Below are 144,179 nucleotides of genomic sequence, written 5' to 3'. Positions count from 1 at the left end.
TTGACTGTTCTCCAAGTTGTTATCATGTTATGGTGTTTGATACTGCTAAACATAATAAAGCTTTATAAAACGACAATTTTCGTTTAGTAATACAGTTAATTGAAAATTTATGAATGTACCTATCATATCCGTTAATAATTAATGGTTGTTATAAACATAATATAATTATAGGTTATGTTATTTGATACTGCTGAACACGATAGAGCCCTATAAAATATAAGATTGTTTGTGTATTAAGGCAAGAAATTGAAAGAAATATATATAAATGTACCTAACATATCTATTAATATTAATAATAATGGATATTTTATTTGCACAATCTGTCACTCGTATATTTCAAACAGAAAAGAAATAACTGAACTTGGATCATCTAACTTAATCGGAGAAATTTCTTCAGTCAAAGTTGACTTTAGTTTGAGACAAATTAATCTCAGATTAGACTTTATACAACACAAAATTCCAAGTTCAGCTGAAATAAGGATCAATTTAACCTCTGATCTAAGATTAAATGGTTTATACAATCGGGCCTAAATGAGGCAGTAGAGCAAGTGGACAGCTTCAAATACTTGGGGTGTACTATAAGCAGTAACATGAGCTGCTGCCAGGAAGTCAAAAGGAGAATAGCAATGGCAAAGGAAGCTTTTAACAAAAAAAGGAACATCTTGGGACCTCTGGAAAAAAACTAAAGAAGAGACTAGTGAAGTGCTATGTATGGAGCGTAACATTGTACGGGGCACAAAGATGGACATTACGACGAAGTAAAGAGAAGCGAATAGAAGGATTTGAAATGTGGATATGGGGAAGAATGAAGTGTGTGAAGTGGATAGATAGAATAAGAAATGAAGCTGTACTCGAAAGAGTGGGTGAAGAAAAGATGCTGAAACTGATCTGGAAGAGGAAAAGGAATAGGTTGAGTCACTGACTGAGAAGAAATTTCCTCCTGAAGGATGCACTGGAAGGGATGGTGAACGGGAGAAGAGTTCGAGGCGGAAGAAGATATCAGATGATAGACGGCATTGAGATATATGGATCATATGCAGAGTCGAAGGGGAAGGCAGAAAATAAGCAAGACTGGAGAATGCTGGGTTTATGTTATAACTTACACAATGACATTCCGTGAAAATCTGTAGTATTTTTTCCCATCATATTACTTGTAGCATTGTTGGTCTATACAGGTATTACGATTATGGACGTTCTTCATCAATGTATTAGAGAAGAAGAGCGTTAACACTGATAACACAATTCGTTTTCAATATAATTACACGAACTGATAGCATAGAAATTCTATGGTTCGCAATTGTGAGAACGTTATCAATAGAGCGTGGATTTGTATGCAAAATACTCGTAGGCTACATGTTGAATTGAAGGTCCTGAATGTACTCAAAGTACGCCTAAATATATGTAAAAATTTTGTTTTGATCGACTGTTTATTATTATTATTATTATTATTATTATTATTATTATTATTATTATTATTATTATTATTATCATTATTACTTACTTACTTAATTACAAATGGCTTTTAAGGAACCCGAAGGTTCATTGCCGCCCTCGCATAAGCCCGCCATCGGTCCCTATCCTGTGCAAGATTAATCCAGTCTCTATCATCATATCCCACCTCTCTCAAATCCATTTTAATATTATCCTCCCATCTACGTCTCGGCCTCCCCAAAGGTATTTTTCCCTCCGGTCTCCCAACTAACACTCTAAATGCATTTCTGGATTCGGCCATACGTGCTACATGCCCTGCCCATCTCAAACGTCTGGATTTAATGTTCCTAATTATGTCAGGTGAAGAATACAATGCGTGCAGTTCTGCGTTGTGTAACTTTCTCCATTCTCCTGTAACTTCATCCCGATTAGCCCCAAATATTTTCCTAAGCACCTTATTCTCAAACACCCTTAACCTATGTTCCTCTCTCAGTGTGAGAGTCCAAGTTTCACAACCATACAGAACAACCGGTAATATAACTGTTTTATAAATTCTAACTTTCAGATTTTTTGACAGCAGACTAGATGATAAAAGCTTCTCAACCGAATAATAACACGCATTTCCCATATTTATTCTGCGTTTAATTTCCTCCCGAGTGTCATTTATATTTGTTACTGTTGCTCCAAGATACTTGAATTTTTCCACCCCTTCGAAGGATAAATCTCCTATTTTTATATTTCCATTTCGTACAATATTCTGGTCACGAGACATAATCATCATTATTATTATTATTATTATTATTATTATTATTATTATTATTATTATTATCCTTTGAAGAGGTGGAAAAATTCAAAAAACCTTGGAGTAACAGCAGCAAATATAAATAAAACTCGAAAGGAAATTAAAAGCAGAATAAAAATGGAAAATGTTTCTTATTATTCGGTTGAGAAGCTTTTGTCATCCAGTCTGCTCTCGAAAAAGCTGAAAGTTAGAATTTATGAAACAGTTATATTACCGGTTGTTCTGTATGGTTGTGAAACTTGGACTCTCACTTTGAGAGCTGCTCACAGATGTCATTTAGTTCCAGTAGCATATCCTTTAGTATCACCTCTCTTAATCACGCCATAGCAACAGCAAAAATTATAATACAGAGTTAAATGTTATATCAAACTAGCTGGCGTCATGCATCGTTGGATGTCGGACACTATTATAGAAATGCATTCAGCTGCAGTTCTCTCTGATATGCGTTTTGTCCTCTGTTTACACGACACGTATCACACGGGTGTCACATGCAGTGGCTGAATTGACGTAGAACAATGCGGCAGGAGGGAGAATGCAAAGAACATATTTCACAGGCGGGAGGATAAAGCGTATAAATTTCAAAACAACCTCCGTCATGACGCATTTCGCGAGAAGAAGATGTAAGCGTGGGTGCGACCACGCTCTAGGGTCCATTCAGGAGATGACTTTGAAAATGAATGATACAGATACTATTTCGGTTGTAGCAAAATTTTAGCTGCAATGTGCTGGGACAAGAAATTAATCTAATCTTCAAAGTAAATGCCATTATATTGTATATATAGTCTTGAGCCAGGTTGTCAGGCGACGATAGAAAGCAAAAGGTGTGAGAACAAATGAATGAGAACACACACACAAATTCCACAATTTGGGACATCTGGCCGAAATCTACGGCTGACCACTAGGATCCAGAATACAAAGCAGAGGTTAAATGAAAAATACAATATGATTGCGGAGAGAATACGGAACAATGATAAATTTAAAAATAAAGTACAATTTGATTTCGGAGAAACATGAGATGAAAGTACATTGAAGAGTAATGAAATGAAGTAAAAAAAAATTACATAGTATAATAATAATAATAATAATTTATTTAACCTCGCAGAGTTCAGACCATACGGCCTTCTCTAACACTCAACCAGGAGTAAAAACTGCGTTACAAAAACACCACAAATTTACGAAGTACACTACAAATTAACACACAAAACTGAATAAGATAATAATAATAAGATGTAAACAACAAGTAAGAAGAAATCAGACATAATATATAACATACAGAAAGAAAGAAAAAAGCATAATAAAATGTGAACAACTGGTCAAAATAAATTAGGCATACAACGTATAAAAAATAAGACAATTATTGATGATGATAACAATAATAATAATAATGATAATAATAGGCCTAATAGTAATAATAATACTAATAGTAGTAATAAAATAGTGCAGTACAAAGCATACAATGAATGCAATATTTTTAAGTACACACAGTAAGGAAAATTATGAATATATATAGCTCAACTTATCACATTAGAGATATAGGCTACCATTATCGGAAAATATGAAAACAAAAATATAAAATAAGTTAAGTATCACTAGAGCATTTAAAAAAATGTGAATACGTGGAAACATGCAATACAACACTTGTCATAATAGTAAGTTAGTTTGGCAACTCGTCATAAGATAATTTTCTAACTTGGATTTGAAAGATTTCAATGTTCGGTAACCCTTGACTTCAGGCGGCAGAGAGTTCCAGTGACGAGAGGCAGCAACAGTGAAAGATGAGGAATACAGAGATGATGTGTGAAGTGGAATTTCTAGCGTGTTATCGCGTTGTGATCGAGTATTAATATTATGATAGCGAGAGAGAGTATGAAAACGAGCGAATATATAAGAGGGGGATGAAGTATGCATAATACGATATAAGAGAGAAAGTGAGTGCAGATTTCTCCTCTCATGTAACCTAAGCCATGATAACTTCTCGAAGTGATTGTGTAAAATGGATAATGAATCTCTCAATGCCATTAGACAAATTTTGTTAATGTCCTCATTAGAAAATTTAAGAGAAAGGAGAATGGTTTTTGTTAATTTAAATGAAGTTCCCCTAGCGCCAAAAAGGAGTCCTTTCACTTCCCATGTATTAATATTCATTTTGTATCTCTCACTAAAGTGAGGAATACATGGGTTGTAAATAGACTTCTTTTCATCGTTAACGTTATTGGCTTGTTGATCATCCTTCTAAAAACGGACAGTGGGGTCAAGAATGAGGCTTCTTTGATTCCGGCGATCAATGGCAAATCAAACATTTGAATATTCTTTTAAATTTAAGTAACGTAATATATGGGTTGCATTTGAAATTTAAAAGATAGTTGAGGCTGTGAGGGGTGAAAACTAAAACGCAATTAATAATGATTTTAAACTTCCCCTCAGTATCTAAATTGATTTATACTTTGCTTAAATTAAATTTAATTTAAGTAAATATTTATTTAGACTGGGAAGTTTTAAAATGAAAGACCAGTATAGCTACTTACTTTTACTTTCAATTTTGCTGTTTATCAATTGTTTTATTGGTTGATTCCTATTTATATACTTATTATGTAAGGTACGATAATCCATTAGAGACCATGAAGGCTCACAAAAAACAGGAGATAAAATATCTCACTTTCACAAACTATTGTCATTAATAGTAGTAGGGATGTTTGCCTAAAACTTGATTTCATCCCTTTCATCCTAGTGCAGTTTTACTCGAGATAAGTCTGACCTGCAGCGAAAAGAGTATTCAAATAATAAACAAAGAACAGTGTTGCAAAATTAACTGTACATGTCCTAGGCAGGAAAATGTTTCCTTGAAGCTAAGTGTTCTTACAGAATTGTTTAATTAGCTCTCATTCATTAATTTAGTGTTCTCTCCAAGGGCAGGTCTTTCAATGCAAACCCAGCTTTCTCCAATCTTTCCTATTTTCTGCCTTCCTCCTTGTTTCCTCATATGATCCATATATCTTAATGTCGTCTATCATCCGATATCTTCTTCTACACCGAACTCTTCTCCCGTTCACCATTCCTTCCAGTGCATCCTTCAGTAGGCAATTTCTTCTCAGTCAGTGACCCAACCAATTCCTTTTTCTCTTCTTGATCAGTTTCAGCATCATTCTTTCTTCACCAACTCTTTCCAACACAGCTTCATTTCTTATTCTGTCTGTCCATTTCACACACTCCATTCTTCTCCACATTTCAAATGCTTCTAGTCGCTTCTCTTCACTTCGTCGTAATGTCCATGTTTCTGCACCATACAATGCCACACTCCACATAAAGAACTTCACTAGTCTCTTCCTTAGTTCTTTTTTCAGAGGTCCGCGAATGTTCCTTTTTCTATTAAAAGCTTCCTTTGCTATTACTGTTCTCCTTTTGACTTCCTGGCAGCAGCTCATGTTACTGCTTAAGTATTCGAAGCTAATTAGCGTTAAGTATCTTAACTCCCTTACCGCATGGGACAGTGTTGCACACACAGGTTTAATATTCAGATAACTTAAGTAGTTATTTCATTCCCAACTAATGTCACATATGGTCAAATCCAATTCTTGACAGTGTGCCATATCTGTCCCAATACACAGTTTGAAATATTATAGGCTATGCTTATATTATAAACCAGCTATTTGATTGGCTAATGAAAAACAAGATAACCTATTGGGAGTATAGAAGTCTTGGTCCATGGCCCCTTATAGACGAAGTCATTTGTTTTTTATTTCATTACAGCGCCTTAGATGGCATTGTTATTGTAATTTTAAAACTCATTTATCTCATTAAATATCAGTCCTATCAAAATTTTGCATAGAATATCGGAAATTATTTTTAAAGAAACTTTTCTTATGTTTCATTTTTAATGAAAATTAACAATAAGGGAGATATTTCGATTTATTTAATTGAAGCCCCCTTATAACCCCCCTTTTAAATAAAATATTTTGAATGCCATATAGGCTAAAATCTAAGTTACAACGAACTTAATAAAATGTATATTCCAATTTTCATATAAATTGGTTCAGCCATTATCGCGTGAAAAGGTAACAAACATCCAGACAGACAGACATACAAACAAAAATTTCAAAAAAGCTATTTTCGGTTTCAGGGTGGTTAATATATATGTTGGGACCAATTATTTGTGAAAAATCGAAAATTACCAGACAAATTTCGGCTACAGATTTATTATTAGTATAGATTATATGAATATAAAATCGGTATGTGCCATATCTGTCCCAGAATGCGGTAAGGGGTTAATTTTGAGTTTGTGGTTGGTTTTACTTTTAAAATATTATATTTTGCAGTTATTAACGTATTTGTACATTACTGTATTCTTTTGTATTCGGCGGCGTGAAAGAGAAGGTCTGATGGCCTTAATTCTACGAGAATAAATACATAAGTTAATGAAACATTTTCATGAAAGACTAGTAGTCTTGAAATAAGTTACTCACTTTTAAAAAGAACGCAAATACCTTCCCAATTCTTGTAAATAATAGCACACCAGATGTGCCAGAGTTCTGATGTGCTCCTTCATTAAGGATGTAATAATGGTGAACTACGTGGATATCTCCTTAATAAGAGTTTTGCTTGTTGCAGGTACGACCACTTCGCGGTGCTGTGCGAGCTCCTTCCAGCCGCAGTTCCTTCTCTAGCCGTGAATCTACTGGCCACGAGCCACGGATATTTCAACCAGTCGCTGAAAGGCAAGCTGCAGTCCAGTCTAGGATGCGCCCGGCCGGGAAGCCCGGCCTCCAGCTCAAGTTACAGTCGCACAGAATCCATCGTGAACCTCAACAGCGACCCCTACCTCTGGGACAAGTTCGGTCGCTGCTTCTTCCCCGGTGCCCCGTTCTTCAAGCTCACGTACCGCCTTCACGCGGCGGAGATTGAAGTGAAGGAATTCTTAGACTCGGTCATGAAGTCCAAAGGCTGGATGACTGACTACAACATTCGTAGGAAATATTCCAGTCCGCTGAGGGTCGACGAGTTGATGGGAGAACATCCTAGGGTCTACCACACGCTGACGGCACTGGCGAGATCTGCAAGGGACGCCCTGGACGACGTTTTCGACAGCTATACCATTGCGGAATGGGTGGAACAACGCATTTACCCCGATATCCAAACCCTGGAGCAGCTACAACGCGATTCCTTAGCCCTCAAATCTGTTCACACGTGGTCGAAGAGGCCCCTTCCACCTCTCAGAGATCTCAAAAGACTTGGAGTACCGATGCCAGAAGATGATGACGTAACAAACACTAATTCAACGCCTCAGATATCAGGGAAATAGCGCCATCGTTTGCTGTATATCATCGGCCTTGGTGTGCTGCTGATATTTGTTGTTTAAAGAACGACGAGTTGCTGTTGATAGTTGAGACTTAATAGATATCCCAGGCGGAGAATTTTGAAGAAGTTTTTATTTCTGTTTTTGGCCAAGCGTAGAGCTTGGCAATGTTGCCAGACTGACACTGAACAATGCAGCTTAGAAGAGTTGTGCGGTTAACTATTTATGAAGCAAAGTTTACTCACTGTTTAAAGCAATAGGATTTAAATGTCGTAACAATCAAATGAATTTTATATTAATTATTTTTAATGAACATGACAAGATGATATTAATTGAAGACAGTGATCAAATGGTGTAGAATATTTGTTTCTGTAAATGTATTAAATATTAAAAAGAGAACTACTAAAAAGATTAGATATGGGAAGTGATACATGCATAGTATTATCTTAGTGTCATATTGTTCATGTGCCTCTGAATTCATTATTGACGGTTTAAATCAGTGTTGTTGCATGTTTTATTTCATAACTGTACAGTGGCGAAAAATGAATGTTGAATAGTACCGACAGGGACCAAGAGGATGTTACGAACTGAAAAAAAAGAAGAAAAAGAAAAAAAAACAAAACTAAAACTAAAGTCGCAACGAACTGGAGGAGGTAAACTAAGTTGTGAACTTTTATTTTGCTGAAAAACGAAACACAGTGGCAGTGTAGGGAGTAGCATAGTAATGTCCTTAGATCCAGTTTAGCTGTGTGTTTGAGGGTGTGCGTGAGCGAGGGTGAATGCGAGACTCCTGTGGTGAGATGGATAATTTAAAGAAAATGCATTCGATGTAATGAACCAGTGCCTGCTCTTTATGCTTCATTAGACTGCACGCATCCTGTCCCTCACTGAATTCCACATTCAGGAAATGTTACCGGTGTAAGAAGAGAAGCGAGTAAACAGGGTGACAATGCAACATTCGACCCTACCTCAATAGTAATATACGTTACAAGAGCGGTATGTTGAAGTTTTCATGTTCGAGGAAAAGTTTGAAAAAGCGAAACGGTAGTTGAGCTTTTTTAATTTCCGAGAATTGAAAGAAAACATACCGCTCGTGTATCGTACATTATTTTGTGCGAAGATCGTTTATTACATACCTGAAAGATGAATTTCTAATTAGTTGCAATGAAATCTCCATCTTGGTTTCCGTTCAATGACGGCAAATTTGCAAAACAAAAATATTTATCTTCAACATTGTTGCTTTAAAATGTTTCCTGTGTTTACTATACTCCAGCAGGCCGTGATATACGTCTGTCTTTTTTTTCCCCCCCAGTCTATAAATGCGAACTTAAAACAAACGGTAAGGTTATGTAATGATTTATTTTTCATTTTAATATTTTAACAATATTATTTATATAACATATTGCAGTAATAACATCGGCAAGTTTGTTGATTTTTTCACGGCTTCCTTAATGTTACATGCGTCACGAATGCAATAACTTTAGTGGAGTTGTAGAGTTTACTTAATTTTTGCAAATATTTCAAAACAATAATTAACAGTGCAATTTAGGTGAAATTGCAGTGGTAAGTTTTCAATTTATAATTATTACTATATTGAACGTCTCTAAAAATAATATGTTAACAACCTAAAGCAGTAAAATCAATATGTCAATTAAGCGGTAAGAAGAGGGAAATTGTTATGTGTGTTAGGTTAGGAATACTGAATGTGGAATTTTAGACTTACCGCGGATTGGTTTTGTGCGGAAACCAAGCAAATACGCACGATCTCGCACAAAGGAATATTTCATTACGACGTGTGAAACTGTCATTGGTGTGTCGTGGGAAGTTGTTAAACAGCCGAGGTCGCTGCTTCAATACAGATCTGCTATAAATTGATTATTCGAAACAAATTCTTATACAGGATGTTCATTAAGTATGGATTATTACTCATAACTTCTTAAATTTTAATTTTACAAAAAAAAAATATACAAAAATTGTTGGAGATAAGTCATAAAATATGATACCAGTCTTCGAAAAAAGTTAGTTATTCAAGCATACAGGGTGTGATAGTAAACTTCATTTTTTTAATGGCACCCTATGTTAAGATTTATATGTTCCAAAGCTCCATTTTTTTATTTAATACTTTACACTTAAGCTACATTAGGCATTGCAGCCCGAAAGAGCAGAAGCTCGTGCTCGGGCGCAGTTCAGATCAGTTATACAAAACATATCACAAAATTAAGAGAGTTCATTGAGCACAATAACATTAATAAATGGTAAAATACATACAGCATGTAATAATAGGGTCTGTATACAAATAGAAAATACAGAAGTACATGAATATTAGAGTAACAATTTTTAACTCAATTAGCTTAAACAATTAAATAATTAATATAATTTGTTTCTTAAATATGTGTGTTAAGTGTATTTAGCTCAGGGTAAGCTCTAATTAATGCATTATATATTTTGGGTCCAAAATTTCTGCTGTGTAATGTAATTCTTATGTATGAATTTCTTCCTTTGGGGTTACTTGAAGGCCAGAGTGCATCAGGATAAACCAAGAAATACTGACGACCTGAAAGGAAGAATTAGATGGAACAGGTCAGTCATGTGACTATGAGAAAGACAATGGACTGTTTTCATGATAGACTGGCATATTGTTTGATTGTGAATGGTTCTCACTTTGAGCATATGTTGTAAAGCTTGGTTAGTGATATGTTTTGTTTAGTTCTATGGCCTACTGAACATGATTTTACATACTTATTTGTATCAAACTTGAAGTCCATGAAACAAGTTTAATACAGTAAATAGTTAAAAGATACTAAACAGGTGAAGGGGAAAAATTTGTACACAGTTAGCCTATACGTAAATTTAATGGAGATTCGGATATGTGAATTTTAATATAGGATGCCATTCAAAAACAAAGTTTACTGTCATACTCTATATGCCTGAAAAACTAACTTTTTTCGAATGCTGATATAATATTGTATGTATATTATTTTAATGTACCGAAGTACATATGATATTTCCATGCAGATATTCTGCGTCATCATACGATGAAAGAGTAATGGAACGGAGAAAAATACTCTCCGGCACCGGGAATTGAACCCGGGTTTTCAGCTCTACGTGCTGATGCTTTATCCACTAAGCCACACCGGATACCCATCCCGGTGTCGGACAGAATCGTCTCAGTATGATGACGCAGAATATCTAGATGGAAATATCATATGTACTTCGGTGCATTAAAATAATATATATGATATGCGTAAATCACTTCGTGATTTAAGACGGCGCTTATTCCGTCGGATCCCGGCCAACTAGCCACTCATATCGAGTGCACCTCAGCACATGTGTGGACTTCAGTCCTACGTTTATAGACATCTATGACGTAGTGCAGAGGGCGGCCACTAGAGAGAACCCAAGAGTTGGAACTTAAACTGAGACGATTCTGTCCGACGCCGGGGTGGGTATCCGGTGTGGCTTAGTGGATAAAGCATCAACACGTAGAGCTGAAAACCCGGATTCAAATCCCGGTTCTGGAGAGAATTTTTTCTCCGTTCCATTACTCTTTCATCGTATAATATTGTATGGTTTATCTCCATCAGCTTTAGTCCACACCTGTGGAGTAACGGTCAGCGCGTCTGGCCGCGAAACCAGGTGGCCCGGGTTCGAATTCCGGTCGGGGCAAGTTACCTGGTTGAGGTTTTTTCCGGGGTTTTCCCTCAACCCAATACGAGCAAATGCTGGGTAACTTTCGGTGCTGGATCCCGGACTCATTTCACCGGCATTATCACCTTCATATCATTCAGACGCTAAATAACATAGATGTTGATACAGCGTCGTAAAATAACCCAATAAAAAAAATAAATCCATCAGCTTTTGTATAAAATTCTTATTTGTAAAATTAAAATTTTAGAAGTTATGAGTAATATTTCATACTTAATGAACACTCTGTATGTGCATAATACAATATTATGACGTACATACATACATACATACATACATACATACATACATACATACATACATACATACATACATACATACATACATACATACATACATACATACATACATACATACATACATACATACATACTCACTCACTCACTCCATTCATTCATCCCGCGATGTCTTGAGAGATAGCGTCCGTTAAATTGAAAGTGGGTGCTACCAACTGCGCATACGTTACAGTGATTCCTACACTCCAGCTACAACACATCAGTTGTATCAAATGAGGTACAGTATCTGATTAATGTTTGTAGTTTTCCGTATGTTAGTCCCCGTCCAAATTTTAATTCTAACGTCTAAGTGTAGTATTATTTTAAAAATTTTGGTTTTGTCCTTTAAATGTACAGAAATTTGATTCAAACGAATGTAACTTTCCGTTCTGGAAAGGAATTTAAATTTTTTTTCTCGAAAACAAAGCAAGAACGAGCAAATTGTTTACACGTTTTTGTTTGAAATATTTCAAAGAATAACCCCCTGAACTTATTAATGACAGTTCTTACGATTCAACATGTATACATATGTGACAGGTACGGTCCACACCTGTGGAGTAACGGTCAGCGCGTCTGGCCGCGAAACCAGGTGGCCCGGGTTCGATTCCCGGTTCGGGGCAAGTTACCTGGTTGAGGTTTTTTCCGAGGTTTTCCCTCAACCCAAGATGAGCAAATGCTGGGTAACTTTCGGTGCTGGACCCCGGACTCATTTCACCGGCATTATCACCTTCATCTCATTCAGACGCTAAATAACCTAAGCTGTTGATAAAGCGTCGTAAAATAACCTACTAAAATAAATAAAAAAAAGTGACAGGTACGCAAGACTTACGAGTCAAGAAAAATCCCTCATTCCTCTTAAACTCTGTTTCTTAAAATCATGAGATAAACAAAAAATATACCAGCAAACTGATAAAAATCGCAGAACGTCATAAGTTTAAGCTTACGTTAGTTAAAACACCATTTGAAAAGATACATTGGTTTCTTGGACACCTCACAACTCACTCACGGATCCCTTACAGATTGGGAGCCACTGTTCTAAGTTATTATGCATACTGCTACCATAAGCGCATGGACTGGCTAATGTAGGAGAGAAGTTTCTGTCTTGAATTTCGCAGCACTTCGTTCTGCTGTGACGGGAGGAAGAGGAGGACGATTTCATTTTTCAGCAAGATGGTGCACCACCTCACTTCCGCCATCGTGTGTAAGTACTCAACGAGCACCTCCCTCAACGTTGGATTGGTCGTTGGTCCAAACCTTGCTGAGATGACCTCCATACTGATCTGACCGAACTCTTGTGATTTTTTTCTGTGGAGGTATGTGAAGGACAATGTTTACGTTCCTCCTTTGTCAATAGCCTACTACGCTGCGATGCAGGCGATAGATGGTGGCACGCTGTCCAGAGGAATTGGAATGTATCCTGTATGTGTGCCGTGTGACCAGAGGTTCACATATCGAGAACTTGTAAGGTATCAAACAAAACACGAGATAACCCTGCCTATTGGCATTTATTGCATTGCTGTAGCATTAACAGTTATGTAGATAAATTAGTATTGTGAAATCGGAACTCTTGTTTTGGTATAAGGTATAGAAACAATAAAACTACTGTAAGTACCTACAGAAAAATGAAGTATCTCTGCATAACGACTAGGCAGGGTACATCGATTTTGTAAAGCATTTTATGTAGACATATAATGTCTTCTAAGTCATAATTTTAACTCCCTCAAGCTTTCTCTTATGTAAATTAATAGTAGTGGTGGTAGTAGTAGTAGTGGTGGCGGTGGTGGTGGTGGTGGTGGTGGTAGTAGTAGTAAATTTCTCTTACACAAAATAAAACTGTAGGGACTCATTTTGTATAGCGTACAATAATATCAGTTTATTAGATATAGGCTAATAAATGCATTTGAAGGGTACCGGTACACAGGAATAACGATCAAGGTCCATTTTAGAAAGTTTCGAGAAAAACGAATTTTAAAGTGTAAGCACTTAATACTTTGTTATGTGTGCATTTAATAGAAATTGACGTAGTGGAATGTCAAGAACGATGATTTCTTATTACTAGCTAGACCACATGATAGTACTTCCTTTCCACTGTAAGATAGCATTATTAACTCAGTTTCGATTTTTGATGGACCTTGATCGTTTTTCCCGTGTACCCTTCATTTGTCAGCGGCGTGAGCTAAATTCGTACTACATGGGTTCGAATACCGCTTGGATGATTTATCAGCTTAGTTTTTTGACGTATAACTCGCCTTTCTCCTCACTAGGTATTGGGGATAACTTGGGAATTAACCATCACATAAAAAAACAATCTCTTTCTGCTTGTACTCCCCTTATTTTCCTTGCCGTCCCCTTGTTCTCCTTTTCTTTCCCTTGCCGTCTCTTTTTTCTCCTTGCATTCCTCTTGTATTCCTTATCTTCTCCTTCTACTGTATTTCCCTTGTTCTCAATATAATCTCCCTGTTATCCTTGGATTCCCATTGGTCTCCTGTTCTTTCTCTTGTTCTGTTCTTCCCCTTATTCTCCTTATCTTCCCCCGTTCTGCTTGTATTCCACTTGTTCTCCCATTCTTCCCCTTGTTCTCCTTATATTTCCCTTCTTATCCTCCCATTCCCCTTATTTTCTTTATAGTCCCGTTGTTACCCATTTATTCTCCTTATCTCCCCCCGTTCTCCTTGTATTCCCCTTTTTCTCCCATTCTTCCCCTTGTTCTCCTTACCTTCCCCTTGTTCTCCTTATATTTCCCTTCTTATCCTCCCATTCCCCTTATTTTCTTTATAGTCCCGTTGTTACCCATTTATTCTCCTTATCTCCCCCCGTTCTCCTTGTATTCCCCTTTTTCTCCCATTATTCCCCTTGTTCTCCTTACCTTCCCCTTGTTCTCCTTATATTTCCCTTCTTATCCTCCCATTCCCCTTATTTTCTTTATAGTCCCGTTGTTACCCATTTATTCTCCTTATCTCCCCCCGTTCTCCTTGTATTCCCCTTGTTCTCCCATTCTTCCCCTTGTTCTCCTTACCTTCCCCTTGTTCTCCTTATATTTCCCTTCTTATCTTCCCATTCCCCTTATTTTCTTTATAGTACTGTTGTTACCCATTTATTCTCCTTATCTTCCTCCGTTCTCCTTGTATTCCCCTTGTTCTCCTTATATTTCCCTTCTTATCCTCCCATTCCCCTTATTTTCTTTATAGTCCTGTTGTTACCCATTTATTCTCCTTATCTTCCCCCGTTCTCCTTGTATTCCCCTTGTTCTCCTTACTTCCCCTTGTTCTCCTTATATTTCCCTTCTTATCCTCCCATTCCCCTTATTTTCTTTATAGTCCTGTTGTTACCCATTTATTCTCCTTATCTTCCTCCGTTCTCCTTGTATTCCCCTTGTTCTCCTTACCTTCCCCTTGTTCTCCTTATATTCCATTTATTATCCTGCCATTCGCCTTATTTTCCTTATAGTCCCCTTATTACCCATTTCTTCTCCTTATATTCCCCTGTTGTCATTGCATTCTTCTTATTCTCCTGGTCTTCCCTTTGTCCTCCTTGTTTTCTCTTGTTCTTCTTGTATTCTCCTTATGTTATTTGATTATACTCACACGTACTTCTACGAAAAGACATCGAGCCTGGTAAGACTATGCACCTGTAGATTTTACTTTGACTGTAAAGCAAATGCTAGGTAATCCCGTCGAAAACAATCGGACTCTTCTCGTGAAAATACCATGTCCCTGTCTTTAATTTTATCAGTGCTAGATAAGCGTTTAGTTGAAGCGGAAAGGAAAGAAAATTTGTAAAAAGTGAATGTCTATTTCGAATAAATATAATGATTTTAATTTGTCAATAAAAAACGCGTTAGTTTACTAAAAATTGTTATAAGCCCTTTAATAGTATACTGTATGCCTAATTCCCTAATAAATGGGCTTGTAGAAACTGAATATGAACACATTTTTTTCATTAGTTTAAGGTAGACGGCATAATATGTATGTGTATGTATTTATTTACAGTACAAGTGGGCAAACACCCGGTGGCAGTGGTAACTTATTTAGGTACATACAACAAAAATAATACACAATAATTACATTAATGGTAATATATAAAATAACCAAATTAATAAGTGAACCTAATTTTCTATTACAACCCACATATATATATATATATATATATATATATATATATATATATGGCCTACATAAGTTTCACATTGATACTGATAATCTTTCACTTTACTCTCATCTCACTCACTGCACTGGCACTATGACACATCTCACTGACACTTTAGAACACACTACAAATTATCACTGATCGGAACTATTCACTGCCATTGTAAACCATAACTTCACTGACTCACCACGCTTCACTGGTACAACAGTTCAAATAAGACAAACAGTTACACCCTTATCCATACTTATAAACAGATCTACATTAAACTGAATATTTCTAGTCTAAGACCCTCTTACAAGCTATTTTAAAATAAGTTACAATTCAAACCAAGGGAATAACTCGTCAGGCTAAGTAAATACATGCCACCTAAGTAATGTAACGTCTCTTTTTCTTTTAATTTACACTTTATACACAACTTTTTAATTTATTTTTAAATCTCCTTAAGGAAGGACAGCCCTCAAAGACCGCTGAAGGTAGGTATTCCAATCATTTATAGCCCTATTTAAAAATGAGAATTTACCTACATCCGTTTTCTGTTTCCTACATTTGATTTTAAACTCATAACATCATAACTGTTTTTTTTTGTTACCAGGGATACTGAAAAAAATGTATTTCCATGGAAATCCCGAACACGATTTTTTGCACCATCATCCTAACTTTGCATGACGAATTTGAGCTCGGATCGAACTTCACATTTCTTCAGCAGTATGAAAGATGTATTACACGTGGCCTGTACGTAAACAAGTAGTTCCAGCAACTGCCGCTACATTTCACTTGGCTCTGCTAGTCCGACAGACGGACAGCTGATGTCCCAGACGTGTAGTGATGGCCTACCTACAGAATGTTTGCGTCTACCTTCAGTGAGTACAATGGCGCTCCGGGGAAGAACTCTGCAATCAGAAGGAGAGAATTCTATATATCGTGCGAGACCCAACAATTTCTCGCGTGACAAAGCAAGGAGAGTTTGAAGGAATGTGACGTTTTCCTGACCATGTAAGTAAAGAGTAAAATATACATTGAACTCCTATATAAATTTATCTCGAAATACAAGGTAGTTCAAAAGTCGCTTACCCCAATATTCGTTCTTAGATTTTTCTCTCCTCTCCATCCATCCTTCACCATAATGAAACTCGTTACATCTTATTGCTAAATGTCCAATCGACGTCCACTGTGATTCTGTTCCATGTAACTAGTGTTTTGACTCCCACTGTACAAGAAGGCTACTTCTGCGGCTTCCCCTCTACCAAAACTCAATATTTGCATCTGTTGTATTACTAGCATAATCTATCGTGTATCGATTGGTAAATATTACGGTAGACTTGACGATAAGTCACGGAATACAGAAGCTACGTGAGTTGTTCTTGGGATATTGAACTACAGCAGGCTACATTATTTGTAAGATACGAGGATTTTTAGTACGATTGTATAATTAGCCCCGAAAAGACAAAGTATATGATTATGTCTCGAGACCAGAATATTGTACGAAATGGAAATATAAAAATTGGAAATTTATCTTATGAAGAGGTGGAGAAGTTCAAATATCTTGGAGCAACAGTAACAAATATAAATGATACTCGGGAGGAAATTAAACACAGAATAAATAAGGGAAATGCCTGTTATTATTCGGTTGAGAAGCTTTTATCATCCAGTCTGCTGTCAAAAAATCTGAAAGTTAGAATTTATAAAACAGTTACATTACCTGTTCTTCTTTATGGTTGTGAAACTTGGACTCTCACTTTGAAAGAGAAACATAGGTTAAGAGTGTGTGAGAATAAGGTGCTTAGGAAAATATTTGGGGCTAAGCGGGATGAAGTTACAGGAGAATGGAGAAAGTTACACAACACAGAACTGCACGCATTGTATTCTTCACCTTACATAATTACGAACATTAAATCCAGACGTTTGAGATGAGCTGGGTATGTAGCAAGTATGGGCGAATCCAGAAACGCATATAGAGTGTTAGTTGGGAGGCCGAAGGCAAAAAGACCTTTAGGGAGACCGAGACGTAGATGGGAGGATAATATTAAAATGGATTTGAGGGAGGTGGGATATGATGATAGAGAATGGATTAATCTTGCCCAGGATAGGGACCGATGGCGGGCTTATGTGAGGGCGGCAATGAACCTCCGGGATCGGTAACAGTAAGTAAGTATGTTGTAAGTATAATTAGCGAAATGAAATAGATTTCCGACATTAACATAAAAAAATACCGGCGTCAGAACCTGAAACTAACGGATAGGCCTACTAAACTACTTCAGCCATTTCCTCTTCCTATTTCTTATTCATTTTTCTTCCTTCCTTTTCCTTTCCTTTGAATTCCATAATTGCTTCGTACAGATTTTTTTTTCGATTTTTAACTACAAAATTACATTTTCTTACGCGTTTATCACAACAATTGTTACAAATCACGCCACTCTTGTAAATTCTTTAAGACTACATTAGGATGCATAATTAAACTGTAAAGAATCAATCCTGGAATGTAGGCTTTCACGGCCGGCATCATAGGTATCGATGTTATCCGGTTAAAGGGCCGTGGTCTGTTGGAGCTGTTGCTACCATACTCTTCGTCTGCTACTTCGGCAGAAATCATCAGTGGTGTGGCACACGGAAGCGCAAAGATCTCCGTAACATACTGGGAGAGCAGGAGACAGAAAATAATATCGTAATACTGAATATTCCGTTATACTGGCGTTCGTTATAACGACATTCTACTGTAGGTGCATAAATTTGTTAAATATTGAAAACCTTAAATTCTGAGAAAAAATTCAGTTATGATAGATACTGTTGTCTAATTTTGCGGTTAGGCTACTCTTCCCCTAATACATACTCAAAAATGAAGTCAAAATGCGAATTCACTGCAGTTCATCACATAAATTTTACTCTCGCTCGATGTAACGCGTCACCTAAATGCTTTTTAGTGTGGATGAATATGTTGCACTTGAATACCACATCGAAATTTCGTTCAACTTTATAATAATGAATCGAAAGTAATGTTATTAATTTCAGGAGTTTATTCTTTGAGATATTTCAAGCAACAAATATTTAATACATTTTTTCACATTTTTGCTTCCTTTCCGAGATAAAAATTATTCTATATGAAACATTTCATAGCGTGTTTTGGGAAAGCCATTGATTGAACTCCCCTTCAGTTTGAGAGCAGTGTAATATGATGATAAATGATTGAAATAATTTTAGTTTCATCTTTTAAGGGGTTAGGTACAGCTTATAGCAGTAAAGTTTTGGAAATATTCAACATTTTTTTTCCTCCATTACTGTATCTTGTACAATAATGAAAATTAATATGTATAAAACACAGTCCTTCTGCTATATGAAGAAAATATTTTTACGATTTAAAAAAGTTATATATATATATATATATATATATATATATATATATATATTTTCAAATTTCAGTTCACTGTGCAGTGTTGAAGCTTTTCCCACATAACTCAAACACTATCAAACAATTTGTGATTAAATTTTTTGTGTGTATTTATGCATGTCATATCTATAATATGACGCAAGATCACTTCTCTACCTTTGATAGATTGTCTGATAAAAAATAAATTCATTTTTAAAAATGGTCAAATGTCAGTATTTTCTTCTAACACAAAATAAAAAAAAATATATATTATTTATTAAGGAATGTAGTTGAAAGAGCATGATATTGTAAACATGAGTTTCAGCAATAACATAAAAGAGAGAGAACATGAAAAAGTTAACAGGTTTATTATGAGTTATGAGGGAAACACTTAATCACTGCACAGTAAACTGCCACCGTTTTGAATTTTGAAAAAAAAAAAAAAAAAAAAAAAAAAACGTAATTTTTCTTAATCGTAAAAATATATATATTTTTTTCATATAGCAGAAGGACAGTGTTTTACACGTACCAATTTTAATTATTGTACAAGATACAGTAATGGAGGAAAGAAATGTTGAATATTTCAAAAAGAGTTAACTGCTGTAAGCTGTACCTAACCCCTTAAGTGTACAGAAATTTGACCCGAAGAAATGTAACTTTTCGTTCTGCAAATGACTTTTAAAATGTTACATTTTGTTCGGATCAAATTTCTACGGGTGCTATTCATAGACATCTCGCTAGCCCGCGCTACGAGCGTGCTAAACTAGCCCCGGCTATCGAGTGATTACTTGTACAGGATTCATATCGTATCATATCGCTAACACTGGTTTATGAATACGAAAAACGTTAGTTCGCTGATCATCCACCGAAAGCCTGCGCTAAGAATGTCTATGAATGCGGCCCTACATGTTTAAAGGGCAAAACTAAAATTATTTCAGTGATTTATTATTATTATAATACTCTGCTCTGTTAACTTGGTGACCATGTTGGGAATTAAATCAATGGCTTTTCCAAAACACGTTATGAAATGTTACAATTTTTATCTCGCAAATGGAGCAAAAAGTAGTAAAATCGTATTAAACCTTTTTGTTTGAAATGTCTCAAGGAATAACCCCCTGAAATTAATGATATTACTTACTGTTCACTCTGCAAGTATGGTCTCAATTTTAGTGTTTTGAGACGGTCGTGCATCTTTGAAGCTGTGTGAAACACGGCAGTTGATCAGAAGCAGCCTGCGGGGTGGCAACTTGTCCGTTATCAGCGTTTGTTGTCTTACTACAAAGGTCCTGTTCCAAAACAAGCTAAGTTCCATGTAGCTTCAGAAATACAAACAGGATAATCGTAAGTCTATTAGAGGCCGTCGTGTTGGAGGTGCTTGTGGACAAGGCCGGAGATGTTTTCTCACAGGGTTTTCCCAGTTTCCGTAACATTCACCAAATTTAATCCGCCTACAGTTAAAATGTCATCATACCTCATTTCACACAATTTTGTTTAATCATTTATGTGGAGTTATACAGGGACATCATTTTATTTTTACTTCAATTTTTATTGTACCTGAGTTTTTGAATGTACTTCATTCCCACCCCTTCTACTAATGAAGTTCCCCTCTACACACAGATCCAAGACCGCATGTAGTAAACAGCACTGAGTGAGTATAGTACGTTCCAGAAATATGTTCGCGTTTTCCAGTGACGAAAGAGCTTTCAATATTGAATCATATTTTCGCACAGGTACTGTCCGTTTGCCTACGTCGCATCCCGATTTCCCCCACCTGCTTCTGCTCGCCCCTCTGTAAAAGCTGGGCTGTCTTAGCTCTTTTCTGAAAACATTAATTTCTGTTAGGAATTGGACGTTTACGTAATATTATACAACTGTTTAAAATAACTTAAATAAAAGGGCCTCGTTAAGTAATTCACTGTCACGTGATTTTCCCCCTTTCTACGATCCTGCGACATTACCACTTGGACGGACAGTAGATAGCATGTCTGAGTAATTTTATCTGTGCAGTCGGGCAGAAGTGAAGATTGAATTTACAGTACGTAAGGTACTATTTTATAGAGTAGGTACAGAATTATTTCAACATGAGTTACTAGTACGAAGGACGAAACTGGCAATTGGAATTAGATGCAATAGTCTATAGTGCGATAATATGCACAAAAGAACTGAAGCCTGTATCGAAGTGAACGGTCACCATTTTCAAAAATGTTTTTAAATATCCATATTATGATTATTTTTCAATTTAACTTCATTCTCTATATTGTACGTTAATGTGCTGTAGACAGTATACAGTAATATACACTGCATAATGAATACATTCTCATGGATAACTCAGTTCGTGAGTAAAAACACTTATTCTTAATACAGTAATGTATTAAGATTAAACAAAAACCTAATGAAAATTATCGAACTCAAAATCGCGATATTTCCTAGTTTACATAAATGGATGAACTTCTTTTCTTCCCTCCTATACCTAGTAGAGTGATTTGTTTGTGTGTTACGCAAGTATCATCGAACTACAGTCGTGGAAGGGGGAGCAATCTGTGTTTCCGGTTCTCTAAAGGTATAGCCAGGTTAATATTAAAAATGTTAGTAAAAATAAAATGATGACCCTGTAGTAAGATCGAGACACTTTTGAAGACTTACGTTGAAAGTAACGCCATCTAATTTATGACAGTGTGGTTTAACATCATTATACGAGCAGAAGAATCGGAAAGCAGAATGAAACAGTAACTGTTGGTAATGTTAGAAATATTGTAAATAAGCGTCGCGAAAGTCAAAAGTTTTCGTATTTAATGCAGATTAATTCATACATCTTGATTACATAACACTATAATATATCACTAAAGAATATAATGGTGATCACTTTGACTTGTGAATATCAAATGTTTATTTCAAATGTAAAATGCATCGGAAGATGCTATAACATGGCCAAGTCAGTGGCGGCTGATTGACTGAGGCAAGTGAGGCCGGGACTCAGTCACTTGGCTTAACAGAAATCAAATTTTGTGTTTTTATATAATGTATTAGTTATTTGAATGAAGCATCGCTCAAGAAGCATTTTAAAATTTTGTAGTTCTGTCTTCTCCTTGTATTCCCCTTGCTCTCCTTGTCTTCTCCTTGTATTCCCCTTGCTCTCCTTGTCTTCTCCTTTTATTTCCCTTGCTCTCCTTGTCTTCTCCTTGTATTCCCTTGTTCTCCTTGTCTTCTCCTTGTATTCCCCTTGCTCTCCTTGTCTTCTCCTTGTATTTCCCTTGTTCTCCTTGTCTTCTCCTTGTATTCCCCTTGCTCTCCTTGTCTTCTCCTTGTATTTCCCTTGCTCTCCTTGTCTTCTCCTTGTATTCCCCTTGCTCTCCTTGTCTTCTCCTTGTATTCGCCTTGTTCTCCTTGTATTCCCTTGTTCTCCTTGTCTTCTCCTTGTATTCCCCTTGCTCTCCATGTATTCTCCTTGTATTCCCCTTGCTCTCCTTGTCTTCTCCTTGTATTCCCCTTGCTCTCCTTGTCTTCTCCCTGTATTCGCCTTGTTCTCCTTGTATTCCCTTGTTCTCCTTGTCTTCTCCTTGTATTCCCCTTGCTCTCCTTGTCTTCTCCTTGTATTCCCCTTGCTCTCCTTGTCTTCTCCTTGTATTCCCCTTGTTGTCCCATTCTTCCCCTTGTTCTCCTTACCTTCCCCTTGTTCTCCTTATATTTCCCTTCTTATCTTCCCATTCCCCTTATTTTCTTTATAGTACTGTTGTTACCCATTTATTCTCCTTATCTTCCTCCGTTCTCCTTGTATTCCCCTTGTTCTCCTTATATTTCCCTTCTTATCCTCCCATTCCCCTTATTTTCTTTATAGTCCTGTTGTTACCCATTTATTCTCCTTATCTTCCCCCGTTCTCCTTGTATTCCCCTTGTTCTCCTTACTTCCCCTTGTTCTCCTTATATTTCCCTTCTTATCCTCCCATTCCCCTTATTTTCTTTATAGTCCTGTTGTTACCCATTTATTCTCCTTATCTTCCTCCCTTCTCCTTGTATTCCCCTTGTTCTCCTTACCTTCCCCTTGTTCTCCTTATATTCCATTTATTATCCTGCCATTCGCCTTATTTTCCTTATAGTCCCCTTATTACCCATTTCTTCTCCTTATATTCCCCTGTTGTCATTGCATTCTTCTTATTCTCCTGGTCTTCCCTTTGTCCTCCTTGTTTTCTCTTGTTCTTCTTGTATTCTCCTTATGTTATTTGATTATACTCACACGTACTTCTACGAAAAGACATCGAGCCTGGTAAGACTATGCACCTGTAGATTTTACTTTGACTGTAAAGCAAATGCTAGGTAATCCCGTCGAAAACAATCGGACTCTTCTCGTGAAAATACCATGTCCCTGTCTTTAATTTTATCAGTGCTAGATAAGCGTTTAGTTGAAGCGGAAAGGAAAGAAAATTTGTAAAAAGTGAATGTCTATTTCGAATAAATATAATGATTTTAATTTGTCAATAAAAAACGCGTTAGTTTACTAAAAATTGTTATAAGCCCTTTAATAGTATACTGTATGCCTAATTCCCTAATAAATGGGCTTGTAGAAACTGAATATGAACACATTTTTTTCATTAGTTTAAGGTAGACGGCATAATATGTATGTGTATGTATTTATTTACAGTACAAGTGGGCAAACACCCGGTGGCAGTGGTAACTTATTTAGGTACATACAACAAAAATAATACACAATAATTACATTAATGGTAATATATAAAATAACCAAATTAATAAGTGAACCTAATTTTCTATTACAACCCACATATATATATATATATATATATATATATATATATATATATATATATATATATATATATGGCCTACATAAGTTTCACATTGATACTGATAATCTTTCACTTTACTCTCATCTCACTCACTGCACTGGCACTATGACACATCTCACTGACACTTTAGAACACACTACAAATTATCACTGATCGGAACTATTCACTGCCATTGTAAACCATAACTTCACTGACTCACCACGCTTCACTGGTACAACAGTTCAAATAAGACAAACAGTTACACCCTTATCCATACTTATAAACAGATCTACATTAAACTGAATATTTCTAGTCTAAGACCCTCTTACAAGCTATTTTAAAATAAGTTACAATTCAAACCAAGGGAATAACTCGTCAGGCTAAGTAAATACATGCCACCTAAGTAATGTAACGTCTCTTTTTCTTTTAATTTACACTTTATACACAACTTTTTAATTTATTTTTAAATCTCCTTAAGGAAGGACAGCCCTCAAAGACCGCTGAAGGTAGGTATTCCAATCATTTATAGCCCTATTTAAAAATGAGAATTTACCTACATCCGTTTTCTGTTTCCTACATTTGATTTTAAACTCATAACATCATAACTGTTTTTTTTGTTACCAGGGATACTGAAAAAAATGTATTTCCATGGAAATCCCGAACACGATTTTTTGCACCATCATCCTAACTTTGCATGACGAATTTGAGCTCGGATCGAACTTCACATTTCTTCAGCAGTATGAAAGATGTATTACACGTGGCCTGTACGTAAACAAGTAGTTCCAGCAACTGCCGCTACATTTCACTTGGCTCTGCTAGTCCGACAGACGGACAGCTGATGTCCCAGACGTGTAGTGATGGCCTACCTACAGAATGTTTGCGTCTACCTTAAGTGAGTACAATGGCGCTCCGGGGAAGAACTCTGCAATCAGAAGGAGAGAATTCTATATATCGTGCGAGACCCAACAATTTCTCGCGTGACAAAGCAAGGAGAGTTTGAAGGAATGTGACGTTTTCCTGACCATGTAAGTAAAGAGTAAAATATACATTGAACTCCTATATAAATTTATCTCGAAATACAAGGTGGTTCAAAAGTCGCTTACCCCAATATTCGTTCTTAGATTTTTCTCTCCTCTCCATCCATCCTTCACCATAATGAAACTCGTTACATCTTATTGCTAAATGTCCACTGTGATTGTGTTCCATGTAACTAGTGTTTTGACTCCCACTGTACAAGAAGGCTACTTCTGCGGCCTCCCCTCTACCAAAACTCAATATTTGCATCTGTTGTATTACTAGCATAATCTATCGTGTATCGATTGGTAAATATTACGGTAGACTTGACAATAAGTCACGGAATACAGAAGCTACGCGAGTTGTTCTTGGGATATTGAACTACAGCAGGCTACATTATTTGTAAGATACGAGGATTTTTAGTACGATTGTATAATTAGCCCCGAAAAGACAAAGTATATGATTATGTCTCGTGACCAGAATATTGTACGAAATGGAAATATAAAAATTGGAAATTTATCTTTTGAAGAGGTGGAGAAGTTCAAATATCTTGGAGCAACAGTAACAAATATAAATGATACTCGGGAGGAAATTAAACACAGAATAAATAAGGGAAATGCCTGTTATTATTCGGTTGAGAAGCTTTTATCATCCAGTCTGCTGTCAAAAAATCTGAAAGTTAGAATTTATAAAACAGTTATATTACCGGTTGTTCTTTATGGTTGTGGAACTTGGACTCTCACTTTGAGAGAGGAACAGTGATTAAGGGTGTTTGAGAATAAGGTGCTTAGGAAGATATTTGGGGCTAAGAGGGATGAAGTTACAGGAGAATGGAGAAAGTTACACAACACAGAACTGCACGCATTGTATTCTTCACCTGACATAATTAGGAACATTAAATCCAGACGTTTGAGATGGGCAGGGCACGTAGCACGTATGGGCGAATCCAGAAATGCATATAGAGTGTTAGTTGGTAGACCGGAGGGAAAAAGACCTTTAGGGAGGCCGAGACGTAGATGGGAGGATAATATTAAAATGGATTTGAGGGAGGTGGGGTATGATGATAGAGACTGGATTAATCTTGCTCAGGATAGGGACCGATGGCGGGCTTATGTGAGGGCGGCAATGAACCTTCGGGTTCCTTAAAAGCCAGTAAATGAGTTGTACATGGACATCACTTTATTTTTACTAACATTTTTATCATTAACCTGGCTATACTCGGAAACACTGTTACCCCCCTTCCATTAGAGCAGTTTGGAGTTGCTAGTGCAATATGTAAACAAATCATTTTACTAGCTATAGGAGGAGAGAAAAGTAGTGCATCCATTTATATTACAGGGAAATATATTATTACGATTTTCAGTTTGGTCGTTACTTTGCAGTATTTTATCAAAAAACAGTAGAATAGTAACAATTTTTTTCACAAACTTAAGTCTTCAGGCGGTTATATACATTATGTAATGTCTACTTTATTAAGCATATTACTAACGTAATTTATTCCTGAGAATTTTGTGAGCACTTCCGTAAGAAACCCAATTTCTACAGCTAACTTCTTGACCTACTTATTACGATCTCGCTGCATCCTTTCTCTAGCATCTTCTACAGCATCTTCTGTCACCTCTGTTGGCCATCTTACACTTTTCTTCCTTTCTGTACACTCCATTGATCTAAATTTATCTACCAGATTAATGGCATTTCTATGAAAATATTCCGTAATGACATAACCAGGGAGAAAAAAAAAAAAAAAAAAAAAAAAAAAAAAAAAAAAAAAAAAAAACCTGTTGTTCACATTCGGTTATATTGTAATTTCAGTTTCCATCATCATCCTTCATACCTACAAACAGTAAAACAAAACTCTTATTTAAATAATTCTGTTAAGTACCGTACCATATTATAGAGTACCGTACTTTCGGTAACTCTAATCTTCACTTGTGCTCAGTCCACACATATAAATTCAGTTATGCTACACACCGTACCTGTGTGAAAATAAACTTCAATAATATAAGCTCTTTCTTCTATAGAAAACGCAACATATTTCTGAAACACACTGTACTCTGTACTGTTTACTTCACTACTAGCAACAGCGGTCGTAAGTTTGTGTGACTGACGTTAGCAAGGATATTAGTGAAAGGGGTGGGAGTCATGTACATTCAGAAACGCAGGTACAATAAAAAGTGAAGTAAAAATAAAATGATGTCCCTGTATAATTAGCGAAATGAAATAGATTTCCGGCATTAAAATAAAGAAAAAATACCGGAGTCAAAACCTGAAACTAACGGATAGGCCTACTAAACTATTTCAGCCATTACCTCGTCGTGTTTCAGTTATTAATTTTTCTTCCTTTCTTTTCCTTTCCTCTGAATCATATCATTGTATGTTGCTTCTCATGTACAATTAGGTCTTTCCTCTTCTCTCTCTTATGTTATGTTTTATTTAACGACGCTCGCAACTGCCGAGGTTATATCAGCGTCGCCGGTATGCCGGGATTTTTGTCCCGCAGGAGTTCTTTTACATGCCAGTAAATCTACAGACATGAGCTTGCCGAATCGACCTGGGCCGGGATCGAACCCGCAACCTCGGGCATAGAAGGCCAGCCCTACACCAACTGAGCCAACCAGGGGCGACATCTTATATTATCGTGTCTCATATTTCCTTTATGTTTTGCAATTTATATACACCATTTCAGGTTGACCTGATTGGCGAGTTGGTATAGCGCTGGCCTTCTATGCCCAAGGTTGCAGGTTCGATCCCGGGCTAGGTCGATGGCATTTAAGTGTGCTTAAATGCGACAGGCTCTTGTCAGTAGATTTACTGGCATGTAAAAGAATTCCTGCAGGACAAAATTCCGGCACATCCGGCGACGCTGATATAACCTCTGTAGTTGCGAGCGTCGTTAAATAAAACATAACATACACCACTCCTCTAAAATAATTTTCACCCCTGATCACATATACAGAGTGATTCAGAAGGATTTACCGTCCCTTACGGGGCTTATTTTCGAAGACATTTTGAGCAAAAAATGTCATAAACTTTTGTCCTAATCTCAATATTTTCAGAATTACACTAATTTGAAGTTGTTTATAAAATATCGTTATTCTTGAGTTTCAATGATAAAAAATATTACAGATAAAGAATGAACTATTCAGGAGTAATCAATTTATTAATTAACTAGTATTCTGAAGCTAGAAATATGGTTGTGAATTGCATAATTGTTTCGTACAGAATTTTTTTTTTTTCGATTTTTAACTACAAAATTACATTTTCTTACTCATTTATCACAACTGTTACAAATCACGCCACTCTTGTAAATTCTTTAAGACTACATTAGGATGCATAATTAAACTGTAAAGAATCAATCTTGGAATGTAGACTTTCACGACCGGCGTCATAGGGATCGATGTTATCCGGGCTAAAGGGCCATGGTCTGTTGGAGCTGTTGCTACCATACGCTTCGTCTGCTACTCCGGCAGAATCGTCAGCGGTTTGGCACACGGGAGCGCAAAGATCTCCTTAGCGTGCTGGGAGAGCAGGAGACAGAAAATAATGTCGTAATACTGAATAGTCCGTTATACTGGCGTTCGTTATAACGACATTTTACTGTAGGTGGATAAATTTGCTAAATATTGAAAACCTTAAATTCTGAGAACAAAAATAAGCTATGATAGATACTGTTTTCTTATTTTGCGGTTACCCTACTCTTCCCCTAATACATACTCAAAAACGAAGTCAAAATGCAAATTCACTGCAGTTCATCACATAAATTTTACTCTCGCTCGATGTAACGCGTCACCTAAATGCTTTTTAGTGTGGATGAATATGTTGCACTTGAATACCACATCGAAATTTCGTTCAACTTTATAATAATGAATCGTAAGTAATGTTATTAATTTCAGGGGGTTATTCTTTTAGATATTTCAAACAAAAAAATATTTAATACAATTTTGCACATTTTTGCTTCCTTTCCGAGATAAAAATTATTGTTTTGGGAAAGCCGCTTCAGTTTAAGAGAGCAGTGTAATATGATGATAAATGATTGAAATAATTTTAATTTTATCCTTTAAGGCAGTGATGTCAAAGCAAACGCATTTTTCTGATCTTGACGTCATGCGCTGGCAGCAAGCGCTAAGTATGGAAAGAGGAAGGGTTGTGTATATGAATAAGCAACCTGTTGGATTAAGAAAACAGTGGTGCACAAACTTCAAACGGAACGTGAAATTTTATGTCGTTATTTTTATATGGCTTCTTTCTGTTTAATATTATCTATATTGTCTGTAAAACAAAAGTACTAACACTGATTTCTTAATATTGCACTTGTGTTTTAAATCTTAATAACATAATAGAGAGTTAAGAAGGAATATTCATTTAAATTCCATAGTAGTATAATATTATACTGTATTAAGTGGATGAAACACATCATTCATAAAGTGATATTCCAAAGAAAGAGATTGAGTATGACATGATAAATTGGAATTTATATTGATGGTATCTTTGGTCTTACAAAAGTAAACAATAAACTAATCAAAACAATATTACAGTACAAAGCAAAGTTACATAGGTACTGTATCTGTTTTAAGTGTAACTAATATTACATAACAAAACTCTTATCGCATTATACTTTTAAGGTGATATTTGTGAGCAACTTCCTATCATCAGAATATTAAATTATTTTCTCGAAATCTGCTTAAGATATAGAGCTGACATTTTTACAACACATGGGCACGTATCTTTTGCTTATGATGCAACAGTAGTTGCTTTTTTAATTCATTTCCTTACAAACAATTTCCATGCGAATATTTTCAAAATTCTCAATACACTATCTTCAGTAATACGTATATACGGTATATTAGATTTACGAAAACATTCTGTAAGGCTACTAAATAAATAGGCCTATACCTGAAAATTTCACTTTTCTATACGAAAAGTTGAGAAAATTAAAAAATCAAACTTGTGGAAAATGAGCATTAAAATTAAAACTTATATCTTATAATGCAGTTATACTTCTCAGGCAAATCTAAAAATTAACATGGATACAGTTTTAAGAAGTTCTCTTCCCTTTATCTATTGAATCAGTGCTGGCCATCCCTGAATATAGCTCGACCAAGCGGCATATACCAACTCTTTCGTCTGTCTCTTTCCTTTCCGCTGTAAAGCGCTCAGACTCTCCTGGGCTCTAAAGCGCGCGCTTTCTCCTGTGGGCATCAATTATTGACATGCCTGCTTTAAGGGGTTATTGTATCTTGTACAATAATGAAAATTAATATGTATAATACACAGTCCTTCTGCTATATGAAAAAAATATTTACGATTTAAAAAAAAATTATTTACATTTTTTTTTTTTTTTTTTCAAAATTCAGTTCACTGTGCAGTGTTCAAGCGTTTCCCACATAACTCAAACACTATCCAACATTCTGTGATTAAATTTTTTGTGTGTATTTATGCATGTCATATCTACAATATGACGCAAGATCACTTCTCTATCTTTGATAGATTGTCGATAAAAAATAAATTAATTTAATAAATGGTCAAATATCAGTATTTTCTTCTAACACAAAATAAAAATATATATATATTTATTAGGGAATGTAGTTGAAAGAGCATGATATTGTAAATATGAGTTTCAGCAATAAAATAAAAGAGAGAGAACATGAAAAAGTTAACAAGTTTATGTGTTATGAGGGAAACGCTTCATCACTGCACAGTAAACTGCCACCGTTTTGAATTTTGGAAAAAAAATATATATTTTTTTTTTATCGTAAAAATATTTTTGCATATAGCAGAAGGACATTGTTGTACAATAATTAAAATTGGTATGTGTAAAAGATATAGTAATGGAGGAAACAAATGTTGAATATTTAAAAAAATTACTGCTGTAAGCTGTACCTAATCCCTTAAATGTACAGAAATTTGATCCGAAGGAATGTAACTTTTCGTTCTGCAAATGAATTTTAAAATGTTACGTTTTGTTCATATTTCTGCATGTTTGAAGGGAAAAACTAAATTATTTCAGTCATTTACTATTATAATAAGGATACTGCTCTATTAAGGGGAGAGGATGGTATTTTTTTGGTGAAAAATGAGTAAATTTTAAAAAATAAAATTCTTTAAAAAAACTCTGTGGTATGTGTGGAATGCATAGCATAACATTTTGTGGGTATTTGTGCCCTTATCGGATGTTGAGTCGCCATTTTTAAAATTCCTGCGTTATGGATTTTTTAATCACTCGCCCACTTTTATTGTTGTTTCCAGTAAATTACATTTTCAAAAAAAAATATATTTTTTTCTTTAAAATACCCTTTGATATGTGTGGAATGCATTGCATAACATTTTGTGGGTATTTGTGCCCTTATCGGATGTTGAGTCGCCATTTTTAAACTTCCTGCGTTATGGATTTTTTAATCACGCGCCCACTTTTATTGTTGTTTCCAGTAAATTACATTTTCAAAAAAAATTTTTTTTTTTCTTTAAAATACCCTTTGATATGTGTGGAATGCATTGCATAACATTTTGTGGGTATTTGTGCCCTTATCGGATGTTGAGTCGCCATTTTTAAACTTCCTGCGTTATGGATTTTTTAATCACTCGCCCACTTTTATTGTTGTTTCCAGTAAATTACATTTAAAAAAATATATTTTTTTTCTTTAAAATACCCTTTGATATGTGTGGAATGCATTGCATTACATTTTGTGGGTATTTGTGCCCTTATCGGATGTTGAGTCGCCATTTTTAAACTTCCTGCGTTATGGATTTTTTAATCACTCGCCCACTTTTATTGTTGTTTCCAGTAAATTACATTTAAAAAAATATATTTTTTTCTTTAAAATACCCTTTGATATGTGTGGATTGCATTGCATTACATTTTGTGGGTATTTGTGCCCTTATCGGATGTTGAGTCGCCATTTTTAAACTTCCTGCGTTATGGATTTTTTAATCACTCGCCCACTTTTATTGTTGTTTCCAGTAAATTACATTTTCAAAAAAAAATACTTTTTTTTCTTTAAAATACCCTTTGATATGTGTGGAATGCATTGCATAACATTTTGTGGGTATTTGTGCCCTTATCGGATGTTGAGTCGCCATTTTTAAACTTCCTGCGTTATGGATTTTTTAATCACTCGCCCACTTTTATTGTTGTTTCCAGTAAATTACATTTAAAAAAATATATTTTTTTTCTTTAAAATACCCTTTGATATGTGTGGAATGCATTGCATTACATTTTGTGGGTATTTGTGCCCTTATCGGATGTTGAGTCGCCATTTTTAAACTTCCTGCGTTATGGATTTTTTAATCACTCACCCACTTTTATTGTTGTTCCAGTAAATTACATTTTCAAAAAAAAATTTTTTTTTTTAAATACGCTTTGATATGTGTGGAATGCATTTCATTACATTTTGTGGGTATTTGTGCCCTTATCGGATGTTGAAATGTCATTTTTAAACTTCCTGCGCTATGCATTTTTAAATCACACGCCCGCTTTTATCGGTTTCCAGTAACTTCATTTTTTTTGCTACATTGCCAGACAAAAATGGATATAATTTCTGAACTATTAAAGATACATCCATGAAATTTAGAACACACATTCTTTAGATTATTAGGAAACTTTTCTCTGTAACAGAATTTTGTTAATTGATTTCATTTAAAAAATATGTCCGTTTGCGAGCAAAAAAAAGGAAATCAGAAAATTGTTATTAAATTTTAATTGTTTATTTTACAAACATAGGTACTAATATCAAAATTCTGTTACAGACCGTTTGTATAACATGCTTTCGCAAATACATTGCAAAAAAACTGTTTGAATCTATCTTTAAAAACGGTTTAGATATATCGGTTTTAGTACAATCCTGCATTGGATATATTTTTTTTTTCAAAATATTTATATTTGGTTGAGTTGCCACAGCTATGAGCTCTCTACACACAAAAAATTAATATTTTACACCAAATATGAAACAAGTTTTAAAAAATACCATCCTCTCCCCTTAAATTGACGGAACACGTTGGGAATTAATTCAATGGCTTTTCCAAAACACGCTATGAAATGTTACAATTTTTATCTCAAAAAGGGAGCAAAAAGGAGTAAAATTGTATTAAACCTTTTTTGTTTGAAATATCTCAAGGAATAACCCCTTGAAATTAACGACATTACTTACTGTTCGTTCTATAAATATGGTCTCAATTTTAATGTTTTGAGACGGTCGTGCATCTTTGAAGCTGTGTGAAACACGGCAGTTGATCAGAAGCAGCCTGCGGCGTGGCAGCTTGTCCGTTGTCAGCGTTTGTTGTCTTACTACAAAGGTCCTGTTTCAAAACAAGCTAAGTTCCATGTAGCTTCAGAAATACAAACAGGATAATCGTAACCCTATTAGAGCCCGTCGTCCTGGAGATGCTTGTGGACAAGGCCGGAGATGATGTTTTCTCACAGGGTTTTCCCAGTTTCCGTAACATTTACAAAATTTAATCCGCCTACAGTTAAAATGTCAACGTACCTCATTTCACACAATTTCGTTTAATCATTTATGTGGAGTTATAGCAAAGTCGGGATACTTTTGAAGATTTACGTTAAAAGTAACGCCATCTAATTTATGACAGTGTGGTTTAACATCATTATACGAGCAGAAGAATCGGAAAGCAGAATGAAACGAGTAACTGTTGGTAATGTTACAAATGTTGAAAATAAGCGTCGCGAAAGTCAAAAGTTTTCGTATTTAATACAAATTAATTCATACATCTTGATTACACAACACTATAATATATCACTAAAGAATATAATGGTGATCACTTTGACTTGTGAATATCAAATGTTTATTTCAAATGTAAAATGCATCGGAAGATGCTATAACATGGCCAAGTCAGTGGCGGCTGATTGACTGAGGCAAGTGAGGCCGGGCCTCAGTCACTTGGCTTAACTGAAATCAAATTTTGTGTTTTTATATAATGTATTAGTTATTTGAATGAAGCATATATCGCTGTAGAAGCATTTTAAAACTTTGTGATGTATATAGACCTGTTTTGCAGTAAAATTTACTCCTGAGGCCAGAATCGCTCGTGCCGGGTCTGGTTGTGATGTATATAGACCTGTTTTGCAGTAAAATTTGTTCCCGAGGCCAGAATAGTTCGTGCCGGGTCTGTCTTCTGAATTTCCTGTATTTTCGCGGGGTTTGAGCTTGCGCTTAAAACGTTGTAGCCGAGGCACAATTCGTCTGGCCTCGTGGCCTGGTCAGGTTTCACTCCTCACATCCATGGGCCGGCCTCAAGGGTAGAGTGGGGTGGGAATAGCAATGGTGACTTGTCTTCCTAAATAGGTCATAACACAAATTCCAGCTCTTTGGCAGGCAGAGACCCACACTATTCCCTCCCCTTATGTCTCAGTTTATGACTTAAGCGAGGGTGTTGTACTATTGTAATTCGTAGTACAGTAGTGAATCTGGACCAATGTTGTTATGTATTTCGGGAAAATATAAACAGAAACAAATGCCAGAAATAATGCTGGTGTAGTTAATTCATTGTTAGAGTGTCCTTTTTCGAGAAGAAATAATATTGAAAGAAAGGAAGTTTTAAATAAAGAGAGAGCCTACCGAGATACCTACGACATCGCTGACAATTTTTCTGACAGATAATCTTAAAACGCGAGTTTCTATTGCATCCTGGTATGGGCAACATAGATGGTTAAGTGGTAATGTGGTGCAAAATAAACTTCTCTGTTGGCCTTGTTCGTTGCTGTCAAGGGAAAAAAATAAAAAGAACAGAAAGGAGGGGATTTTCAACACATAATGTGGGTTGCTTTATCACACTGAAACAATCATTGAAACTCACAGCATAACAGCTTATTTGGTGAATGACATTATTTTTCATCAATAGTAGGCTAATAATAATAGACTAATAATAATAATAATAATAATAATAATAATAATAATATAGTAATAATGATATTAATAATATAATAACAATAATAATTAATATCACAAACAAACATTTCCTATCGGAGGCACTTAAACTAGTTGCATCTGGCCTCACCGAGGATTTCGATCACCGGCCGCTACTGGGCCAAGTACAAATTTATATAATAAAACAGAATAGAACATATAATGCAGAATAATACATCAGAATACAGAATATAATTACAACAAGAGAAATAGAAATAAAATAATACAATCAATATAAAAAGAGGATACAATAATATTAACAAAATTGAGGACCGAATGAGCAGCGCTCATGTTCGGTTGCAGTTCAGATATAATATTAATATAAGAGGAATATAGAAAATAAAATAAAATAAAATAGGAACTAAAATTAAAATTACAGCTACATTGAAATTATATAATATGATATTAACATAGAGAAGAATAATATCGTACGTGAATAAAGTAGGACAATTAAATTGTGAAATTTTGTGAAAAATATATATCCCGAAATTATAAAATACAAATATAATATAGGCTGATTAATTCATACACATAGGCCATAAATTTATTCAGTCAAATTGAAGACATTAACACGTTTCTAAAATATTGAACTAAGTTTATAAAGAACTAGTCAAATAGGTAGGTTATGTAGGCTATAAACTTACAAACAAACATTCTGATAGGGGCAGATAATTTTTTTTTTCTTTCACCATGTTAATAATGTCAAAAGAAGCCCTTATATAAATGTTGGCCACTCAACCGCAATTACGTAGGCTGTAAAAAACATTCGTCATATCATGGGATCGACAGAGAGGTGCAGATGGCTGTCAAATGCTGGTTCCAATCCCAGGCGGCTGACTTCTACGACACAAGAACACAAAAATTGATCGCATGATATGACAAATGTCCCTGTTACAGTGGGGGATATGTTGAAAAATAGCGCAACAATTGCTGTATCTGTTTCAATAAACCTTTCCATGCAATTGTGTTTTCTTTCTGTAAACGGCCCTAGGGAAAATAACTTTCTGGACGGTCTCGTAATAGTGGTCGATTGGCCAAAATTTGTATAAACACTTGTTTTGTCATTACTAACATTTTGGAAGAAATAAATTATCTTTTTTATCTGCCCCCATGTGAATGTTTCCTTGTTTGTTCAGTATTAACACCATATCTATATTTCCAATTTACTTCAGGTTTTTTTATCATATTGCGAATTATAGTACTGAATTATACATACTATAGACCCTATACAGATAGGGTTTGGAATTGAACGGGTTAAATCAGCTGCTTGTCTATGCGGATGACGTGAATATGTTAGGAGAAAATCCACAAACGATTAGGGAAAACACGGGAATTTTACTTGAAGCAAGTAAAGCGATAGATTTGGAAGTAAATCCCGAAAAGACAAAGTATATGATTGTCTCTCGTGACGGGAATATTGTACGAAATGGAAATATAAAAATTGGAAATTTATCTTTTGAAGAGGTGGAGAAGTTCAAATATCTTGGAGCAACAGTAACAAATATAAATGATACTCGGGAGGAAATTAAACACAGAATAAATATGGGAAATGCCTGTTATTACTCGGTTGAGAAGCTTCTATCATTCAATCTACTGTCAAAAAATCTGAAAGTTAGAATTTATAAAACAGTTATATTACTGGTTGTTCTTTATGGTTGTGAAATTTGTACTCTCAATTTGACAGAGGAACATAGGTTAAGGGTGTTTGAGAATAAGGAGCTTAGGAAAACATTTGGGGCTAAGAGGGATGAAGTTACAGGAGAATGGAGAAAGTTACACAACACAGAACTGCACGCATTATATTCTTCACCTGACGTAATTAGGAACATTAAATCCAGACGTTTGAGATGGGCAGGGCATGTAGCACGTATGGGCGAATCCAGAAATGCATATAGAATGTTAGTTGGGAGGCCGGAGGGAAAAAGACCTTTGGGGAGGCCGAGACGTAGATGGGAAGATAATATTAAAATGGATTTGAGGGAGGTGGGATATGATGGTAGAGACTGGATTGATCTTGCTCAGGATAGGGACCAATGGCGAGCTTATGTGGGGGCGGCAATGAACCTCCGGGTTCCTTAAAAGCCATTAAGAAAGTATAGGCCCTATGCTATCTATAAACACGCATTTTTCACAACTTGATAAAGAAAATGAAGTATCGCTGTTGCTGTGAAACGTGTGAATTTTATTAGTAACAACAATGTAATTTATTCGTCACAATAATAATTCCTTTCTACAATTCACCTTAAACGCTCTCGTCAACAATTGGATCTTCACTCAACACAGTATTCGTTATAGCACTCCACCGACGACAATGACAATTTACTTGGACTATTACGCACAACAATGAACTGTTAATCTTCACTAATATTTACAAAGCACTATTTACAAATCAGAACTACCAGTTCTCAGTTCACAGTTCTTCTATCTCAGTCACTCGAGTTCACAGTATCTTGAACCACAGACCTTCAGAGACAGTTCACTGTACTCGAACTCGGGTCCCTCCAACTGCGGTCCACTGCACTCGAACTCAGGTCCCTCCAACTGCGGTCCACTGCACTCGAACTCAGGCCTTCGGATGCTGGCACAGTTGCGGACGCACACTCGAGTCAAACTCCGGTACACAAGACTGGCTTGCTTGCTCTGGCTTTCTCACTGACCGGCTGACTAATCAACTGAAAACTGCTGTCGTTCCTTCGCGTCCGTAATTTATAACCACAGCGACGTAGCCTCGAAGGTTCCACGCGTCTCTAGAGATGGCACTCCAGAAAAAGCCAGAGCCCTCTCCTCTCTACCAGCACCAGATGCGCGCGCACTCTCGCTCCACTCTCTCGCCGCGTTGGCCCTTTCCCCTCTTCGCCGCGCGCCATTCCACCGTGCTCCGCGCGATCTGCTTTCTTGCGGGACGCTGGTCGTGAGTTCGAATCTCACGTCGCTGTCACACATGTTTTGGATAAACCGCGCTCGACGTAGAAGAATCATTCGATACATCTGCACTTGGGTATGAAATTTATTGACTAAAAATTAACTTAGTCTATTAAGAGATTCTTAATGACTACATTTTTGCGTTTATTTTGTACAGTTTAATTTTATTTTAATTTCGTTTATTTAGAATACTCCCCAGCGACCCTAGCAGAGAATGAAAATTCTCGAATAACTCTAAAAGGTAGAGTATAAAAATCGTAACCAGCTGGACTTGTGGCTGTTTTGTGAAACCCACTACACAGCAGTTGCGTAATTGTACGATTTTGTTGGAAAATGCGTCGAAGGCTAATCAGGTCGTTATCTGCTAACAGCGAACTAGGCTCGTGAAAGGAAGTGACGAAACAAGAATTAAATTGCTTAGTTAGAGAAGTGTAATTGCATCAATTTTGGTAAGAGAGTCTGTTGGTGCAATCAACCGAATGAATGAGTTCAGGACGAAGAGTAATGGGCTCCTGTGGGGAGAGGGAATGATCGATCACACCCTTGCCACGTACTGTCTGTCATGTGGAAAATATGTACACTCCTAAACTGCACCATCTCTTTGCATTTAGAATCATGTGAGTTGATCTGTGCTTCCAATTACTTAATAATAATAATAATAATAATAATAATAATAATAATAGTAATAATATCAGTAATAATAATAATAACAATAATATTAATATTAATAATACCACATATTTCGGACGTAGAAATTCAAAGGATCGGTGTCTCAAGATTAACATAGGCCTAATTTCCCATTAAGGGGTTAGGTACAGCTTACAGCAGTAAAATTTTTGGAAATATTCAACATTTTTTTCCTCCATTATTGTGTCTTACAGTAGCGTGCAAATTAATCCGAACAACGTAATTACTTATGCAAAAACACTCAAACGGGATAAAAAAAAAGGATCTAAGACATGCCTCAGTAATCTATGTGGCCTCCCTTGTTCCTAATAACAGCTCTGAGACGCTTTGGCATGGATTCCACTAATTTCCCACAAATATTCTTCATTTCTTCATCGCGAAACCATACACCAATGAGGGCAGAAATCATCTTCTCCTTTGTAGAACAATCCATTTTTTGCATTCTTTTTTCGCAAATTGACCACAAGTTCTCAATGGGGTTGATGTCGGGTGAGTTGCCTGGCCAGGGGAGTACCTGAATATTCTTCTTGTTGAAGAATTCTGTAGTTTTTCGAGACGTATGGCATGGTGCCAGGTCTTGTTGGAACACACCTCTGCCATCCGGAAATGATTTTTGCAGCTGGGCTACGATTCTGGTTTCCAATAAGTGAATATATTTGTCAGAATTCATCATTCCCTTGATAGGTATTAATGCTCCAGGCCCTTCATGTGTAAAACAACCCCAAAACATTACTTTAGGGAGGTATTTGGGTGCTTGTTGGAGATGAGCTGCTGTTACTTTTTCGGATCCTTTCCGTACGTAAGAAACACGGTGGCCGTGGACCTCGAAATGAGACTCATCGGGAAAGAGTACATTCTTCCAGTCATTCACTGTCCAGTGTTGATGTAATTTTGCCCACATTAAGCGTTTTTTGCACATAATAGGGGTTAGCAGTTGCTTCTTAATAGGTTTACGAGCCCTTCGTCCAGCTTCCAAAAGCCTATGCCGCACTGTTGTGACGTGAATATTCGCCCCAGTGGTAGCCATTAACTCGCGGGTTAAGTCGAAAGCAGTTAGTCTAGGATTTCATGTACTTTTCCTGACAATTAAGCGATCATCTGCAGGTGAAGTCTTCCTTTTCCGGCCAAAGTTTCCTTTTTTCTTGGGCGTGATGGATCCAGTCTTCCTGTATCGTTTTATGATCGAATTAACAGTAGCCAAACCGATGTGACAGTCTGCAGCAATTTGCCTCTGTGTCATAGAAGAATGCTCTGCTAATGTTATAATTTTAGACCGTTTTTGTGGAGTTGTATCCTTTTGTGAAGACGACAGAATGTACACAGGATTGCAGTATTAAGTCTTCAACACAACTGAAATGCTTATAAGTACAAAACGACAGGCAAAATGTCACATATTATAAAAAAAAATGATGACAGACCTTCAACAATGGAATTACACGTACTACAGATGTCAAATTAAAGCGGTATGAGCAGCTGTGAGGCCAACAATGACAGAAAATGTAAACATATGTCGTGTTCGGATTAATTTGCACGCTACTGTATTTATTATCTTAAAAAAAAAAAGCCGCCCTAAGTAAGGGTTCGATAGATCGGCCTACTAATCAATTCACAATGAACAATGATTAAAAACAATTATGTGACAATTTGAAAGAAAAAAAACAGTAAAAGAGTAAAACATAGGACAGACAGCAGATCATTTCAAACACGTTACAAAGAACACATCACAGCCATAAAAAATTACAAAACACCTCCACATATGCAGAACACATCACAAATGCCAACCACACCTACAGAGACATCAACACAGACAGGGAAATACTGCACATCCAACCAAAAAGTCAGAAACTCAACACACTAGAACAATATGAAATCTACACACACACGAAAACACACCCCAACGACATTCTCAACACACAACTCAATTTCAAAACACATACACTCTTTGACTCTATACTACGAACGCAACCACACAGGAAACAAGAGGCGCCAAGACCAACAACGACCAGTTCCGAAGATGACCGAAATTAGGTCGAAACATGTTAACAAGGTACGTTAAAATTTAACACAGTTTTTATCATACGTATTCCGAAGTAATACAGTGTTAAAAGTTGTGTAATCAAGATGTATAACAACAGTAAGATAAATGATAAGTAAACATAGGAAATCATTTACAATAAAAGTTTCTTGGGTACAAATGATTACTAATTATAGCTAAGAATGATTTTAACACATGAGATCCTATGGCATCAATCGTTGCATCAGAAATGTTATATTGTTTAAGTTGATTTAAAGTTTCTCGTGGGATCGTGCCACGGACACCGAACATGAGCCCAAAAACTGTCCAATGTGTGATGTGGTATTGTGCTCCAAGATGCTGACAACAAGGCTCATATATGACTTGTTTTTCACGACACACCTCTTGTGGCTGTTGCTCATGCATCTCGAAACGGATTGTGGGATCAAGAATGACACCCTTATCCTTCTGCCGATCAATTATGATGATATCAGCACGTCTAGTAGAGCCATCAGAAGAGACGCAACCAACCTCCTCATAAACCTCGTAGGAAGCATTCTGACGGATTGAAATTGGTATGGATAAAACACTGTCCTTCTGCTATATGAAAAAAAAATATTTTCACGATTAAAAAAAATATGTATTTTTTTTTTCAAAATTCAAAATGGTGGCAGTTCACTGTGTAGTGATGAAACATTTCCCTCATAACTCATAAACTTGTTAACTTTTTCATGTTCTCTCTCTTTTATGTTATTGCTGAAACTCGTGTTTACAATAGCATGCTCTTTCAACTACATTCCTTGATAATTTTTTTTGTGTGTCTCAGTGAAACATACAGCAGAGTCCGTATAGGCCAGTTTCTATCTGATGCTTTTCCAATTCACTGCGGGCTAAAACAGGGAGATGCACTATCGCCTTTGCTTTTTAACTTCGCTCTAGAATATGCCATTAGGAAAGTTCAGGATAACAGGCAGGGTTTGGAATTGAACGGGTTACATCAGCTTCTTGTCTATGCAGATGACGTGAATATGTTAGGAGAAAATACACAAACGATTAGGGAAAACACGGAAATTTTACTTGAAGCAAGTAAAGCGATCGGTTTGGAAGTAAATCCCGAAAAGACGACGTATATGATTATGTCTCGTGACCAGAATATTGTACGAAATGGAAATATAAAAATTGGAGATTTATCCTTCGAAGAGGTGGAAAAATTCAAATGCCTTGGAGCAACAATAGCAAATATAAATGACACTCGGGATGAAATTAAACGCAGAATAAATATGGGAAATGCGTGTTATTATTCGGTTGAGAAGCTCTTATCATCCAGTCTGCTGTCCAAAAATCTGAAAGTTAGAATTTATAAAACAGTTATATTACCGGTTGTTCTGTATGGTTGTGAAACTTGGACTCTCACTCTGAGAGAGGAACATAGGTTAAGGGTGTTTGAGAATAAGGTGCTTAGGAAAATATTTGGGGCTAAGCGGGATGAAGCTACAGGAGAATGGAGAAAGTTACACAACACAGAACTGCACGCATTGTATTCTCCACCTAACATAATTAGGAACTTAAAATCCAGACGTTTGAGATGGGCAGGGCATGTAGCACATATGGGCGAATCCAGAAATGCATATAGAGTGTTAGTTGGGAGACCGGAGGGAAAAAGACCTTTAGGGAGGCCGAGACGTAGATGGGAGGATAATATTAAAATGGATTTGAGGGAGGTGGGGTATGATGATAGAGACTGGATTAATCTTGCTTGGATAGGGACCGATGGCGGGCTTATGTGAGGGCGGCAATGAACCTTCGGGTTCCTTAAAAGCCATTTGTAAGTAAGTGAGTAAGAAGAAAATACTTATATTTGACCAATTTTTGAAATGAATTTATTTTTTATTAGACAACCTATCAAAGATAGAGACGTGATCTTGCATCATATTGTAGATATGACATGCATAAATACACACAAAAAATTTCATTAAAGAATCTTGGATAGTTTTTTAGTTATGAGGGAAACGCTTCATCACTACACAGTGAACTGCCACCATTTTGAAGTTTGAAAAAAATATATATATAAATAACTTTTTTAAATCGTAAAAATATTTTATAGCAGAAGGATAGTGTTTTACACGTAGTAATTTTCATTATTGTACAGGATACAGTAACGGAGGAAAAAAAATGTTGAATATTTCCAAAATTTTACTGCTGTAAGCTGTACCTAACCCCTCAAGTGTTTTAAGTACTTCAATATACAATTCAATTTTATTATTATCAGCGATATACCTATTTTTGGTTTCAGTTAAAAATAAGGATAATATATATCTAAATATCATGTCGAAACTGATTGCAATTATTTGCATCTTATTCAAGATAGATTGAATAATCAATACTTTTTTAATGCAACCCAAATGTTATATTTAACTACTATCCTATATGCCCATTCTAGAGGTCCTTGATCTAGTTATCAAATGAGACGAAGGTGAAGTGTATTGGTAGAGGAAAACGGGAATATCCCGGGAAAAGTCTTTTCCAACGTCTACTTTCTCCACCAGAAACCATCATGACCAGGCCGGACATCGAACCCAGGCCGTCTGGGTAGAAGACCACACAGACGCAACTAATTTTATCAATTATATGGCCACTCTGTATGTGTGTACGTGCTATGTAATCCAGCAAGGCACATGGTAAGATTTTCCCTTCCACCATTTCTTCGTAATGGCCATGATAATGGATGGGCAACTCGTGCTCCCAAAGTGCTAAAAAAAACCTTGAAAGAGAGAAAGGCAGACGGAGCCAGCCGCAGCAGTTACAAGTTGTTTGTAGTTTTGTTGCAAAAGCCACGGTGCGTGGTCGTGATATCTATTCCATGATTTGAATTTCAGAATGACGCATGGTACAATAATTATAGTAATTTTAGACAGACTATACCTGAACACATAACAAAATTATATTATTTTCTATCTTTGTAGATTAGTTTAGTACTGGAAACACAAACTGAATACAACCTTTTCAAGATACAACAAATATAGCTGCAACACTTATTTATTATTAACTATTTGTTAATATTTCTTATTATATGTTTTATTTGAAACGTAGAGCGCTAGAATTTAGAAGTCTAGAGTATTCCTCTGTTTTCAGAAAGGTAATAGTCTGTATTCGCAAATAATAACAAATTCAAGGAAGTATTTTTTACATGTCACGGCAGATGAAATAAGCTTACTTCTGAGCTCTTTCTTTATTTTGAGAGCTTTTACACTTCTTTCTTGTATTAAACTTTGCCTCAAGCACATACAGTATATATGGAAGCAAAGAGTATATGTGGAAATTCTACTCAGGCAACATTACGAACAGTTCGATTCCTGATTTTGCTGGAATCTGAGTGGCGTGCTATTCTGTAGATTTATCAATTCAAGCTATAAACTTTCAGGATTTTCTATAGGCGTAAGCCAAAAAGATTTCAGAAAAATTTATATTCCTTGTCAATTGTCACTGTTTCTCCAAACTTAGCAGTGAATTCTGCTGTAGGTCTTGAAGTAGGGTCTTATATTTGATAAGAAGATTTTATCACTCTTCAAGATAGTTTATAGTCAATGAAAGTGAAGTTGTCTATGTTCTACATGATACTACCACATTTCAAATTTTTCCATAAATGTTCTTAGCTATTTGATTATATGTCTTACAATTCTGTAACTCGCACGCACAACGTGCTAATGATATTTGATATCAGTCTCACCTTGTTTATTTTTTTTTATTTTATTGGGTTATTTTACGACGCTGTATCAACATCTAGGTTATTTAGCGTCTGAATGATATGAAGGTGATAATGCCGGTGAAATGAGTCCGGGGTCCAACACCGAAAGTTACCCAGCATTTGCTCGTATTGGGTTGAGGAAAAACCCCGGAAAAAACCTCAACCAGATAACTTGCCCCGACCGGGATTCGAACCCGGGCCACCTGGTTTCGCGGCTAGACGCGCTGACCGTTACTCCACAGGTGTGGACCTCACCTTGTTGATATCTCATTTTTACCTTTAGCTGTTCTAAAGCAGATGCAGAAAGTATTTCTTTACTAAAACCTTCACTGTTTATTTGTAACATAAAATGCCATGCGTAAGAAAGTGTAATAGAATACAAGCTTTACCTCTGTTCATAATAAAAAATTCTCTTTTTACTCGTAACTAAAGGGAAATGATCTGTGAATTATATTGTTTTTCACTTAAAACGAGCCGCCACTTACTGCAGACGCGATCGAACTTGTGTCTTGAAAAAACCGCACACAAACAATACAGCTAGTACAGAGTCCGTTCTACCTGCATTGAGATTGTGTTGACACTTTGAGAGCACGAGTTGTCCACCCATGGCCATGATATCTCACCATTTAGAGATATCTACTATACTTTCAGAAAGGCTAACCTGTTATACCAGACTTATGCAGGTGTTTGACTCAGTGAAATTGTGACAGCCACGAAAGCTTCCAGTTTATCTAAACCCCGAGCTCCTGAATAGCCCTATTTTCGTTTTTATGAACAATCATGACATTTAATTACGACTCATCCACGTCGTTGGTTCGCTTCTTGCTTTCATTGGGGTTTGAATGCGTATTCACTATTTTTGTTCTTTCGCTGTTCACATCCGACGCTGAAAGTTGCCAACCGCTCAACATTCAGTGGCTGATCATTCTTCGTACAATAGTGGAAATGACTACTCTGAAAGCTTTTTCTTTTCCTTTTGGGAAAACAGTTTAAAAGTTGCCTCTATTGAAACTCAGACATCGGAAGAACGCAGCTTCCCCATCTCTTAAACAATTTATCTCTCTCTATTCATGTTTCCTTGGAAACCGAAGACACAGCTTGTACACTCAATTCCTTAGTACTCCCCGTCATTAGCGCTGCTTCAAACGACGAAATAGTTGAAACACGTTTTATAAAGAACCGTCAGAACAAGTAATTGAATCAACAGGGATAAAGATTACTTTCAGATTTCGAGACTTCCACAGTTATAACACAAAACAATAAGACTGCTTGGAAATCCTTCTCCCCCTTAAGCGGATGAAACACCTGGACGAATATAAATGGAATTCAATTAACAGCAATAAGGCGAGACGCTGAAAGGCAAATCGATACCAAGTTTGGAACTTGCACAATAGAAGCAAAGATTCACGAGGGACTTACTGCATAAAATTCTTAAGATTCGTATTGGATTTTCTCGTGAGAAAGTGGAAGAAAGGGAGGATTTGCAGCTTTTGTCTCAATGTTTATAGTGCTAAAATAGGACACATTTCAATGTATAGCCTTCTGGAATGAACACTCGAGAAAGAACCGATAACATTGAAGAAATTCATTAGTTCTTTAAACTCATTTAAATCAGGATGCTGCCAGAGTTGCATAGCGTGTTTATGAGCTAGGTCAGTAATGGTACTCCAGATAACAAACCTGTTAAAGTATTTTATCCACTTTGATTACGTAATGGGACTTTACATCACTAAAGTAAAGCGATCGGTTTGGAAGTAAATCCCGAAAAGACTAAGTATATGATTATGTCTCGTGACCAGAATATTGTACGAAATGAAAATATAAAAATTGGAGATTTATCCTTCGAAGAGGTGGAAAAATTCAAATATCTTGAAGCAACAGTGACAAATATAAATGACACTCGGGAGGAAATTAAACGCAGAATAAATATGGGAAATACGTGTTATTATTCGGTTGAGAAGCTCTTATCATCCAGTCTGCTGTCCAAAAATCTGAAAGTTAGAATTTATAAATCAGTTATATTACCGGTTTTTCTTTATGGTTGTGAAACTTGGACTCTCACTTTGAGAGAGGAACAGAGATTAAGGGTGTTTGAGAATAAGGTGCTTAGGAAAATATTTGGGGCTAAGAGAGATGAAGTTACAGGAGAATGGAGAAAGTTACACAACACACAACTGCACGCATTGTATTCTTCACCTGACATAATTAGGAACATTAAATCCAGACGTTTGAGATGGGCAGGGCATGTAGCACGTATGGGCGAATCTAGAAATGCATATAGTGTGTTAGTTGGAAGGCCGGAGGGAAAAAGACCTATAGGGAGGCCGAGACGTAGATGGGAGGATATTATTAAAATGGATTTGAGGGAGGTGGGATATGATGATAGAGACTGGATTAATCTTGCACAGGATAGGGACCGATGGCGGGCTTATGTGAGGGCGGCAATGAACCTTCGGGTTCCTTAAAAGCCATTTGTAAGTAAGTAATATAGATGTTGTAAATACATTCATTACGCAACTACTTAAATACATAGGATATATAGTGCTCTGCCAAGTGGCAGGTATTTCACTTCAAACCCATCATTCTCCACTCTTTCCTATTTTCTGTCTTCCTCTTTGTCTCCTCATATGATCCATTCATCTTAATGTCGTCTATCATCTGATATCTTATTCTGCCCCGAACTCTTCTCTCGTTCACCATTCCTTCCAGTGCATCCTTCAGTATAAAGTTTCTTCTCAGTCAGTGATCCAGCCAATTTCTTTTTTTCTTCCTGGCCAGTTTCAGCATTATTCTTTCATCATCCACTTTTTCCAACACAGCTTCATTTTTTATTCTGTCTGTCCATTTCACATACTCCATACTTCTCCATATCCACGTTTCAAATGTTTCTAGTCGCTTCTCTTCACTTTGTCGTAATGTCCATGTGTCTGCAGTGCCACACTCCACATAAAGCACTTCACTAGTATCTTCCTTAGTTCTTTTTCCAGAGGTCCGCAGATGTTCCTTTTTCTACTAAAACCTTATTTTGCCTTTGGTATTCTCCTTTTGACTTCCTGGTTGCAGTTCATGTTACTGCTTATAGTACACTCCAAGTATTTGAAGCTGTCCACTTGCTCTACTGCCTCATTTAGTATTTGCCTCAAGATCGGCGAGACGGTTGGGGCAAAACATATCCTGAAAACTGAGTTACGGCGGTCATATTTCTCAAAATCGGTCCACAAATATAAAAGTTGTTACTCGACCTAATAGACACACAAGTGAGTGAATGATCTGATAAAGATTTCTTTTTTTTTTCCAAAAACTAACCTAAAATTACCAGCTTTTAATTATTTTAGCAGTTATATACGATGCAATACAAGGTGAATCACGAGGATTTACCGTCCTTATTTACGGAGCTTATTTACGAAGACATTCTGAGCAAAAAATGTCATATAAACATTTGTCCTAATCTCAATATTTTCAGAGTTACACTAATTTGAAGTTGTTTGTAAAATGCCATTATTCTTGAGTTTTAAGGATAAAAGAATATTACAAATAAAGAAAAAACTATTCAGGAGTATCATTTCTTTAATTAGCTAGTATTCTGAAGCTAAAACTGTGTTGTAAATTCCATAGTTGCTTTGTACAGTTTTTTTTTTTTCCATGCTTAACTACAAAATTACATTTTCTTACGCATTTATCACATCAATTGTTACAAATTACGTCACTCTTCTAAATTCTTCAAGACTGTACATTACGATGCATAATTAAATTGCAATTTTTTTTATTTTAGTGGATTATTTTACGTCGCTTTATCAACATCTCAGGTTATTTAGCGTCTGAATGAGATGGCGGTGATAATGCCAGTGAAATGAGTCCGGGATCCAATATCGAAAGTTACCCAGCATTTATTCATATTGGGTTGAGGGGAAATCCCGGAAAAAAACCTCAACCAGGTAACATGCCCCGACCGGGAATCGAACCCGGGCCACCTGGTTTCGCAGCTAGACGCGCTAACCGTTACTCCACAGGTGTGGACTAAACTGTAAAGAATCAAGTTTCTAAAGTCTTATGATTTGTAACAATTTTTGTGATAAGTGCGTAAGAATGATGTCATTTTTAGTTAAAAATTGAAAAACAAAATCTGTACAAAGCAACTGACAACACATTTTTAGCTTCAGAACACTAGTAAATCAAAGAAATGAAACTTCTGAATAGTTCGTTCTCTATTTGTAATATTCTTTTACTCTTAAAACTAAAGAAAAAATGTATTTTATAACAACTTCAAATTAGTGTAACTTTGAAAATATTGAGATTGGGACAAATGTTTACATGACATATTTTGCTCTGAATCTCTTCGGAAATAAACTCCGTAACTGGCGGTAAAATCCTCGAGAATCACCCTGTATAAACGCTTGTTGGTACGAGAACAGGAGCATATAACGTACTTCAAACACAACAGTCATAGGTTATCCGAGACAACACAACCTCATCTCATTCATTCAGTGTTAATGTGTGGAAGTCATGTGATGGGGACCGAAGGATTCCTTCCTCTGGATATGCGTTATGAATTAACTGCCACACAATGTGTGTTGAGGCGAAAAGGAATATGGCCACAGTAGCTATTCTTTCTAGATGAAAATGGGATCGGTGTCTTGGTCAGATTTTATTCGCTTATTCTGAAAATAAATCGTAAACTGAGAATGGTATTATGCTTTAAATATCACAACTTTATAATAGCAAGCTGTCGCCCTGGGTGGCACAGTCGGTATAGTGCTGTGCCTGAGGTTGCGAATTCGATCTCGGCCCAGGTCAATGGCATTTAATTGTAGGCCTACTTAAATGCGACAGGCTCATGTCAGCAGATTTACTGACAAGTAAAAGATCTCCTGCGGGACAAAAGTCCGGCACACTGGTGACGCTGATAATAAAAACATAACTTAATTTTAATGTAATAGCAAGCTACAAATTGCTGCATATATGAAGTGTCCACTGCAAGAATGATGGATGTCACTTGAAATACATTTTGCAGGAGAAGCAATTGAAAGTTTGAAATGCTTAGCGCTCAAAGCTTAACTGTGATTTTCCGATCATTACTGGACAATGACTATGTGTTAATGCCATATAACTCTGTATGTACAGTCTATATGTCTTAAGCTATGCATTGACAGTCTTGGTTCATTTTCGACAAGAAAGTGACATCCATCATTCTTGCAGTGGACTCTTCATATCTTATCAGTAGCATCAGATCTGGATACATTGTCAATATCTTAGCAGTAGCATCAAATCTGGATACATTGCATCTATTTTTTAAGTTTCATCTGACCTTCATACATTACACCTACGAATGTGTACATTGTTTCTACGAGTGTGTACTTTGTTTCTACGAGTGTGTACTTTGTTTCTACGAGTATACATTGTTTCTACGAGTGTGTGCTTTGTTTCTACGAGTGTGTACTTTGTTTCTACGAGTGTGTACTTTGTTTCTACGAGTATACATTGTTTCTACGAGTGTGTGCTTTGTTTCTAGGAGTGTGTGCTTTGTTTCTACGAGTATACTTTGTTTCTACGAGTGTGTACTTTGTTTCTACGAGTATACATTGTTTCTACGAGTGTGTGCTTTGTTTCTAGGAGTGTGTGCTTTGTTTCTAGGAGTGTGTGCTTTGTTTCTACGAGTGTGTACTTTGTTTCTACGAGTATACATTGTTTCTACGAGTGTGTGCTTTGTTTCTAGGAGTGTGTGCTTTGTTTCTACGAGTATACATTGTTTCTACGAGTGTGTGCTTTGTTTCTAGGAGTGTGTGCTTTGTTTCTACGAGTGTGTACTTTGTTTCTACGAGTATACATTGTTTCTACGAGTGTGTGCTTTGTTTCTAGGAGTGTGTGCTTTGTTTCTACGAGTGTGTACTTTGTTTCTACGAGTATACATTGTTTCTACGAGTGTGTGCTTTGTTTCTAGGAGTGTGTGCTTTGTTTCTACGAGTGTGTACTTTGTTTCTACGAGTGTGTACTTTGTTCTTACGAGTGTATACTTTATTTCTACGAGTGTGTACTTTGTTTCTACGAGTGTGTACTTTGTTTATACAAGTGTGTACTTTGTTTCTACGAGTGTGTACTTTGTTTCTACGAATGTGTACTTTGTTTCTACGAATGTGTACTTTGTTTCTACGAGTGTGTGCTTTGTTTCTACGAGTGTGTACTTTGTTTCTACGAGTGTGTACTTTGTTTCTACGAATGTGTACTTTGTTTCTACGAATGTGTACTTTGTTTCTACGAATGAGTACTTTGTTTCTACGAGTGTGTACTTTGTTTCTACGAATGTGTACTTTGTTTCTACGAGTGTGTACTTTGTTTATACAAGTGTGTACTTTGTTTCTACGACTGTGTACTTTGTTTCTACGAATGTGTACTTTGTTTCTACGAGTGTGTACTTTGTTTCTACGAGTGTGTACTTTGTTTCTACGAATGTGTACTTTGTTTCTACGAGTGTGTACTTTGTTTCTACGAATGTGTACTTTGTTTCTACGAGTGTGTACTTTGTTTCTACGAGTGTGTACTTTGTTTCTACGAGTGTGTACATTGCTTCTACGAGTATGTACGTTGTTTCTACGAATGTGTATATTGCATCCACGAGAGTGCACGTTACATCTACGAGTATCTTACCAGGAACATCAGAAATCTATATTTTGCATATATTTTACCAGTAGCTACAAGGATGCATTGCATCCTATTGCACCAGAAATACGAATTCAGTTTTTGGACACATTACACCTACGACATAAGGAGTATCAGATTTTCATATAATGTTTGGAACATAACATTTGGAAATATTGTTTAGACGAGCAGGAACACTAGATTTAAATACATTATTAGATCCGAATAAATTTTATCTGTCGCACTGAAATCTCTGGTTTGTGTACATTACATATACTGTACTAAAAACATGAAATATGAAAATAAAATTAGAATCTAAGGCATTGTTCATATTATTGGAAAGTCTTAATCAACACTATGGTCTTCCTTCTGTTCATTTTTAGTTAGGCCTACTGTTGATATTTGAGTTTCTATCATAGCGAAAGTTTGCGGTTTAACAACAACAACAACAACGACTTAGCCTACTTGCATACTTACAAATGGCTTTTAGAGAACTTGGAGGTCCATTGCCAACCTCACATAAGCCCGCTATCGATCCCTATCCTGGGCAAGATTAATCCAGTCTCTACCATCATATCCCACCTCCCTCAACAACAATAATAATAATAATAATAATAATAATAATAATAATAACAATAAAAGGTAAAAAAGGTAAAGGTATCCCCGTAACATGCCATGAAGGCACTTGGGAGGTATGGAGGTAGAGCCCCATGCTTTCCATGACCTCGGCACTAGAATGAGGTGGTATGGTCGGCACCACGCTCTGACCGCCTTTTACCCCCGGAAAAGCCCCGGTACTCAATTTTATAGGAGGCTGAGTGAACCTCGGGGCCGTTCTGAAAGTTTGGCAACGAGAAAAAATCCTGTCACCACCTGGGATCGAACCCCGGACCTTCCAGTCCGTAACCAGCTGCTCTACCAACTGAGCTACCCGGCCGCCAATAATAATAATAATAATAATAATAATAATAATAATGGTGGTTGTGATAATGGTAATTTTTTCACCAATCACGTCTTAATTATGAGCATGACATCGAACTAACGACAACGATTTACTAACTCTACTGAAGTGTTTCCCATTATACGTCATTAAATTAAAATGCCATAAATCACTGTTGTTTTCTTATCCCTCCCGATGGGGGGAGTCTCTCCCTCGATTCTATTCCCCAGCATGACAGAAAATTCCTTTGTGGTCTTACCCCTGCTTCGAATTGACGTTTATAAAGTGTCGTCTTCCTGTGCTATTTGGTCTGGTCCGGGCGGCCCATCGTGCTCGGAGTGTAATCGCGCAAGTGGAGGGCTACCGGGAGGACGTCTACACAGTCGTACACTTCGAGCAATGACTGCCCAAGCACCGCACAACTTGACTTTGGAGTTCCTTGAGAATCTTTTAGCTGATACGGACCCCGAGGTCTCCATCACTTCTTTCGACGTAAGTTTTGAATATCTGATAACTACATCGCGGGACTTAATTCAGCGGCATGTTTCTATTGATTTGGCATAATGTGAAAGTAAAATTGAATCTTTACCGATCATGGTTCTTACGTTCGAATGAAGCCAACTTTATTTTGCATAAATGCATATTTCGAGGATTTTTTCCCCCTTTAAGAGAAGAGGATGGCATTTTTTGGTGAAAAATGGATAAATTTTCAAAAAAATCTTTAAAATACTCTGTGATATGTGTGGAATGAATAGCATAACATTTTGTGGGTATTTGTGCCCTTATCGAATGTTGAGACGTCATTTTTAAACTTCCTGCGCTATGGATTTTTAAATCACACGCCCGCTTTTATAGGTTTCCAGTAACTTCATTTTTTTTTTGCTACATTGCCAGACAAAAATGGATATAATTTCTGAACTATTAAAGATACATGCATGAAATTTAGAACATACATTCCTTAGACTATTAGGAAACTTTTCCCTGTAACAGAATTTTGTTAATTGATTTCATTTTAAAAATACGTCTGTATGTTTGCAAGAAAGGAAATCGGAAAATTGTTATTGAATTTTAATTGTTTATTTTACAAACGTTGGGACTAATATCAAAATTCTGTTAAAGACAGTTTGTAGAACATGCTTTTGCAAATACATTGCAAAACACTGTTTGAATCTATCTTTAAAAACGGTTTAGATATATCGGTTTTAGTACAATCCTGCATTGGGCATATTTTTTTCAAATTTGGGTACCCAAATTTTCTTTTTTTTTATATATATATATTTTTATTTGGTTGAGTTGCCACAGCAATGAGCTCTCTACATACAAAAAATTAACATTTTACACCAAATAGGAAAAAAGTTTGGAACAGTAATGACAAGTAACAATAACGAATTAATTGAAGTACAGAGTCGAATGACTGCAGCCAATAAGCCTATTTTGCATTAAGCGCAATATTGAAATCTAACTGTGTGCACAAGGAAACGAAACTTAAAATATACAAAACAATTATTAGAAGTATTCTCTGTTATGCAAGCGAAACTTGGACATTATCTAAGGAGACAGAAGCTAAACTAGGTATATTTGAACGCAAAATATTCAGAAGAATTTTTGGACCGGTGCAAGAAAATATGCAGTGGAGAATACGTTATAATAACGAGCTATATAAGTTATATAGAAGTTTCGATATTGTTACTTTAATCAAATTAAGGAGGCTTGAATGGGCCGGACATGTCTATCGGATGGAAGGGAACAGAATACCAAAGAAGATCTTAGAAGGGAAAATACATGGTAAAAGACCAATTGGAAGACCCAAAAATAGATGCATAGATGCGGTAACGATCGATTCTCAGGACTATCTCGGAACAACTGCCTGGAGGAGATTAGCACAGGACAGGGACAGTTGGAGGAAGAAAATTGAGGAGGCTAAGGCTCGACTTTGGGCTGTGATGCCATCGTAGTAGTAGTAATAGGAAAAAAGTTAAAAAAAATACCATCCTCTCCCCTTATATGCATGTACGTTGTACTTCTTTATGTTGCATATTTAAATGCATATTCAACATTTTGCCCTTATTTTACCAATTTATTAACTAATTTCACAATTTCTCTTTGATAAAAATGAGAATAATTTCCAACAAATAAAATATAAAACCAATGTTGAGGTCATGAGATTGTTGCGACAATGGATAATTCCTATTGTTATCTGTGTATTTCGAACTGCTCGCTCAAGGCCAAGCAATGGACTGCATTTATCACGTCTGCTTGACCATTCTCCTCAACTAAAGTCAGCTGGGACAGCCAGAATTACCAGTTCACAGTTTTAAGTTCAGTAACTCGTGCATGGTTTGTACTGTTGTACGTTTGTATGTGACCTTGATCCGCCAGTTCAAAATGCACAGATAATAGTGCGTATTGGTTTCGTAGACCCAAAACTTAATGAATGCGACAATGAAGTTAGGTGTCGTTGAAGCCGTGAAATTGCTGTGATAATGTGTATTTCTTCCAATTCATTCTGATTTCGTAGAACCAAAACTGAATGTATTTAAACACTTGCGACAATGAAGTTAGGTATCGTTGAAGCCGTGAAATTGCTGTGACAATGTGTATTTCTTGCAAGTGCACTCTGATTTCGTAGAACCAAAACTGAATGTATTTAAACACTTGCGACAATGAAGTTAGGTATCGTTGAAGCCGTGAAATTGCTGTGACAATGTGTATTTCTTGCAAGTGCACTCTGATTTCATAGAACCAAAACTGAATGTATTTAAACATTTGCGACAATGAAGTTAGGGTCGTTGAATCCGTGAAATAGCTGTGACAATGCATACTTCTTGCAAGTGCACTCTGATTTCGTAGAACCAAAACTGAATGTATTTAAACACTTGCGACAATGAAGTTAGGTATCGTTGAAGCCGTGAAATTGCTGTGACAATGTGTATTTCTTGCAAGTGCACTCTGATTTCATAGAACCAAAACTGAATGTATTTAAACATTTGCGACAATGAAGTTAGGGTCGTTGAATCCGTGAAATAGCTGTGACAATGCATATTTCTTGCAAGTGCACTCTGATTTCGTAGAACCAAAACTGAATGTATTTAAACAGCTGCGACAATGAAGTTAGGTATTGTTGAAGCCATGAAATTGATGTGACAATGTATACTTCTTGCAAGTGCACTCTGATTTCGTAGAACCAAAACTGAATGTATTTAAACACCTGCGACAATGAAGTTAGGTGTCGTTGAAGCCGTGAAATTGCCGTGATAATGTGTATTTCTTGCAAGTGCACTCTGATTTCGTAGAACCAAAACTGAATGTATTCAAACACTTGTGACAATGAAGTTAGGGTCGTTGAAGTCGTGAAATTGCTGTGACAATGTATACCTCTTGCAAGCGCACTCTGATTTTGTAGAACCAAAACTGGATTAAACCACATCTTGCATGCAAAAAGTATATGGATGAGATATGCAAAAACTCGACCAACAATAATTTTACTTATTGATGATACTAGAAACGAGATAAGCATACCGTCATAAGTCATAACACTATAACTTCGTGATATTTGTTCCGATTTCTCAAGGCGTTAGAGAATACTCTTCCAAGAATGTTCGTCACTTTCTTGTACAGACCCAAAAAGAAAATTCAGGTGGCCCAAATTTTGTTTTTGGGTCTGTACATATTGTGCATTATATGTATGTTTAGACAGCAGTACGAAGACATGTTGGAATCTCATAAGTGACACCAATAAGGCATCATTTATGAGGAAACTAAGCCAGGAGTTATTAGGGTAGAGTACCAGTTCTTTTCCCTCTCATTGCTTACATCGCTGACTAGTAACATAAGTAATTAAGTAATTTCCATTTAGTGACATATCAAACATAAAACGTTGTATGTATGTATTTATTCACACTGCAATGGGTATATACCCGGTGGCAGTGGTAACTAATTACACTCAATAATGACAATAATAAACTTATTAATTAAAAATACAATTAATGATAATACTAATAATTAATACTACTACTACTACTAATAATAATAATAATAATAATAATAATAATAATAATAACAACAACAGGGAATATACTAAATTAAATGAAACGATCACTTAAAATAACATTTGAAATATTCTAATTTGTATCTTAAAACTAAGATCGAACTAAAACCCACGAGTATATGTTCATATCGGCACAAGTACCTTTCAACATTACACTCATTTCGCTGTCAACTCACTCACTGCACTGGAACTACGACACATTTCACTGATTCTATCCTGATTTCACTAACACTTCAAAAACATTTCACTGTTCAAATACTTTGCACTGCCACTATAACCTATACAGCTTCACTGACAGGAACACGTTTCACTTACACAACACACTTCACTGACACGACATACTTCTTCACTGATACAACACACTTCACTGACACAACATAATTCTTCACTGATACAACACTTCAATAACAACATATAATTTACACCCTTTAAATACTGTGTATAATTACCGTCTATTAGTAAGGTCCTTAAGCCTATTTTTAAATACATTTTTGGTTGTTGGTAAAGCCTTTAGTAAGTCTGCAGGTAAAGCATTCCAGTCCCTGATAGTACGATTGAGAAAAGAAAACTTTCCAGTGTCCGTCCTCTGCCTTCTTTCCCTCAATTTATACGAGTGGTCGTTCCTTGGAGAGTAATTTGGCGGCTGCAAGTATATGAAAGTATACCGAAAGAGCAAGCAAATTGTTCTTCCGCTGACACATATTGTCAAGTGAGATGTAAGCCTACTGCCTGTTAATAGATGTACATATCAGCCAGAACCTCAGTCAGAGGTATAGGCCTATGGATTACGTCAAGAGGTTATATTACAATACTAGAAACATGTTACGTATGAACACTTATGTTTAACACCGGACGTAATAATCAGAGTCTTAATCCTTGAAGGAGAACAGTAACAAAGTATAAATTACAATAGTATTATTAGTTAATACAGATTGAGTGGTATGAATTAGCCTGCGTCAGTGGGCGAGGAATAAGCCTGATGTTTATTATTATCCTTCCAAATTAGAAGAGAACAGTCTGGGTACCAAATAAACTACACAATAAATGATATAGTGAGACGTAATGGGGTGTTAACTAAATTTATGGATAGTAAATAATTTTCGCACAATAACGAATGGAAATATATGGTTTGTCATGTAGTAATCGCAATAGAGTCGTATTTACCATGCTCTGGATTGTACGGCATTGTTTAAAATGGTAGAAGCAATAAATCGATCAACCCAGGCTCTACTTTATGGCTGAAGGCCTGTACTAAAACTCTCAGATTTCAGTTCGAATTTCAACTTATACTCTGCTTACTTTCTAACTCTGTGACCTACGCAAATTATTATTTAGTTGAATACCTTAAGGAGACTCACACCTGAAGACATATAATAATAATAATAATAATAATAATAATAATAATAATAATAATAATAATAATAGTAATAATAATAATAAATTACTTACTTACTTACAAATGGGTTTTAGAGAACCCGAACATAACATAACTTACAATGTAGCCTATCGTTTTTTACACATTATTACATACCATATGAAAAATAGTCATAAAAATAAAACAAATTATATAAAGAGCTTGAGTTTTATTGATAGTTCTTGATGAGATAATCTTTAAACTAGACTTACTTACGTACCTATGGCTTTTAATGAACCCGGAGGTTCATTGCCTCCCTCACATAAGCCCGCCATCGGCCCTTATCCTGAGCAAGATTAATCCAGTCTCTATCATCATATCCCACCTTCGTCAAATCCATTGTAAGGTTATCCTCCCATCTACGTCTCGGCCTCCCCAAAGGTCTTATTCCCTCCGGTCTTCCAACTAACATTCTATATGCATTTCTGAATTCGCCCATACGTGCTACATGCCCTGCCCATCTCAAACGTCTAGATTTAATGTTCCTAATTATATCAGATGAAGAATACAATGCGTGCAGTTCTGTGTTGTGTAACTTTCTCCATTCTCCTGTAACATCATCCCTCTCAGCCCCAAATATTTTCCTAATCACCTTATTCTCAAACACCCTTAACCTCTGTTTCTCTCTCAAAGTGAGAGTCCAAGTTTCACAACCCTACAGAACAACCGGTAATATAATTGTTTTATAAATTCTAACTTTCAGATTTTTCGACAGCAAACTGGATGACAAAAGCTTTTCAACCGAATAATAACAAGCTTTTCCCATATTTAATCTGTGTTTAATTTCCTCCCGAGTATCATTTATATTTGTTACTGTTGCTCCAAGATATTTGAATTTTTCCACCTCTTCAAAAGATAAACTGCCGATTTTTATATTTCCATCTCGTACAATATTCTGGTCACGAGACATAATCATATACTTTCTCTTTTCAGGATTTACTTTCAAACCTATCGCTTTACTTGCTTCCAGTAAAATTCCTGTGTTTTCCCTAATCGTTTGTGTATTTTCTCCTAACATATTCACGTCATCCACTTAAACAGGAGCTGATGTAACCCGTTCAATTCCAAATCCTCTGTTATCCTGGACTTTCCTAATGGCATATTGTAGAGAAAAGTTAAAAAGTAAAGGTGATAGTGCATCTCCTTGCTTTAGCGCGCAGTGAATTGGAAAATCATATAACAGAAACTGACCTATATGGACTCTTCTGTACGTTTCACTGAGACACATTTTAATGAATTGAATTAGTTTCTTGGGAATACCAAATTGAATAAGAATATTATATAAAACTTCTGTCTTAACCGAGTTATATGCCTTTTTGAAATCTATGAATAATTGATGTACTGTACCCTTTTACTCCCATTTTTTTCTCCAATATCTGTCGAATACAAAAAATCTTATCAATAGTCGATCTACACGTATTGCGCCTAAAACCACACTGAGCTATGTTCAGAGCGTAAAGTTTTTCACCAGTATATTTAAAGTGCGAGTATTATGGAAGATTTGGGTATAACATAACAGTAATACCTGTAAATGTTAACAACACGCGAACTAAATGCTGGTCCACGAAACGATATTTAACCAAATTGATCTGACAAGATAAGATATACTGTACAGTCTACGAGAACATGTTGCTAATTTATCGCTAGCAGACAACTTTTGCACGAGAAGTCCAAGTGACTTTTGTTCTTCCTTAAATGTCAGCGCTGAATTTCTCTTACTTCCCTAGCTGCTTTCGTCTCGCTCATAGAAAACTTCTCGTTTCGACGCTCCAAAAACTAGAAATTAGTAAAGCTGACATATACTGTGATCTTCTTTGTTAAGTATTGCGTAGAAACAATTCAAGTGGCATTGTAAAATATATTGCCGGCAAAAATAATGTAAATGCATGGTATAAGAGTGATGCCAAGTTAAATTTCCTGGATTATACATGTGTCAAACCTTTTTCTCTTTCTGTTAAAGGGTTTCACTGTTACTGAAACCTTTACCAAAGGGTTAGATTTTCTTGTTTGTTGTAGGTTGCCACTGGATCAGGTCGTGGAGACAATTACACAGCCATGCTATACCGGGTTCGTGTCCAGGGTGTGGATCAAAATGGGGAGCCTTGGAAACGCTCCCTTATCTACAAGTGCCTGCCTGACAATCCCGCCCGACGTCAAGCGTTCAAGTCAGAGGTTCTCTTCAGGAACGAGGTGGCGTTCTACACGCAGGCCCTTCCGGTGCTCCTGGAGTTCCAGGTACTCCCACTAATACATGGAGTTTCACCTAACTGAGAATAGGTTCGTTCCAACAAGCGGTTCATGGATCAGTTCATGTACGGATCCTGTACCATCATGCGCTAGTTGAGCATCTGCTATGGGATTGAAACTGGACTGGACGCTGTTGGAACGCTTTCGCGGATCGTTATGTACTAAATCCAGAGATGCTATAACTGTGATCATCTCTGCTAAGAACGGGATGCTTATTATTATCGTTTTGCAGCTAATTCTAATTGCAGAAAATAGCGGGGAAAATACCTGTTTAGCGGGAAAATGTTTATAAACGATTTAAAAATGATTACAAGTGCATCTTATCTGTGTTACAAAAGAAATTCAAAATATAATCTTGCGAAATGTTCTAAATAGGTAGCTACTTGGCGAATATTTTCTCCCATTCTATGCATAACTTAAAAGTACAGGCATTCCCTGCTATATATTACACATTACTATGAAACAATTGTAAAGAAAACACTACACTACGCACAAATGAGTAATCACTTCAGTAGCTCACAACAAACTGAGGTGAACTGCACCCATGCAACGCCCGACAAACTCTTTGAACTTCGGCAGCTTATGACAGGCGCAGTGTAGGACACAGCGTTTCTATACGTCATATACGGGGTATTCTGTAATAGTCCTGTAACCTCTCTGCATCGTGCTGGCCACATGGTCAGAGATGCCTGCATTGTGAGACAGTCTAGTGTTTGTACAGTGGTATATATCCTTGCACCGCATTATAATGTAAATCTGTCAAAATAACGACATTAAATACGACAAAGAAAGAAAGAAATGTGCATTATAGTACAAAAGTTGTCGCTGAATCATGTGTTTCTTTTTTAAATTCCTTACCATAAAGTAAACGAAAATCGCTCTTGTTTCAGTTTTTATTTTTCTCGGTACATGAATTTAGTATGAACAGAGTAGCTATATGTATCCTTGGCAACGCCGTGTACATTGCGAGTAACGCCTTTTAGGGGAGATAAATAGAAACAAATGGCTAAAACAATAATTTATTTTTATAGTTGGTATGTAGTGTATAAATCTCTATGCGCAGCGACACGACCAGTTTCGTAGAGTAATGTAGTTTATTTTTATTACTATGCAGTTTGCGGTCGGAATATAAAGATTGGGTTCCCTTTGCTCTTAACTCGGCTCTTCTCCCCTTGCATTCAGTCAATCAACAGTACAGTCACCCCTTCCCCCTGTTTGCTAAACAGATCTGAACTGACTTTCTGGTAAATACATATTACTGTCCGGTAGCGCTGACAAGAAGCTATACGTGGACTTCCCTCAAAACAAAAACTATAAAACACTATACAAATTTGAATTTTGAATTCATTTTATGTTAATTCAAATAAGTCATATAATGATATTACGAAAAATGTGAAGTCTTGATTGTTCAGTCTTTGACTTATTATTGTGGCAAAATATCAAATAAATAATTAAATAAATAAACAAATAAGTAAATAGATAGATATATATTTATTTGTCATCAACATTTATATTAGTTATGGTGTACCACAACTTATGTATACGGGTTTCACCATAACTTTCTATTAATATAACTACAATTAGCATGCAATCCCCACAGCCTGTTAAAATATAACTCATCTACTCTCGCTGTTAACTTAACTCCAAACAGTCAATTTCTTCTTAATGATCTTAAATACCCACCATCTGTTCGTTACACACTTACGTTCCTTCCAGCATTCTAATCTTGCTAACTAAATTTATACATAATTCCGTCTTTCTACATTACATCTAACTCGTAACTCTCCACCCGGTTATAATCATTGGGATCTTTTTTCTACCTAATATACGTAATTATAATCTTATTAAATCTTGACATGAGTATCTAGTTCACTTTAGTTGATCATTCATTTCTTAACCACAATCAACACTCTGAAAAAAAAAATTATAAATACTGTCACTAAGATCATCTTTCATAAACTTCACTACATCACTTTCGAAGATTTACTTCTTTACAGTAAACTTCAATCGGTAACTATATTTATTAACTAGCCCCTTTTTAATTTCCCAACTTTTTTTATAACTTCCTACCTGATCTCTATATCTATGATCCCCTAAACACATTTTCATCACAGTAAAACACGATTTACAACATTAAATCACCAAACTTCCTGCTGTAATTTCATTCAGACCTTTAAATAAATAAATAAATAAATAAATAAATAAACAAATAAACAAATAAACAAACAAATAAATAAACAAACAAATAAATAATTAAACAACTACACAAATAAATAAACAAACAAATAAGCAAATAAATAAACAAACAAACAAATAAACAAACAAACAAATAAACAAATAAATAAATAAATAAACAAACAAACAAACAAATAAACAAACAAATAAACAAACAAACAAATAAACAAACAAACAAATACACAAAAAATAAAACAATAAATAAACAAACAAATAAATAAACAAATAAATAAATAAACAAACAAATAAATAAGTAAATAAATAAATCAATCAATAAATCAATAATTCAATAAATAAATAAATGCTAGCTCAACTGGTTAAGAAAATTCAAATGTATCCTTAAGCTTGAAATAAGAATAAGTAAGAGATGAAATATTGCTGAAGGAAAGAAAGGTTAAATGAAAAGAAATATCAGATGTAGATACTGAAAGGAGGGGAGGTTCAGCAGAAGAAGAAGATGGAAAAGGAAGTAAAGGAGTAGTCAGGGAAAAGAAATGTTGAAATTGTCTCCGTTTGCAGGCTTCGTGCGCAGTGACGACCCCGTTCCGAGCCGTGCCGCGCTGCTACCTGGCCCACGACACCGAGCTGGTGCTGGAGGACCTGTGCGCGCGGGGCTTCGTGATGACGGACCGCAAGGCGGGGCTCGACTCCGCGCACTGCCGCGCCACCATGCGCGAGCTGGCCCTCCTGCACGCCCTGTCGCTGGCCATGAAGCTCTGCAGGCCGCGGGAGTTCGCCAGCAGCGTGGCCGACAGCGTGCAGGAGGCGCTCTTCATGCCCGAGAACGAGGACTGGTACCGAGGCTACTACCGGGCGGCCACCCGCAACGCCTTCACCATGGTCAGGGTTGCCACAGGAAATTAACAGTTATGCATGAAGTATTATAATCTAGTACAAAATTAATACGTAAAAGTGGAAATCAATAAGTTTCCGGACTGCCTTGAATCTAGGCAACATACATAACTTAGGAAAGGGACAAGTTATCTAGAACCAGGGAAACGCCTGGAATCTATACTAAATGCATCGCTTGAAGAACAGAGAAGAAGACAAGCTATAAGGCGTATATAGTTGCAGAAACCTGCAAAAAAAGTATTCTCATTAATCCACTCGTTTAGGCGATTGAAGAATTTTCTACCCTTTTCCATGAAAAAAAAAATGTTAGTGCAAACACTCGTGATGCCCCACTTCGATTACTGTGATATCCTGCTTACTGACCTAAGCGTTACTTCGGCACAGAGACTACAACGTGTTCATAATATGTGCGTCTGTTTCGTCTGCAATATTCGCCGGGCTGATCACGTAACACCATCCCTCGAAATGTTGTCCTGGTTCCGTCTAGAAGATCGTAGAAAAATCCACTGTCATTCCCTTCTCTTTCACATATTGCATTTCTCCACTCCTGTCTATCTTGAGTCTCGTTTTCAAAATTTATCCACCCATCATAACCTAGACACACGATCACAACACTCCTCAATATTATCCATTCCCTCCCACCGAACATCCTCATATTCATCTTCTTTCACTGTGGCTGTTCCTCGACTTTGGAATACCCTACCGAGTAACGTCAGGGACTGTCAGACATCAAACCAATTTAAGAATAGACTAACGAAATATTTTCTAACAATTCTTGTTAACAATAATAGCTCTTTCAGGTTTCTCAATGTTTAATGGTTATATATATCACAGAATAAATATTTAAATTATCTCATTACTATTATTATTATTATTATTATTATTATTATTATTATTATTATTATTATTATTATTATTATTATTATTATTATAACTATTTCTTACCAATGTTTATTATTGTCACACTAACATTAGTTATCCAACTTTCATTATTTACTTTCATGTTGTTTTATGGTCTAGATATTAATGTAATAACTATGTAAGCAATTGTATTCAATTAGAATTAGAGTCTGGCTGGGCGGAAGAGAAGGCCTAATGGCCTTAGCCCTGTCAGATTAAATAAATTATTATTATTAGAGAGATTACAGGAAAAATCTCAACAATGGGCCCTTGACGTGTTTCCACAAAATCACGTGTAGAAGCTCAGTTCTTAAATACAATCTGACGCTGTTTGATAGACTGACTCAACAGACATGGAAGCAATGATCTTCAATGACATGCGCATGTATGTTTAATGATACAAAAAATACAAGCGCAGTTCGGGAATATATTGATTGCAACTTGTATAGTCTATATTTGAAATCGAACGCACAAAATGACTATGAATTCAAAATCGATCTTAACTACTGTATTTCCTTTACAGTAGAACCCCGTTTATCCGCCACCGTATTAAACGATTGGCGGATTATCCGACTGTCTTTATGTCGTTTTTTTTCTATACACGAAGTACTGTACATTATATTACCACGTTATTTTTTCTAGAGAGGGTTGTTACAAGACTTTTCCCTTACACTATATGGTCTACTGTTGGGTTGTCCTACTGTATAAATTCCGTGTAAAATGACTTCCTTGCTTTTAAAAAAATCGTGTTGTGCTAAGTATTAAAAAAGTAGGCTACAAATAACTGAGTGGTTTGGAGAACGATAAACTGTGGCTCAACTCAGAATATGATATTGTAGTCAAAATCAGGATAAAGTGTATAAAGTATGTAACTCTACGACACGAGACCTCCACTATTCCTATTTTTCCACTGATAGCCATTACAAGGAGTTTCTTTGACCCTTAAAAACCCATTGTTAATAACCAGATTTAAATCACTGAACTTCTGATCCACTACCTAGCGTGTTCAATACAAGATCTTGGAGGAAATTACGAAAGTGTAAGCATTTATTCACTAAATGTATGAATATATTTTATGGTACGGATTATCCGATTTTTTCGATTAACCGATCAGTTCACCCCCTTCATTACCACGGATAATAGAGGTTCTACTGTATTTCTTATGAAGACATAGGCCTACAGTAAATTAAATTAAAAGACCCTTATGGTATTAGTACAGTATATCAGAGGTGCAGAAAAGACACAACATTTGATGATCGTATAATGTCCGCAGGTACGAGAGACACTGGGGGACGACACGCGCTACCTGGACAAGTTCCGGGACTTCGTGGACAACAGCACGTTCTTCAGCCGCATGGTGTCGCTGGTCGAGCCCCGGGAACCGTTGGCAGTGCTGTGCCACGGCGACTGTTGGACGAACAACATTCTCTTCAAATACTCTGAGCATGGGGAAATCCTCGAAGTAAGGATCCTACGTTTTTGTTAATGATTAAAGATTGCAGTGTACCGGGTGCCTAGACAATCTGCTTACGATCTGACTGGCAGTTTGTATTTCCAGTCACTTCTAGATAGATTCCGGAGTGAATGTGTGTCCTTCTTACCATGCATGCTACGAGCGACCATGTAATAAGACGAAAAGCCACTTCTTTAGAAAGATGTGCATTCGTTTCATTCTTCTTATTCACTTGTGTTTATCTTCTTTATTTAATGATTATATAGGGTATTTCAAAAGTAACTTTAAACATTAAACCACTATAAATATTATAAATATATTAAATATAATATTTATAGCAAATATTATAAAATTTATAGCTGTTTAATGCTTGAACTGACTTTTGAAATACCTTATATTTCTATAATAATGTTATTGTATCTATTTTAATCTAATCAGTCATTATACTTATTTGTTTTATTGTTATTAATCTATTAATTTTAATCGTAATTGCTTACTTTTTCATTTCCTGTTATTTATACAGAACGTCTCAGAATTATTAATGTAAAATGTTTTAGGGTAATGTAGTTTGGGGTACCCAGATAGATCACATCTTGATAGATAAAAGACGACATACTAGTATAGTAGACATTCGAACCTTCAGGGGGCAGACTGTAATTCTGACCATTATTTGGTAATTGGAGAACTAAGAGAAAAACTATCAGTAGCCAAGCGAGTAGAGCAACAAGTTAATATTAAAAGATTCAATATTCCGAAATTAAAGGACGAGGAAACTAAGCAACATTGTCAGGTCGAAATTTCAAATAGGTTTGCCATATTAGCAAGTTCCGATGAAGTTGAGGAAGAGTTAGATGTTAATAGCGTGTGGGAAAATATCCGAGGTAATATCAAAATTGCAGCTGAACAGAGCATAGGTTATTATGAAACTAAGAAAAAGAAACCGTGGTTTGATGAAGATTGTTGCATGGTAGTAGAAAGAAGGAAAGAGGAAAAATTGAAATTCTTACAGGATCCAGTTGAGGCGAATAGAGATAATTATTTCAATAAAAGACGGGAAGCAAATCGTACGCTTAGGAAAAAAATAGGGATTACTTGAAGGAAAAACTGAATGAGGTAGAAACAAATAGTAGAAATAAAAACATTACAGATTTATATAAGGGCATAAAGGAATTCAAGAATGGATATCAGGCAAGGGTAAACGTGATCAAGGATGAGAATGGTGACTTGCTTGCAGACGCTCATTCAATCCTGAACACACCTGGCATAATTAGGAATATTAAATCTAGACGTTTGAGATGGGCAGGGCATGTAGCACGTATGGGCGAATCCAGAAATGTATATAGAGTGTTAGTTGGGAGGCCGGAGGGAAAAAGACCTCTAGGGAGGCCAAGACGTAGATGGGAAGATAATATTAAAATGGATGAGGGAGGTGGGATATGATGATAGAGAATGGATTAATCTTGCTCAGGATAGGGACCAATGGCGGGCTTATGTGAGGGCGGCAATGAACCTCCGGGTTCCTTAAAAGCCAGTAAGTAAGTAGTTTGGGGTAATCTACATCGATTTCACCTGATATTCCTATGTCCGAAATGTAACGGTTGGGAAGTTAGTTATGGGCGAACTTTTGAATGGATGAAGGCATTACAGACATATTTCTACGTTTTATAACATTGTGTTATGACACATTATTGAAAATGCTGCATCTTATCTTCTTCAAATCAGTGTATTTCATAATTAAGTATAAATTTAGTAAGAAAATACAAGGGGAAATCGATAAACTCCTGACTGCCCTGAATATAGGCAACACACAGGGCATAGGAAAGGGAGAATTTTATCTAGAACCAGAGAAACGCCTGGAATCTATATTACATGCATCACTTGAAAGGCAGAGAAGAAGACTAGGCGAAAGACGTACATGGAGAGATTTCAGAAAAAATCGATACGGGTCCTTGACGTGTTTACACAAAATCACGTGTAGAAACTCAGTTCTTAAAGGCAATCTGACGCTGTTTGATAGACCGACTCAACAGGCATGAAAGCAATGATCTTCAGTAACACGCGCATGTATGTTTAATGATACAATAAATACAAGCGCAGTTCGGAAATATGTATTCATTGCACCTTGTAAAATAATTACACAAGACAAATTACTAAGGTTCCCCTTCTTATGGATTTCACGAATTATATTGTAAATTCATAACACTAGTAACAGTTCTCATTCCGATCTGAATGAAAAATTCGGGTTCCTTCTTCACTACTGATACCTGACGTTGTTCTTTCTTTACTACTGATACCTGACGATGTTGCTCCTTCTTTACTACTGATACCTGACGTTGTTCTTTCTCTACTACTGATACCTGACGTTGTTCTTTCTTTACTACTGATACCCGACGTTGTTCTTTCTTTACTACTGATACCTGACGTTGTTGCTCCTTCTTTCTATTGATACCTGACATTGTTGCTTCTTCTTTACTAACGATACCTGACATTGTTGCTCTTTCTTTACTACTGATACCTGACGTTGTTCTTTCTTTACTACTGATACCCGACGTTGTTCTTTCTTTACTACTGATACCTGACGTTGTTGCTCCTTCTTTCTATTGATACCTGACATTGTTGCTTCTTCTTTACTAACGATACCTGACATTGTTGCTCTTTCTTTACTACTGATACCTGACGTTGTTCTTTCTTTACTACTGATACCCGACGTTGTTCTTTCTTTACTACTGATACCCGACGTTCTTTCTTTACTACTGATACCTGACGTTGTTCTTTCTTTACTACTGATACCTGACGTTGTTCTTTCTTTACTACTGATACCCGACGTTGTTCTTTCTTTACTACTGATACCCGACGTTCTTTCTTTACTACTGATACCTGACGTTGTTCTTTCTTTACTACTGATACCCGACGTTGTTCTTTCTTTACTACTGATACCTGACGTTGTTCTTTCTTTACTACTGATACCCGACGTTGTTCTTTCTTTACTACTGATACCTGACGTTGTTGCTCCTTCTTTCTATTGATACCTGACATTGTTGCTTCTTCTTTGCTAACGATACCTGACATTGTTGCTCTTTCTTTACTACTGATACCCGACGTTGTTCTTTCTTTACTACTGATACCTGACGTTGTTCTTTCTTTACTACTGATACCCGACGTTGTTCTTTCTTTACTACTGATACCTGACGTTGTTCTTTCTTTACTACTGATACCTGACGTTGTTCTTTCTTTACTACTGATACCCAACGTTGTTCTTTCTTTACTACTGATACCTGACGTTGTTGCTCCTTCTTTCTATTGATACCTGACATAGTTGCTTCTTCTTTACTAACGATACCTGACATTGTTGCTCTTTCTTTACTACTGATACCCGACGTTGTTCTTTCTTTACTACTGATACCTGACGTTGTTCTTTCTTTACTACTGATACCCAACGTTGTTCTTTCTTTACTACTGATACCCGACGTTGTTCTTTCTTTACTACTGATACCTGACGTTGTTGCTCCTTCTTTCTATTGATACCTGACATTGTTGCTTCTTCTTTACTAACGATACCTGACATTGTTGCTCTTTCTTTACTACTGATACCCGACGTTGTTCTTTCTTTACTACTGATACCTGACGTTGTTCTTTCTTTACTACTGATACCCAACGTTGTTCTTTCTTTACTACTGATACCCGACGTTGTTCTTTCTTTACTACTGATACCTGACGTTGTTGCTCCTTCTTTCTATTGATACCTGACATTGTTGCTTCTTCTTTACTAACGATACCTGACATTGTTGCTCTTTCTTTACTACTGATACCCAACGTTGTTCTTTCTTTACTACTGATACCCGACGTTGTTCTTTCTTTACTACTGATACCTGACGTTGTTGCTCCTTCTTTCTATTGATACCTGACATTGTTGCTTCTTCTTTACTAACGATACCTGACATTGTTGTTCTTTCTTTACTACTGATACCTGACGTTGTTGCTCCTTCTTTCTATTGATACCTGACATTGTTGCTTCTTCTTTACTAACGATACCTGACATTGTTGCTCTTTCTTTACTACTGATACCTGACGTTGTTGCTCCTTCTTTACTACAGAAAGTAGCTTATTTAAAATATTAATTTTGGGAATTAATGAAAAGATATAATCTTTTTTCTGAAGTTTTAAAAGGCATACCTTAATTTTGGTTTACAAGACCAATATTTTTGTTAAATTATTAAAACGAATGAAAATTATTTTCTTTCCATTATTTTTTTTTGTGGTGACGTTGTTGCTCCTTTACTACTGATACCTGATGTTGTTGCTCTTTCTTTACTATCCAAATATTTTCTAGAAAGAATGACGATAGATAAAATGAAAAATGTCCGTTTAGAACCCTGTAGATCGAATACGAAACATTAAGCCAGCATGGAACTCCTCCATCCTGTGACATTTTATCAAACTAACCAGAGTGAGTTTTTTTAACAACTGTTATATCTGAAAAAGAAATAAAAATTTTAATCTTTTCTGCTTTGAGAGTGTGTAAATAATTTAAACAACTATCAGTAAAAAAAATCGCGTATGAGCACGTTGTGAACGATAGTAGGTTTGGAACAACTTCGCAATTGGTTCGTTCCACAGATAAAAACGACGAAAATAGCAGCGCTTTACGAGTGGAGCAATCATGGCGTATTAATTGGCCAGATGAACAGCGTGGCTCCAGGGCGTACGCATGCATTGATACAAGCATAATTGTTCGAATGCCTGTAAAAATCCAGACTACCACAGCAGTGGTTTCATAGTCCACTTTTTAAATCACTGCATTCGTCGTTCCCTAACGAGAAGGGTTTCTGTGAAAACACATGTTAGCACAGCACACACACTATCGGAAAACGCCTGCAGAGATCCAATTAGACTTCCTCGCAAAACACAGGATGTACGATAAGTTGCCTATAGAGATCGGCGTTGTGTATCTCGCCACCAGAAACGAGTTCTGTGGAATAGCTGAAAATAAACCAGGAATAAAAGCGGGAGTCAAATGAAGAGAAAATTGAAGGTATAATGCTTTGAATATTCAGTTTAAATGAATTGTAAATGAAAGGCGCGATTAAAGAAAATTCGCATACTGTCATTTATGTATTCTTTATTGCATTTCGTTTATTGCATTCCATATAACTTAGCATTGTAGCTTTGAGATGTGGAACAAGTCAAACGTTATACAAATTATTTATTAATAAAAAAAGCCGCCCTAAATAAGGGTTCGAATAGATCGGCCTACTAATCATTTCATAAAGAATAATCATGAAAATCAATTGCATGAAAATTTGAAAGGGAAAAGAAAACATTAAGATAAATGATATGAAAACATAGGAAATCATTTACAATAAAATTTTGTTGGGTACAAATGATTACTAATTATAGCTAAGAATGATTTTAACACATGAGATCCTATGGCATCAATCGTTGCATCAGAAATTTTAAATTGTTTAAGTTGATTTAAAGTTTCTCGTGGGATCGTGCCACGGGCACCGAACATGAGCCCAAAAACTGTCCAATGTGTGATGTGATGCTGACAACAAGGCTCATAGATGACTTGTTTTTCACAACACACCTCTTGTGGCTGTTGCTCGTGCATCTCGAAACGGATTGTGGGATCAAGAATGACACCCTTATCCTTCTGCCGATCAATTATGATGATATCAGCCCGTCTAGTAGAGCCATCAGAAGAGACGAAACCAACCTCCTCATAAACCTCATAGGAAGCGATCAATAATATTAATTCAATTTACAAGAATAAACAATCCATCAGTTGAGTAGAAGGTATGATTATATAGAAATGTTGTTAATTCTGTTCTGAACCTTTTCTCTTGGTCCTTCGAAGCTTAAAGCTAATTAAGCAGTTCATTGAAGACTGTAATACAGGAACAGGGAAATCCTTTTACATACCAGACGAGGTGAAAGGTATATGGATATGTGATTTGTGTCTTGCAATAATATGTTGTTGTTGTTGTTTTCTAATGCCAGGCGTTTGACAATAGTCATTTGACCTCTTGCACTCCAATATTTTCAAAGATATTATCATGACTAGCCAATGAAGCACAGATTTTGAGGTGTTCCGAATCCATTTCTTGGTTTGAGTTGCACAATGGGCAGTTAGGGGACTGATATATTCAAATTCTATGCAGGTGTTTGGCCAAACGTCATGGCCTGTTGCCAATCTAAATGCAGCTACAGACGATTTTCGTGGTAAATCGGAAATTAACTGTGGATTTTGATGCAGAGAGTTCCAATTTTTCCCTTGGGATTGAGTTATCAAATTTTGTTTGTTGAAATCAAAGTATGTAGATTTAATAAATCTCTTCACAGAGTAATACGTAGATTTAGTAACAGGTCTGTAAGTAGCAGTGCTGCCCTTCTTTGCTAAAGCATCCGCATTAATATTGTAAATGTTTTGATTAATACTAAATGTATCTCTGTTTTTAACGAAAAACATCATCAGAAAAGTGTATACTTGCAAGGTAAAGTCAAGATTTCTAAATTTTGGATAATCTTTTTACATGACATCCTTTTATACACACCAGTCATTATACTTATAACTTTCTTTTGTAAAACAGAAATATGTTTGACTTCAGATGAGTTGCCCCAGAATATTAATTCATATTGTCATTATATTTTAGAATGAAAATATACTAAGTATACAATTTTATGGGTGTTTATATCGCCAATAAAAATAAGAATCTCACCATCTTCATGCAAAAGAGCTCAATTTAGTGTGTTTTCTAATTCAAGTAATTATCCATTTCTATACCAAAAAAGTAGGCCTACGTTTGTAGATTCTTTGATCAGTTACATTTAATCTAATATTGTACGAAAACTGAACACTGTTAGGCCCGATTGTATAAACCATTTAATCTTAGATCAGAGGTTAAATTGATCCTTGTTTCAGCTGAACTTAGAATTTTGTGTTGTATAAAGTCTAATCTGAGATTAATTTGTCTCAAACTAAAGTCAACTTTGACTGAAGAAATTTCTCCGATTAAGTTAGATGATCCAAGTTCAGTTATTTCTTTTCTGTTTGAAATATACGAGTGGCAGGTTGTGCAAATAAAATATCCATTATTATTAATATTAATAGATATGATACGTACATTTATATATATTTCTTTCAATTTCTTGCCTTAATACACAAACAATCATATTTTATAAGGCTCTATCGTGTTCAGCAGTATCAAATAACATAACCTATAATTATATTATGTTTATAACAACCATTAATTATTAATGGATATAATAGGTACATTCATAAATGTTCAATTAACTGTATTACTAAACGAAAATTGTCGTTTTATAAAGCTTTATTATGTTTAGCAGTATCAAACACCATAACTTGATGATAACTTGGAGAACAGTCAACCTTCTTCTTATTGTCCGCCATTATTTACATTGCACAAAAAACCAGTGTCTCCAACAGAGTGTACGGAAAGTGGCCAAAAAGTAGTTGTAAAGTCGCTAGATTTCTCATTATCAACAAAGAAAGATTAAATTTTGTCACTATGGGGTGCTAAAAAGGTCACTAAATCCCTATTTAAGCAATATAAAAGTTAAAAGAAATTGTTGTTGAAAAAGTGTTAAAGTCGCTAGATTGGCAACACTGAACAAACCTGTCCACACATCACGTATTTCACCTGTTTATGCGATGTTGCCAAATCTTTTTCACGTGAACTTAGATTGCATTTGAACCAAGGTAATTTGATCGCAGAAAAGTTTTATACAATAGAAGAAGTGTTTGAACTCGGATCACTTTTCGATCTTCGATCAAAGTTGATCTTTAGTCAGGGAGTTTTATACAATTGGGCCTTAGCCTTTTTTTTTTTTTTTCGTTGTTCGTAACTCTATAGCATCTATTAGATGCTTTATGGTTGTGCTAACAGATGGAGTTACTTGTCAACAATGTGACGCTGAAACGTGTGTTCAGGTTACTGTCCAGCGACAGTCCTGATGTATTTTTATATTTGTGATGATTGGTTAATTAATATTAACCCGTCACACTCACATTCACAATCATACAAATTTCCAGACTCTAGACACCCAGCGAATTCTTCTTCTTCAATAAAAATTCACCGAGAGCCGAGCCCGGGAATCGAACCCGGGACCTCCTGATCTGTAAGCCAGCATACTGACCAACAGACCACGGAGGCAGTCACTGTTAGGCCTATGTATACTAAATTTGACTACAATTGAAGGCAGTCTCTGTTAGGCCTATATGTACTAAATTTGACTACAATTGAAGGTTGGTATGTAAATTTCTAATCCAGCATTTGTCTTTGTGACTGAGGGAAATCATGAAAAACCCCAATCGGATTGGCCGGCCACGGGATTTGAACACAGGACTTTCCGAATACGAGTCACAAACGTTACCGTCTGCGCCAACTCGCCTGGTTCTTCTTTATTATTTGTTTTATTGATTCCACTGCCTGCTGGATCGCATTCTGTAGCTGCGTAAGCTATATGTGATTCAGCAGGCAGTGATTGATTCATAAGGGAATGCAGTTGTTGCAATTGTTGTTTTCTGTTTAATTTTGGAGCCTTTCTTAGCAAGCATATCGGCTTTTTCATTTCCTTGTATATTACGATGTGCTAGAATCCATTGCATAACTATTTTTCCCCCAAGCTTTTCACTCAATATTATTTCTCATTATTTTTGTATGTACTAGTATGCTGTACATCAGTTATTCATAGATTTAAAAAAGGCATATGACTCGGTTAAGAGAGAAATTTTATATGATATTCTTATTGAATTTGGTATTCCCAAGAAACTAGTTCGATTAATTAAAATGTGTCTGAGTGAAACGTACAGCAGAGTTCGTATAGGTCAGTTTCTGTCAGATGCATTTCCAATTCACAGTGGGCTAAAGCAAAGAGATGCACTATCACCTTTACTTTTTAACTTTGCTCTTTGCCATTAGGAAAGTCCAGAATAACAGAGAGGGTTTGGAATTGAACGAGTTACATCAGCTGCTTGTCTATGCGGATGACGTGAATATGTTAGGAGAAAATCCACAAACGATTAGGGAAGACACGGGAATTTTACTTGAAGCAAGTAAAGAGATAGGTTTGGAAGTAAATCCCGAAAAGACAAAGTATATGATTATGTCTCGTGACTAGAATATTGTACGAAATGGAAATATAAAAATTGGAGATTTATCCTTCGAAGAGATGGAGAAGTTCAAATATCTAGAAGCAAGAGTAACAAATATAAATGATACTCGGAAGGAAATTAAACACAGAATAAATATGCAAAATGCCTGTTATTATTCGGTTGAGAAGCTTTTATCATCCAGTATGCTGTCGAAAAATCTGAAAGTTAGAATTTATAAAACAGTTATATTACCGGTTGTTCTGTATGGTTGTGAAACTTGGACTCTCACTTTGAGAGAGGAACATAGGATAAGGGTGTTTGAGAATAAGGTGCTTAGGAAAATATTTGGGGCTAAGAGGGATGAAGTTACAGGAAAATGGAGAAAGTTACACAACACAGAACTGCACGCATTGTATTCTTCACCTGACATAATTAGGAACATTAAATCCAGACGTTTGAGATGGGCAGGGCATGTAGCACGTATGAGCGAATCCAGAAATGCATATAGAGTGTTAGTTGGGAGGCCGGAGGGAAAAAGACCTTTAGGGAGGCCGAGACGTAAATGGGAAGATAATATTAAAATGGATTTGAGGGAGGTGGGATATGATGATAGTGACTGGATTAATCTTGCACAGGATAGGGAGCGATGGCGGGCTTATGTGAGGGTGGCAATGAACCTCCGGGTTCTTTAAAAGCCAGTAAGTAAGTAAGTACTAGTATGCTTTTGTTGAAAAAGTAACAATTATATATGCAGTGAATATTTTGATATTTTTCAGGTGTGTTTGGTAGATTTCCAGCTCGCTCGCTATGGGTCTCCAGCACTCGACATAGTAAACCTTCTTTATTGTTGCACTTCAAGAGAAATGCGCCTGAAACACATGTCTGGTCTGTTATCTGATTACCACTCCACTCTCGTCAGAGCATTGAAAGAACTCACAGAAGGGACTGCAGATATTGAATCCGACATATTAAATCCTGATTGTTTATGGAAAATGTATGTTGACAATTTTTTTAAGTATTTCTGCTTCCATTTTTCATAACTTGCTTCTTTCATTTCAACAGGAATCAGAATTGAGAACATCAAAGAGCATTGTGAATTGTCCAGTGTTCAGTTAGCTTATATTAAAGCTATATCACAGTGTACTATATACAGTCACGAAGCTTGAGTTTTGAGGCTGCTAGAAACAATAGACTGTGACGGTATTATTTTGCATTGCCTGTAATGAGGCGATATTAGCGATCCTAGTGGTGAGCAACTATCTAATGTTTGCATATTTACTACGTATTGAGCTTCGCGACTGTATATACTTGACTGTGGTTATATCTGAGAATGTAGGCTATGTTGATCTTTCTTTGTTTCATTACTGATATATTGGCAGGAAGGGTTCAAAACATTTCTTAGGCCTATTTCTTTACTTTGAAAAGTCAAAGATGAATATTAAAACATACCAACGCATTTGTCAAAACATGTTTAAGTTACATAGATCTCCAAAGAATTTTAAAAGGTTTATTTAATTTGTCCTAATTGTAAACTATTATAATACCTGTACTGGTATCTTATAAACTGACATTTATGATCAAATTTATTTTCTGTACAAATATATTATCTTAACTGTTAAATACGTAACGTATCCTTTAATTTTCTGTAACAGAATTATATCAAATATGGGCGTGTACAACATTTATGTTTGATAACTCTCTTCCATAGCTTAGATCATTGCTTGAGAGGGTACACAGTTTCTTAAAGTATTTCCTCGAAATATTTCTACATGCACTATTAAAAATATAATTATTGTACTCCCCTGACAATTATTGGCACAATTTACTTAAGTACCAGTAAGTTAAGATTACCAGACATCCCTGTTTCCCAGGGACAGTCTCCGAATTTTTCTTTTTGTCTCCGAACAAATTTCGTCCCCGGAATGTGCCCAGAAATCCTCGAATTTTAAGTGTTAATTATTATAATTTTATGAAATTCCTGGGGTATTAATTCACAAGATAAGATATCTACGAAATGTATATTGCTAAGCTATCTTTCCAACTAGAAAAATTTGAAGAGACAGTCCATTATGTTTTTTTTTTTTTCTATTTTAGATAGACTTAACCTGGATGAATTAATTTATTTTATAAGATTTCTTGCTTGAAGAAATGTCACTTCAGAGAAAATAGCAAAATGGAATGAAAAAAATGCTGATCTTTGCTCAAAATGAAGTGATTTCTCCCCCCCCCCCCCCAAAAACATAATTTTCTTTGCACAACCCCAGAAATTGATTGAAATATCTTATTGTCTTCCTGGAAGTAATGATTGTATATAAATAGAATGAGCATTTTAATCTTTAAGGTGTGCAAAAACAATAGAAGTGAATGACAAAGTAACAGAAAAGTTAAAAGTAGTTTGTTCATATATACCGATATCTGTTCCTGAAAATTGTGAAAAAAATCTGGTAACCTTACAGTAAGTACCCCTAAATTCACAATCTGTTCTCGTTATTAAACTATGCATTTATTGACATATACTGTATTGATACCAATGTGCATTAGGACAATATTATTAAATAGTTTATGGTACGATATGTAGATTTAGTGATTGACCATCTCATTTCATTTGCAGAGATAGACACAAAACTGTTGTATAGAAAATACTGTACCAACCATTCTTCAGACACTTGTGTCGTTTCAGACACAAATATTACAGATACCGTAGCCTTTTAATCTCTTGCTGAAATAACTTAATTGATATACGTATCATCCACTTCTCAGAGTTTCTTAAAATCAGGAATTTTTCCAATTCTGAGTAGTTCCATAAATGCTCATAAGAAAACATAAATACCTGCCACCGGGTGCTTGCCCACTTGCAGTGTAAATAAATACATACATACCTAAATACATATAATTTATTTGAACGAACTAACTAAATGGCATTCCTATGTACTCAGATAATATACAAACTTTTAAATATTTATATAACAATGAGTAGGTAAGTAACTACACTTGTATGATAGATCATTTTCAAATACCTATGTAAAAGATTATTAAACATAATTTCATGCAAGGTTTTAAGTATTGATGTAAATAAGCCTACAAAGAAATTTAATATTTTTATCTATTAATTGAGGATGCTCTTCAATTCTAAGGTTTTCTCTCCAATTTAATAATAATAATAATAATAATAATAATAATAATAATAATAATAATAATAATAATAATAATAATAATAATAATAATAGTAGTAGTAATAATGATGTTAATAATAATAATAATAATAATAATAATAATAATAATACATCTTGATTACACAATTTTTAACACAAAGTCTTATCATACATATTCCGAAATAATAATAATAATAATAATAATAATAATAATAATAATAATAATAATGATGATGACATATTATATGCATGAATGGCTGATGCTACACACGCAAGCAAGAGCACACACACACACACACACACACACACACACAAAAATGTCAAATATAAAATCTAATCTAAATTAGATATGAATGTGTGGCTAGATATGTACTCCAAAAGGTGAATTTCCCCGTGGGCCTTTGAATTGACCATTATTGAATTAGTGCAAGGCATGCTCTAAATTATTGATGATGATGATGATGATGATGATGATGATGATGATGATGATGATGATGATGATGATGATGATGATGATGATGATGATGATGATAACGACGATCAATCTTCTTAATGTATCCAGCTGTTTGCTGACAACATAAAGTCCACTATAGTCCACTGTAGTCTATTCAGTTGGTGTTTTTCATGAGAAATGAGGGGTATTTTGATCAGTGTTCATTATAGATGCCTGTTGCTAGTAGCCAGAGTTGGGGTGTAGTCAATATATACTGCAGGGCTGTGTCTTCTGCAACTGGTGCTGATGATTTTAATTTACTTCTTTTGTAGTTTATGGATGGACAGTATGATGATGATGATGATGATGATGATGTAAAAAGGTCTTTTTTTGTTTTTGACGATTAAGGAGTTGTAATATACCAGCATGCCTAACTACACACATCACATTATGTTTTATATAGGATAAACCTAATTGTACTGTTTATTAATTTGTGAAAAATTCGTTATTCAATGATTATTCAATGAGGATGGCGAGGCCTCATATATGAATATATGTAGTACTGTTTAATGTAATTCTAACTATATGTAAAATCATAAATGTAGGTACTGTACCGGAATTAATTCTGTGGCCAGGAGGAAAAAGGTCTTAAGTAAAAATTTTATACTTTTCAGGAGATCAGTAGAAAGATTGAAATGGGTGTCAATTGTAGAGTTCTATTTTTAATTAAGAGGTATTTTCCTGGATATTATTTGTTTATATTTCTTCTAAAATAGGTAATGTTGCTCATTTAACAATTTTCTTGATTATTTCCAAAAATAGCCGCACTTAAGCCCTTTTAAGACTAGAACATAAGACCTTTTTCATGTCAAAATAAATGAGAAATGTAAATTATTAGGAATGCAAAATGGGTCTTGAACAATAATTATAGGACTGTTTACCTGGTGCTTGAAGTTTTAAAACGAAAGGGCATCAGTATGTGATAAAATGGCTAAAATACAAGTTAGACCTTTTTAATAGGGAAGCATGGAAAGTAAACATGTGATGATTTGTAAGGAATAAAGTATTAAATATTCTTAAGTCCTTTATTCTATGTGTGCTCGATTCAAAAAGTATTTAGGACATTTGGTAATGCTCTATAAATCTAGTCAGGAGTCTTATTTGACTTTAACCGTTTTACCAGATTGTAGAGAATTGTTTTCGCTTTCAGAATATATAAAAATCTCATTTTCACAAAAAATTGACTTAAGACCTTTTTCCTCCCGGTCACAGAATTACTAATAGACAAACACTAGAACAAAATAAAAATCACCGTATAATTAAAACTCTAAAAAATTAATAAATAATAATTTGTTTTCGATGTTAGGATACAAGAAGATATCCATCGCTGTGGCCAATATGGGTTAGGTTTGGCTCTGGACATGATTCCCATATCAGTGTGTGATTCAGATCAGGCGCCTGACCTCTACGTGGCTTCTGATTCCACAAAACACCTTGAAGCAGGCACTAACAACACTTTGCCAGTCAACACTTCAAGTGAACTCTGTCAGAGAAAGATGGCTGAGTTAGTACAAGAACTTGTAGACAAGGAGGATTTATAATGAAAGTCAGTAACGTGTATTATTTTAATTAATTAACTGAAATACATTTTTATGTTGCAGTGATTTGTATATTTCTGACAATAAAAAGCACAATTTAATAGCAAATTTCCTATTAAAAATGTGATTTACTTTTTCTGATGACATTAATCAAACTGGAAATGGAAACAAAGGTTCAACTTATGTAACTTACTACCGGTATGTATTCAGTCATGCAAAGTTCCTCTCATTAAGCATATTACCGTACTTAGCCTATATAAGTTCAACAGATCTGATCTGATCTAGCCTATTTATTATACTCCAATTTTACAGAGAACCCTATTTTACCTGAGATGTTAGGGTTATAAATACATAATAATAATAATAATAATAATAATAATAATAATAATAATAATAATAATAATAATAATATGATATTGATTAATGAATTCTCCTATTGAATTAATCTTACATTTCTATTATGAAATTAACACAATTTACAAATCTCTACAAAGTTTTATAATTTATACACATGAATGAATGAAATGCAATGAGATGAAATTAAATACTAAAATACAATCTTATATTTCAATTCACAAGTTTCATGAAATGTATACTATATTATAACCTAAGCAGATAACTAATCCTAATATTCACTAGAATGTAGTTTAAATTTCTGTGGGTTGAAATCTCTGAAGATGTTACACAGTTTTCTGTTAAACAATGTTGTTACAAGTAGTTTCTAAATTTTATCTGATCTGATCGCTTTATAAAATATGCTCCTTTATGAATGAAGGTAAGTAGACCTAAAGTTAGATTGTTAAGATAATTGTGAATAAATTATGGGAAAGAGTGGTTCTAGATTTAGATACCTAGTCGAAAACTTTGGAGTCAAAAATATGAAAACACTGAATTCAATATGAAAAATAGATTTTTGCCCACTGAAAGTATAACCTAATGTTTAAATATATTGATGCGGTAATATGAATTGTATCTACACTAAAAGACGTGCATGCTGTTTAGCGTAAGAAGGGTGATTATATAAACGTATTATTTCTTTGTACCTATTGAAAATGTACAAAGAATTAATGTTACTTGCCAGTTTTGGTGTTTTCAACTCTGAAATCTCCTCAAAGTTCTGATAAAATGCATGTAAATGGAAATAGAAGAAGTCTAAGCTATAGAGTTCTTATTTCTTTCCATTAAGTTTACTGGCACTTCTCAGATGTACTGAAAATAATCAGTAGATCACTAAGTGAAGATTTTTTCAGAGGAAGAATAGTATTTTCAACTATCTACTATTAGTAAATGAGACAATGCTGAAAAATCTGGAGTTTAATGTACGAGTAATTTGTGAATTAAACATTTTCTATTCTGTAAATGACAGACCAAAGATATCACTTTAATTTCTAAATTCTGAATAACATACGCTTTATATTTTAATAATATAATCTTTTAGGTAGATAAGATAAAATTGGTAAAAATTTCTTCTTTCACTTACTTGAAAGTTTCGTACATTTCTCCCATACTAATATAATTTTAGTAACGTAAAAATTTACCTTCTGCTTAAGAAAGAAAATTCCAAGCATTAATGCTTTATATATTTCGTAAAGAAAGAAGTGAAAATGATCTGAAGTAAGTGTATATGGACGCTCAGAAGACAAATTTATTTTGTTCAGTGAAGAACCTACTGGTGTCTTTCTCTTTGTAACTAAAGTATGTGAGAACTCTGTAGAATTAATGAATAGCTGAAACAATCATACCGTATGTTTCAGGAATGAAAACAGACATATTTTTGTTCACACGCCTATTGTGATAATTCCTATACTGAAGGCTATTTCCTAATCATTCATTGCAGCTTATCAGTATTCAGTCTTCTTTTTTTCTGATGTTCATATTAAGAGAAAATATGCAGTTTTTTAGTCACATGATTTTACCAAGTAAATACTTTTAGAACTATTTTGGGGTTAAATTAGTACTGTCTATGCTGGAACGTTATTTGCAAGGTAGGTACCAATCCTAAAAAGCCTATTAATTGTCCACTGTATAGAAGAGAAGAAAGATTGTAACATGTCCTAGGGAATGGATAGTAGAAAAAAATAATGTCAGATCCTACTTTATAACAATAAAGCACTACATCAACTTTTACTCTACTTTAAACTTCAAAAGAAAACAATAAAAATAATAAAACAAGTTCCTATATGCACTTCAAGCAAAGAAATTTTTCAAGAATTAAATATTTTACCACTCCCCTGCATCTACATCCTAGAAACTGTTTGCTTTATACATAAGAATCTTAACTATCTTAAAAGGAACTCTGAAACTCACAACCATAACACAAGAACTGCCAACAACTTGCATATAAACTGTTGTACTATTACCAAAAGTCTAAACAGTACTTCTCATACAGGTATCTCATTATATAACAAGATACCTGGGGATATTAAACATTTAAATTATGAAGGTTTCAAAACCAGGGTAAAAACTATTCTGCTCCAGTCCATGCCGTTCAAAATCACTGATTTCTTGCATTAAAGCTATAAAGCAAAATACCTACCTTCATTACTGTTGCACATAATTTTTTCTCCAAACAATATTAATAATAATGTAGGACTATCTTGTTTTTACCTAATCTCAGTTAATTTATTTATTTAATGTCTTGTAAACGGAAAATGTATTATATATCTTGTTATTTATTGTGTCTTTGGTAGTTTTACTATTCTTTGGAAAACTTAAGAGTGTTAAAATTAAATTCATACTAGAAATCAATTAAATTCATACTAGAAATCTTATTTGTGTGTATGTGTGTCTGTGTGTGTATTTTTGCGTTTGTATCTAATGACGAACCTATAATCTGCAATAAATTGTACAGGGAATGAATAAATACAATGCAATACAATCATTTACACTGTTCAGCATGTGGCTATGAAATTCAGTATTAGTTTTAGATTCTATTCCTGATAGGTAGCTATACAGGGGCTTATGTAGGATTGTAGGGCCTACTTTTCACAATGATTGGACTTTGTTATTTTATGTCCTATAAAAGTTACGGAGAAAGAGTGGGGGGGGGGGAGGGGGACAGACAGACAGACAGACAGATATCACCGCTGTGGAGTAACGGCGCATCTGACCGTGAAACGAGAAGGCCAGGGTTCAAATCCTGGTTGGTACAAGTTACCTGGTTGGGGTTTTTTTCCAGGGTTTTCCTCAACCTATTAATAATGAGCAATGTGCAGATTGTATAATTATTGTGCTGTTATTCTTTGCTGTAGTCTTTCAGAGACCTTGTCCTGTTAGGACATACGGTACAGTGAAATGGTAGCAGGTACAATATTTCTTTTCCCTCAACATATTGAAGCAGAATTGTTGGGTAACTTTTGGCATTGATTCTCGGACTCATTTTGCCATCATCCGTACAATAGGCCATGTTAAGTTCAAGGTGCAACGTGCTGTAATTGTACATGACCGTGGCCATTCGGCTACTCAATCATACACAGAATAGGAGTGGCAAGCACAATAAGCCTCAGGCTGTAGTGCAAGCCTTCGGGTCCCTCCTCCACACAAAAGAAAAAAGACAAAGAAGAAGGGGGGGGGACTTTTTTTTTTCCTAAGTAAGAGAGTATGTAGGCCTAAGTAGAGTAAAAGGAAGAAAGTATAAGTTAATTAAATTAAAGATATGTAGAAATTAATAATAAAATTACAGGTTTGTAGAGAACGGAGGTACCTATAGATTATGACAAGCTCGGCATAAACGCATAATTGAAAAAAATGTTTGGTCTGTAGGCAATTGATTGTTTAGTGTATACATTATACTACTCGTTTATGTGGGTAACAGTGTCAATATTACATAATTATAGTCTTCAAATGGAAAAGCAAGAGTGACGTAAGCATCAATGATTTGTTTGTGAGTGAGCGTACAATATAGAATCCAAAACGAATTGGGTTGGTAGCGATGTACCTGAATTCTGAAAAGTTGGCAGTACTTTTCCGTGTTGACTATTTCAATTGTGCTGACATCTACCGCGAAGTCTGTGTAATGAGGCATTGAATGTTGTCTGCTGAAACGTCATTTTTTCCACGTCTTCCTTGCTCGTAAATAGATCAGAAACAGCCATTTTCTTTAAGTTTCCTGTCGCTATTTAGTCATAACCTGTTAAACAATACATTTCCTATACGCGGAATTTATGTTTCGTTAATATTATACCGCTGTCTATCCATGAGCTATAATTTAGTGTATCGTGTGCTCAGAACTACCGGAGAAAGTAAGCTAAATCTGTTTTCATTTTCATTTACATATTATTGTACATATAAATCGAGTCAATATAAAACATTGTAGCTTTGAATATGATGCGGTAGGTGCGCGTAATGAGTTAATTTTATTTGCTTGACCTTTGGTGGTGCCATCTTTCTTTCAAATGTATAGATGTGAACCATGTGACTGATGGTTCATACTGCCCGTAATGGCTGACGGTCCATACAGCTGGTTCTGTTGTGATTAAGTGTTATTTTGTAGTTAATAGTAGCATCATTAGAAGTTCCGTAATCACTACCAATAAACATTTTCCAGGTTCATTGGGTTACCTCAATGACCGAAGAGCAAACGCATCTGAAAGGTCAACTGATAACGGAAGATAAATCACGAACAAATTCAGTTGCTTCTCTTTCTTCTTCTGGTGTGTCAGACGAAGTTTCATTGCTTCCAGAAGTGGCCTTTGCGCCTGGTTCTAATAACGGAGGCACCATAGATTCCCCAAGAGTTAATCGTGAAAACCAACCGCTCTTAGGGCGGATGGAATCGGATGTCACGTTCAACAACTTCCCAGGTAAGCTTCAGTATAGTGGTTTGCAGTTGTCAATTAGGTAGCTGTAAGGTAACGTCAGTGATAAGAAAAGCGATAAGTATAATTTACTGTGCTGTCACATGTGGCCTATATTTACATAGCTGCTGTTTCTGTTTGTGTATTCCGTATGAGTTTTGTGTTAACAGCTGGTTGACTTCATGCTTGCCACCGTACATAAACAGTATTTGACTATGTCTGTCTATAGCAGACGAGGTGAACTAATCATCATATGATGAGCTTGTGCATTTGTTATAATCATGCAGTGCGAGTTTGATTTAATATGTGAATGTTTTACAGATGATCCCCTGTTTTCTGATCTGGTACGGCAAGCGGAAGCGGCTATAGACAGTGGCATTTACCCGGAGAGAATATACCAAGGATCTAGTGGAAGTTACTTCGTTAAAAATCCTGCAGGGGTTAGTATCAGAAAATTTGTTTATTTTTATCATATTACCGGTATTCCTAAATTAGTGGACGTGTGTTTTGTTCAACCCCATCACCTTAAAATATAAGGCGCTCATTCGTTCCAGGCTCTTGCTTTGAACAATAGTTATGCATTATTTATAGATTATAGAGATGCTGTGCATGGGTAGTTAGGTGTTAAGTGATACCAGTCTTTTCGTGTATTTATTTTGCTCTTTTTCCGTCCGTACTGTACTTGTAATTAGAGTTTATTTTGTTCTCGGGTTTTTAAATGTGCTAAGTATTTAAATCCAGGTTTATAGACATTAAAATTTGTGTTTTCTCATTTTATAATGCATTCTGGTCATATGGTGCATTTTTAGTAAAATTAGGCTTCTGCCAATCAATTTTCTTATTTTGTCTTTATGTATGTTTTACTAGTGTAATAGGCCTAGTCTTATTGGAATAAGCAGATAGCTGATATGAGTATGTACTCCTTTTAAGTCCAAACTCTGAATATTTTCCTAATCACGTATTAAATTAGAGCATTGAAGACCAAAGGTGAAAGTGCATCACCTTGTTGTAAAATTTACTGGATTACAAATCAGTGGCGGTTCCTCGGGGGAGGGAAGGGAGGAACGTTCTCCTCACATTTTCTTCTTTTGAAAGTAAATACCAAATAAAATATGTGCCTTGAAATTCGAGGAAGATTCGATCATTTTTAAGTTCACAGCTATAAGAAAAACTCGGTTGATCGAGTTTCAAACGATGCGCGCTCATGTGCTGTAGAAAACTGTGAGAAAGATGCGAGATTGTCTGTGTAGAGGAAAGGCACTCCATTCCTCCTCTACTGCAGTTAACACACAAAGACAACAGCGCATTAGCGGCCAGAGAAAGAAGCAGAGTTTTAAAGCAAGTAAATGAACGGAGAGGGAGGAGATCCTCCTCTGAATCAGTCATGGCCGGGAAATAGAAACCGACTGGTCGTGCAGCAAGCTCGCTACCGCTGCCACCTAACGATGTTGCATTCAACCAGACTAAAACACATCTAGGAGGAGACACAGCAAAAACAGTTTTAACGCAAAGGTATGAAAGACACCATGTAAATTTTTTTTTTAAATTATAAATCAAAAATATTATTCATTGCACTTTATATAGGCTACTATTCATGCTTTGAAACTTTCGTGGATATTTGAAAGTTAAAGTCGGGTTTATGTAAAACAAAGAGGAAGTAGTTCTACGTAGTTGGCCCCTGAAATTCACTTTTATTCATTGTTTACTAGACAGGGCAACAGCCAAGTTGTCAGTTTTGCACAAATATATTTGAAACTGAAAGTAGGTACTCCAAACTACATCATTTTTAACATAAAAAATTAATCGGCCACCAGCAGCTTTGAACAATAATGATAGTATGACTTTACAAGAACTGACATTCTTCAAAAGCATGTGATACTGAACTTGTAAAATGTACATGTGGCAACACAGACCGCGTGGGTGGGTGCAGTGTTCTCGCTTTCCTCTGATTATTTCCCATTCCCATTTCCATTTCCATAAAACAGTTCCGGTTACGAGTTAGTAGCTGGTCTCTTCCAACACGTGTGATGCTGTAGTGTCCTCGAAAAATGCTGCGAGGTTGTGAATTTCCTTGTAATTGTTAATTTGTGCAATTATTCAACAATGAATGGAAGTGAAATCATAATATATTTTGGACAATTTAGGAAACTCAGTTTACAAGAACAGATTATTGCTATACAGAAGGGAAGGTCAACCCCAACACTACCTGGTCTTACATGTATGCATGTAGGCTAATTTGTAGCATGTTTCATTCAAGAAGGTGTCATTTAGTGCTGTTAATTTCTTTCCTCCTCTTAAGAAATATGCAGGAGCCACCGCTGTTACAAATGCATGAAACAAGCCGACGTACATATGCTGTAGCCTACTATACTGTAGGTATTACATAAGCTTGAATTAATGTTTCAATAGCATAGAATGGATTACAAGTTAGAGGCGGGAGAAAAAGTGACCATACCCAAGCATAACGAGTAGTAGGTACCTTGACAGATAAGCTCCAACGATCTGATACAGTGATAATGTAATAGAAATTAATGCAAATCTCATATTGACAGCACAAAAGGTGAATGAAGTCATGAATTAAGTCTAGAAAACTATACACAGTTATGACACTAAGAAAAAGTTTTGTAGTACATATATCACTTGCTGTAGGCAATAAAATTTTAGAAATGTGTTTGTAATCATATGGTCAGTTCTGTAACAAAAAATTATTTACAACATCATGTTTACCGTTATCTTTGAGGTATACTTTACTTACTGTCGGTGACTCAGGAGAAGACGAGAGCAGACTGAGGAGGAAGGGATGTGAACAGATAACGTATGACAACACGTGCAATATTTGTACTGCAGTAAGCGGAAACATTAGGTCTCCTTCTGTTCAACTTAGCTTTAATTTCCATACGCATTGTTACTCATGTTTCCTGCACGAGTAATAACCTGGCTACTGGGATGCTTATCTGTAAGATGTTTATAATAATCAGCAGCGATAGTCAAGAAGGTCACATTCTTTCCGCTCGTCTTCTCCTGAGTAACGGACAGTAGGTCGGGTGCACACAGAATCAGACGCGACGTGACATTTTGCTTTACAACATCTCACGACAGCTTCACATGGCCTGCTCGCGACAACTGATTAGCTGGCTGTGTGGGTTTGGAAAATTGGCCTAGGCTAGAAAATGAAGTCAATGAAAGAGGATTGTTTATATAATAAATTCTATTGTATTTGGTTACTATTTCCGAAGGATGCCTAATATGCCTAAAAATCTATAGGCTTGAAAGCATCTTAAAATTAAATACTACTAATGTACTGCACAAATGTCATTTTGTATGTTTATGACTAACTTACTTCACCCATTATGAAAGATTTTAGAGAAACAAAACACGGATATATCACTATTAACAGAAATTTAAAATTAAATGTAATAACTTTTGCAGATGATCTTGTTTTACTAGCAACATCAGAAGGTGATTTGCAATGGTCAATACATAATTTAAATTTAATAGCTCAAAAATATTTAATGGAAATATCCATTAACAAAACAGAAATAATGGCCTTTTGTGGTAAATACCAATACCAAGCAAAATTTGTTTAAATAACACAATTTTGGAAAGAGTTAATGAGTTTAATTATTTGTGATATAAACTTTCTTTTGTTGAAAATTTGGATTTATCACAGAAAATTGTTGTTGTTGTTGTTGTTGTTGTCTAGTGCCTTGCATCTGGCAATGAAGCCATTAGCAGTCGTGCTTTCCAATACTTTATCGTTAGGACTCATACTCATGTATGTGGCTTTCATGTAACTGTTTTCTTAACGGGCACCAGTTTTTACAATGTGGCAGTTACATCACCCGACGTAAACCCCCATTATGCAAGGGGGACCGCACCTGTCGTTGGTCAACGGGTCCTTCGGACCTAGCCGGGAGGACTAAATAGATGTTATTTAGATCCACCGACCTTTCCCTCATGTGCCGCTGAGGGACACCGTCAGGCTGTGATAGGCCAGCACATATGCAAATGGCATTTCCTCCATTTTAGATGAAACAGTTATACCGCTGTGACTCTGTCCCCAGATCCTCATCTGTTAAAAGCAGGGTGTACCACGGGCAGGTTGAGGTTGGGAATTGGGTAGGAAAGGCTATAGGAGACGCATCACTACCCCTTACACCCTCACAGAAAATTGTAAAATTCAACAAATCAATGGGCATCATTAATACAGTTTTGAAACCTTCATTAGTACAAAAATCAACTCGTACTCGTCTTTATCAAATAATAGCTCGACCGGTCCTATGTTATGGGAGTGAAGTGTGGACTATAAGGACAAAAGATGAAAGCAGACTAACAGCTTGCGAGATGAGATTCATGCGCCGAACAGCTGGCTACACTAAACGGGATCGAAAGAAAAACGAAGATATCCTTCAAGAACTTAATGTATCATCAATACTGGACTATATCTCCAGATATCAGTTAAACTGGAGGGAACACGTCTCAAGAATGGTTTCATCCAGGATCCCTAAGGCAATAATGAAGTATCGTCCAAATGGGAAACGGTCACTCGGTCGACCTATGAAAAGATGGCAAGAAAATCGCTTTTTCAGGCCGTAACAGTTCTTTTGGGACTAGTACTTGACAGGATGATGATGATGATGATACTTCACAACTCACAAAAAACAAAAATAATATCTTATTAAATCAATAATGAGTGATAGTATAGAGCAGAGAAGTAGGCCTACTACAAATTATTATTATTATCAATTATTATTCACCTGGTGCTTTCATCTCTTTTGCAATTTACTCGCATATTTTTAGAAACCACATTATTGTCATGATATTGTTTCAAAGATTGTACAGAACGTATATTTCCTGTACTAAACATCTTATTTATCTGCATCGAGCTCCATCATGAATAATGTGCACTACACAACAACAGTATTTTTGTAGATAGTGAAAGTGTGCAATCACAGCCACTACTAACGCATGCGCAGAACACTGCTGCTATCAGACAGTCTCGTCGCGACGAACTTCAAGCAGTCATTTGATGTCATCTCTCTGTGTCTCCTCATGTCTGCTCGCAATCGCCGCGCCGCTTCTGATTCTGTGTGCACCACATAATAAGAAATCAATGAGAGACAAGTACCAACAGACAAAATGTAGCATCGTGCCGCGCAGAGTTTGATTCTATGTACACCCAGTCTTAGTCATAACATAAAGTAAATCTATTTAAGAATTTTTGCCATGTAAACAGAGAAATTAATAATTTCACTTTCTTCCCAAACAAACCGTATTAAATTGAATTGAATTGAAAGAGGTGAATTGGGAGGACAAATTTAAAAGGTACGCAAAACGCGTCCTTGCAAGGGGTTCGGGGCTGCAAGAAACTAAATATGTGAGCTCCAAGCCTGTTGGCCACTAGTCTCACTCCGGATTACGCTGCTCCACTGAAGGAGCTCTAGAAAATTTTTAAGGGGAAGACGTAACCTCTTAGGTACCACATACGTGAGGGGGACGGAAATGTGATCAAGTGATCACGGGACGGGGTGAGGAGGAGATGGCTGGTGTAGATCTGCACATTGAAATGAACTGTGTCATTTCTCAGTGCAGGAGGAGTCGAGAAGACTCTGTCATCTGTTGTTCGATGACAAGGCAGGTGAAGACCGCCAGGAGAGATGCCGTGAATTCTGAATCTGCAATTTGGAAGGTTCCCTGTCCTTTCGCATTGCGACTACATGAGTCATGTTGCACATATATTTCATACGTTTATAGACTCTGAACTAGGGCATTAAGTTGTTTGTTAGAAAAAAGGGGAACTTATGGGGAATGGCATATAGGTCCGTGGCCCATTTCTCTTAGGGCTCATCCCGACATTTGTCTTAACGCCTTAGGAAAACCACGGAAATACCTTAGGTAGGATGAGTTGTCTCCATTTCAGAGACTAGCCAGCTGGCTCTTAAGGTTGAATGACTCTATGAATCGGTGGATATATACTAGCCAATTGGCTCCATATTAAATAAGATGTTCTCAACATTTGTAGGACTAACTTGAGAGCTTGCAAAAATGTAGAGAGAAATAACTGTTTCTGAGCTAAACTCTCATGTAACTTTGATGACAGTGACCAATCAAGAGGCCTCTGTTGTCTTGTATAAAATTGGTGGCTTCAACTGTAGTTACCAATGCGAATTTATTCCATACTTCACTTTCCATTCCCACTATCGCACTTAATTTGCAACTCCCTGTTAAGAAGTTTCAACTTCACCGAATCTTCCTCTTCATGTTACATATTACAATATTTTTGACAGAGTATGAAAGGTTTGCCTGTCACCACGGCATGGTACATCCTCAGGTTGCAGGTAGAGTAGACAGTCTCCAGATATAGAGGATAGCTGCGAATATATTGAATTAGCAGTTGCAGACAGCCAATAAGGGGTGGATCTCCAGCTTGGAGGTTGAACGAAGAGCTTAACAATCCACCATTGTAATAAAAGATTGTTGCGAAACCCCAACATAAGCCTTGCAATGGGAATGATTCTTTGGCACGACCACAGCAAAGGAATAAGATTATGAGCTTTAGTACTTGGAATGTTATAAGTCTTTATAGATAGATAGATAGATAGATAGATAGATAGATAGATAGATTTATTCGTTCCATAATATTCTTACATTTGCTTTATAGCATAGAATAAAGAACATGTCCAATTCTTACGTTTAACAATAAAATGCAATATGAAATATGTACAGAATTAATACCTTAATAACAATAATATTTTATACAATGTAATATGTTTACCATTTAATAGTATTATAATATTTACACAGTACTGTGAAATGTCAAGAATTCATCTACAGAATAGAAAGTGTGAGATATTAAGTAATTTTTTAGTTTTACCTTAAATAATGCAGGGTTTTGGCTATGATTCTTAATGTCTTCAGGAAGACTATTGAACATTTTTATCGCCATGTAACGTACTCCCCTTTGATAGCATGATAAATTTGATGATGGCGTATGAAAATCATTCCTTCTGCGGGTATTTAGACTATGTATGGCTGAGTTAGTTGGAAAATTTTCTTTATTACATAAGAGGAAATTTATTGTAGAGTATATGTATTGATTTGTTAAGGTTAGAATCTCTAATTTTTTTTAAAATAATCTATATGATTCTCTAGCCTTTGCTCCAACTACTGTATTATTCTAATGGCTCTTTTTTGTAATGAGAATATATATTTAGTATCTGCAGAATTTCCCCAAAATATTATTCCGTAGGACATAATGGAATGAAAAGAGGCAAAAATATATTGTCTTTAAGATACTACTGTTTAGAAATTGTTGTAATGACCTAATTGCGAAGCATGCTGAGCTAAGTTTGGGTTTATTTCTTTGATATGATTTTTCCAATTTATTGTATTATTAATATACAAGCCAAGAAATTTGGTTGTTGATGTTTCTAGTAGAGGTATATTGTTGATAGTTGTGTCCAATGTTTCAGAGATTAAATTTGAAGTGGCTTTAAATTGAATTATGTTAGTTTTATTAATGTTTAATGCTAGTTTATAGAACAGGACGGGAACAGTAGCAAAAGAACTAGCTAGATATAGAATAGACTTTGTGGGAGTACAGGAGGTTAGGTTAGATGGGAATGGCATATCACCAATACGAGATCACTTGTTATGCTATGGGGAAGGAAACAATAATCACTAATTACGAATAGGATTCTTTATTCATAAAAAAATGTTAGTTTTACGTTGAAATTGTGTTTAAAATGTCGAGAATAATTATTATTTTCCTTCTAAATTATTTTATTATACCCACATTTTTATTTCCGGTGAAAATAATTATTTGGATTCATTCGTTATTTCCAAACATGGAAATTTATTGTGTGTATATTCTTTTTACGTTGTACTGTCACTCAGATCACATGACTTCAAGCTCTGCAACAGGATATCACTTCCTAAACACCAGGTCGTCTGTAATCTTATCACTGCCACGACCATAAGCCAGCAATTGAGACATTTCTGTGTTGATTAAATTACAGCATCCATTTAAAGTATGTGTGAAAAACCATGATATGGAACTTAATAATGTCCACCATTATCAGCAATAATAGTAATAATAATAATAATAATAATAATAATACTTATTTACAAATAGCTTGTAAGGAACCCGGAGGTTCATTGCTGCCCTCACATAAGCTTGTCATCGATCCATATCCTTAGCAAGATTAATCCAGTCTCTACCATCATATCTCACTTCCCTCAAATCCATTTTTAAATTATCCTACCATCTACGTCTCTGCTTCCCCAAAGATCTTTTTCCCTCTGGTCTCCCAATTAATACACTGTATGCATTTCTGGATTCGCCCATACATGCTACATGCCCTGCCCATCTCAAACATCTAGATTTAATGTTCCTAATTATGTCAGGTGAAGAATACAGTGTGTGCAATTCCGTGTTGTGTAACTTTCTCCATTTTCCTGTAACTTCATCCCTCTTAGCCCCAAATATTTTCCTAAGCACCTTATTCTCTGTTCCTCTCTCAAAGTGAGAGTCCAAGTTTTACAACCATACAGAACAACTGGTAATATAACTTACAAATAATAGCTTTTAAGGAACCTGAAGGTTCATTGCTGCCCTCACATAAGCCTGCCATCGGTCCCTATCCTGTGCAAGATTAATCCAGTCTCCATCATCATATCCCACCTCCCTCAAATCTATTTTAATATTATCCTCCCATCTACGTCTTGGCCTCCCTAAAGGTTTATTTCCCTCTGGTCTCCCAACTAACACACTATATGCATTTCTGGATTCGTCCATATGTGCCACATGCCCTGCCCATCTCAAACGTCTAGATTTAATGTTCCTAATTGTCGGGTGAATAATATAATGTGTCCAGTATTATAGCCTAACTGTTTTATAAATTCTAACTTTCAATTTTTTTTAGAGCAGACTGGATAATAAAAGGTTCAGCTGTATAATAACACGCATTTCCCATCTGCGTTTAATTTTCTCCCGAGTATCATTTATATTTGTTACTGTTGCTCCAAATATTTGAATTTTTTCCACCTCTTCAAAAGATAAATTTCAAATCTTTATATTTCCATTTCGTACAATAATAATTCTGGTCATGAGACATAATAATATATATACTTTGTTTTTTCGGGATAATAATAATAATAATAATGATAATATTAGTTATTCAATTTTTTCAATAATAATAATAATAATAATAATAATAATAAACAGTAACGGAACATTAATATTAGCATAATTATGTAGCTCCCTTTTATGACAAAAAATGTTACTATAGGCCTATTGTGGTATCTTCCAACACAAACTCTGAGAAAAGTTATAGCAAATAAATCAATCATAATCTGAGACACGAAGATTTACTGACACCAAATTATGAACACACGTGATGAAACCAGTTACGGAATTATCGCAGCATATGTATGTATATTGTTGCATCATTGGTTTAAACCTCCCTTGAAAGTGATTGCTGTACTTCATTATGAACCCTTTGTCATTAATTAATTTTCTAGTTTTGAGTTTCAATTAAAGGCATTCCTCTCTTTCTGTAAGATGAAAAACACGGCAATAGGGATATAGGTCATTATACTAGTCCAATCATTGAACGTGATGTAAGTTTATTTTCCGATTGTTTCAGTAGGAACGTCATATTATTTTTTTATAGTTTCAAGCTTAAAGAAATACAATTATTGGCTTATAAGTAGTTTTTTGTGTCTTTCCTTTTTACGTAAATAGTTCAGCATATTATATTAGATAAATCAGCAAGATATAAAAATTGGGTCACTACAATCGTGTGTCCTGAACCATGGAGGCTTGTGAATTTTTATCTCTTAAATATTATAGGACGCTGAACATTTGTTTCTTCTGTTGAATGAAAGTATACGTTACGTGTCCTCGTTTTTTATGTGGAAAGTTGTTCGTCATTTTAATGCTTTCGCAATGGTTGCGTGTTTCTGGCTTCGGTGATAACCACGTGACTTCGCTGAGTGACTCATGTCTAGGTTGTAGAGATGGGAGGTTATTGGAAAATAACCCGTTATTTTAAAATTAATTTAAGGTGAAGGAGGCTAACCGATAAAAAATAATCGGTTAACAGGTTATTTTCCGATTATTATTTTTTTTCTAACATTTTCAAGTCGGCAAATTAGTCAGGATAACAAAATCAGAAATTATTTGCAATAGAAATAAATCAAAGAACAATTTACAATCAACAGTAAACCAACCAGAAGATATTTAAAGGAACGTCATTAGACGCTGAAGATCATCAATGACGTCCCTAAACAAAACACAAAAAATACTATGATGTTTTGGATTAACATTTAGTTAATTATTTCACTCACATGGTTAATACCTATTGACTTTCTGTGACTATCTGTATATTATTGTTCCTTTATATGGTAACACTGAAGATAATAATTGTATATTCACTGTCTTTAGTTGTTTAAATTTTGTGAAGAAATTACCTGCAATTTACTAGAGAAAGAAATGAAAACATTTGAGCGTCTGTGCCTCAACTGCTAGCACACTGATCTTCCATCCAGGCTGCTTGGGTTCGATTCTTGCCAGGTCATGACGGAATTTGTGGTAGACAAAGACGTTGCAAAGATTACTCCCGTTTTTCTCTATCATTTCACTAACACACTTCACTTCATTTACACTTCCCTTTTTCATCATCATCATCATCTCCGTATCTTTTTTCCATTTCGAACTTGCGACTGATGCAGAGTTGGCAGAATGTGAGTGTAGTCTCAGTCTCTACTCCTCCTATGAAGGAAGGCTAATATAATCCCAATACACATTGCTTTAACTTAAAGCAGGTGTTTTTAGGCTGATTTTGTAGTGCACTGTGTACAGAGAGAAATTATAAATGTAGCAGAGCTAAGAAAGAAGATGGAAGAAATTCAACTGGAAAACGAAATTCTAAGAAACAAATGGGATCATTTTGAGGAGGAGAAGAGGAGAAAAAACTTGTTATTTTTCGGAATAGAAGAAAAAGAGAGAGAGAGAGAAAAGAGTCTCGATACATATGAGAAGATATTAGGAATGGAGTGTGTTGGGAGTGTTTTGGTATGGACGTGAGCGATGGACAAGTACAGGAAGCATTTAGAGTAGGAAAGAAGCAAATACAATATTCAGAACAAGTTAGGCCAATATTAGTAAAATTTAAGAGCGTATTTACGAAGGAGAGGATTATGAAGAATAGAAGGATGCTAGGGAACACAACGATCAGAATAGATAATGACTGGAGCTACGAAGTGAGAAGTAGAAGAAGAGTTTTAATCCTTTTTCTTAAATCAGCACGAAGGAATGGACAACTTATCAAGAACAAAATTAAGGTGAACAATTTGGTTTTTAGTGTAGAGGAGCGTCTGGTTATCTTAAAGGATCTGATTGTAGGTTCAGAAGAAAAGAAAAGGAACAGAAAAAAAATCAAGAGGTTAGTGACGCAAGTATGGTGAGTGTACGCAAGAGCAACAAGTCAAGTGTAAAAGTGTTAACAGACATAATATGGTTCGTTCTCTCATCGCATCTTCAATCTGTCAGAATGCTTCCTATGAGGTTTATGAGGAGGTTGGTTGCGTCTCTTCTGATGGCTCTACTAGACGTGCTGATATCATCATAATTGATCGGCAGAAGGATAAGGGTGTCATTCTTGACCCCACAATCCGTTTCGAGATGCATGAGCAACAGCCACAAGAGGTGTGTCGTGAAAAACAAGTCATCTATGAGCCTTGTTGTCAGCATCTCGGAGCACAATACCACATCACACATTGGACAGTTTTTGGGCTCATGTTCGGTGCCCGTGGCACGATCCCACGAGAAACTTTAAATCAACTTAAACAATTTTAAATTTCTGATGCAACGATTGATGCCATAGAATCTCATGTGTTAAAATCATCCTTAGCTATAATTAGTAATCATTTGTACCCAACAAACTTTTATTGTAAATGACTTCCTGTGTTTTCATATCATTTATCTTAATGTTTTCTTTTTCCTTTCAAATTCTGACACAATTGGTTTTCATGATTATTCTTTATGAAATGATTAGTAGACCGATCTATTTGAACCCTTATTTAGGGCGGCTTTTTTTATTAGAAAATTTAAACAAGGTGAGGTTAGTGACACGAGTATGGTGAGTGTACGCAAGAACAACGAGTCAAGTGTGAAAGTGTTAAGCTCAGCGAAAATTTCCGGAAAGCAGGCAGTGACGTCATCTGAAGAAAGAGGAGTGACGTGAACTGGTATTCAGCAAGCACAGCAGAATTGACCTCAGTGCAAGCAAAGGTAAATAGTGGGCATCAGATGGGAGCAGTTTTGAAGAGGATGAAGGAACGAAGATCCAAATTGAGGCTGACGAGAAGTAGAGTAATGTGAGTAGGAGATAGTTCAGAGAGCAGTGATGAAGGAAGAGGGGAAAAACAAGGTGAAAAAGCAGTGTGGCTTACGGAAATGGTGTGGAGGGGAAATAAACCGAGAGAGAGAAAAAACTAAGACTTAAAATAAAGTAGCATTGTGGAAAAGTTAGCAGTGAAAAATGCAAATAATTAGAGATATGGAGTGAGGGGAAATGGGCCATACAGGAGGGGGATCAAGAATTAGAAGTATAGTGTTTTTGGTATAATAATGGGTGAGGAGTAAGGTAAATGACGCTCGGGAGGAAATTAAACACAGAATAAATATGGGAAATGCGTGTTATTATTCGGTTGAGAAGCTTTTATCATCCACTCTGCTGTCCAAAAATCTGAAAGTTAGAATTTATAAAACAGTTATATTACCGGTTGTTCTGTATGGTTGTGAAACTTGGACTCTCACTCTGAGAGAGGAACATAGGTTAAGGGTGTTTGAGAATAAGGTGCTTAGGAAAATATTTGGGGCTAAGAGGGATGAAGTTACAGGAGAATGGAGAAAGTTACACAACACAGAACTGCACGCATTGTTTTCTTCACCTAACATAATTAGGAACATTAAATCCAGACGTTTGAGATGGGCAGGGCATGTAGCACGTATGGGCGAATCCAGAAATGCATATAGAGTGTTAATTGGGAGAACCGGAGGGAAAAAGACCTTTAGGGAGGCCGAGACGTAGATGGGAGGATAATATTAAAATGGATTTGAGGGAGGAGGGATATGATGATAGAGACTGGATTAATCTTGCACAGGATAGGGACCGATGGCGGGCTTATGTGAGGGCGGCAATGAACCTCCGGGTTCCTTAAAAGGCAGTAAGTAAGTAAGAGGAGTAAGGTTAGTGGAAGAATTGTTGACTGACTAGTGGAAGAATTGCAACAGTAAATTAGAAATAAGTGACAACCTAAATGACTTGTATGAGAGGCATAAAACGGGGAGATGGCACTGTATACTAATAATGTGAAGTGTCGCCTCACCAAAAGGTATGCTACTTAAAGACAAACATATTCATTCATTATAAATGAGCTTGTCTTTCCTTTTTACTTGCAATAAGGAAGAATAATCAAGTATTTGTTGTAATTCATGTCAATTAGACTTAATATTTGGATATTGTGTTTTATCATAAGCAATTCTAAAATATCTTCTTAAATGAGAACCGCTTCAAGTGTGTGCAAATTCTGAATATTGATAAGTAGGTCATTATTTACGTTGCAGTAAATCAGCTGTGCTTATCTTTCTTATCTGCATTATGTATTCTCTACCTGCTCACCTTTGATTGGGTTACTGAATAATAAATATTGATTAATATGTTTATGTAATGTCCGTGAATACCATTGGATGTTGAGGGACATTGATTAGCATTATTGAAATTGAAGCTTTGCTTTTCTTAATAATAATAATAATAATAATAATAATAATAATAATAATAATGGCTTTATTTAACCTGGCAGAGTTAAGGCCGTAAGGCCTACTCTTACACTCAACCAGGAGTAAAACTTGCTTACAGAGTTGAACATAAAACTGGATCAGAATTAAGCAATTACATACTGATACAATTTAGGTACATAATGAGATCATAAAATAAAAGTAAACATAGTGGAATACATATTAATGTTGTTAGAATCAAATACGAATCACATAAAAACAGAAGCCGATAATTCAATAAAAAAATGTACACAGTAAAAATAAAAATAAACACATTAGTATACATATTAGTATTAGATTACAATTAAGTAGGATTTACGTAATTAAACCAGAAACCGACAATTGAATAAAATGTAAAAAGGTAAAGGTATCCCTGTAACATGCCATGAAGGCACTTGGGGGGCATGGAGGTAGAGCCCCATGCTTTCCATGACCTCGGCACTAGAATGAGGTGGTGTGGTCGGCACCACGCTCTGACCGCCTTTTACCCCCGGGAAAGACCCGGTACTCAATTTTATAGGAGACTGAGTGAACCTCGGGGCCGTTCTGAAAGTTTGGCAACGAGAAAAAATCCTGTCACCATCTGGGATCGAACCCCGGACCTTTCAAAAAAATAGATTAATAATAAAAAAAGCATCACAGTGGGATACATATTGGCGTTAAGTGATAAATAAACGTGATTTACATGATTATACAATAAAAAAAATAAATAAAAAAAAATAAAAATAAATACAGTGGAACACATTCCACCATTGACCATGTTATTCATTTATATCACTGTGGAATTTTCATTCATAAGTAATATTTTTACTTTATCATTTGAGAAAGTAAATAAAACATCGATTCCTATATTTTTGTGGAAATGTGAAGTTTCAGTATCTTTGATAACCATAAAAGTGGTTTTGGACATTATGATCAATCTGTCCGTGTATGGTCATATAATATAAAGTGTTGAATAGATTTTGCATTTAACCTAAGAATGATGCATGAAATATAATTTAAAAAATTGTCATTATTTAAAATCAAAAACAAAGTGATGGACTCGAAATTGATTCGAATAGTTTTTTTTTAAATTTGTGACTTACATAAGATGAAGATAAAAATTAAATCAACATCTAAAGTCCTAGTCCTAAACGTTTTGGGTATTCATTCATTCATTCATTCATTCATTCATTCATTCATTCATTCCTTCATTTATTCATTCATTCATTCATAATGTTCTGCCCAAGGGCAGGTCTTTCACTGCAAACCCAGCTTTCTCCAGTCTTTTCTATTTTCTGCCTTCCTCTTTGTTTCCGCATATGATCCACATATCTTAATGTCGTCTGTCATCTGATATCTTCTTCTGCCCCGAACTCTTCTCCCGTTCACCATTCCTTCCAGTGCATCCTTCAGTAAACAGTTTCTTCTCAACCAGTGACCCAACCAATTCCTTTTCCTCTTTCTGATCAGTTTCAGCATCATTTTTTCTTCACCCACTCTTTCCAACACAGCTTCATTTCTTATTCTGTCTGTCCATTTCACACGTTCCATTCCTCTCCAGTTCAAATGCTTCTATTTGCTTCTCTTCATTTCGTCGTAATGTCCATGTTTCTGCCCCATACTATGCTACACTCCACAGAAGGCACTTCACTAGTCTCTTCCTTAGTTCTTTCTCCAGAGGTCCGCAGATGATGCTCCTTTTTCTATTAAAAGCTTCCTTGGCCATTGCTATTCTCCTTTTGACTTCTTGGCAGCAGCTCATGTTACTGCTTATAGTATACTCCAAGTATTTGAAGCTGTCCACTTGCTCTACTGCCTCATTTAGAATTCGCAAGTTTACCTTCTTTACTTTTCTTCCTCTGACCATTGTCTTCGTCTTGTTTGCATTTATCTTCATCCCATACTGCTCACAGCTGTCACTAAGCTCAGTAGCATATTCCTTAGTATCATCTCCTCTGCTATCAACGCCATAACATCAGCAAATCTTATGCACTTTATTCTTCTTTCTCCTACTATCACTCCTCCCATATTCTGGAAACAGTTCTTCACTAAATCCTCCAAGTAGTTGTTGAACAGGATAGGTGATAAAGTACATTCTATTTCGGATATATTAATAATATAATTTTATTATATACAGAATTGTTTATATTTGTAATTGAGACTTTTGCATGTCCCAGAAGTTCCCTGACCTTACCTGGCCAATCCAAATAATTATTTTTACTGAAGAACATCTCATTGTTACAAGATAAGCATCCCTTCTTGTCATAAAAGCATTTGATATGAATGAATGAACGAACAAACTATTATGCAATTCAGAAAACGAAAGTTCACCGTATTTTATTGTATATATAAATGTACTATAAACGGTAGCAACATCCGAAACATGTCAAAGGAAACAAATTGTTGTGGAACTCATAAAACCTATGAGAAAGTATGTGTCAATTTCATGATGTATTTCTAATTACATTTTCGAAATGAAAGCGTTTATATAAAGTAACAACTTTTGTTAGCTTGTCAGACAAATTTTTACAACTGATATTGTATTTTGAGGCATATCTGTGAAATGGGTTAGTAATTTTGAAACCCTTTTAATATGTTTTAAGAGTAAACAGTTACATTTACATTTATAAATTTCATTGCCTATATAGCACAATTAAAATCTCTCTCTTTGCATGCAAAACTGATAGTGCAACAGTTACAGTTTTATAAGTTGATGACTGCACCTGCTTTATTTTATGGAAAGATGGAACAATGTAGAATTGACATAGTAAACAATTGAACTTCGAATTACGTATATTTGTGTACATTTAAAAATTGTAACATTGAGGATTGATCGTTTTGTAATTATATCTCACTACCTGTTCAGTTGTATCATGAAATGCGTTACTCTGGATGCATTACTTACATGTTAGCGTATGTAACTTATAAGCAGGGAACGGATTTATATGGACTAAAAATATATGAAATATGTAAATATATATGTAGTTATTTTTACCAAAATATGGAATTAAATATGGATTTTTACCAAAATATGGAATTAAATATGGACTTAAAATTATAAAAAAATGACTATGTACGTTAAATATTGGTACATTTTAATCAAACTAAACAAAAAATATAATGGACGTACCTTATCTTCCAATGTAGTTTCAACAAAACACAATTTTTATTGTCTGTTACCATAACAATAGGTTACAAACATTTCTTTCAAGTGCTGAAAAGTGAATCTTCTTCTATTGTCTCTGAGGATAGATTTATACTGACTAAAAGAGCGTTCGACGTCACAAGAAGTAACTGGTACATAATTCAATTTCACAATGTCTGCTGGGGATAAGTCCAAGTTAATCTTCACTGTTGATTCACCACTCATCACAGCAACAACCTTTTGTAGTTCTTCATATCCAGGGTTTTTTGAAAGTACAGTGTCCACCTTAGCTCTTACTGCATCTGCAACTTTACCTCTACCACGATTCAGTTGTTCCACAGTACTATTTATAATTTCAAAACTTTCAGATAGTGAAAGGTGCCTATTTTGGAGACTTTTGAGCGTTTTTATGATGCATGAAAATGTATGCTGAATGTGAGCTAAGTCATTCTTCACACTTATGTCACAGGTAACTGTTTTCGCAGTATCAATTGAGACTGCATCTTCAGAGTCCAATGCAAGGAGAACATTGTTAATAGAGTCTATATGTTCGGCATAATATTCAACTGCTTCTAGCCATGTACCCCATCTAGTTAAAATTGGCTTTGGTGGCAATGGAATTTCAGGGTACATTTCTTTCAACACGTTAACTCTACTGGGAGCTTTGAGAAATACTTTTTTCACTGATGAAATCAACAAATCTACTTTAGGGAAATTGTCTCTGACCACTTCTGCCACACGATGAAATGCATGCGCCACACAAGTAAAATGAGTCAATTTAGGATATACAACAGATAATGCTTGTCCAGCTTTGACCATATAAGGGGCAGCATCGCTAATAAAGAATAACACATTATCGTACATAATACCCTTTGGCCACAGGATACCCATAGCTTCGTTGAACAGTTTAACTATAGTTTTGTTATTGCACTTTTCTAGAACATCACAATGTAAAAGAATTCGTTCAGAATATTGTTCACTTAACAAACCGATAACTACATTACCAACAAGTCTACCTTCTTTGTCGGGAGTCTCATCAATGGAAACCCAAATTGAACTATCTTTAATTTCATCTCTTATCTTCTGTATTGTCTCATCGTAGATGGATGGAGCATACGTCTTCCTAAGTGTTGACTCATCCGGGATTGTATGTTGAGTATATTTTTCAAGGAATTCCCTGAAGACCTTATTCTTTAGTTTGTAGAGAGGAATATCAGCAGAGATGAGAGAACGGCACAGGTCGATGTTAAACTCAGATCTTACATTCGATGTTGTTGGTTGTGTTAAAAACAATTGTCTCTGCTTGGAATTTAGTTGTTTGTTGGCCTGATGTTTACTAGTTGTAATGTGTTGTTGCACCAGGAACTTTTGTGTAGATGATACTGCACACTGACACAAATTACAAAATAATATTTTATTGTCAGTTGATAAACCATCTTCTTTAAATTCTGAAATGTAACTTGTTAGTTTTGATTTTAAATTGACTGAATGACGTACTTTTGGCATATTTACCGTCTTTATAGTATGATTTACAAAACTGAACCTATGTGTACTCTGACTGGCATTTAACTGTTGAGCTGCACAACTGAAGTCTGTTAAAAATTTTAAATTAAATTAATACAGTTTTGTAACTTACTTTCCCATTGTTGATAGGACTGCTAATTTTCAAATAACTCTGATGTTAAAGGGATTACTGAACATGTGTTTAAATCTCTATTGTTGAAATGTATTTTTAAAAGTTAATGGAATTTTGTTTTGTTTTATTGTTAAACCTAATATAATATGGACTGTTTTATATGAAATATGGAAAATATATGGAAATTAACGAAAATATGTACTAAACTCTAAAATATGGAAAAATATGGAAAATAAAAGTAGGATTTTTCAACCCTACACATTGTGAAACATAAAGATAATGCAAAATATAAATTATATTAGCTTTATAAGTAAATATGTATTTACATATAAATCCTTTCCCTGCTTATAAGAATGTTTTTCAATCTGCAGAGAATTGTGGGTGTCTTCAAACCGAAGGATGAAGAGCCTTATGGACGGTTAAATCCTAAGTGGACGAAATGGATGCACAAGTTGTGTTGTCCTTGCTGTTTTGGCAGGTCCTGTCTTATACCAAACCAGGGCTATCTTTCAGAAGCTGGTGCAAGTTTAGTTGATCAAAAATTGCAGCTTAGAGTTGTTCCCAAAACAAAGGTATGTATAAGTTGTGAGGAAATTAGAATAAGTCTCTTTAATTAAGTATACACTCTAATACAAACTTACCTGAAGGTAATGTTACGTACAGTAACTACTACGAATTATAACAAGTTGTAAGGAAAATGTGTTTCAACTAATATTTATTTATGTCTTCTCTTATTTGTATTGTTTATGAGAGTAACTTATATATAAAAGAGGAGATAAAAGCATGATGATAATAATGACTAGGACCAGGAAGTACATGCCCTAGAAACCCACTAAATATGCATGCAAGTATGCCTTTAAAAACCTTAAAATATGCCAATAATATGCACTAATAAAATTCTATATTTCTTGATATCGTTAAAAAATAAGTAATAAATAATAATAATAATAATAATAGTAATAATAATAATAATAGTAATAATAATAATAATAATAATAATAATAATAATAATAATAATAATAGTAATAATAATAATAATAATAATAATAGTAATAATAATAATAATAGTAATAATAATAATAATAATAATGGTAATAATAATAGTAATAATAATAATAATAATAATAATAGTAATAATAATAATAATAATAATAGTAATAATAATAATAATAATAGTAATAATAATAATAATAATAATAATAATAATAATAATAGTAATAATAATAATAATAATAATAGTAATAATAATAATAATAATAATAATAATAATAATAATAGTGATAATAATAATAATAATAGTAATAATAATAATAATAATAATAATAATAATAATAATAGTAATAATAATAATAATAATAATAATAGTAATAATAATAATAGTAATAATAATAATAATAATAGTAATAATAATAATAGTAATAATAATAATAGTAATAATAATAATAGTAATAATAATAATAATAATAATAATAATAGTAATAATAATAATAATCTCAATCTCTCTTTTTTACTTTATTATGTTTATTATTATTTTTAAGTTAATATTTGTATACCGGTATGTATTTTTCTGTATGTGATTTGATCCTGACTGAGTGGAAGAGAAGGCCTGATGGCCTTAACTCTGCCAGGGAAAATAAAACTATTATTATTATTATTATTATTATTATTATAATGTAATAACATTATAAATCAAACTAGAAGATAAAAAGTTGCATTTGTTGTTGAGAATGGCACACTTCTGTGCTATGAGATACATGAATTTTCAAAAATAGAATATGATGCTTTTATTTTTAAAAAATCCAAACTATGCACTTTTATGCAATATAAAAATCAGCTTTAATGAATTTAAACGCGAAAATATGCCACAGTAATATAAATATCATTAAATATTATGCATTTATAAAAAAAAAGGACAAAATATGCAAAAATATGCAACGTAAAAAAATTGTATTTGATAAGTTCAACTGTTGATGATTCGTGAAAATAATTAATCAGCATTTAATTACAGGCAATGGAAGATATATGCAAGTGCATAAACTTCGTGACCCTAATTAATGACAGTATGTCAGAATAACCCTTAATTTCAGTCACAATTGAAGTATACATTTGCAAGTTACGTGATAGTTTCATATAAATTAAAATGAATATTTTAGATCTGAATCAAGAGTTCAGATAATATATAAGTTGTAAGATAAGATAAAATTCTGTTAGACAGCAGTCTGTAGACGTGATAGATAATCGCATGGAAGTGGATGTTTTGGTTATTCCATACTATGTACCGGTGTTTCTTTTTCGTAACTGCAGAATTTCTTGCACTCTGAATAATGACTTTATTATTTTAACAATTGTGATTAGTTGATAGCCTCTTGCCTCTTGATGAAATTTCGTGAACAGTTTAAAGGAAGAGTGAAATTACACACACATGTATTAAATTAGCTTCAGGTCAATCAGGGACATCTCCACTGATACTATTTAAATTAAAAATAATAGTCTAAACTGTAACTTGACTCAAAAGAGAATACAACAAATTCCTGTAAATTATCTTCTGCGATAATCATACAGATTTGTCTCCAAACTACTGTATCTGAAATTGTTTAGTTGTATTATCAAGAAGTAGATTTTGAGCTTTAACAATTCTAGAGCAGATCAATTTTTTAATAATATTTTTATTACGATAATAACTGTTCTCTCTTCAGACATTACAAGCAATCACATTTACATCTTTCACAATCTGTTATTGTCCTCTTCAGTCATTTCTATTGTCAATAATAAAATTAATAAAGTTAGTACAGTAGTTAGAAATTAAACTTACATTCTATATAGCAATTTAATAATTAGGCATATATAATCGCAAACAAATAATAAATTTATATTTAAATAATTTTGGCAACAAAATTGGTAATATTTCGAAGCTACATAATGTTTTTCATTGTACAATTAAACCGAGAATTTTAAAAGGGAATTGCGGTACATCTGATGTTACTTTGATCTGTGTATTTCAATAGTGGACGTGGATTTGAATTGTATGTACTTTTAGGATACCATGCAAAATGCATTCAGATGAGGGTTTTTGAATTCTACATGGATCAATTGCCTAGTTGGGTGTTTCGGAGATTTCTTTCCTGCTGTAAGACAAATATTAAGTAATCCCATGACTATTCTGACTCGTCTTGTCAAAATACCATCCTGTTATCACCAATTCCATCAATACTATATAAACGTGCAGTTTCTTGAGCATCATTGAGTAGTCAATAAAAGAAACTTCAGTTGCATTCATATCTGTAGAATGTGTAGTACAATAACTAACTGATAATTGTAATTGTCATCTTAATAATTTGTGTAAAGATTTATACTGCCATTATTTTCACAGAATTCTTGTGAAATTAGTATATATCAAAATAAAGTTATGTTTTTCTCCAGGAAGCAGTAGAAACAATCTTATCTCACAACACGAAAGAATATATCGTGTGATTTTCTGGGCATAACACATAGGGATTTAATGTTGTCATAAGAAATCTATGTATAAAAACAATGAAGAACTAACTTAATCATTGGGTCATGTTTAGACAATTTTGACAATTTGTAAAACAAGGGAACATCAGATTTTGTCTTAACAACTATGAAATGTTCTCTTGTTTTACAAATTGTTAAATTTTTTCTATCACTTTATTTCGCATTTACTTTATGTTTATTCAGTTATGAGCAAGTTATAGAGAAATAAGCTTTACTTGGCTGCAATTTTAACATTTACTACTCCTTGGTGCTACAGCCCATGTAGGGCCTTGGCCTCTCGAGTTTCAACATTTGGCACATGAAATACGAACTTTTTTTTTTTGTATATACCTATATTTATTCAATTATCCGGCAAAATTTCGTATCCAGAACTAGCCTGGTCCCTTTGGTGTCAGTTAAGAGCGATTCTACAGTATTTATAGAACTATTAAGGACTGCAGAATCGGTAAATATATTCTTACAACTCAGTATTATTATGATTGCCAAACATTTAATAAAATGTATTGGAAACAAGAAACGAACAACAGAAATGTGAAATGTTTGCCATTGAAAACAACTAGTTGTGTTATAATTGTGCTTTCAAAACTTTTGTTGTCTCCAGGAAACTCCCAATCTTAAGACAATTTATTTTTCAGAACGCAAATAAATCTGTTAGTGTACTGAGCAGTAATTAACAGTCATCTGTCTTAAATGATTAATTGAATTGTAAGTCTGAGTAGTAATGGATATTATTCCTAAATATTTCTCATTTACTAGTACAAAATAATATTGTGACATGTTTGAAGGAAGGACAGTGAGAAAACTGGTTATTGTCCGTTATCCACCTGTATGTTTTATCTTTCTATTCTTATCACTGTATATGTACTGTCAGTAATTTCCCTTGTTTTAGACATTATGCTTGAACATGGGTTCTACGTACATAGAAACTGCTACCCTATAGCATGTTTGTATCGAGAAAAATGCATTGAAGGATTGTAATTGAACATTTCTGAGAGGGTACTGATATTATTAAATTTCTATACAAAACATTTTACGTAGAAATGGGCTCTTCTTTATGGCAGTAAAAGTTGGGTGTTGAACAGAAGAGACGAACAGAACTAGGGGCACCACAGACGAGATTTTTTAGAGATCTTTTGGGATTTAATAAAATTCAGACATTCGAGTGAAACTTAAAGTGAATATTGTTATAGAAGATATACTTACAAATTTACCAGTAAAAATAAGGAGAGAATCTGGAAAGAATAAAGGCTGGTTCACAATAAACCGGAAACGAGAATCGGAACGAAAACGAAAACGGTAAAATTTTTAAAATGTGTACATTTAAATCTGAGCATTCACAATTAACGAAAAGGTTACCGGAGCCTGGGATCGGGAACGGAGAGTTGGCCAAGTTTCAACTTTGGCGTTCACGTTTCCGATCACAGCCCACTAGATTCATTCTAATGCTATCTAAAAGCTATTTTGTCGTCGTATATTTTGTAGCAAGAAGACCGTGACATAACCTATGCATTATTTTGTTCTGTGCTGTGCATCATGGAGCAAGTTTTATTTGATGAGATTCTAATATTGAGTGTCGAGGAAATTCCTCACATTTACGATAAGCGGCGCGCCTCGTATAAAGATGAGAAAATGAAGGAGAATACGTGGCTTTCAACAGCTGCATCTTTGAATACTGATCGTAAGTGAATCATATTTTATTACTGTATTGGTTGCATTACACACTACATATTCATGCTTCAATTCAATAACTGCTCTTGTGTTCATTTTTGTTCTATTACAAATGTTTCTTCTCTAATTATTTTACGTTATGGTAGACTTAAAATGGCTTGTGATAATAAAGATGCATGGGCATATTTATAGTACCTTACCTAATGAAATGTTTCAGTTGAAATTTCGAAGTTGATTAACCTGTGTTTATGTTGGCTGCCTTGTACTCATGAGAGAACGTCATTGGTCAATTATACACAAATAACATCAGAATGCGTAATATCGACTTTACATATCGTTATTGACATGCATATCGATATGCATAGTCGTCTACGTTCTCGGTTTATTGTGAATAAAAAATTGTCATATTCACGTCCTCTGCTTCTCGTTTTCATTCTGGTTCTCGTTCCCGGTTTATTGTGAACAATCCTTAACTTAAAATCGCATACCAAAATAATTATGGTAGTATGACCCAATAGGAAAGCAGTATAGAGGCTGACCATGATAAAGATGGAGAAACCAGACACATCTTCAAGAGGCATAAGGGAACGGTCACAAAGAACTTACACCATAAAGACTTATAAAAAATTTCTATTTTATAATATTTGATAATTTTATATTATAAATATAAACCATTCCAACAATGAATCTAAAATTAATACCCGCAAAAAATTCGCTAAAATTTGTCTTGATCAAGTCTCCCATATTTTTGTGATCATTCAATTATTTTTGTAACGCAATGTGTTTCTGATTATTTTCATTTCGTACATGTTGCTGTTTGGTTGTAACTTGTGTTGAGATAGTTGATAGCCGTCCCAACCAGGGTTTAATAATCGGCCTCCTAATCAATTTTAAATGAATATTTATATTTAATTCAATTTTTTCTTTAATAGAAACCCTAGTTAGGTAGGCTATCATTGAGAAATTTATTGGAAATGTAACAAACAATTCAGGCTACAAGACAAATTACATTTTATAAAGAATGTAAGTGATGATTAATTATGCAAATCGATGACGTCAATGCAGTGGAGGATATCATGTCCAGGGTGCTGTCAGGAACTTTAAATTTTTTGGAAGATTTTTAAGGACTCCTGTGGGATTGTGCCTCTAGTCCCAATCATAATTCCTATAACGTCTCATGTCTTGATGTTATATTTGGTCCCCAAATCGCTTCAGCATGGCAGATAAATTGTTTTTGTTTGCAGACTTCTCTAGGTTGTTCCTCGTTGTTCTCAAAACGGACTGTGGGATCGAGAATGAGTCCACAATTTTTTTTTGGTCTACAATAATGATATCTGCTCTTCGAGTTGAATCGTCAGCAGAAAGGCACCCAATTTCCTCGTACACCTCATACTTATCAGCCCGGCGAAGTTCATTGGCAATCATGGAGCGAATTTTATTATGACGGTCAATTCTCAGTAATTCTCCCTTCCGGCAAAAACCCAGTACATGGGGTGAGGTTTCTTGCTTATCGCATCTTCTGCAATGGTTAGTATCAAGGCTTCTGTCTGGGAGGGTTCTGACTGGAATAACGTTGCAGCTCATTTTGATCGCTTCAGTCCATTGGCTGTAGGAGAGACTCTTTTTGTTGGAAATCCATGCATTCCCTTTCTCTCAGTGGGAATAAAATGTGACACCTTTCCCTTTTCCAGGAAGTTTACTCCAGAGAATGAAGTAAAATTAAGTCATGAGTTGTGTCTTTGTATTTATATTATTTCTCTGTTTATAATAGGTGGTGAAACTAGTCAGTGAGACTTTCAACTATCCAAGGATTGACCGAGAAAAAGCACGTGTAAAGCGTGCCATTATGGAGCAATTTCCCAATGTTGGTAGACATTTCAATAGAATTGGGTTACGACCGAAGGTAAGTAATAATTAACAATGCTATTTTTCCTGTACCTTTATAAACACATTTAATGAAAAAATATGAATACATGTTCTTCTCTTACACTGCTCGTCGAAATGTGCGAATTTGTTCACACACAATAGTTAAGTTCTTCTATGCCACATCAATAAATTTAAGAATACAGTTATATTGTTAGACTCCAAAGCAGCTATTCTATCAATAGTCTCTAAACACACACCTTCATCTCAAACAGCAGAAATAACTAAAATGTTGTTGTTTTCTAATGCCAGGCATTTGACAATAAAGTCATTTGACCTCTTGCACTCCAATATTTTTCAAAGATATTGTCATGATTAGCCACTACGCACAGATTTTGAGATGTTCTGAATCCATTTCTTGATTTGAGTTGCACAATAGACAAAAAATAATGGCAAGTTGTAGCCGATTTAAGTGAACATATTTTAATGTTTTGGTGGCTAATTCATTCACACACAACTCCCAGAATGTCTGGAGGACCACACCTGCCGTTGGTCGACGGGTCCATTGGACCTAGCTGGGAGATCTTGTTGATCACCAGCTTTCCATTCTTAAGCCACTGGAGGACGATTTTAGTGCCATAGCAGGTCAGCACTAGGAACAGAAAAGTAGAAAGGGTAGGAAGGAAAGTGAAATGAACCCCTAGGCCTCGAATGCTCTAATACTGTTGGGGTCGAAGAAAGTAAGAGTTCAGTCAGAGGACTGGATAGGAAAGGGTAAAGAGAGAATTAAGTATTGAATAAAGGAAAATTATACCAAATTCGGTCATTAACTCATCAAGCTGACCAGTGCTAATTGATGAGTAGCCCCTCCCTTTAGTTCAGCTTGAAAAATTATGCTTACTAACAGCTGCACCACAGGAAGGTAGGGATGGGACATTGGGTATTTGTCCAGGTTGGTTCCTTAAAGCCTTCAATGGGAAGGATTAATGGCTCTCCCCCCTGTATTCGACAATTACCGTTTTGCAGCCAAATAACTAAAATGCTCTTTCAATTAAATTAATGTCACTCAATAAAAGAATTGTATTCCAATGGATACCATCCCATTGTGGAATCCTGGGAAATGAGAATGCGGATGCTTTAGCAAAGAAGGGCAGCACTGCTACTTACAGACCTGTTACTAAATCTATGTAGCCTATTACTCTGTGAAAAGATTTATTAAATCTACATACCTAGACTTCAACAAACAAAATTTGATAACACAAATCTCAAGGGAAAAAATATAACTCTCTGCATCATAATCCACAGTTAATTCCCATTGCATTTAGATTGGCAACAGGCCATCATTGTTTGGCCAAACACCTGCATAAAATTGGAATATATCAGTCCCCTAACAGCCCATTGTGCAACTCAAACCAAGCAATGGATTCGGAACACCTCAAAATCTGTGCTTCATTGGCTGACCATGATAATATCTTTGAAAAATATTGGAGTGCAAGAGGTCAAATGACTTTATTGTCAAACACTTGGCATTAGAAAACAACAACAACATTAGTTAAGTTGCAGAATAAGATCATTAAACACGAAATCACAGTATCTCATTCACAGTTTCACAGTTCCTTCGAAAATAACTACACTTTGCTTAGCACTGAGTGATGGGAGATAGCTATTTTTATTTTTTATAATTTACCCAAATGCATTTCCTTACACTACACCTCAGAAGTCTCGACACTTTACCACATCCACTTCCACCAAGAAACCTCTGTATCTTTTGACAAGATAAAGTGCTCTACTTACTTACGCAAGTTTTTTTTTTAACCGGTGATGTTTTTATTGTTTATTATATCCTGTCACTTAAAAACCATTACGAATTTAGAGCTTTTTGCCACTAATCTTAATTTTTTTATATCTCCTACCATGTTTATCGTCAGAATATTTTACAATACCAACTTTAGGAATACACATACAATGTTTTACCAGAAATGGCCATATTAATGTGAAAATGTAAGCTATTCATGTAAGGAATGTGACAGTTAATGGGCTTGAAATAATTTTAAATGTATTAGATGACGATGATGATGATGATGATTATTATTATTATTATTATTATTATTATTGTTGTTGTTGTTATTATTATTATTATTATTATTATTATTATTATTATTATTATTATTATTATTATTATTATTAAATATGGGAAATGCCTGTTATTATTCGGTTGAGAAGCTTTTATCATCCAGTCTGTTGTCAAAAAATCTGAAAGTTAGAATTTATAAAACAGTTATATTACCGGTTGTTCTTTATGGTTGTGAAACTTGGACTCTCACTATGAGAGAGGAACATAGGTTAAGGGTGTTTGAGAATAAAGTGCTTAGGAAAATATTTGGGGCTAAGAGGGATGAAGTTACAGGAGAATGGAGAAAGTTACACAACACAGAACTGCACGCATTGTATTCTTCACCTGACATAATTAGGAACATTAAATCCAGACGTTCGAGATGGGCAGGGCATGTAGCACGTATGGGCGAATCCAGAAATGCATATAGAGTGTTGGTTGGGAGGCCGGAGGGAAAAAGACCTTTGGGGAGGCCGAGACGTAGATGGGAGGATAATATTAAAATGGATTTAAGGGAGGTGGGATATGATGATAGAGATTGGATTAATCTTGCTCAGGATAGGGAGGACCGATGGCGGGCTTATGTGAGGGCGGCATTGAACATCCTGGTTTCTTAAAAGCCAGTAAGTAAGTATTATTATTATTATTATTGTTATTATTATTATTATTATTATTATTATTATTGTTATTATTATTTTGATTTTGATGGTGGTGGCGAGATGACTAATGTAATGCAATAAATTAAAGAAAACTGTCTGAAAAGCACAACTGTAATACGGGTATGATATAAACAGGAGGAGATGAGAATTACGAAAATTTTGATTACATGTTCAAATAAATGTTTGACATTGGGGATTAATATTGTTAATATTTCGCTTGAGATCGCATTAGAGATAAAATAAGGCAAATTTTGGTGAATTGAGGGCAGATGTTAGTCTACAACATAATAATTTCTGTTAACTGTTTTGTATCTTGAATTTTCTTGTGTGCTTATGCATAATTTGTTAAATCTTTCTGATTTAAAATACAAATTTTTCACTGCCTTCAAGTAGTTGACCTTTAAGTAAAGATTTTTTAGAATGTCGTTATCATGTTTACAAGCGCTATTAACACTTACTGTGTCCCAACACGTGAACAGCTGACTGCATGCAAGCGTCTGGCTCTTATCTCTAATGCATTGTTGGTAACTTCCTTGCAAAATAGACCTGAAAGAAGACAGTATTTTGCGAATATGAATTCATTCATTCATAGTGTTATGTCCAAACCCAGCATTCTTCCTTTTTATATATTTGAGATTGAGCAGTACTGCCAACCATTTTCGAGTTTTACGTACCTTTTGTTGGCCAATTCTCTGAGTGAAACTTGTAAACTGTGAGGTTATAGAGGAATATGGGTCACTTTTGGTTGGACATAAATTCGACTAGATTTTCTTATTTTTTTTATTAAGAAGCTAAATCTTAAACTTTTCGCATAATACTCCTGGCTCACTCTGTCAAGTTTTCCATTTTTTCAATATCTTACATTATCTGTAACTTGATGAAATAACTAAAGGGACAGGCCCATATTTAGCAATGGGCAGACTGGGTCAGTTGCCCTGGGGTGGCAGAATTAAGGAGGCGACATTTTTTGCCTGAAGGGCGAATTTTGTTATGAGAGGAAAAAAAAAAAAACACTTTAAAAATCAGTACTTAAAATTTTTAAAATTTAATTCTTTCTGATAAAATATGATACAACATTCGAAGAAGTCCAAAGCACAAATAAAAGAACACGTGCTACAACAGAGAGCAATTATCAATTTTATTCATCTCTGCCCATTGTGCAACTCAAACTAAGAAATGGATTCGGAACATCTCATAATCTGTGCTTCAGTGGCTAACCATGATAATATCTTTGAAAAATATTGGAGTGCAAGAGGTCAAATGACTTTATTGTCAAACGCCTGGCATTAGAAAACAACAACATCTTATTCATCTATGAAATGGTACGTGGTGTCATTCTCATTGTCCAAGGAAAAATAAACATGTAGCATTCATGAAAAAAATTTGGTGATATACTTGTATGGAATTATGCTAAAAATATCCACACTAATAATATTTATCAATGTTGAAACTTTCGTACACTACTTTTAACACTTGAATATAAATAATAACAAACACACCTTCAAAATAAACAGAAAACCAACCACCACCGCCACACACATACACAACACATCTAATCACCCCACACAACACAAACATGCTGCATTCAGGACAATGGTACACAGATTACTCAACATACCCATGAGCCAACAACACTACAATGAAGAAGTGAACACAATCAAATACATAGCACAAGAAAATGGTTACAACCCAAACATAATAGACAACATCATAAGGAAGACAAAACAAAAACCCAACAAACACAAAAACATACAAAATACAACACAAACACAAGAACACAAGAAATACATCACACTAACATACGAAAACAAAAACACACACAAGATCGCATCCTCATTCAGAAAACAGAAATACAACATAGCATACAGAACAGAAAACACACTACAAAGACATCTGAACACACAAACAACACAAACAAATACAACCACACAGGCGTATACAAACTCACATGCAATAGTTGCGAGAGTTTCTACATTGGACAGACAGGCAGATCATTCCAAACTCGATACAAAGAACACATTAAAGCAATAACCAGAGAACACAATACATCTACATATGCCGAACACATAACTAATGCTAATCACACATGCAGTAACATAAATGCATACATGGAAATCCTACACATACAACTCAAAAACTCAACACACTAGAACAATATGAAATATACAGACACACTAAAACACACCCTGATCAAATTCTCAACACACAGATCAATTTCCGAACACACACACTATTTGACACAACTCTTCATCACACAACAGGCAGCGAAGTTGAGATAGCGCCGAGATCTAGTAGGCTCTGAGGATGGTGTTAAGTAACACCGAAACAGCTGTAAGCCGCACATGATTACGTAATTAACACGAGTAAGATCACCATTTAATCAACTATTAATAACATTTAATATTCTAAGAAAAATGATGAAAAGGGATTGACAGATTAACAGTTACTAGCCATACACGTAAGGTTTATTATAACATACTTGATCAAACAATGGTGAACTCATTTTTCGAACTGCACTGAGCTGTAATTAACAGTGTTCACTTTTGAGCTATTTACGTTATGTTTGTTTGCACTTGCATTTACGAACTAGTGATAGCCTGTTAGGGTTGGTCAGTTGGTGTATGATTTAGTGATTAGTTAATTATTAAAGAATGAGTGATCTTAGAGTTAAACAAAGTAGTGCACATTGTAAAAGGACAATCAAAAGGAAGAGCTGTTCAGAATAAATTCCAAAACTGGAATTATTTTTTAAGAAATCCTATTTGAAAATTTCGCCCAAACAGCCTGGTATTCCTTTGTCCACTGCTTGTGACTTAAGTGATATTGATTTGTATCATACAGATACAGTAGATTGCATGGACAAGTCTTCGCCAGTAAATTATTAGTGACTTTTTATTTCTCCCAATAAGTACAATGTGGTAATAGGTACGTTAAATTAATTTATCAAAAATATTAGTTAACTGTTATTTTAGAAACTTATATTAGTTATTTAATAGTACATTATGCAACGAGCCTATAATGATAGTAATTAAGACGCGAGTATGTTTGTTTATGAATCGAGCGCAAGCAAGAATAATCGATACTTGCACTTTTGTAATGCTGCAATGGCGATTTCTCATTGGCTGAACAACTGAACTGTAATGAATAGGTGTACTTTAATGAGGTTCATTAAAGGGCTACTACCAGGTGTATAATTACTACATTTCGGCATTGTCGAGCATAAATATTTTTAAACACATTTTTAAGTTATGCTGTATGACTCAATTTTTCATCAATTCTTCCAAGAGCAGAACCCCTCTGTATGAAAGTTTCGTTAAAGATTTTGATATGTTCAATGGCTTGGAGACATTACATCAATGAATTGTGAATAATACCTGTCAGCAGATTTGTGAACAATTAGGAATTCTCGAATAAATGCATGCTTTTCTGCAACATAGGCTAAACACTTTATGAATGACTGGATACTACATAGAACACACTTGCTATGCCTCTAACTTTGTAGGTAGCCCTGTTATATTTTAGAAGTTTCCTTATTGGGAGTTTTTTTTATAGTGACTGTCTACTAACAAAGTCTGTAACATTATCGGACACATTGTATGTACAATATTCACAGCATAGTTCGAACAGAAATAAAATTTAATTTCAATGTAAACATCAAATATACTTGTCTCTGTATAAGATATAATATTAATTGAAGTTATGTGTTCCAGGTTGGGTCTTTTCAACTTTTTGTAGATGGTTATAAAGATGCTGATTATTGGTTAAGAAGATTTGAAGTAGACCCCTTACCACCTAAAGTGCAGCGAGATTTTCAGTTAAAATTTGAACGACTTGTTGTACTTGACTACATCATACGAAATACTGACCGAGGCAATGACAATTGGCTTATTCGGTATGATCAGCCAAACATTCAGTCAGTCGCAGGAGCTGGTGGAGAATTAGAGGATGCAACGGTGGGTAAGATAGATAAAACTAATGTATATATTATATTTTAATGCTAGGTATCTCATAACTGACCTGAGTACATGGCTGTCACTTCCATTTCAAAGAATTTCCTACAGTCATTTATTTTGTGAAACTGCACGCATTGTATTCTTCACCTGACATAATTAGGAACATTAAATCCAGACGTTTGAGATGGACAGGGCATGTAGCATGTATGAGTGAATCCTGAAATGCATATAGAGTGTTAGTTGGGAGGCCGGAGGAATAAGACCTTTGGGGAGGCCAAAACGTAGATGGGAGGATAATATTAAAATGGATTTGAGGGAGGTGGGATATGATGATAAAGACTGGATTAATCTTGCTCAGGATAGGGACCGATGGTGGGCTTATGTGAGGGCGGCAATGAACCTCTGGGTTCCTTAAAAGCCAGTAAGTAAGTGAAGAAAATGAATAAGTTAATTAACAAAAAATGAATGAATGAAAATACTTGAATGAACAAAATAATTAATACTAAAAGGAAGAAGGACCGAAAAGTGAATGAATAAAAGGAACAATTAATTAACGAGTGAAATCATGAACGAGTTAATGAGATGAAAAATGAATAAATGAATGGATAAAAATGAAGTTACGAAAGAATGAATGAAGGAAAAATGAGTGAATGAACGAACGAAAAAAATGAATAAACAAAAGAATGAATAATTAAAGCTAGAATTAATGAAAGAAAGAAAGAGATTTAAATTATGTTTTATTTAACGACGCTCGCAACTTCTGAGGTTATATCAGCATCGCCGGATGTGCCGGAATTTTGTCCCGCAGGAGTTCTTTTACATGCCAGTAAATCTACTGACATGAGCCTATCGCATTTAAACACTTAAATTCCATCGACCTGGGCCAGGATCAAATCTGCAACCTCGAACATAGAAGACCAGCGCTATACCAACTACGCTACCGAGGCCGACAAAAGAAAAGAAAGAAAGAATTAATGAATATAGTGAATGAGTGAATGAATGGAAAGTGAATGAATGAACGAAAAAAATACATGAATGAATAAAAGAATGACTAATAAACGGAAGAATGAATGAATCAAATAATTAGTGATTAAAAGAATGAATGACTTGCTGACACAATGAAAGGATGAACGGAAAAAACATAAGAATTAACAAAAATATAGATAATGAACGGAATAATGTAAGAACCACAGGACGAATTAATGCATATAGAAATGCATATAGAGTGTTAGTTGGGATGCTGGAGGGAATAAGACCTTCGGGGAGGCCAAGACGTAGATGGGAGTATATATTAAAATGGATTTGAGGGAGGTGAGATATGATGGATTAATGTTCTCAGGATAGGGACCTATGGCAGGCTTATGTGAGGGCGGCAATGAACCTCCGGGTTACTTAAAAGCCATAAGTATATATATATATATATATATATAATTAGTTTCCAATGGCTGGTTCTTGACTTAACATCATCTTCCTCCTTGCTTCCCAGAAGAGGTTTATCTGGTCCTTTGATTTATGTTTTTCTCTGTTTATTGTGAAATGTTTACCATAGGAATTTTGTGCAATTATTGTTTTGTACGAAGATGATAGAACGCAGTAGTATCTACTAGTATTTGTTTTGATGACAGATATATGAAACAAATACCGAACATTGTTTTAATAAATATCAGTAATATATTCATTTATTTGTGGCCATGTTGAAGTTATTGGTTGGTGTCTTGGAAAAATAAGTAGATACAGGGTGATTCACGAGGATTTACCGCCACTAAGGAGCTTATTTCCGAAGACATTCTGAGAAAAAAATGTTATATAAACATGCGTCCTAATCTCAATATTTTCAGAGTTACATTAATTTTAAGGTGTTAGTAAAATACCTTTTTTTGTTTAGTTTTAAGGGTAAAAGAATATTACAGATAGAGAATGAACTATTCAGAAGTGAATTTAAATACTACAGTATTATAGTCACAATCATGCCATGATATGAAAGAAAAATTTCACAACCTCGAGCGGGAATCGAACCTGCGACTTCCTGTTCTCCGGTCAGGTGCTCTGCCACTGAGCTATTGAGTTCGTCTCACGCCAAAGGCTTGGAATTATCCTTTCATACTGGCGACTCTGTTATAGAGTACTGTCCATAGCATCTAATCTAGTCAGCACTGCTTATGGGTTGAAAGAAACTTTACAAATGTAATCTTCATCTTACGATGTTTGGTGATGTATACACGTCATGATTGGTATGATTGTGACTATAATAGTATTTAAATTCATTAATATGTCACATCAAAGGACGTGTATACGTCACCAAACATTGTAAGATGGAGATTACATTATTCAGAAGTATTATTTCAATTGAAAATAAGCAAGAAATATTGCTTTAAAATGATAAAAAAAAGGCATTTATTAGTAAGAAACACCTTAAAAAGGCAAAATAGACAAAATAAAAATTGACCCTGTCACTTTCATTTACCTCAAATCGCATTTATATCTATGAAAATAATGATTTACCTCCACCCAGTAAAAAAAGGCATTTTGCCAAACATCCGGGCTCTACTCATAACAGAGTGCTTAGTGACTACATGTGCTGTGTACTGCCACTTCCACTCTACTGCTTCTAGTGTGGAAAGATAAAATGTATGCACTGTATATCACAAACGTATGAAGCAACACGAGCTTTATAAACATGTACAGATTTAGAGAAAAACTTCAATTTTGAATCCACGTTTTCTTATATGAACAGATAATTATATGACATAAAAATAGCAACTAACAAGGTATAATTTCTTTTTACTGTAAATATGAAAATCTTCTAAGTGGTAGACAGTTCTAGAAATGACTAACAGCACTTTTCGTATCTTTGAACAGGAATGGAATCTGGTGCAACTGCCAGAAATAGCAATTGCAGCAATTGACAATGGTCTGGCATTCCCTTTCAAGCATCCTGATTCGTGGAGGGCTTATCCATATCATTGGGCATGGCTGCCTCAGGCCAAAGTCCCGTTCAGCAAGGAGACCAGGGAACTTGTGTTACCTCAGCTGTCGGATATGAATTTTGTTCAAGACCTCTGTGATGATCTCTATCTACTGTTTAAGGTCAGTTAATTACACTGTATTGTATTGTATTGTATTTATTAACATTCCATGGTATTCATACATTGCTTTACAGCTAGAATATGGAACAAGTCAAAAAACTTATTACTATTATAAAGTCTTAATTTATAGTCACAGTCTAGATGAAATATATACAGAAGAGGTTTACAATGTAGTCTACTAGTACAACACAAAGTTTTAGTATCAATTTCATGAAGTGTTACTGAATGTCATGAAATCACTTACAGAATAGAAGGCGTGAGAAATTAGGTACTTCTTTAATTTGGCCCTAAATAATCTTATGTTTTGAGTTTCATTTTTTATATCGATAGGGAGGCTATTAAAAATTTTTACTGCCATATAACTCACTCCTTTTTGATAGCATGATAGACTTGCCGATGGAGTATGGAAGTCATTTTTTGACGTGTATTTATGCTATGAACTGTTGAATTAGTTACAAAGTTTTCACGATTACATACGAGGAAGATTATTAATGAAAAGATATACTGACAAGCCATGGGCATTATTTGTAGTTTTTTTAAAATAGTCCTACACGATTCCCTAGACTTGGCACCTACCATTATTCTAATTATTCTTTTTTTTTTTAATAGAAATATATTGTTACTATCTGTGGAATTTCCCCAGAATATTATTCCAAAACTCATTACCAAGTGGAAGTATGCAAAGTATATTGTTTTTAAGGTATTGATATTTACTATCTTTTGCATAGATCTAATAGCAAAACAAGCTGAATTTAGTTTGGGGGTAATTTCTTTAATATGATTTTTCCAGTTTAACACATTATCGATTTTTAAGCCAAGAAATTTGGTTGTTGTTGTTTCTAATAGGGATCTTTTGTTAATTATTGCGCTAGAAATTTGCGAGGTTGAATTTGGACAGGATTTAAATTGAATTATGTTAGTTTTGTTACAATTTAATAGCAGTTTATTGACTGAGAACCAGTCACATATTTTGAAGAGAAAAGATTATAATACCCCGAAGTTAGAATTGTATTTCTCAGGACCTACAGCATAAAATTTTGAATGAAGACAAGTTAAGGAAATTGTTTACTAAGGATGATATGAAGTTCAGTTGGTGTTTATGGTGAACCTTCGCAGTAACACTCTTATTGTTCACAAATGAATTTTAGAAATGAATATGTGCGTCTCTTACAATGTATATTTAAGTGATTCATGGTAGTACTGTAAATCAGTGAATAAAAGACTAGCGTTTGCGTAATATTTTCCTTGGACCAGAAACAGAATACGAATGAAGTAAAAATTAGTATTTTACTGTGTACCAAATTTGCGGTAAAATTGTTTAAGTATACATTATTGTGGATCAGTATAGCTATTTCAATATATGAACAATTTTTAAATTTAAATCCTATCAATGGTGAAAATAAGTTCACCTATCATGATGAAAAGCATACACGCAACCAACAAGTAGAAAAGGATTGATAATAGCTTTTCATAGTATAATAGACCCCAGTCAACGTTTCTGGTGTTTTCCTGTTGGCCAGTCAGCAGCAAGTCCAACTGCTTAAACTGCAAATTCATGGTACTTCATTAAAACTTGCGTACTGTGTTATATTAATAATATTCGTATATTTCACTGTAGAATTATTAGCAAGAGCTTATGACATGCTCGTTCCCAGATCTAACACTATTTCACTTTTATTTCTGTGGGTTGTTACACTACGGTGTTCCAGGCCGAAATATTTACTATTTTGGCTTGTGCATGTCATTTATTAGAAATGTCTTGGCTTAAAGGCCGGATATGTATCTGCTCTGATAGCCTGGCAGCTTTAAAGGCATTAAGTGGAATCAAAACAGTGCCAAAATTATTGGTAACTACACATATTGCTAGAGCAGCCATGGATTATAATCCAAGAGGAAGGAGATCACTAGGAAGACCAATTTTGATGGATGCAGCTGAAATCTGCCATGTGCGTCATGCTCTGACAAGTTGGTGTACTTCCTCACAAACCACTCATCCTGCCCATCCTGAATTTCAAAAACAGTGGGACGTTATCTTTTCCCAAAAAATTTTAGATACACTCCTTTCTTCTTTCACATCCGAACAAGACATTGCACGTCTCCTAGCTCTTCAAGAGAGTGAGTCTGGAGCTTGGTTACACGCATTACCTTCTCCTCACATCGGCACCCTAATAGATAGCACATCCTTTAAAATCGCAATGGCTTTACGCCTTGGTTGTAAACTCTGCCAGCCACACCAATGTATTTGCGGGGGAATTGCTGATATCTACGGTCATCATGCACTCAGCTGTGCGAGGAGCAAGGGTCGCATTCCCAGACATACATCACTCAATGATATCATTAAAAGATCTCTGACTTCTTGTGGCATCCCGTCTCATTTGGAACCACCAGGTATTAGTCGCGCAGATGATAAATGGCCCGATGGTCTCCCCTTAATTCCATGGTCTAGAGGAAAATCTTTAATTTGGGACTCCACTTGCGTTGACACTCTAGCTCCATCTCACTTTCCGAATACCTCCAGACACGCAGCATCTGCTGCTGAATTAGCCGTGAAGAAGAAAGTCAATAAATATGCTCATCTTTTAGACAATTATATCTTTGTTCCCTTTGCTGTGGAGACCTTTGGTCCTTGGAGTCATGACGCTAAAGTTTTGGTATCTCAAATCGGCTAAATTTTGATCTCCATTACTGGTGATCGCCGTTGCACTACTTATTTGCGTCAATGCTTAAGTATTGCTATTCAACGCGGAAATGCAATGAGCGTTTTGGGTACTCTTCCAGAGTCCAGCCCTTTGGACGAACTTTTTCTCCTGTAAAATTTTATTTTTTTTTATCTCTATGTAAATTGTTTATATTTAGTGTAATTGTAACGGTGAAAATATTGTTAATCCAATAATTTTTTATTTATTTATTTTTTTTCATAAGTGTATATTATTTTTGGGAGTGTTTTTGTAAGTAATTTTATGAGGTTGTTATTGATATGCTGATAAATTATTTTGATGGATAATTGATTAAATGGCGATCTTACTCGTGTTAATTATGTAAGAATGTGTGGCTTACAGCTGTTTCGGTGCTACTTGAGACCATCCTCAGAGCCTACTAGATCTCGGCGCTATCTCAACTTCGCTGCCTGTTGTGTGGGTGCGTTCGTGCGATGAAGAGTTGTGTCAAATAGTGTGTGTGTTCTGAAATTGATCTGTGTGTTGAGAATTTGATCAGGGTGTGTTTTAGTGTGTCTGTATATTTCATATTGTTCTAGTGTGTTGAGTTTTTGGGTTGTATGTGTAGGATTTCCATGTCTGTATTTATGTTATTGTATGTGTGGTTAGCATTAGCTATATGTTTGGCATATGTATATGTATTGTGTCCTCTGGTTATTGCTTTAATGTGTTCTTTGGAGCGAGTTTGGAATGATCTGCCTGTCTGTCCAATGTAGAAACTGTCGCAACTATTACATATGAGTTTGTATACACCTGTGTGGCGTATAGCGTCAAGTTGAGATAGTGCCGAAATCTAGTAGGCTCTGAGGATCGTGTCAAGTAGAACTGAAACAGCTGTAAGCCACACATGCTTACATAATTAACACGAGTAAGATCGTCATTTAATCAATTATTTATATTCAAGTGTTAAAAATAGTGTACGAAAGATTCAACATGAATTTTGATGGAGGCGGAACAGGTCGAAAGGCCTAAGCCTTGAAGGAAATGATGATGATTAAAGAACAAAACTAAAATTCTTTCAATCATTTATCAACAGTAATCTCACTAGACGTTTTGATTTATCTAGGGAAAATCAAAACTCGAGTGGGATTTAATTGACTATTACACGATTAGAAGAAAGTATATAAAGATTAGAAGTAACGAAGTACTCCAATACAATAAAATATTAATTGACTTACGAAAATACAACTGTCTTCAGATGTATTATTGTACCATCTCAACATTACAAATATTACGCTAGATGCATGCTAGATGGCAGTAGTGTCTTTATACAGACACTGTAATGATTACTATTCAATAAATCTTAATATTAAACAATCTCTGATACGTGACTATCCATAATATCATATAGCAGAAGTTCTTTTTATCCTCTCAGAGCAGAAGCTATAACATAACCTAATATACACAAGTGTTAGAAAAGTTTTAATTAACGACGATGACATAAAAAATAAACATGAATAATTTTAAAAGGAATAATTATTGAATGTACAATTTTCAAATTTGAATGTGGTTGGTGGTTCAATTGATGTTATATTGGACGTGTGCATAATAGAAGTGGAACTCGTTGATTTAGGCCTACATGGTGTATTCATCTTATTCAGGATTTCCGAATGGTGCTCTTCATTTATTTGTAAATCGGATTTCAGAAGATGCATAGGTATGATCAGTGATTTTTATTAATTCTTGTTCTTGAATGCCGATGCGAGTCATATTTGAAACTGCTGTGCATCGACTGGAGTGATTTGTAATTTTATATATATTTTTGACGTCCAGACCAGCGCAGTTTCAAATGTTGGCAAACAAAGAAAGAAATGCTAGGGACGCGATAAAATTAAACAAATGCTAGGGACGCGATAAAATTAAACAAATGCTAGGGACGCGATAAAATTGTGCGATAAGCAGCCATGATTGGTTGAAATACGTCCTTTCATACCGTTTTATTGGTCAAAAGTAGTATGACGTAGTAAGAGTGTAATAGTCATCGTAATACACTGCTTTCGTAAATTGACTGAGCATGTTGAGAATTCAGTCTTAAAACACAATATAATATGTTTCATATAAAACAATTTTTATCTCGAAAAGGAAGCAAAAACGAGCAAAATTGTATTCAACTTTTTTGTTTGAAGTATCTCAAAGAATAACCCCCTGAAATTAATGACATTACTTACTGTTCATCTTGCAGACTTGCTCACTCATTCAAATATTAATACTGGAGGAAGTTAATCTCTGTTTTTAGAAAGATTTTCCGACTATTCACTCAGTTTTCTATTCATGCAGTGAAATAATTTTGGAATATGTATTATGTATCTTATTATTATTACATCTGGTTGTGTGTAAAAAATGTGTTGTCGTAAAACTCCAATAAGTTATGTATTTAAATTTGACTTTCAGCAAGATAAAGGCTTTGACCGCCACATGTTTGAGAGGCAGATGAGTGTGATGCGGGGGCAGATTCTCAATCTCACGCAGGCGCTCAAGGATGGCAAGAGTCCAGTGCAGCTAGTGCAGATGCCTGCAGTTATTGTTGAAAGGTATTTCTGTTTTACTTGTTAGAGTAATTATGTGATAGAGGAGATGTACCAAAGCTCCTACAGAATAAAGGCTTATTTACAATTAAAATGTCAACATCAATGTAAGGACATGAACATAAGTTTCGCCTTACCATTCACAATGTCAAAACAAAACAACTGAAGAGTGTGACAAATAAAAATGGATGCTTTGATGATGAATGACGATAGCAATGCAGTTTATGTTCGTACAAACTGTATTAGCTTGTGTGAGCACGCAATGTACTACATTTGATGCTATAAGTACTCATTTATTCTACACATGAAAGAAAAACAGTATCTTATACAAATAATATAGTCCACACCTGTGGAGTAATGGTTAGCGTGTCTGGCCGCGAAACCAGGTGGCCCGGGTTCGATTCCCGGTCGGGGCAAGTTACCTGGTTGAGATTTTTTCTGGGGTTTTCCCTCAACCCAATATGAGCAAATGCTGGGTAACTTTCGGTGTTGGATCCCGGACTCATTTCACCGGCATTATCACCTTCATCTCATTCAGACGCTAAATAACCTAAGATGTTGATAAAGCGTCGTAAAATAACCTAAAAAAAAAAAAACAAATAATATATAACCTATATACGTTTCTCATGACATGGAATGATATTATATTAATAATATTATAATTAAGACCTACCGTGAGATTTCGTTTCATAGCCATTTGTTTCCATACATTTTCTTCTAACAAATTATCTTCACAGTATATCGTTGGCTTACAAACAAAATACATTAAGTCAAAAATATTACTTCTAAGAAAAACAAAACTGAATTCACAATTTTTTTTTAAGTTGTTTCTCTTTATGTATATTTAATGTAACACTGCAAGAAACAAGCCCTCGAAAATACCTTTAAGTAATTATATTCCGATATACTGTACCACGGTCAAGCTATAACGGGGGAAGGAGGTAAATGATAATCCCGTTATATGGGGATTCTATAGTTTTGCTTTGCCCCCCCCCCCCACCCAAGAAAACGGTTCTGTCTTCGCCTATGCCAACAATATAGAGAGGGAACATATAAGCTACGGTCACAGCCATGTGAAACCTAGATTTTTAGTTTGTTATGCCTGAACAGAGCTGCAGTATATGTAGCATCACATCTGTTTTCCTCACGAAAATTAAAAATTGAAAGGAAAGTCATTACTTTCAGTAAATATGTTTATTCTTTAAACCCTATGCTTAACCCCTAAATAAAGGCTGTAAAATCTAGTTAAGAAATAAAAAAAATATATGCTACATGTTCCTTTTTTTATTCTTTCTATATATTCAATCAAAGGGGATTATTCCTGTGTTCGTCCATGGTCTGGAATTTAGGTTAAGTTTAGATTTAAGACCTCTCCTGGCACTACATTATCATAATCATCCTATCACATCATCGGGGTAATGTAACTCCGCCTTCCAGGCACCCCAACCTCAGAAGTGGGTTACAACTAAGCCACGGCCAGGAGAGAAGACCAGAAATGTCGAAAAGACAACCTGGTGGCATTGGATAAAAAAAAAAGTATTTAATTTTCCTTGATCTCCAGAGAACAAGGTGCCGGTGCAGGTGTTATGTGCTGTCTCTTCTCACTTTATAGATCTCTTGGATATGGAACAACAAGTTTTGATGGTGAAATCATTGCAATGAGTGAATGTCTCAGGAATCTTCTATGCCACATCAATAAATTTAAGAATACAGTTATATTGTCAGACTCCAAAGCAGCTAGTCTATCAATAGTCTCTAAACACACACATTCACTCAAACAGCAGAAATAACTAAAATGCTCTCTCAATTAATATCACTCAATAAAAGAATTGTATTCCAATGGATACCATCCCATTGTGGAATCCTGGGAAACGAGAATGCGGATGCTTTAGCAAAGAAGGGCAGCACTGCTACTTACAGACCTGTTACTAAATCTACGTATTACTCTGTGAAAAGATTTATTAAATCTACATACTTAGACTTTAACAAATAAAATTGATAACACAATCCCAAGGGAAAAAATGGAACTCTCTGCATCATAATCCACAGTTAATTCCCGATTTACCACGAAAATCGTCTGTAGCTGCATTTAGATTGGCAAGAGGCCATGATTATTTGGCCAAATACCTGCATAGAATTGGAATATATCAGTCCCCTAACTGCTCATTGTGCAACTCAAACCAAGAAATGGATTCGGAACACCTCAAAATCTGTGCTTCAGTGGCTGGCCATGATAATATCTTTGAAAAATATTGGAGTGCAAGAAGTCAAATGACTTTGTCAAACGCCTGGCATTAGAAAACAACATCACCATATTTAATTTTCCAATTCTAAGTTCATACATATCCGTTATGTGTCTCAGAAGTAATATTTTTGTCTTAATATGTTTTGCTTGTAAATCAACAATGTGATTTGTTCATCGCTCTTATACACTTTTAACACTTATATAATCACTGATTAACTTCATAATTTCTTTACTGTGTTAACTTAGGAATTTACCTGGTTGGCTAGTTTCGACGTTAACACAATAAAGAAATTATAAAGTTAATCAGTGAATATGATTTGTGTGTTTTATCATAAAGACAACAATGACTTTGAAACAAAATGGTCAATTTCTCATCAAACGAATCCATTTTGGCGCATCCTTCTTTTGTTACTCTGCAGTGCAATACTAATTTTTTTTCTCTAATCACGTCAACGTGAACATGGAAGCTTGAAGTTCGCAAACTCTCGCGTTAACATCTAAAGTTATTGTTAATGTTTATGTAAGTCATTGTGAATGGATCCATTAAATAATCAGAGTTGGAAGCTTTTGTGTTCATGTTAATTTGCATTTACTTTTCATTGTGAATTGGTCTTAACCCTTAGAATGCCAATCATGATATAATTTTGCTAGAAGTTCCGGTCATAATCTAGTTCTAATATAGTTCCCCTTGTGTAAATTTACTTGACATTTTTCATATGATACTATGCAAAGGGGATCAGGACTAAGAAGGCTAATACAACTTGTGTTTTTTTTAACTTGGTAAAGCAAAATGTATGACTGCATTTATTTGGAATATTTCATATCCTCCTGAGTCCTGAGACATTTGTTGTTTTATTTTTAAAGTTCAATATAATTCTATACTTTAAAAAAATTCTGTGGGTTACAGTCAAGTATATTATACTATAGTTTGGGTCTCTGCACATAAATCTTATATCATAATCTTGCATGAAGTTTGGTATAGTATATTGTATTTCAGGACTCAGGAAAATATTAGATTGACCCATGTTTTATTTTCTAATTTCTGGGCGTGTATTTTGTAGTAAAATCAATTGACATGCAGATTTATTCAGTAACAAATTATGATGATAATTTTTTTATTAAAATATAATAAATATTTTAGAAAAATTGTGCATTTGAAGCTAATTTCTTGCAAAAATCTTTGAAAAATATTTATACAATGAATTGCCAGGTGTGATAAAATTGTGAGAATGACAACATTATATCTTTGAAGTTAAATTTTGCTGTAATGAAACATACACTATACATAATAGAAATTGTTTGAAGCTAGAACACAGTGTTCATTTCACTGATGGTTCTGGTTTTGTTTATAGTGTTCTTCAAAATGTGCCGTGAAAGTCATTGTATTAATGGAGAAAGTCCATATTGATTGCTTTTTATTATTTATTATTAATTATTTTATTTTTTCTTAAATAAGAATGCAACTTTATTTTAATCATTTTGATATGTAAATAGGTTATTTTTAAATTTTATTTTGTTGTATTACATAATTTTTAGAAATTTCCTGTTTAATATTTTAATATGTTTGTTGATTTATGTTGCACATTATTTTTTGCTGTTTATGGCCGTTTGTCTTATTTCCAATGTTTGCGTTCGTATCCAACCAGCTCTCCTCAATTTTTGTAAATGTTTTCCTTTACTTTGGTGTTGCGTACTGTAATTGTCTACCTTTAACCTTTCAAAAAAATTTTGTTTACTCCAATCATTTCCTTTCTCTTTCCCTTTTGCGCACTTTTCAAAATTCTCTTCCAAATTTAATACTTCATAATTAAGGTAAAGTCATATCAGTTGCATAGCAGTGAAAGCGAAGCATTTTATTTCATATTGAAAGTTCATCAACCTTATTGCTCATTAGCAGATCTCAAAATAGGTGGACAGAAAACAAGACCGTAACAGGCCACTCGGTCTAATACTTGTCAGGATGATGATGATGATTGCTCATTAGTAGTAATTCAGGTTTGCACATTTTTTAACATGCGTCTTCAGGAACACATTTCATGAATGAAATAAATTGAAAAGTTAGCATGACATTGATCCTTTTTGAAACATAAGGGCCGTATTCATAGACATTTTTAGTGCGGGCTTTCAGTGGATGATCAGCGTTTTTCGTATTCATAAACCAGTGTTAGCGATAGGATATGATTTGAATTCTGTACTAGTAACCAGTGGATAGCCGGGGCTAGCTTAGTACGCTCGTAGCGCGTGCTGCGAAATGTCTATGAATAGCACCCTAAGTGCTTAACAGAATAGAAATTCGTGATGTGAATTAAATGCTTTGATATCATAAGTACAGTAAACCTCATTTATCTGAACTAAAGTGGCAGTGCCATTTCGTATAACATTTTTTTTTTCTGATAATTCATGGGTACTATTTTTGTAAGTGAAAGGAAGACACTAGAGTAGTGATATGTACTACTAGGTTCAAAAAGTTCCCGGAATTTTACTACCATTTTTCGTATTAATATATAACAAGGGATATTATACATTTGTTTTGTTGGTAACATTCATGATGTCATTTCCTTAAAGTTTGTTGATAATGGCAATTATTGGTTTTGAGTTGTAGGCAATTGTTTATCATAGTGTTTCGTTTGTTCGTCGCATTTTGTAATTATGTCCACAGAGCAAAGTACAAACATCAAGTTCTGTGTTTTGCTGGGGACATGATCAGTATGGCTGATGAAAATGGTGATTTCTTAAACAAAATGAAACTTGTGCTACTTGTACGACCCAGTCCCTAAACGACAGTCATCTGAGTGGAAATCGAAAACATCTCCTCGGAAGCAAAAATTTCCTAGGGACACTTCCAAAGGCAAAGTTATTTTAAATGTTATGTTTTATTTAACGACGCTCGCAACTGCAGAGGTTATATCAGCATCGCCGGATGTGCCGGAATTTTGTCCCGCAGGAGTTCTTTTTCATGCCAGTAAATCTACTAACATGAGCCTGTCGCATTTAAGCACACTTAAAGCAAAGTTATGTTGGAAGTTTTCTTCGACTCTCAGGGTCTCATGCACCATGAGTTCATTCCAGAAGGTCGTACTGTAACGAAAGAATTGTACGTAGAAACCCTCCGTCACCTCTGGGACGCAGTGAGAAGGAAACGTCCAGAAAAGTGGGTAGAAAACAACTGGTTCCTTATGCATGACAATGCACCTGCTGATCGCGCAATTATTGTAAAGAATTTTCTTGCCAGGCACAACATAACTGCTTTGGATCACCCACCATACTCTCCTGATCTCTCACCACCTGATTACTTTCTGTTTCCCCGTCTGAAAAGTCATCTGAAAGGACGGAGATTCAATGCTGAAGAGGTTATCGCAAACGCGACGAGAGCACTAAGACGGGTTTCACAAAATGGCTTCCAGGCCTGCTTCCAGGAACTCTACACGCGTTGGCAAAAGTGTGTTGTTGCGGAAGGCAACTATTTTGAAGGGAATGCTGTAGAATAGTGTTTAAGGTACGTTGTTTATATGATGCTAGCAAATTCCGGGAACTTTTTGAACCTGGTATGTATAACAGTGTAAAGCAAAAGTTTGCAGTTTATTATTAATACACGCGGGATGGTTGTCACATCTCATTCAATCATAACTGGTTCCACAATTCTTAGGGAAGGATATAGGTAGAACAAAAAAGCATGTTAAACAAAAAATAACTTTCAATTGATGGGATTAATGTATACCTGCTAGCCACTACTGAACACAAAACAAGTGAACTGAAGTGTGGAAAGGAGATTTCTCTACCTATTGCATTCCATAAAAGGGAATTCACCCTTATTTGTAGCCTTGCTCTGATGTGAGAACAAGATGATAGCTGTATCATTGACATGCATTGAAAGGCCTTTGGAACATAAGGCGCAGTTACATTTTATACAGTCCGGAAAAAAATTGCAATTCCATAATATTCTCACAGCTAGCAGTGCATATAACTGCAGAATCCCGGCCAAACAAGTCACTCAGCTGAGTGCGCTCCGAGTATAATGGCAGTTGACATTGGACATAAACGTCAACGTATATGCCTAACTTGGAGTCAGGCCACATAGGGAAATATTGGAGAGGAATTTGATCCGGTGCTATGAATTGAATTCGGTGTAGCTCAGTGGTCAGAGCGCTTGGTACGTAGAACCAAGGACCCGGCTTTGATCCCCAGTGCCGGAGCAAATTTTTCTCCTCTAATATTAATTGTGAATATTACAGATATTATTCTGTAGGACAAATTAATAAATCCATAATACAAAATTGCGTGTTATGGTCCAAAAAAATACAGTATATATTTTTCCTCCACCATTTCGGTTAAGCTGGGTTTTTCTAGTTGTTTGTCAGTTCATATGTCAGCTTTCTGATGCCCATTTTTTTCACTGGCTGTCTACTATGATACTTACAGCTTCAAAAATTTATTGTTAGATTGCTATCATGCCTGATTATTTCTCGCTCTCTTTTTACATTTTGTGAGTAATAAGATGTTTGAAAAACCTCGATCTGGAAGAAAACATGCGTTACTATAATAAATTTTGAACAATTTATTTATATTCAATGAATCAGCAAAACAATACATAATTTGCATGAGAACATGTGACAATAGTAGAAATGTTGACATTGCAAGAAAGAGAGTTTTTGTAGATTTGTGTTCATATACTTTTTTTTTTTTTTTTACTGAGGCACAGATCTAAACTTTTGTTTGAAGTAAAGTTCCGCATAAAATGAATATTTAAAAAATATTGTTGTTAAACATTTTTTCAAGTTCAGTGTTCTGTTAACTTTGTTTTAATTTACTAGATGCAATGGATACTGTACAAAGCACCATGCAGTTTAGTACAAATTTTATTTTTTGAAATTATCCAGATGGTTACATTTCATACTCACAAATTATCGTGATATGTAGGGAGAATGAAATTATTTTTCATTGTATATGCATGACAATTTTCACGATCTGATATAAAAGTTACTCAACCAGAGTTCCTGAAAGACCCTTAATGTGGTAAGATTTAAAGCTCCCACCTCATAAAACTTAATTTCTTTCATTTCTGTTAGAGGCTAAGTAAGCCGGAGGGCCATAGTGTGACAGGAGGGATTAGTTTGATGGGAAAAATTAATGATGTCATCGGGAATCAAACCTATACAGTACAATTCTGTGACAGCAATGCTATAGCACTCCCCTCTCCTCCAAGAAAATGATATAATTAAAAAAAACTTACAAAAATGAAATAATTAAGTTGACTTTCTTGTATTTCTTATTATATGCAGTATTAATCATTTAATTCTTTAAAATAAAGGAATAAATATATAACGAAAATAAAATTATATCATTTTTATGTAGAGAATATTGTACATTTTATAACTAGATTGGTTTTCCTTATGTTCTCTGCATGTAGTATGTACTCCACCATTTTGTTTTAAAAGAGGTCTTCATTATTTTAATTTTTAATTTTAATATATATCCTCTAAACAGAAGCTGCTTGAGAGACAAACTATACTAGATAGTTTTAATGTACAATTAATAACAGTCTTACTAATAAACCGTGAATAAGCTATGGATGTATAAACAGGCTGTAACTATACAATGAGAATTGCTTTGCAATAGTTATATACACGAAACCCCTTGTTTAAGCGTTGTATATAGAGAAAAATGGCCGCCCCTCTAACAGCTGTTCGTATCGACTGTCATTTTATGATGATGATTGCCTTGTAACCACAGAAGAACAAAACGAAGATCATAGAATTATTAGAATAATATTGCTGTAGCTTGTACTCTTTGACCAAAATGTAGTGTGGTAATCGATTAGAGCCAGTTGTACTATCAATATTTAACATGCCACACTAGAGCGCTCTACCGTATGCAATAGAGAACCTCAGATATTCTATTACCTTTTGTAACGAAGTAATGACGAAACTATGACGTAGCTGTGTAACAGTTATACTGTTATACACGAGGTATGTAGTGATTATTAGTAAGGAATTTACACACGACTTATAAACGAGCTACTCATTGTATAAGTATAAGACAGTTAAATGTCTGTATATAGGGTTTTTATTAGTAAGACCGTAAATGAATAGAATTGAAAGTTAAGTTCTTCAGAGAATATTAATGATCATGCAAAAGCCAATAAAGACTTATTCTTAATGAAATCATTGGAGAGTTGAAATCTTGTACAAAAATTTGCAAACAAATGAGGGATGGTTCCCCTAGCTCCAACCATCAACTTCTGCACAGGATCAAACAAAAAGAAATTAAAATAAATCTTGATAATAAGTAATTTTTAACTTCATATTTGATCACTGTAAATAAGGAAGTACTCTTTTTTTTTTTCTTTATTATTATTTTTTTAACTAATTTCGATTTGATGCACTAATTTACAATGCTCCTAAACTTTCCTTCCAGTTCTCCATCCACTTGTTTGTATTTCCAGGTCCAAAGGTCATGTAGGTACAACGTCACGCTTCCGTTCTTTCAGCGATACATTCACGCAACGCTTCCAGAACAAAAGCCCGTTCTTTTCCTGGTGTTGATGGCATCATTACTCTCATCTACAAGATAAGATACTTCACCGTGAAAAGACTGCTTGGATGAACAGTTCGTTACAGCGAACAGAAACTGGTTTGTAGTTGTCAGTGGGGCATTTGAATCATTACGTAAGTAGGGACAGATTTAGTAGTGAGATCTTGATGGCACAGCTACCATAACAGTCCGATGATGCATCATATTTAACGTAATTTTTTTCAAGACTGATAAAATACGCCTTATCTGTATATTGTAGCACTTGATAAATTATTCTATAGCTCCCATTTTACATCACAAAAAAGGAATTGCAGTGTGATGTAATTGTTGAAATATAGGAATTTTGTACATATTGTGCATTTGGAAATAGGTTTAACCGTTTTTTAATTTTAATGAGCAGGATTCTATCTATAAAATAGATTTTGCACATTAAAATTCTACTTGTGATATTTATTGACTTACATATTACATATCTTCTAATGAATTGCCGTGGTTTATTTTTTTATATATTTGTTTTACAGTTCCATTTTCAGTAATGATTTATTTGCATTGTGCGTAAAGCATCATGTATTATAGTAACAGTAAATTTTGGAATATTATGATGTCATGGAACTGTACCAATGTTTATTAAAGTGATGATGCTTAAATGTCATTACCAATTTAAGGAAGCATACACAAACTTCTTACAAAGAATCTCTTGAAACAGGTAAACTATTTTCAATGAAAATTCGTATACAGTTCAGTTGAAGTAACCAAAACAGTGAGATTGCATCTAAATGATTTAATTTTTAGATGTACTGTATTATCAAAACTTTCTTATTCTTGCATAAAAACATAGTTAACCGACTGATTATTTGTTAAATAAAGAACTTTTTAACTTTATTATGTTAATATTGAAACTGTTACAATATTTTACCTTAATGACTAATTCAGCAGGTTAGCACTATCTTCAGATTTCTAGTTTAAGGTTAAAATACTATAATAATTTCAATATTGACAAAGTGAAATTAAAATGTTGTTTATTTAACAAAGTTAACAGACCATTAGTGATATACAAGTGTTAAAAATGTGTAATCAAAAGTTAGTTGATTCGATGGAAGGTTATGATCAATGTTCAGAAACATTGCAATAGCAGACTGAAATATGAAACGTCTCCTTTAATCATTAAACAAAAAATGAGTAGAAAAATAATTACTGTAAATTGCAGTTTTTTTTAAGTAAGTATGAGATATATCGTGATTTATTCTGATTATTATATGTTTCTACAACTCTGAATTGTAAAAATTACGAACATAATTAAACATAGAAATTTTTTCTTCTGAGAACAATGAAATCATTTTAATTTTCAATTGTTGCGAACTTCTATCACAGCTCTTTATATAAAGACATTTATTTCTCATTAACTATTGTGGTAAGTATTTTCATTTGCATTGTGCATGTATGTTTCTATAATATTGGTAAAAACTATATTTCTAGCAAAACATTCGTTTGACAATAAGGAATTCTGTGGTGTCTTATCGGTTCCAGACAATTGGCCACAGAAAATTGGTAACAGGGACAATTGGCCACAGAAAATTAGTAATAAGGACAAATCACCACAGATAGACAATTCGCCACAAATAGACAATTTGCCATAGATAGACATTATCCACAGATAGACAATTTGCCACATTGTTCTCTACACATTCCTTTTCCCTTAATCCTTCCCCAGTCTGCAGAATGATTCTTGTGTTCAGACGGTTCTTTGACGACACTGCTTCCATCTTCTGATAACATGACTGTTGCATTACACCGCCACGCATGTCACGGCGCCAAACAACTCCATTCTTATTTTCTCTAAATCTCGTGTACATGTACCCAAGATATATTAATTTCTTTCTGATTTTGTGAAGCGAATTTCTTCTGCCATAGTTCAGAATTAGTTTACAGCTTCTGGATTTGTCTTGTGTTACCAGAGAAATACAGTCGTGGACAAATTATTAACAAAATTGACGATTTTTACGATAATTCCATTTACAAAATTTGACTTTTCAATTTAGACTACAGTTGACAATTTTGCATGTTTCTATAATTACAGTAGATATAAATATGCAAAAATGTAGGCTATTCTAAATTGAAGAGTCAAATTTTGTAAAAGATATATAATAAAATCTTCAATTTTGCTAATAATTTGTAAATATGCAAAAATGTCAACTGCAGTTTAAAGTGAAGAGTCAAATGTTGTAAAAATATATAATAAAATTATTCAGTTTTGCTAATAATTTGGAAATATCCAAAATGTCACCTGTAGTCCAAATTGAAGAGTCGAATTTTGTAAAAATATACAAAAAAAAATCTTCACGTTTGCTAATAATTTGTAAATATGCAAAGATATCAATTGTAGTCTAAATTGAAGAGTCAAATTTTGTAAAAATATACAATACAAATCTTCAATTTTTCTAATAATTTGGAAAAGCTCAAAGATGTCAATTGTAGTCTAAATTGAAGAATCATATTTTGTAAAAATATATAATAAAAATCTCCAATTTTGCTAATAATTTGTCCACGTCTGTATATTATAAATTATTGCGAATTTGAGTATTGCCTTCATATATTACAAGTTGTAGCGAATTTTAGTATGTGGCCAATTGCCTTTCACACGAATTTTAATGTGTGGCTAATTGTCTTTGATACGAATTTCAATTATGTGGCGAGTTGCCTCTGTGGTCAATTTTCTGTGGCGAGTTGTTTCCAACCCGTGTCTTATTTCCATTTTTGTTTAACATATGACCCATCATCAAGCTCAGGATGGTATGCTGAACCATCAATCTGTGTTGTTCTACAGCCTGTTCAAAAACCAATATGATAGTCGATTGTTTCCAAGTAGGCAATGTTAATGGTTTTCGAACATGACTGTATAGCATGAAGAAATTTTATTTTTTGATGATTTCCAAGAAGGAGAACTTGTTTTCAAGAGGACAGTGTTAAGGTTGTGTGACAGGAGTGTCTGATCGTGTTTCCCTCCTCAGCAAGACTGCAGAATTATGTAGAGAAAAGAGGTACTAGTCTGTAGATAAATTGGTCTTCATGGACATATTTGTCATCTCCTAAGATGGGAGTCGTCCTCTGTCAATTGTTTCTCACAGTTTTCATCACACAGAAGCATATGATGTACATATATCTAAGATAGACATGTTGCAGTGCCATGTGCCTTTTGTAGATGCAACATAAACATTCTTTTGGAATCCACTTGTTCCAGTTGTTGATGTGTGCGCTTGTCAATACAACCTTTATTTTATAAGACTGTGTTTTCTCATCCATATCGATTTAGTACCGCTCTCAACCAAAGAATTGTTGAATTTATTCCTCTTCTGTTTGCCAAAAATCTATTTTCATATTGATAAGAGGCCGTTATCAACAGCCGAAACTTTTTATGCATAGTCATATGCGTCTGTCGTCGAAAACAGCAGCATTTTCGTATAATATGAAATTTCTTAATAATGTAAATATATGTTAAAGGAATTGATACACCTTTATACATTGTACATGTACCAAAACTGTACAGTTGCTAATTGTATAATGTGAATGGATTTCAAAGGTGGAAATCTGAGTGCCATCATGAAGCATAACTAGTACATGATGGTGTTCTTGAAATAAATTACAATATGGTCAGTATCTGTCTGAAGTATTATTTTTTTTTTTCGTGCTATACAAATCTCTATTTTTTCTTATGATGATGTCAGTTTTCAAGTTCTGCTTAGGTTGGTTACAAATTAAACTTCGTTTTATATTTAATTCCGTTGACATCTGAAGTTAATATTTTTAATATTAAACAACTAGTAAATAAAGACTACACATGCTGTCTATATTTGGAGAGCCTTCTTGTTCGCCTTTTGGCATCTTTCTATACAAATTTTGTTTCAAACAGAATACATTAATTTATGTGATGTTAAACAAGTTTATGTTTATTATTTATCATTAGTTATTTTGTGTGATATATTTTCTTTGCACAGGAAAAGGAGATACAAGGAATTCGATCAGCAATGGTTGATCAGTCTTTATTGTTCTGTTCTCTTTGTCTTCAACTTTCCTTTCTTTTTTTTATGATAGCCCATTTTATATTGAACTATAAATTTGAAGATTGTTATCCTTGTAATATTCATTGGTATGAGATTGTTGTATTTCTTTTAAGTAGTATATTTAAAATATGTAAGGAAAAAATTAGCTATTGAAGCAGAAACATTGGATGATAGATTTTCTGACACTTAGACATATGATGATATGATATGATATGATATGATATGATATGATATGATATGATATGATATGATATGATATATTTGGCCACAGCACTTCTTTACATATAATGGTCTACCTCACATTTATGAATCCGGTGCCACCATTAACATATTACAGTAACACATTATTTGCAGTACACGTCTACAGAAATACTCCCAATTACACTATGCACCTTTTTTATTATTTGTTCAATCACCTCTTCAGTATTTCTCCTACATTTCATTTTCTCTTCCCTATTTGATCATTAATCATAATATATCTAAAATTATACACGCCTTTCAAACCTCCTTTTTCCTCTAACTACTATTCACTAAAATTTCAATTTCACTTATTCTCTATAAATTATCATATTGAATTATTTGCCCTATTTGTTCTTTGACCTTTTCTCCTATCTTTCTCTTATATTCATTTAAATGTTAGTACTAATTTTATGCTGTCACTTGTTCATTTCTCTTAACGCTTTCTCACTGTTTTCGCTCATTCCTATTTGCGCTCACTTTCACTTTCTCACTATTCCACTTACACCTAATTCTTTCACACTACTCTCACTTCCTATAAATACTTATATTTATCTCTACACATCAGCTTATACACTTTCTCTCTCCCCTATACTTCTCTATCATTTACAATTTCCCTTTACTAGCACTTGTTGATCACATCCCCACATTTTTCTAATCATATCAAATACCTCTGCTATATCCTCAGCTGTCGCAGGTTCTGATCTTTCTTTACTGTTCGTCTCTGCCTTATTTCTATCTCTGTCTTTCTATTTATTTCTTCTTCTATTCCTCTTTTGTTTTTCCTCCCAACGCTTTCACTTTCACATTCTAGATTTCCACTTACACTTGCACCCTTAAACTTTTGACTACTTTCTTCCCTATCACTTCCTGACTCTTGGTTTCTCTTTTTATTCCCACTCGCTTTTTTTCTAGCATCCGTGTTGTTTGTTCCATTATTGTCAGCATTCCTTCTGGAGTGCGCTAACCTTACCGCCATCATATGGAGACTAGGAATCCGCTTACGCTGCATGATCACGTTACACTTATCTTCTCCTTGTTGACTTAGACATATAAACATTTTCGATATTTATTCTAAATTTTCTTTTGTTCCTGTACGAAACTTTAGACCAAAATACATTGAAGATTTGAAACTGTATAATAATATACTTTTTTTTTTTTAAAGCGTTTGAGTGAAAGCATCCAATAATGTTTAATCGAAATGGAAAACAAAACGAAATACATCGTTTTGAGTTTGATTTGTAGAAATCTTTTAAGAGCGAAGAATGTTTCTCAGATGAAACACACAGTTTGACTACTGCTTTGCTATGTATTAACAGCATTCCAGAGTGTACAGGTGTGCTATCTGGTGATGGTACCAGAAATGTTTTCTGTGATATCCTAAATTATTAATCTGAAGGAAACCTTGTAAGAAGTACATAGTTCTTGTGAAATTAATGTAGTTCATACTTGGAATTCCAGTTTTTCGTACCGGTTCTGATTTTGTAAGTAAATTAACTTTGGAGAAACTGCTGCTGTTGTGAGTTGTTTCAGTTTGTCGTCATATTATGAAGACTGTGAGTAACAAATCTAAAGAAATAATTTACCAGCTCAATTTCTCTCCTTGTTTTTATTACACAGAGAGCAGATAGGTCACTGCACGGTTTTCAACAAAACTTCAATTTCAGTATATAACAAAAACATCGAAACTGTTCCATTTATTTGAATTGAACTATGTCAATTTTGTTATATATATTTATTTCTGACTAAAATTAAATTAATATAAGTGAGTCCTAAATTAAATCACAGTCTACTATAAACAGTCACGAAGCTTGGGATGATTTTTTGCAATTCTCGCGATAGTTGCTAGCCCCTTGGAGCGCTATGGTTACTAGGAACAATAGACTGTGCCACAGCCATCGTGATCTAATACAGGCCGTAAGGCAGACCATGTGACTCGCTTAACCCGATCACGAAGGGCGGCGTTTCAACCATATAAATTAGTTGGCATGCATAAACAGTAACATATGTTTCTCTAAAATGTAGTGTAATTCCATTAATAAAATTTTAAACAATGATTATGAGACACTTCAGACATAATTCACTTGCGAGTTGAGATGTAATATTATTTATGGTGTGAAAATTACGTTGTTCGTATGTGTAATACCTGCCTTTATTTCAATTAAATATTGCGAAATTCTTGTACATTCATTTATGCACGATTCAATAACTTTCAATTGCACCGCACGGATATTTAGTATGTTGAAATTATAGGTTATGTTTACTGTAGCAGTTGCCCCTTTCTGTCTAAATTTAGTGATCTCCAATGCATTAAGCATAATGTCATGTATGATACCCTGGACATTCAATTTGTCTGTATTTTCATACTACAATTGAGTACTGAATTATTGTATTTATCTACTACTTAAGAGACGAAGTAACACAATTGTACGTACACTAATTTCATAGGAGTGGTATGGTAAATGTTTTGTCTAAAATTAAGGAAGGTAGATGTGCTAAATTGAAATCACAATATAAATTCCTTTTATTAAACCTCAAAATAGCTTCCATTCTAAACTTGAAATGTTGATGCGAACAGATTAATTATGTTAACATGTAAAATTCTCTTCACATTAAAATAACACAGTTTTGTAATTATTTCTGCAACATATTATGCAACAAGAAGTAAACGGAACTTATGGACACATTACACTAAATAAAGCTTAGCAATGATACGCAATAAAGTTATAATATAATATTTCACTGAGCTTCATACACTGAAATAGAAAACCCGAACATACATTACGGCCTGGTCTAGATCGAAAAGGCATTGACTGTGCCGTATTTCGCATTTTTGTGAAAAGATATGTAAACTGTGAAATGTTTGTTATCGGTTGTAATAACTGTAAATGGCTAAAATACAATAATTTGAATAATAATATGGGACAAGGGGACGTTTGTAATACTATAAATTGTAAGAAATATAGGTTAGAGTTATCCTTCTTCCAAAAGATCCAGGAAGATGAGTTTATAGAATATAATATATAAACCGTATGTATTTCATATTTCATTAGTGGAAGGAAGGTGTTAATTTTTTCAAAAGAACACGATATCGAAAGTACAATACATTTTATAGTCTGCTAGGGAAAGAGTCTGTGATGAGGCGATAGTAGCGATCCTGGTGGTGAGCAACTACCTATGGATGCATATTTCAACTGTCTATGTTTGCATATTTAGTAAGTATTAAGCTTCGTGACTGTATATACTAGACTGTGATTAAATACTGTATCTATATTACACAATTTTTAAGTTAGTAGTACATGTGAATTTATTAAACATACAGCGAGGTGTCATGTATATGAAATAGGTCATGTAATAATATCAGAATTGTTGTTCCAGGTTTGCTCAGATTGAAAGAGAATGACGTTTAAAACTATTTGATGCTGACCCACGTGCTCTCTTCAAATTAACAGTTTCCTTTCCTTGAGTTTAATTTCTTTCTCTAGATATAGAAGGTAAACACAACTTCTAAAGAGAATGCTTCTAGTTCACAGTCTTGAGACAAAATGAAATGCTAGCTAGAAATTTTTTAACTTGCATCATTAACTCCACACCATAAAATAAGAAGAGATAACGGTATGGCCCATTTATAATTGATCTGAACGTGGTATGGAATATCCTTTATGTTTGAGTTTAAATAGTCATTGAAATTGTTATCACTTTTACTACCTTTCTTGATTGGTGCATTTAGATCCTTTTGTACCATCTTCATAAACCACTCTCAAATAATTACTATTAATACTCATAGGATTGAATATATGCAATTAGTTACTTCTTATATTGTTTTGAGTAGTGGACACATTTCATTTCTTACATTAAGAACAAGGAAGTAGAAACTGAACTTAGAAAAGAAGTCATCTGTTTAATTTTTTAAGCTATTGTGATGTTTGATCACTACTATAATTTATTTGATTATATTGGGTTGATGCAAAAGTTGTAGCATTTTTTCGTTGTGACAAAAGCTAAAGCTTTTATTTGAGATGAATAGGAGTCTGAAATTAATCAGTAATATATTCTCCTACAATATCTATGGCACTCTGACAATGCTGGAGTAGTTTTTCGATTCTGAGTCTGAAGAAATCTGCTAGCCTGGAGTTAAAGAAGTCTTCAAGCCAAGTTTGTAAAGCATCTTCGTTATCAAAGGAGTTTCCTTGAAGACTGTTGGATAGAGAACAGAAAAGATGGAAATCTGAGGATGCAAGATCGTGAGAATATGGAGAAGGTGTAATCACCTCCCAACCAAGTTCCTGGATAGCTGCTTTCGTCATGTTAGCAGAGTGCGGGTGTGCATTATCATGTTGCAGCAACACTTGATGCAGTCTTTCCAGTCATTTTTCTTCAATTGCGGCCCCCATACAGACACGAATGTTTCGAACCATCTCAGTTGCCTTTGCTCTATTAAACTCAAACAGAAGAATATGTCAGAAGTGTTCTTTTTTTTTCACTTGATACTCAATCTTCTTTAGCCCACAAATATAACAAACTTTCTTCAAATCCGCGAAATTCAAGGTGTATTTGCAAGCTCAATACTACAAGTGACAAACGATAAACGATTCCCTAACAACGCTGTGTTTTGATGACTCAGAAATTCACTACAAATTTATGCATCAACCTATATAGTTCATTCTAATTTTAAGATCCTGGAAATTATACATATTATATTATTAATTATTATTACTAGTATTATTATTATTGAGCTAAATTACCATAACTTTGAACACAGATGAAATAATTCATATCTTAAAATGTGACTTTTCTGAACAGTAGTTGTTCACTGCAGTATTGACAGAAGCTTTGTTATATATCACAACACTTTTATCAGTGTCGAATTTCTAGTGAATTTAAAGCTGTTTCATGTGATCATGAACTTGGGTTGGTACAAACTTGCACCACATTCAGAAGGTTTTTCGTAATGAAAAGAAAAGGTCTGTATAACATATTTGTAAATGATGTTAATATAATGTTTCAGAATTTTCTTGAAATTGTAATATTTCATAGGTTTGCCAGTCCTTTCATTTTACAGCTGTCTGGTAGTGTATAAACCCAAAGATGGATTTATAACTGCATTCTGACACATTACACAGTACATAACAGTACAAATGCAATACATTATGATTTCAAACTGTAGTTGGAAAAAAGTTCAAGTGAAAGTCACTTTACAGTCTATTTCAGAAGACCCGAGACTATAACTACTGAAGCTTTCCTGGCGACGTGATAATTCGAAATTTTCTCGGGCTTCCAGCCAGGTCATAAGTTGGTGATCCACCGACGTTTCGAGGATGTTTATCTTCCTCATCATCAGGGTTAAATGCTATCTGAGGGTACCTAGCTCCTTAATTTATAGTGCCAGAGGGAGTCAGCTGAGGAGCTGTGCGCCGATTGGCTGTTATTAGTGCGGACCGCGGCGAGAACGTTGCCGACATGTCGTCTTACTTTGTGCTTTCCGGCTGAATGACCTTGGGTCTCACGGTGGGCTCGGCAGATGAGTTCTCCGCTGATGATGGCCCGTCGTCCGGGCGGTGAGAAATTTAATAGCCGGTGACCATGCCGCGCTTAGTTGGAGACCCGAGTCCCGGTTCAGGTTACCGCATTCCGCCACTATGGCCAGGGTTTCTTTTACTCTTCTATCCCAATAGCCCGCACACTTTACCAGGACCTCGGTGTTATTGAAATTAGCCCTATGGCTTTTTTCAATGCAATGTTCAGTGAATCCGGATTTTTCGGGTCTCCAACTAAGCGCGGCATGGTCACCGGCTATTAAATTTCTCACCGCCCGGACGACAGGCCGTCATCAGCGGAGAACTCGTCTGCCGAGCCCACCGTGAGACCCAAGGTCATTCAGCCGGAAAGCACAAAGCAAGACGACACGTTGGCAATGTTCTCGCCGCGGTCCACACTAATAACAGCCAATCGGCGCACAGCTCCTCGGCTGACTCCCTCTGGCACTATAAATTAAGGAGCTAGGTACCCTCAGATATCATTTAACCTTGAAAATGAGGAAGATGAACATCCTCGAAACGTCGGTGGATCACCAACTTATGACCTGGCTGGAAGCCCGAGAAAATTTCGAATGACCCGAGACTACCTTATAATTATGGAACTTCTTTCACTGGCTGTCGTTTCCTACATGCTGTTTCATCTGCCATCTCACAACTACGATTGTACACAACTCTTTAAGTGGAGGGCCAACACTGCTTATGAATATCAACCCACTTGCTGGGGAGACTAGGAGAGCATTCCTCTTGTTTGATATTACTTCATTCATTGTGCTGAATGATCTTTTGCACTCTGATGTTAAAATTGACAGAGTGTCAATTGTTTGTTTTAAAATTGTCAGTTCATGTGTTTCAGTTTCACTGTCAGTAAACTCACAGGAAGCAGTTACGAAGAGTCTGTTTTCTAGCAAACGAAAAATATTGCAGAGTCTGCTGACATTTTTATCAACTCCAGTGATATCAATCTC

General features: G+C 35.0%; 3 protein-coding genes across 7 annotated transcripts in view; all 3 read left to right on the top strand.

Moving 5' to 3' along the window:
- Positions 1-8,360, top strand: part of LOC138697518 (hexosaminidase D-like) — a 942,328-nt gene extending 933,968 nt beyond the window's left edge. For all 3 annotated transcript variants that reach the window (XM_069822821.1, XM_069822823.1, XM_069822822.1), the window contains one exon: positions 6,839-8,360. In XM_069822821.1, coding sequence (XP_069678922.1) covers positions 6,839-7,529 — 691 coding nt within the window. In that variant the 3' untranslated portion in view covers positions 7,530-8,360. The remainder of the gene's footprint in view (positions 1-6,838) is intronic.
- A 16,314-nt stretch (positions 8,361-24,674) lies between these two features.
- LOC138697516 (uncharacterized) lies at positions 24,675-79,414 on the top strand. 2 transcript variants are annotated; one of them, XM_069822820.1, is made up of 6 exons: positions 24,675-24,813; positions 59,139-59,357; positions 62,124-62,444; positions 64,630-64,818; positions 74,701-74,918; positions 78,876-79,414. In XM_069822820.1, the coding sequence occupies exons 2-6, from the start codon at positions 59,178-59,180 to the stop codon at positions 79,108-79,110; spliced, it is 1,143 nt and encodes a 380-aa protein (XP_069678921.1). In that variant the 5' UTR covers positions 24,675-24,813; positions 59,139-59,177; the 3' UTR covers positions 79,111-79,414. The 2 variants fall into 2 exon arrangements, with proteins under 2 accessions (XP_069678921.1, XP_069678920.1); XM_069822819.1 differs by lacking the exon at positions 24,675-24,813 and adding an exon at positions 52,000-52,152.
- A 3,708-nt stretch (positions 79,415-83,122) lies between these two features.
- Pi4KIIalpha (phosphatidylinositol 4-kinase II alpha) lies at positions 83,123-136,810 on the top strand. 2 transcript variants are annotated; one of them, XM_069822817.1, is made up of 9 exons: positions 83,123-83,348; positions 83,654-83,909; positions 84,225-84,343; positions 102,881-103,081; positions 109,462-109,593; positions 116,036-116,278; positions 119,138-119,365; positions 124,473-124,612; positions 133,294-136,810. In XM_069822817.1, the coding sequence occupies exons 2-9, from the start codon at positions 83,672-83,674 to the stop codon at positions 133,391-133,393; spliced, it is 1,401 nt and encodes a 466-aa protein (XP_069678918.1). In that variant the 5' UTR covers positions 83,123-83,348; positions 83,654-83,671; the 3' UTR covers positions 133,394-136,810. The 2 variants fall into 2 exon arrangements, with proteins under 2 accessions (XP_069678918.1, XP_069678919.1); XM_069822818.1 differs by lacking the exon at positions 83,123-83,348 and having other exon boundaries at positions 83,439-83,909; positions 133,339-136,810.
- The last annotated feature ends 7,369 nt before the right edge of the window (positions 136,811-144,179 follow it).

The sequence above is a fragment of the Periplaneta americana genome, chromosome 4 (genome assembly GCF_040183065.1).
Source record: "Periplaneta americana isolate PAMFEO1 chromosome 4, P.americana_PAMFEO1_priV1, whole genome shotgun sequence".
Lineage (NCBI taxonomy): Eukaryota > Metazoa > Arthropoda > Insecta > Blattodea > Blattidae > Periplaneta > Periplaneta americana.
Note: the sequence above shows the minus strand (reverse complement) of the source record. Positions and strands in the feature narration are given on the sequence as shown.

Bases quoted from the DNA above. Each gene is read 5' to 3' on its own strand.
- LOC138697516 (XM_069822819.1), top strand. From the start codon at position 52,060: ATGACTGCCCAAGCACCGCACAACTTGACTTTGGAGTTCCTTGAGAAT. The intron at 52,153-59,138 runs GTAAGTTTTGAA...TGTTTGTTGTAG, and splicing joins TCTCCATCACTTCTTTCGAC to GTTGCCACTGGATCAGGTCG. The intron at 64,819-74,700 runs GTAAGGATCCTA...GATATTTTTCAG, and splicing joins AGCATGGGGAAATCCTCGAA to GTGTGTTTGGTAGATTTCCA.
- Pi4KIIalpha (XM_069822817.1), top strand. From the start codon at position 83,672: ATGACCGAAGAGCAAACGCATCTGAAAGGTCAACTGATAACGGAAGAT. The intron at 103,082-109,461 runs GTATGTATAAGT...TGTTTATAATAG, and splicing joins GAGTTGTTCCCAAAACAAAG to GTGGTGAAACTAGTCAGTGA. The intron at 124,613-133,293 runs GTATTTCTGTTT...TTGTATTTCCAG, and splicing joins CCTGCAGTTATTGTTGAAAG to GTCCAAAGGTCATGTAGGTA.